Source organism: Trachypithecus francoisi, unplaced genomic scaffold (assembly GCF_009764315.1).
Source record: "Trachypithecus francoisi isolate TF-2019V2 unplaced genomic scaffold, Tfra_2.0 Lachesis_group0, whole genome shotgun sequence".
Lineage (NCBI taxonomy): Eukaryota > Metazoa > Chordata > Mammalia > Primates > Cercopithecidae > Trachypithecus > Trachypithecus francoisi.
The window spans coordinates 163,839,137-163,971,958 of NW_022681453.1; the positions used below are offsets into that span (position 1 = coordinate 163,839,137).

Sequence of the window (132,822 nt, forward strand, 5' to 3'; positions counted from 1 at the left end):
CAGACATCAGTCTAGGTGAGCTGGCCGAGCTGGTAAATAGGCTCTAGATCTATTGCCTCAAAATATTCTCCCACCAACTTTCTACTTTGAAGCTCTATCTTTTGGATTTAGACATGGGTCTCCATGAGGCCAGTATCCCAGATTCTTCATGTAGTGATTTTGTGCTTACTTCTCTTCAAATGACCTTGCCCCGTGACATCTCTACCCTACCACAGCTTGACTCTCATGAGATGACATGTCTGCTACTCTTGACCTCTGAACTTTCTTACTGCTTTTTAATATTAAATGGGGCTCAGGGATATTCCAGTAAACCATCTGTTCCAAGATCAGAGGTTGACAGTTTGTACCCTCATGGAGAATTCTGTGTACTGGTTGGGTCTGAAGAAGCAACTTCATTTATTCAAAAAAATATTTATTGAGTGGACACCACATTGCAGGTACTGTTCTAAGTCCTTGCTGAATTTGCCTTGTTGGGAGCAGGGAGAGGGGGAGAGACAATGAAAAGTAATGTCATAAATTATAAAAATTGATAAATATATTGGGGAGAAGTGCAGAAAGGAGGAATCAGGAGTGGTGGTAGAAGATAAACAATTGCAATTTAAAAGATAATGGTCTAAATTTCACTGCATTTGGCAGCTGTTCTTCATTGATTGTGGGTTGAGATTTTCTTCTCATACGGTCTCTGCTCTTTTTGTTGTTTCAGAAGGGAGAATGAAGTTGGCTTATCTTGATTCTGCAATACTTAACTGGAAGGCCCCTACCACCTCCTTTTGTATAAATGTATTTATTGCATAAGTTATGGTGATTTGTAGTGTAACAGTCCTTTCTATTTTCCTTCTTTGCCATCATTCTGTATGTAGGAAAGATGGAGAAATCCGAGGAATTCTTGAAATTCAACCATTCTTTTTTTTTTTAATTGTACTTTAAGTTCTAGGGTACTTGTGCACAACATGTAGGTTTGTTATATATGTATACATGCACCATGTTGGTGTGCTGCACCCATTCTTTCCCTAACCTGAATCCGATCACATTATGACTTACACAACTCTTGCGAGTCTCTTGAACTTTAATTCATTTTATGACAATTGGTTTGAGTTTTGTGGTTTTCCTTTTAAAGTTACATTCTCATATAATTTGGAACAGGGGCAGTGGGGGTGACACCCATGAGAAAATAACCTCCTCTTCTCTTTTCCTCATACCTAAATATATAGTTACATTTGTAGGAATGCTTATATATTTTTAAGATGTGCTCATAATATTTCAAGATTAAAGCTACCCTCTTATAGGTGTAACTGAGGAGCGGAAGTCTTTCTGAGAAAATCAGGACTGAGAGGGGATTACCAAGGTAGCATCCAGGGGAGACGCTAATTTTGATTGTTCAGAGTGTCAAAGAAGAGATTTCTTAGTGGCAGATTTTGGACGTCATCCACCAGGTGTGGGGACCTGAGACTGAGAAAGTCCCCAGCCCTCAGACCCTTATTTTCTGGTGGCGTAGCTGGGTAGAAGTGGCCACGGAACTGTCACAACGGTGGTTCAAGACTCCTAGAGACATCTGGGCTGAAAAACTGAAACTGACCCACAGAGAGAAAAAGAATTAAACATAGAAATAAAGAGTTTAGTCAGTATTTGAGTTTCTCGTTCCAGAAACACAACTGTATACATTTCCTAAGAAGGATGCATGAGCCAACAAATTTTTATTGACCTAACTATTTTGAGTTTCACTTCTGTCACTTCCAAAAGAATCTTGACTAAAGCACAGGGGAGGAAGAGCCTTTCTACACTTGAGCTAGGGATTTAAAGGAGGAGCTTTGAATGCCTATGTATCAGTTAGGGTACTGTTGGGTTGCTGTTTCCAGAAAACTTGATAAACAATGGCCCAAACAAGTAATTTGTTTTACATGACAAGAAGTCTGGGACAGGCAGACCAAGGCAGGTAGACTGAAAGTCTATGCCCTCAAGACTCTAGACTCTTTCTTCCTGCCATCCTAAGTGAAGCTTCCTGGATCTCCAGGATCATGTCTATATTGTAGGTTAAAAAACAGACAAGAAAGTGGAAATAGAGCTCCAGCAGTCTCCCACCTGCTTTTCATTAGTCATAACTCATTCACAAGGCCCCCTTAGGTACAAGGGAGTCTGGAAAATTCAGCTTTCAGCTTTCTCAAGTTCATAGTGGAGTAGGGTTGGAATGGTTAAAACCCAAGGAAACAAGGTGATGCCAGTGAGTAAAGGAGGCAGTAAGAAAGGAAGACAAAGCCCAAGAAACAGAGTTTGTTCTGTTGGTCAACCATCCTATAAACTGAAAAATCCTCCTTCCACAACCAATTTTGAACATTCCTGGGACAGAATGTGGATCAGGGGGATCTCTTGCTGTTAAGGCAAGTGATAGTTACAAATATAATTCATGAAATGTTATTACTTTAAAGGTATATATATATATGTATATGTAGAGAGAGATACTATATGTATATAGAGTGCTACAGTATATATTTTATATAATATACATGTATGTTAAACCATGTCTAAATACTAATGACAAACTAAAAAATATCAGTAGCACATATGACAGATAATTTTCTTTATTTGCAAAGAAATCCTAAAATCAGTAAGAAAAAGATAACCAACTCAGTAGAAAATTTGACTTGAAAGATATAAATAGAAAGTTTATAGAAAAAGAACCCAAAATAACACTCCCCAAAGCTTAAAAGATGATTACAGTACCCATAATAAAAGAACTATAATAAAAACAGGCTTGACAAGACTTCTTCCTCCTCAGTGCACTTTCTTCTCTTGGCGCTTCCAGGAAGGACATCACAATATCTTGATTTTCCTCCTAGTTCTCTGGTCCCTTTGTTTGGTCTCTTTCCCTGGTTTCTCCTCTTTTCCCTGGCTTCTCCTGTAAATGCTGGAGTGCTCCAGGAATCAGTCCTCTGTCCTCTTCTCTTTTCTCTCTGCATTCATTCACTTGGGAATCTTATCCAATCTCAGAACTTTAAATAGTATCTATAGTCTAACGACTTTAAAATACATATTTCTAGCCCCAGCCTTTTTCTAAATTCCAGACTCACATATCCAGTTGCTTACTCAACATCCCCAGCTGCATGTCCAATTGCTGTCTCAAACTGAACTCTTGGTCTTTAACAACTCATCAAACCTGCTCTACTCACGACTGTCCCACATTTCAGTTGACTACATCTTCATCCTTTAAGTTGACTGTGCTAAAAACCTTTCTGGCATCTTTGACTCTTGTTTTCCTTTCATATCCCACATTCAATCTGTCAATATTGGCTGTAAGTTCAAAATACATCTAAAATATCACCATTTCTTGCCCATCATATCCAAGCCATCATTATCCCCTGAATCTTTTTTTTTTTTTTTTTTTGAGACGGAGTCTCGCTCTGTCTCCCAGGCTGGACTGCAGTGGCCGGATCTCAGCTCACTGTAAGCTCCGCCTCCTGGGTTTCTGCCATTCTCCTGCCTCAGCCTCCCGAGTAGCTGCAACTACAGGCGCCCGCCACCTCGCCCAGCTAGTTTTTTGTATTTTTTTAGTAGAGATGGGGTTTCACCGTGTTAGCCAGGATGGTCTCGATCTCCTGACCTTGTGATCCGCCCGTCTCGGCCTCCCAAAGTGCTGGGATTACAGGCTTAACCCTTGAATCTTAATTCATCTCCCCACTGCTACCTTTGCAGGCCTATATTCTATTGACAACACTACAGCAGAGTAATACTTTTAAAACATAAATCAAATCATCTCACTCCTCTATCAAAACCCTGCAATAGACTTTACTCAAAATAAAATCTGGAGAACTTTTTAAAAGGTAGTTTTAAAACATATCTGCAAACTTTGGGATACTCCTCACACTTCAGGGTGGAGCTGAATCTCCTTCACCTTGGTTAGGGACCAGCCTCAGTGACCAGTGACTCATTTCTAATGACTAGAATGGGGTGGAGGTGATGGGGCATGACTTCAAAAGCTGGCTCTGTCTCTCTCTAGATGCTCATGGAACTCAATTACCATATTGTAAGGAAACCCAGACCACATGGAGGGTTTACATATAGGTGGTCTGGCCACAGCCCCAGCTGAAGTCCCAACCAACATCAACCACCAGACATGTGAGGAAGCCTTAGGGATGATACCAGCCCCAGCCTTCAAGCCATACTCGTGGATGCCAAGTAAAGTAGAGATGTACTTCCCCACTGGGCCCTGCCCAAATCACAGATTAGTGAACAAAGTAAGTGTTTTCATTGAGTTAAGCCATAAAGTTTGGAATAATTTGTTACATAGCAATAGATAACTTAAACATAATCCTTTATAAGGCCATATGCAATGTGATTCTCCTCCTCAATTCCTCTTTAACTTCATTTCTTTGACTCACTTTGTCATACCACTTCATGCATACTGGTATCATCATTGCTGTTCCTCAAACAAACCAGGTACATTTTCACCTTGCAGCCTTTCTTTTTTTTTTTTTTTTTGAGATGGAGTCTCACTCTTGCTGCCCAGGCTGGAGTGCAGTGGTGCAATCTTGGCTCACTGCAATGTCTGCCTCCCAGGTTCAAGCAATTCTCTTGCCTCAGCCTCCTGAGTAGCTGGGATTACAGGTGTCCGCCACCATGCCTGGCTAATTTTTGTACTTTTAGTAAAGACAGGGTTTCACCATGTTGGTCAGGCTGATCTCAAACTCCTGACCTCATGATCCGCCCTCCTTGGCCTCCTAAAGTGCTGGGTTTACAGGCGTGAGCCACCGTGCCCGGCCATAGCCTTTCTTTGTGTTAGCCGTCTCTGCCTGGAATGACCTTGTCTCTGATACCTACATAGCCTTTCAAGGACAAGCTTTTCCTTTGCCTCCTTCAAATCTTTGCTCAAGTGTCAGCCCCTCATTGGCAAACCCTGGCCATCTTTTTAATACTTGCCCAAAACTTCCCACTGGCACTCCAGGTACCCTTACCTTGTTATACTTTCATTTTTATTTCATAGCGCTTTCACCTTATAACACACTGGATAATTTACTTATTTACTGTGGTACTATCTCTAAGATCCCCAGCCATGCTTTTAATATGTAAACTCCATGAGGGCAGGGTTTTTTATTTATTACTATTATTCTTCACTGCCATTTCCTGAGCTACAAGAAGAGTTCTTAGCACACAGTAGGTGCTTAGTAAATACGTGTTGACAGAATAGCTATATATCACCTCTTACATCTACACTTGTAAGTTTCTCTCTAAGCCCCTGTACGGTTCTGAGTCAAAACAAAATTATGTCCAAAGGACCACGGGATTAAAATGAGACCAACATTCTGAGATCACTTTTCAGTTTTCCCTGAGGAAAGTGATTAAGAAGACAAGACCAGGAACCAGTCTGGAATTTTCTTTTCCTGACAGAAGGAATTCCGACACAATTTCTACATTCTGATTAATGAAAAAAATATGCTTTTAAAATGTGTCCACTCATAGATGCATAATGAAGAGTCCCCTGCCCCTTCCAAAAAAAGCAGATTCCCTCAGGCTGACACATATCTTAAAAGAATATGTTTTATTTTCCTGAATCAGGAGTCATATGAGGATGACATCAGCTCACTTGTCCTAGATTTGTGTTTCTGAGGAATTTCTGGATTACTATGATGCATGAAACACAAATCAACAGCATAAAATATAAGTGTACACGTTAATGAATACATACAGAGTGAACCCTGTGAAAATACAACTTCGACAGAAGAACAGAACATTCTTAGCATTCGTGTTTTCCTTCCTGGTCCTAGCCACCTCCCTCCACAAGAAGATTCCAGACTGGAGTTCCCACAAAACAGTTTCTGAAACAGAGATTAGTACATAAGACATTTATATGGGAGTGTCTTTAAAATCAACACCGGTGGAATGAAGAAGAGAGCAAAATTAGACAGCGAGAGAAGTTGGGCTGTGGTGCAGTCCAGTGGAAGGCCTGTCAACCCCACAAGCAGCTCTGGGATGGTCTGCAGAGTTATCCCAAGTTGTTGGGCTGGGATTTTATAACTCAGTGTTGACCAGTCACTGGATGCATCTGCCCATGGAAGGTGAATTTCTCTTCCTCTGAGGAAATCCCCAGTGAGGGCTGACCTCTGAGAGTCACCTTCCAGCAGCACTCACAGCAGCTGAAGAACACATTCTTCATTCCTGAAGGGGGATGTAGGCAACACATCACAGCGTCTACCGTGTTGCTGTCCTGACTTCAATGGTCACCACATATTTTTTTTCTAGTTTTACCACATAAAGGATAACAATATAATTTTAATTTTGCCTTATTTTGGAGCTTAGATAAATGAAATCCTAATGTATGCATACTTCTGTGTCTTTCTCAAATACATGCTTTTAAGATTTAGTCAATGTGGCTTAAACTTTTTTTTTTTTTTTTGAGACGGAGTCTCGCTCTGTCGCCCAGGCTGGAGTGCAGTGGCCGGATCTCAGCTCACTGCAAGCTCCGCCTCCCAGGTTTACGCCATTCTCCTGCCTCAGCCTCCCGAGTAGCTGGGACTACAGGCGCCCGCCACCTCGCCCGGCTAGTTTTTTGTATTTTTTAGTAGAGACGGGGTTTCACTGTGTTAGCCAGGATGGTCTCGATCTCCTGACCTCTTGATCCGCCCGTCTCGGCCTCCCAAAGTGCTGGGATTACAGGCTTGAGCCACCGCGCCCGGCCGGCTTAATCTTAATTCAATTTCATTCATTCATTCATTTTCATTGTCGTACACCTTTTTTTTTTTTTTTTTTATTATACTTTAAGTTCTAGGGTACATGTGCATGACGTTTATATCATGTATAACTCCCCAATGCAATCCCTCCCTCCTCCCCCCTCCCCATGATAGGCCCCAGTGTGTGATGTTCCCCTTCCCGAGTCCAAGTGATCTCATTGTTCAGTTCCCACCTGTGAGTGAGAACATGCCGTACACCTTATTTTAACGTACTACAGCATATTCACACATTTGACTCTTTTTTTTTTTCTGTTTTTTGAGACAAGGTCTCACTCTGTCACCAAGGCTGGAATGCAGTGCACGGTCCTGGCTCACTGCAACCTCCACCTCCCAGGTTCAAGTGATTCTCCTGCCTCAGCCTCTCGAGTAGCAGGGATTACATGTACCAGCCAACATGCCCAGCTAATTTTTGTATTTTTAGTAGAGATGGGGTTTCACCATAGTGGCCAGGCTGGTTCAAACTCCTGACCACAAGTGATCCGCCCACCTTGGCCTCCCAAAGTGCTGGGATTACAGGCATGAACCACCACACCTGGCCTACACATTTCACTCTTAATGAACATATGAGTTGTTTACAACGTGGGGGTTTAAAAAAAATGCTGCTGTGAACATCATTCATGAATGTAGTTGTATCTTGGTCATCAAGCAAATGAGTTTTTAGGGAATATACTTATGAGTAAAATGGCTGGTTCATAGCATTTAAATTTTTAATTTTACCAGAAAATGCCAAAACACTTTCTAGTATTTGCTTCCAAAAGCCATGTTTGAGAGTCCCCATTTCTCTATATCTGTATCTCTGGGGAAAGGCCTGGAAGTGCTTCAGTAACAACCCCCTAATTTTGGTGGATTACAAAAACAAAGGTTTCTTTCTCAATCATATTTGGTGTCCATCATGGTCAGCTGTTGAATGATCACCGCAGGCTCCAGGCTGATGGAGAAGACTCTTTCTGTAACATGGCTGTTCTGTTAGGATGTTTTACTTTTCTAGATATATATTCATATTGTGTATGAATAGAAACTATATTACGTCTTCCTTTCCAATTATTCTGCTTCTAAATGCTTTCTCTATTCTAATTACATCGGTGTTTTAAGTATTTTGAGGCTGCATTATTACATGAATACAAATATAGAATTTTTTTTATCATTAGGAATTGACCCTAGGCCAGCCAACTGACCAACAGACTGGTAGCTGACTAGACACATGAGCAAACTCAGCCACAACTTTTTGAAGTAATAATTACCCCCAAAACTTGGTGTTTTAAAACAACAGCCATCTGTTTAGTTCATTATTCTGTGGGCCATAAATTTGGGTTGGATTCAGCTGGGTGGTTCTCCTGTCCTTGGCTGGGCTTATATCTTTTAGCTTCCTAAGAGATTAGCTAAAGAAGGAATGGTTTTGTTTGCAGAATTTAGAGAGAGCATAAAGGAGCAAGTAATGTTTCTCTCCTCTCCAGTCTCCTCACACAGAAAAGGCCAAAGCCCCCCCCCAAAAAATAGAGTATCTTCTGTGAAGTCACCAGGAAAGCCGGGGAGGGAACCAGATGCTGAATTCACATGTCCCAGTCTTGGTATTTCCCTTAACACTGTAATCTGGGGATTATGGACCCTTCAGCTGTATTAGAAATATACCTTTGAGATTATTCAAAAGTTAAAGGAAGAATCTATCATAAGATCACAAGAGGAAAGAAATTAAAGGAAGAACCATAAATAGTACACAGTCAGCATGATCTCCAATCAGTAGAGCTCAGGGAAAATCCCCGTATGTATTTATACATTCTGATACATGGCTGGGAACCAAGTTCTGAGCCTAGCAATCGCAAACCCTCCACTTTTCTAGGATCAGTGAAATCCACTACATGTTTAAAAGTGCAAAGCAGTCAATTCATATGATTAAAACCCTTAAACTTTGCAGAGCGAACCAAGCAGATGCCAAATCAGTTCAAAACACATTTTAATTCTAATTTTAGGCTACCAGTTGAATCATTGTGTAAGATTTGATGCCACTTGACCTTTCTGGGTCTCAATTCTTTCATCAGATAAATTAATATCCCCAAAGCAGTGCAAGGTTATAATTAATGAAATAACAGATCCAAGGAGGAATTTTAAAAACGCGTGAACCTTTTTACAATTGACTGATGGAGGCAGATGCCCTGGTGTCTGAAACAAATGCAGAACAAAAATAAATGCAGAATTACAAAGCAAAGAGTTGTTCTAGAGCAAGAGATATAGAAGGAAACCAACGGTTAGGATGGCTGTGGGACATTTCTAACAGTCTGAAAACTGGCAGGGAGTTTAAATATCAGAACTAAAGGGAGATGTGTCAGGCCCTGTCCTGGGCAGGGGATTCCAAGGTGAAGAGGCTCATGGCGTAATGAGGAGACTAATTGGCAAATGGTGTGAAATGGAGGGAAAAGGGCAAAAAGATAAGGGGATACAAGGCAGCCTATAGGAGCTACTGATTAATCCTTTCTTGAAAGGGGGCAATGGGAGATGTTTTCCTGAGAGGCAATGAGAGCTGAGCTGGGTTTTGACAGAGATAATGGATATGGTACGTAATAGATGCCTATTAAATATTTTTAAATAAATAAAGGCGTTTCCCACAGACGTACCACAGAAGGGCAACAGCATAGGTGGACGGAATATGGCATTTCCAGGAAATGGTATTGCTCAAATGAAAAGTTGGAGGGTCAGAACATCCGCCACCATAGGTGAGGCTAGAGATGAATGCAAAGGCTAGATCTCTGAGAACCTGGATGGCACAAAAATGATTTTCACTGTGTCCTGTTGGATTTTGGAAGCTAGGAAAATTTGAAAACAATGCAAAAGGATATTCCAGGTAAAGGGACTATGATGAGTGTGCTTTGTGCTCTGCAGTTCCTGCTTCAAGGAAGAACTTGTTGCCCCACCTGCTAGGAGTGCTGTGAGCAGAAAGCCTTCAGCTGGTCCCCTTTAGAGCCTGCCGCAGTTTCAGAGCTGCCTCGTCCACAGGTATGCCCTTCTGGGTGATGGAAGCAGGGGATACAGACCCAGCCAAGTCAGTCCACACGGGGGCAACTCACACAAGCCCACTTAGGTCCAGAGATCGCTGTGGGGTTGACTGAAGCTGCCATCACAACTGACCTGCACTGCAGTTCAGCTTCTCTTTCAGTCCATTCCTACTTCCACCCAGGCCAGAACCACAGGGGTGGGGTAGGGTGGGATGGGGTGGGATGGGGCGGGATGGGGTGGGGTGGGGGCAGCAGATGGAAGAGCAGGGAATTTGAGGCAGAGATCAAGCCCATCCTCCTACCCCTGTGGCTCTGACTTTCAGAATTCTTTGGTGGCAGCTAATGGTTTGGAACAATGCAGTATAGCTCAAGGAGCCCTAGTCTCAGGATAAAAAGGAGTTCAAGGCCAGTTTCTGTAACGGGTTTGAGTCAAGTCACATCACTTCTGTAAGATAATTTCTTTAGCCCTAAAAGGGGAAGAACAATGCCAACATCCCAGATTTAGTGGTGGGGCTGGGCAAATACCTGACATAACATGGGAAAATGCTGTATAAACTGTGTATACCAGAGTGGGTATGAATATTAAAACAATAGACAATTGTTTATGCCCTTGGCTATATTGTTGCTACCTCGGAATTTATGGTGTAAGGTTTATGGTGAGAGTCAGAGGAGCTCCGTGAAAGGGTTATACCGCCACCTAGTAAACACAGGGAGAACTGCAGTTGGATCTCGTGCATGTTCCAAGGATGTGTAAACTTTAAAATCCTAAGCCCCTATCAGCTGAATGGACTCCCTCTTGGCAAAGGGAACCCCAGAAATACCTTAAAACTGAATTCCCAGCCACGACGGGATGGAAAGTCAGACATGCCTCGTTATACCCCCTCCCTTTTAGAGTTTAGACACAACTGACCAGCATTAATGTTAAAATAGGGATCGTAAGACTGACAGAGGAGATTTTCATGGCAATAGAATACCAAATTATAAACAGGACCTAAGACCATGCCAGGCAAGGGTTAAGTCACACACTCCTGCACTTAAAGAATCACCTATGTTCTAACTGCTAACTGCCACAAGATTTCGCTTTTTCTCTAGCAGCTAAACAAGCACTGGCCTCCAGATAAACAGCATTAAAACAATTACAACTCATCCAGCTCACAGGTGCTGATTCACTAAACCCCTGTTCCACCAACCAGAAACAGCTTTGACTGGGCAAGAGGTTGATTTCAGTAACTTTCTGCTGATGAGAAGACCACCAGCCATGGACTGGTTCTTGCTGGTTTACAGAGACTGCACACCTGTGTGCCTTCATGTCCTGAAAAGACCTTTTGACATATAGGGGATAGATGTAATACATTTCATCTATTCATTTCAAAGTGAATATTGGTCATAAGTTATGTGTATGTTTATCTAATATGCCTGTGTCAGGACCACTTTCTTGAATACTCAGCTCCTCCTGTAACTTGTTGAACATGTATGTTTAGCCAACCTGTTCAGCATAAAACTTCTACCCCAACCCCTCCTCCTTCCAAACACCTATCTCTGGTCTTGGCTAGAGGCAGGCTTCCCAGCCTGTGGGACAACCACCTTGCAGGCTGTCACCTTTTATAAGAATTAAATCCTCCTCTCTTCTAAATTTATAAATTATGTGTTTTCTTCAGTTAACAAATGGGGACAATCAACACACTTGAATGTTTCCTTCCAATGATCCTCTCATTATTGAACCTTTGCCTTGGTGTTCCCAACTCATGGACATAGGAAGGGAAGAGTGGGAATAAGAAATAGAAAATAAATCACAGTTCAAATCAAATACCGTCTTCAGGATAGATCACTTTGGCCGCTTTATGCTCAGGCAGCTGAAGTTTTTCCTAAAACAGAGAAATGCATATACCCATTCATATGATGAGTGGCTCTGTGGGAGGATGGAGCATCTGCCATTTAATTCCCATCGAAAATCAGTTACATGGACTGTGTTAAGGAAGAAAAAGAATACAATGAAGATAGTGTATTCATTCATTAGAAAAAGCCTGGATTATATCAAAACAGTTACCTTTGAGAGAAAAGATTATAGGTGATCTTTATTTTTTCCAGGTGCATTTCTGTAACTTACAGATTTGCTACAATGAACACAGTCATCCTTTCGTGATCATATTTAAGTGATTGTTGTAATAGAATTTAAAATGTGCTTCTTTGAACACTTTGTATAAAGCTGTTTCCATCCCACCTGCTATGTTACCAGACTGTGCGGAGGAACACACGGATTATAGCAATCACACTTACGGAACCAGGAACTTACCAGACAGCAACTCCACCCTGTGTCCCTGGGGGACAACCAGCTGCTTGTGATCAGTTATGGACTGAATGTTTGTGTTTCCCCAGAATTCACATGGTCCCCTAATGTGGCTATAGTTGTATTTAGGGCCTTAGGAGGTAATTAAAGTTGAATGAGATCATAAGAATGGTCCCTAGTCCAATAAGAGTGGTGTGCTTATAAGAAGAGCCAGGTGCAGTGGCTTATGCCTATAGTCCTAGCTATCCAGGAGACCGAGGCAGGAGGATCATTTCAGCCCAAGACATTGAGGCTAGCCAAGGCAATATTGATATAGTGAGGTCCTGTCTCAAATGAAAAAAAAAAAAAAAAGACACCAAAGAGCTTGGGTCTTTTCTCTCATGCTGTCTTTATGAGCATGCACTGAGGAAAGGCCATGTGAGGACCCAGCGGGAAGGTAGTCATTTGCAAGCCAGGAAGAGCGCCCTCGGTGCTGCGATCTTGAACTTCTAGCCTCCAGAACTGTGAGAAATAAATTTCTCTGGTTTAAGCCCATGGTATTTTGCTATGTCAGCCCCAGCTGATTAATGCATGATCTTACAAAGGCCCCAAGCCATGCATCCTCAATGCCCCACAGATCTCCTCCGCGTAGTTCCCAATTCTGTCTGGAAGCTGGGCCCATGGTTAGAGGCCCAGAGAATCAAGCCACGAGGCAGAGGAAGATCTCACAAAAAAACACAGTTGTCCTTAATGTATTTGCTGCAAAATGTTTCATCCGTGGTGAATGTAAACCTTTCATTTCACTTTTCATTAATAATGTCAGCCTTAATTGTTTAGTCACCATGTTTTGAAGGACAGTGATCACTATAATGGATGCCAAAGGGTTGGTCTCATGGAAAAATCACTGCTGTCTCTTCATCAACCACTATGTCACAAAGTATAGCCCAGATTGCAGTGAGCAAAAATCACACAGTCTCATGCCAAATGATTTAATAAAGAATGCCTTTATTTATCTGCATTAAGTAGTAAGGATGAAGTTCATTCACATTAGATGTCCCTTTCTCCATGCCCTGTCTTTGACTAATATTTCCCTATTCTCTGGTGGAAAAAAAAAAAAAAAAAACAAGTTTCAATTCATTTCTGAATTAGGTTTTTCTCACTCCTTACACTGATTTTTATTTTACTACATAGCACCCCAAAATTTTTTAAAAATCTTATATGTCAAATTCGAGTTTCTTTTTCATTCAGTTCTAATTCATTTAAATATCTTTCAGTTACTTTTTTAACTATTAGAATTCAGTCCTCAAGTCACAAATCATCTGGCCCAAGTTCTTGCTGGCAGGAAAACATTCAGGCGCTTAGGAATCTGATGTCCAAGGTGTTGGAACGGGCTGTGTCACTTCTGAGCTGTGAGGTCCTGCCTCAGCCAGGGTAATCTCCATTTCATCAGCATTAAAAGCTCTGCCTTTAGCAGTAACAGGGCTCTGCCTAGACTGTTACTGTATTGGGACACACTGAGCCTCACATTCTTCCTTGGTTTCAAACCGGTTGGCATTACCCCCACAGCTGCCATACCAGAACTGCTGGCAAACCCGTTCCTCCTTGTTGTAATACCACTTCAGGGTGTGATCCTGGCACTCACCTTCTATTGGATCCATGGAACAAGGACCTGCAACAAAACAGAGAGAGAGCTGAATTTCCTGCATAAGCATGACAGAAAAAGAGCAATGGTTTGGAGTCACAGGCATGAGAATGAATCTCAGCCTCACCACCAATTAGTTCTATGACCTTGAGCAAGTAATTTAACCCGTCAGAGCCTCAATTTCCTCAGCTATAAAAGCAATATTTTAAAAAACTTCTATATCACAAGTATGTCATAAAGCGTCATATAACATATGTGAAAGGTGCAACATAGTTATAGCTATGACTTTGCACAGTACCTAGAAGACATGCCACAGATAATCTAGAAATGAATGAATAAAGGAATGAATATTAATAAATCTTTCTGATACTGAGCACTCCTCACTTGCATATTGTGCTGCTTTCCCTCCTTTTGCAAACCATCCCAATCCCTTGCTTCCAGTCTTCTAATGACCTAAGCAAATCTAGCTTATTTATTATTTACAGTACCCTGACTCTTGCCTGAGAAATTAAGACATCTATTAAAGGAAAAACACGATGTTCCTGAAAAATTAAAAACAGCATTGAAAATCAACACATGACAACAAAGCAAGACCTGGGACTCCCTAAATTTTACATGAGGCAATGATTTTCCCAGGTATATAACCCTCCCCACCTCAACTTCTAGGGAGAACAGATTTCCTTGGGTATCCTTTGTATCACGTAGAAGTACTTCTGACCCAGGTTGGCCCTGAAGCACAGAATGCTGCCATCCTCCCCGTAGTTCCTCCTAGGCCTTCCAAGTACCCTTAAATAAAGAGGAGACTGTCTTCAAAAAGCAAGCCTTAAAATTCATGGTTCATTTCTGTTAAACTATATGCTAACCTCCCAGTAGTATAATCGGCACAGACTAGTTTTCTAGGATAGGTGACCGAATGTACTGTACCCACAGGGATGAGATATGCTCTTAGTATGCTAAGAAAGTGATCATGGAAATCGCCCTATGCTTTGAGTAGTCATATTTGAATTTGCTCACTGCATGACCCCTACTCTGGAGGGTATAAGACAACAAGCAGTACAGGCCCAGGAGAAGTAAGAGAAATGTTTATTCAAAAACCTGTCATTGTCAACAGAAAAACTCTCCAATGGTGAGCTCTTTGCTATACTCTCTAGAGCCAACAAACAGACTCAGGGCTTAGTTATCAGCTGGTACCATCCTCTGCCATTACAACTGATTCTGAACTGACACACCGAGAACTCATTCAAACATATCCATCACTTTTCCTAGGGACAGTCTGTCATCTTTAGAACCTCCACTCTTGCTTTGGGTCTGGGAGACAATCAGACAGGGACTGCTCTCCTAAATTATACTGCTAGAGTAGCACTGTCTATAATGATGAAATGTTTGAAATAATGGAAAATCTGTGCTGTCCAGTACAGTAGCCACTACTCCCATGTGGCTGTTGAGCATTTGAAATGTGGCTAGTGCAATCAAGGAACTGAACTTTTAATGTTATTTAATTTTGAATTATTTACATTTAAATGTAAATAGCCAATGTGGCTAGCAGTTACCGTATTGGTCAGTACGGCTATAGGTGAATGAGTCCTTCATGCTTTATGCTAATTATCTCTAAGTTATCTTTGTAGCTTAACACTCAGAATACCACTAGTCTTAATTTTTCTTTTACCAGTAGGTTAAGACATTGAGGGCCAACAAATTTTTACCCAAGCAATTATTACTAGGCCCCGGTCTTATATTTGGCTTTGTTTTTTACCATGAATATTAACCTTTGCTTCCTGGAAGAACTATGCAGTGAGTAAAACTATTTTACTCACAGTAGTTCATGGAAACCAGGAGTAAAGAAAGATAAAGGTGAAGAAAAAGAAGAGTTGGCAGATATGAAGAGGAGCTACAATGAAATTATAATTTTGCTCCAGCTTATTCGATTTCCTGACATATATAAGTCTTATAGCCCTACTTGGAGGGGAAAACCAAAAAATTGGTCTGTGTGCTTTGGATATAACACTGAAATTGAAAATGTACCAAGATCAGCCAGGCTCCTGTGAAGAGAGATAACATTTAATTATTCACAGGTAAGCACAATGAAAGGTAGCAGGTGTTATGGCAGAATTTGGCTTAAGATTCAGGAGCACCAAAGAGGCTGTGAAAATTTAAAACTACCTGGGGGCATAGAAAAAACTCTAAGGAGAGGTGAAACTTGAGCTGAGTAGTAAAAGATGAGCAGATATAGTCCACGTGGACACTGCAGAGGAAATATAGACAGTCAGGTGAAGGTAAGCAATGGTACGGAGATTTGGAATAAATTGCAGGGCATAAGGGCCACGAAAGGCACATGCAGGGAAGTGGTGGCCAGTAAAGACCCAGAGGACCAAAGCAGGGGTCTAATTGTAAAGGCCCATGTGCCTTCCACAGGCACCTGAACATTATCTTATAAGCAATGAGGAACCATAGAAGAGGAGAAGTGACACAACCATATTTGTGTTTTAGAAATGTCAATCAGCTGTTTAGAATGGAATTGGAAGGAGGACAAATTGGAAGAAAGGAGACCAGTTAGACAGCAGGAGGCAAGGGAGAAGAGGTCAACTAGAGTAATATTGGGCAATCAGGCACTTTTTGAAAGAAGACATCCAAGCAGTCAACAAATGTGAAAAAATACTCAACATCAATAATCATCAGAGAAATGCAAATTAAAACCACAATGAGATAGCATTTAGAGTAGTCAGAATGACTATTATTAAAAAGTCAAAAAACAACAGATGTCGGTGAGAATGTAGAGAAAGGGAACGCTACTGGTGGGAATGTAAATTAATACAATCATTATGGAAAACAGTATGAAGAGTTCTCAGAGAACTAAAAATAGAACTACTTGTCAATCCAGCATCTCCACTACTGAGTATCTGCCCAAAGGAGAAGAAATTATTCTATCAAAAAGATACCTACACCCATATGCTCATGGGAGCAGTATTCACAATAGCAAAGTCATGGAATCAACCTAAATGCTTATCAACGAATTATTGGATTAAAAATGTGGTATATATACCATGGAATACTACTCATGCATAAAAAAGAATGAAATCATGTTTTTTGCAGCAACATGGATAGAACTGGATATTATCCTAAGTGAAATGATACAGAAATAGAAAGTCAAAAACTGCGTGTTCTCACTTATATGTAGGAGATAAACGATTGGTATATGTGAACATACAGAGTGGAATAAGACATTGGAGACTCCGAATGGTGGGAGGATGGGGGTGGGGGCAAGGGTGTATAGGATGAGATACTATCTTTTGGGTACAATGTACACTATTTGGGTAATGAGTACTCTAAAAACCCAGACTTCACCAGTAGGCAATATATCCACATGTACTTGCACTCCTAAATCTAATTAATTAATTTTTTTAAAATAATACTGAGTTTTGGCTTTCCATTCCTGGACCAGTGTTGGTTCATACCAATAAAGATAGTTGGTAAAGGAAGAGAAGGGGATTTGAATGGGAAAGACAATGAGTTGGGATGGTTGAACTAAGTTGGTCTGATGTAACTGCAGACAAGTCCAGTGGAACGATCTGGAGGGTAATTGAATACACTAGGCTGTAGCACAGAAGAAAGTTAAAGTGGAAGATATAGATTTGAGAGTCACCAGCACAGAAGGGATAGTTGATGTTGTGGGTGGAGAGGGGGAAGCATGCCTAAGTAGTGTGGTGTGTGCAGAGTGTTTGGAGGACTGAAGAAAGAATCGTGGGGAAGGGTGTGGCAGATTGATTGTGATATTAATAAAGCCCAGGCTTCAGAGTAAATCATTTGCATAAGCCTCTTCTAAATGAATATTCACTTTTCACTTAATTTTAATAAATTTTTAATCTTTTTCTTAAAGAGAGCCCCAAAATTGTATAAATTCCACAAAACCTGAATCCGCCTGTGAAGGTGAATCTGGGAAGAGGAGCCCACAAAGACAGACTGGCCAGAATAGAAGAACAAGAGGAAAATGTTGTCTCCAAAGCTGTGAGAGGAGAGGGTTTAATGAGGAAGGTAGTGGCCAACAGTGCCAAATCCCAAGGAGCGCAAGTCAACAAGGTCTGGAAGAGCCCTTTGGTCTTTCTTGACAATTCAGAATAAGAGAAGAGCCAGTTCTTTTCTCCAATGGGAGGGCAGGAAGAGAGGCTTGCAGAAATACAGGAAGTTGCAGGACGTTGTACTTGGTCACCTTTATTTCTTTTGAAAAGAATAAAAAAAGAGGGGGGCATATCTGCTAGAGGAAGAGGCGTGGAGGAAGGACCTTGAGGAGGTGGTGAGGGTTTTGAATGGCCTTGGAATGAAAACAGAAAAGAAACTGGCCAGAGCCACATAACAACAGAGCAGCTGAGTATCGGGGGCCTTCAAACCTCAGTTTTTGTCTGTGAATGGGATTGGATTAGTTGACTGTGAAGCCCTCCCCCATCCTTTCCATCTTGATTTTTATGAGAAAGAATGCCTTAAAGCAGTAGTTCTCACTCTTGGTTGTTCAGTGGAATCACTGGGTAAGTCCCACACCCAGAGATTGACTGATTTGGGCTGAGGGCAATCTTTAAAGATCCCCAGGTGACTCTAATGTACAATCAAGACGGAAAATTACTACCTTAGTAAGATTACCTGAGGATATTCTATACCGAAAACATAAGAACCAACAAGGTAAGTTCTTCTGTGTTTAATATTCTAGCCTAAGGAGGTGGTATTCCTATGTCTGTCTAATTTTGTTATTTATTTTGGACATGTGTTTGCTTTGAAATCTGAAAGGTTGCATGTATCATCAGCATCTTAACAACTAACTTGTGTGGATATATACTATGTGGCAAACACATGAATTATCAAGTTGTATTCTCAAACCTATGAGGTAGGGACTCATATAATCCCCACTTTACGGAGCAGAAAACCGAGTCACCGAGAGAGTAAATAACTCCCATGGCCACTTAGCTAGTAGCCCCAGATGGAGAATCATCTAGGCACATTCAAAACCTCAGATAAATGATCTCTCCTTTAAAGTCACCAGGACTAACCACAACCCTCACTAGAAACTCTTTCAGCTATCTTGAATCACTTTCCAAAACTTCACAGAGAAGTTTTCCTGTATCTCTTTCTCATGTGTTTAGTGTTCTGCTTAATTTGTTGATCACATATAAAAAGTAACTTGGTGGCCGAGTGCAGTGGCTCATGCTAGTAAATCCAGCACTTTGGGAGGCTGAGGCAGGAGAATCACCTGAGGTGAGAAGTTCGAGACCAGCCTGGCCAACATGGTGAAACCCTGTCTCTACTAAAAATACAAAACTTAGCCAGACTTAGCTGGGCTCTTGTAATCCCAGCTACTCAGGAGGCTGAGGCAGGAGAATTGCTTGAACCCAGGAGGCAGATGTTGCAATGAACCGAGATCATGCCACTGCACTCCGGCCTGGGTGACAGAGTAAGACTCCACCTCAAAAAAAAAAAAAGGAACTTGGCATTTGCATTACTGCATGCTGTAATCCAAAATTGAAGCTACAGTTGTTTTAGATGTATCCAAAATGTAGAGCTTTTCTCCAGGTAGGTGCATTTCAAGCTCAGGAGTAGCTTCACCACTTCTGCAATAACTCATTGCTTCTCTGCAAAGGTAGTGCAGACACTTCATAGAGTGTGCCTTCATAATATGCCCTGAAATAATTTCCATCCAGCTCCAGTTTGACAGCAGGGGAAAGTTAGCCTTTGTTTGCCTTCTCAAGCTATTTTCTTTAGCTGCATACATGAACCTGTGGATCTGTAAGCAAAGTGAATTTAAAAAATTGCATGCTAACACAGTGCACAGGATTTTTTTTAAAGAAAAAGTTAAAAATGAAAAAAATTAGTCCAACTTGGGCCAAGAAGTAGTTTGGTTTTTACCATAGGTAGTGCCTGCATTTATTTCTTTTCTAGTTTCTTTTTGTTTTGCTGGTGTTTCTTGTTCGTTTTCTTCAATGTCATATTTGTTATATTCATAATTTTCAAGCACTTCCTGCTGAGTTATAGATGTTGTCATGTCTTTTCTCTTCTCTTCTAGAAAAATGCCTGTTGCTTCAAATGCTTCCAAATCATCAGCCAAGCCAGACATACCAAACTGGTGCCTGGGCAACCTGTATAGAAACAATCCATGTCAAACTGCATGAAAAAATCTCAAGAACTAAGAGGCTCAACTCCCAATTGTTATTGCTGTGATTTGTAAGCCTTATGTGTGGGCATTTCCTAATGACTGTGTTATTGCATTAACTATTTTCTTAGCTTTGTAGACATGTTTGAAAAATCAGACTGATATGTTTAGCATTATTATTTTTACCTCTGGGATATGAAATTCAAGCTTGGGGTGATATGGTAGAATGGAAATTGGTAGAAATTGGTAGAATGCCAAGACCAGCCTTGGCAACATGGTGAAACTATACCTACAAAAGTACAAAACCAGCAGGGTGTGTTGGCATACACCTGTAGTCTAAGTGACTTGAGAGGCTAAGGCAGGAGGATTACTTGAGCCTGGGAAGTCAAGGCTGCAGTGAGCTGAGGTTATGCCACTGCACTCCAGCCTAGGCAACAGAGCAAAACCCTGTCTGAAGAAAAGAAAAAAAAGACAATCCATATAAGAACTGTCAAACCCAGGAGCACCACAGGCCCAGTGGTTTAGGTCAAGTTGAGGACTAGCATTGCATGTAACCTGTCTTTAGGGAGAAAGTCTCTTCTGCCTTGGGGCAGAAGTATGGACCAATCTCAATCCTGTCCTCAACCCACCTGTTGACAGGCGTGACTAATTGCAGCAGAGTGTCCCCACGGTGTAGGCCCCCACATTCTTCAGTGAGTTCTGGGGGTGGGTACTGGTTTGTCCCACCTAAAAGTAAAATAAAAAATCAAGTCAAATATAAAATAATATAAAATTCTAAAATAAAACATAAAATAAAACAAAATATTGTTCATAAGGACATCAAATTCAAAATATAAAATCAAATAAAATAAAGTATAAAATATAACAAATAAAATGTAATAAAACATAACAATATAAAAATAAAAGCAAATAAAACATTAATTTTTTTAATCCTGGAAGACATGAAATCAAAAAGACATAAAATATATTCACATAAAACATAACATAAATATAAATGTAAAAGCAAATAAAACAAAATAAAAACATAAAATGTATCCTATTATGTAAATAATGCAAAGTAAAATCCAACCTAAAAGAATAACAAAATACAAAATACAATCTAACATAATACAACATAAAAAATAAAGTAAAATTAAATTAAAACAGATTAGAAAAGTGATTCCTTCAGGCTGCTTCTCCTTCAAAGAATCTCTAAGCCATCAGCCTTCTGTTACCACTCCCTACATATGTAAGAAATCTAAGGTTCAGAGACATTCATGGACTTTTCCAGGATCACATAGTTCACGAGTGGCAGAGCTAGGACTGGAACCAATTCACTGATCTTTGTACCTCTCAAATGGGAGAGGTACAAATGCTGTGTTAGTACTTCTAAGATGTCCATCAAACTCCTTTATTCTTGTAGTGATGAAGGCACAGATGTCCCTCAGGGCTCCCAATGGGCTATCACAACCACCTATAAACTGAGAAACTAATGTCTCCCAGCAAGAAGGGCAAGGGGGCTTCACATGTTACAGCAAAGCACCCTGCACATAAGTTGAATTATGCACAGGAGGATGAAACCCAAGACAAACTACTAACAATGTGACCAGGATAATACCCTCACCATCCCAATTCTAAATCTCCATTATCATGCTAGGGATACAGATTTGGCTGCCCACAAATTTAATTCATCCAGTTCTTTTTTTTTTTTTTTTTTTTTTGAGACGGAGTCTCGCTCTGTCGCCCAGGCTGGAGTGCAGTGGCCTGATCTCAGCTCACTGCAAGCTCGGCCTCCTGGGTTCCCGGCATTCTCCTGCCTCAGCCTCCTGAGTAGCTGGGACTACAGGTGCCCGCCACCACACCCGGCTAGTTTTTTGTATTTTTTAGTAGAGACGGGGTTTCACCACACTGTGTTAGCCAGGATGCTCTCGATCTCCTGACCTCGGGATCCGCCCGTCTCAGCCTCCCAAAGTGCTGGGATTACAGGCTTGAGCCACTGTAATTCATCTAGTTCTAAGAGAAAAAACAATAATAATTCCAGTAGTTCTCATTGGAGGTGAGGATGCTCAAGCAGGGGAATGGGAAAGAATTCCGGCTAGGACCCATTGGCACAGCCCTTGCCCCTTAGTCTTCATGGTTGGCTTCATCCACCCAACCTGAGATGGAAGACCCTAGACTTTTGTCCTGTCTCCCTTACTTTCTAGTGAGTCCCTGAAAATCCCTGACTCCACACTGCCATGTCAACCTCTACTTTAAAATAAACATCAAATAAACTAGGATCATTGATATCACTCTAAAGCTTATAAGAAACACAGACTCTTGTCTCCAACGCAGACCTACCATATCACAATCTACATTTTAACAAGATCCCCAGGAGAGTCACATACATGTAAAAATTTGAGAAGTACTGTCAAATACTATTGGAAACTGTAGTAATAAATAGTAATAGCAGTAACTATGCCTTACATGTGTACAATATTGGTGCTTTCAAAGCCCCTCCCTGAACATATGGCTTCACAATTAGGGAAAAGACTGCAATTCTCATTTTGACAAATGAGAAAATTGAAAAGTTACGTGGAAGTCTGAGGCTCTCAGCCACCAAATAAGAGGTTCGGGACAAGAAACCATCACTAGGCTTGACACAATGTCAGGGCAATAATAGAGCAGGCTTTTCAGAAAATGGGGTGCTCCCTGGCCCTTCCCAGGGATGCTGGGCTAAAAACATTAGGCAATAGTGAATGTGCAACAGGCACCTGCATGCCCAAATGCCAGGCTCTGTAAATTCCTCTCCCCACTCCACCCAAGGTGCCCCAGTACCCGGGGACTGCTCACTTTTTAGGAGGTTCAGGAAGGCCCGAGTGAATCCCCGAGCGTAGTTAACCTCTGGCTCCGAGACCCCTTGTAGGCGCAGTAGATGCTGCTCAGAGGGGGCACTGACCAGCTCGGCTAGCTCGGCTAGCTCATGCGTCCCCACACCCGGACCCAAGGCCAGCACAAAGAGAGTGATGCCTTTGCATTTGGCCTCCAGGGACAGAGTCCACAGCTTCTCCCTGTCCCAGCTACTTGTCTCGCTGGCCACGATGGCGAAGAGGACTTGTGCCCTCCGCGGCAGAGGGGCTGCCAGGAGCACATTCTCGAGCGTCCACTCCAGGGCGTGACCCAGGGCGGGGGTTCCCTGTAAGGGGCGGGCTGCAGCCTCGCGCACATGTCTCTGCATCTGCTTCCGGTTGCTAAAGGTGGTCAGGTGGAAGCCCTCGAGCACAGGGCGGCGACCCACACCGGGCCAGAAGTTGGGTGTCGTGTGCGTCACCAGGGCCATGCGCGCCCCACTGTGGGACGCGCTCGGCTGCTCAGCCACCTCCAGGTCTTCCAGCGCGGCATCCACTAGACTCAAAGACCCGCGGTACACGTCGGCATCCACTCCATAGGAGCTGTCCACGACGAACACCAAGTCCACGTCCACCTGTTGGGGCCCCGGCGCGCCAGCCGGGCATTCTGGGTCTGGTCTGCATTTGTCTAGGAAGGAAGTGCAGGGAGAGGCCGGAGTTAAACCGCGCATCCCCTTCTTTTCCATGTAAAACACAGTTCCAGAACCTCAATAAGGACAGCTGTCTCTGAGCACTATCTTCCAGGCATTGTGGTGACGTGGCAAGCCAATGGGCACTGTAAATGAGCTCATTTCTCATAAGAAGAATTGAGATCTATTGCACACTAAATATTTTCAACCACTAGGCCATATGGCTTCCCAGTCTCTGTGTTCACAGACATCACCTCTATTTCCTCCTCCAGAAAATAATTGTAACCTAATAATAGATTATAATCTAACAATAGATAAATCAAGAGTAGTGGGAAACCACCTAAAAAAACATTGATTGCTAGAACTGGAAGAGACCTTAACAACCACATGAAAGTGCCTTTTTTTTAAGGTTAAGAAAAAAAGATCAAACATTGCCAATTTTAAATGAGAAGCTAATAGTGTAGTCTTAGAGCTCTCAAGCTGGTTCAGCATTAAAATGGCATGTAGGATTTTTTTTTCTTTTTTTACTGTAGATTCCAGGCTCTAGCCATGCCAAGATTCTGGTTTGGTAGTGCTGGGAGGGAGTTCAGAATCTATCATTGAAGTGTACGCAGGTATTCTGATGAGCAACGGTGTTAGGGACCCACTGGTGGGGCAAAATCTTTCATTTAGAACTGGTGGGGGCAGGTGTTCTTAATCTGGGAACCACAGTCCCCCAAGGTGTCTGTGAATGAGGATGGGAAAAAAATTACATCTTTATTTTCACTACCTCTATTGAAATGAAATTTAACATTTCTTTTCACTGTGCATAAAGACAACAAGCAACTATAATACTAGTGATTCTGACACCAATAGAAATCACTGATTTCCTTAGTGGTTGCAAATGGCTCAATATTATTTGAACTCAATAATACTTTGAAATAATAGTTATTAGACCTGCTAGATCTTATTGTTTAAAATGCTAATAAAGAAGCACATGACAAATGGGTTAAGAATGTGGTATATATACACAACAGAGTACTATTCAGACTTTTAAAAAAGCAGGAAATTCTGTCATTTGTGATGTGGATCACATTTGTGAGGTAGAGGACATTATGCTAAGTGAAATAAGCCGGGTACAGGAAGACAAATATTGCATGATCTCACTTGTATGTGGAATGTAAAAAGTTCAAACTCATAGAAATAGAGTGCAGGGAGAGGGGAGGAAGGTGAATGGGGAAAGGAGGTACATTAGTCAAGAGTACAAAGTTTAAGTTAGACAGAAGGATAGGTTCTGGTGGTCTGTTGCACAGCATAGTATTATAGTCAATAATAATGTATTGTATATTTCAAAATAGCTTTAAAAGGTGGCTTTTAAACATATTCACCATACACAAATGATAAGTATTTGAAGCAATTGTTATGTTAATTGGCCTGATTTGATCATTCGACAATGTATACATGCATTGAAACATCACTGTGCCCCATAAATTTATATAATTATTATTTGTCAATTAAAAATAAAACTTTTAAAAGTATATATATTACTATATCAAAATTTTAAGTATCTTGATAATTTCAATGTAATCATTTTCTTTTGTAATCCTTTGTTTTTTATTTTATGCGTTGAAAAACATTATTCTAAGGAGAGCATAGGTTTAACCAGATACAGAAGGGATCTATGATACCAAGAAAGGTTAAAAAACTCCTAATTCAGTCATTAGCAAAGCACAGGGGTAATAGTCAAGAGTTCAGCAACCTGGCTGCCTAGTTTAGTCCAGGTCTATTCCTTTACTCAGCATGTGACCTTGGGTAAATTACTTAGTCTCCCCAGAACCTCAGTTTTCTCATTTGACTCTTGGAGGTAATGATGACAATGATAATAGTACTTCCTTTTGAGGTTGTTTATGAAGTTTAAAAGAAAAACTGAGTTCATATATATGTAAGTGTTCAAAACAATGCCTGATGCATAATAAAACCTCGATGAACACTAGCTAGGTTTAGGTTTCTAGAGGACAGGGAACTGAGGCCCGAAAAAGTAATATGTCAGATTAGATGATGGATGTGAAAGCAGTTCATCACTTGTGACATACTCACAAATGGCAGTTACTACACTTGACTTGACCAAGTTGTCATAGCTGAGTATTTTGTGGTAGTAATAGGCTTAGTGTGGATCAAGGAGAGAAAACCATGACATCCCCTCAAGTTCACCCACTCTGATGCTGGGTAAAATGGATGTGGACAGGAGCTCTTCACATGTGGGCATGCATGCATTTCAGCAGAAACTTCTCTCCAGCACAGGTTGGTGTGGGATATAGCAATGGGCTTGGGAACCAAGACAAACTGGATGACTGGCCAGTATCCCACTGCTGGTCAATGGTGGTTCCAGGCCTAGAACCCATCACTCTTAATTCTTAGTTCAGTGGCCTGCCCATCACAATAAGGTACACTAAGGCAGGAACCACAAGCCCAGCCGACCCCAGCAGCTAGCAGGACAGATAAATGAGCAGAGCATGCCAGAAGTAAGATAGGGTGGGGTGAGGACTGTGAGACTCCTCACCCCATTAAGAGAGGTCAGGCCTAACTCAGCTCTGCTGACTGTGCCTAATGGGAATGCAGTGTCCATGACCCTCAAGACAAGTATGACTTCCTAAGAAAAACCAGAAATCCAGACTTCATAGGAAATTCTCTAGATTTTAAAACCCTGCACATGCCAAGTAAATACACATCTGCTGAGCAGAGCTAGCCTGTGGCCACCAGTGAATTAATCCTGTTCTAAAGGCTTTCCTGGCTTACCGTAGCAGAGAATGCAGTGGGCCATGTGCTCCACATCCTGCTGGCGCTCTGTCTCCCAGATGAACAAGTAAAATCTGTTGGTTCCATCCATCTAATCCAAACACACACACACACACACACAGACACACAAGTTTATGATTAGCTGGAGTAATTTCAGGCCATCTTTTTCATGTGTTTTCTCATTCAGATGATAAAAACATGAATATGATTTTAAAGGATATATAATTATATAAATATATGCACAAATAACTCAGCATTATACATTCCAATTATTTATTGCTATTTAGTTCCCTAGTTCTAACCTGGAGGTTGGACTGTCATTGGTGTGGGCTATGTGTATCGTGGGTCTTCAGGCTCCCAATAAGTGTAAAACTCAGCCAACATCATGCATTGGAATGGGAGTAAGGAGACAACGTTAAATCATTTGTAAACTTCATAAATCTTTATTAATTGTTCACAGGATGCAGTGTGGTGGGAGCTATTGACCTGAGTGGCAGACTCTTCAAGGGGCAGTCATAAATATCAAACACCATTAGAATGGAAACAGTAGATGCCATGTGGGAATCCCCTCTAGAGAATTCCTGGTGGTCAGAGCTAGACACATCACAACCAGAATGTACGAATGAAGAGGGATCAGGGAAGGCTTTATAGAGATACAAATTCATCTCCTTTACTTAGTTTGCATCCTTTACTTAGCCTTTTCAAGTATGATCAATTTAATAATTAATAACAATGCTTAAAAGTGAAATATTAACAATAAATCCAACAAGGTCCATGGATCAACTAGTTAGATGATCAGCAAACCCCTTCCTTCTTCTTCCTAGGGCACAGTTGGACTATATTTCCCAACCCCTCTTGCAGTTAGGTGTTGCCTACTGACTGGGGTCTAGCCAATGGGATGCAGGTGGAAGTGACGTATGTCATTTCCAGTGCATGCACTGTACTCCATTACTCCCTCTCCCCTCATCTGCCAGTCAGGTGTAGAGGATCCAGAAAAAGGCTTTGAGGCCCTAGGGTATAATGGGGCCACTGACAGAAGCAGCCCACATCCCAAAACAGTGGCATGCTGCAAAACATGCCTTCTCCCACACAAACATATGCAAGGGCCCATATCCACTTATGACAGGTGGCAGAAATAACCACTTATTATGTTAAGACACTGAGACTTGGAAAAGAATGGTTTCACAGTTAACCTGCCCTGACTTATACAGATAATTTGCAGAATGTCAAACTCATGATGAAACTAGAAATGCTTTCAGAATGCTTCTCTCAGGATTTGAGGTGTGGTTTACAAAGAGGTGGATGTCTGAGCTTAGTCATGTCCATCTTTGTATCTACTCTCTGCCAAAGCATGCAGAAAAAAGCCCCACTGAGGGTCAGCTTCTCCTCCTTCATCCGTGTGGGCAGGAACAAGGAGGCTCTGGGCCCTCCTCCAGGTAGCAACATGCTGAGGATGTGAAGATGTTAGATGCTGAGGATATGAAGATGTTAGGCTAGACCTCAGCAAGATAGATAGTCAAGGGTTAATTTGCAAATAAATTTTCTTAACATTACAGAGCTCTTCACTCTTGCTGTTCAGGAACACATCTTTTTAAAAACTTTTCTAACAAACAATAATGTGTATCCCAAACATTGTTTTTCAGAGTCCACTTACTTGAAGAAAAAATCCTAGTGGGAAATGAAATATGAAGAGTTCAATATTTATGCTAACGTAACACAAAAAACCATGGGAGCAGTCCTAAGTCTCCTAAGAATAAAAGCAAAAAACACCCTCTCTTGTTCCTCATATGGCCAAAGCAACCTTAAATTAGGCTTTTTCCTAACTTAGAAATCCAAATCAATCAAGACTGATGAAACAGATACTACATGAAAGCATTAACAAGCCATTTGGAGATACAAAGATGACATGGCTATATCTTCAAAGAGATTAAAATCCAAGTAGAAAGATAGATAAATGATTTTCAGACAAGAAAGAGCTCCAACAATATATTTTAGGAGCGCAGGAAGAGGAGATTCATTTCAAGGGAAAGGAACAGAGGGAACCTAATGAAAATTATGGCATCTGGCTCTTTTGAGATAATAAGTCAGATACTTAACTGGCAAAGAGGCAGGGAAATGCATTCTAGTGTGAAGGAACAGCATGTACAAAGGCCCAGAGGCGGACTGTGCTTATCTCTGGAATTCTGCTCAATGTTCTCGCTCCCACAGTTTAGTGTACACCCACCTCCAACCTGCAGCTGCATGGTGCACATCTGTGGAACTCCTTGCCACGTGGAGAAAACTGGCATGGAAAGTGAGTGCAGCGCTGCCAACATTCAACACTCAGATCTACTTCACATGATTATCGGATCCGAGTACTGACCAAGCCAAATGGACCTAATTAATCACCAAGTACTGAGAAAACAGTGTAGGCAGGAATATGACACATTGCTAGCCATACTGGAAATCACACAAGGCAATCTGGAAGGCTTCAGAACCCAGAATCCATGGCAATGTGTCAGGAGATATGAAGAGGCTGCGATAACTCTGGGTGCATCAATTTTACTCCAACAGTTGTAGGGAAATGCTAAGTTAGTGTACATTATTTTTTAAGCACAGGAAACATAGGTGAAGTATATTATAAAATGCAAAATTTACTTCACATGGGTGAAGTATATTATCAAGTGCAAAATTTCGGTGACTTTTAAAAGTAGTATGAAAGACTTCAAACAAATTTGAACATTCCCCCAAGTCTGCGTAAATTCATTCTCCTTTGTCTTAGAGATGGTTCTTAGGGAAACTTCTGTGCAGCACTAACAGATTAGAGGTCAGGAACCTAGGTGCTAGTCCTTCATCTGCCATAATTGGCTATGTGGCCTTGGATAAACCTCTGGCTTCAGTTTCCTCAGCAACAGAGTGTTAGGGAAAGAGTCAATGCCCCTGAGTTCTCTCACTTTTCCAACACAGCCTGGTCCTAGGTTACTACCTTCTCTATTTGCTTCTTGATCAGAACAATGTGCCAACTTTTCCACTTTGAGCAGCTCAGAGCACATAACTCTTCTATCTTTATTCTATTAATATTTGCTGGAAAACTATCAGATTCAACTGAATTTGAACACTTATCTTTTTAAAAACTTTTCTAACAATAATTTTATGATCATGTTTAAAATTTGTACTGTTCTTGCAAAAACAAAATTGTGGGAACAAAAGCACAATAAAAGTCCACAGGGAAGCTATGATTCAGTATAGATTCATCTGTACCTAGTGGTTATTAATAAACATTTAATTACTTTGACTTTGGACTTGCCAGCATGGTCCTTGTCACTGATAAAATAGACAAGATACTTCCTGAGAAAGTTCAAGCAGAGAGATAGCATAGAGGAGAGGAGAAAACTGTGTATGATTCCTACTGCAAAGTCCCATCAACACCAGAGAAGGAAATATCAGTAGAGTATTTTTAACATAAACCAAGAGGTCTGCTTGACGTTACTATAGTTTGAATCAACACCTACAGCAATTCTCTCAACCAACTTCATTCCTAAACGTCCAGTTGTGGTTTGTTGGGACTAGTTGTGTACTAAAGACAGGAGTATGTTGAGGAGAGAGGATATGGCAAAGGGGGTTATATTAACATCCTTTTTTGTTTGATAGTCAGAAAGACATTTCTCAAGGAGTACAAGGATGACTCTCAAACTTCAACTCTCAATATTTAAATACCTCCCCATGATCCCTGACTCAAACTTAACCCTGTGGGTTAAAGTCAATGCATCAGCTATTGTACTAAGCTGCCAGAAGCCATGGGATAATGTTGATCTCTGGGACTGAGTTGTGGGAGTCTCTTGGCTTGGAAAGATGGGAATGGAGTGGAAAGAAGCAAGTGCTAGAAAGGAGGATTTGCCTTGGACAGAGGAAGAGCTAACTGGGCCCTAAGGAGAGAGAATTAGAAACCATCTGTCATCAAGTTTAAGTAAGGGCTTGAGAAACAAGGACAGCAAACTGGAAAAAGTAGGGGGAAGGAGGCAGAGTGAGAGAGTAGCCAGGTAACCCGTCACTGACTCCAGGAGCTTGAGTCCAGTTTCGGTTCCTTCGAGTTGGCATGATCCCACCAAAGACTGCTATGAAACAGCCAACTCTTCCTAGATTCCTTGGAAAACATTAGGTGTCAGCATTGGGTTAAGGGTATAGGTTGCATAGCGAGACTTAGGAACCAGCCATATCTGAACGCAAATTTCAGGACTGTGTAGCTGAGAACAAGTAACTTCACCTCTGGCCTTCACATATCTGGGAAATGTACAATTATCATTATTAACTTGTAGCATAGCTATGAGGCTCAGACCAATACTCCTAAAACTTTAACATTTAGGCAAACCATCTGGGGTTCTTGTTATAAATACAGATCCTGATTGCTTACATCAGGGGAAAGGCATCACATTCTGGGTGATGCTGCTGCTGCTGCTGGTCCCTGAACCACACTTTGAATAGGGAGGGGTTGGGATGATAAGGCATGGAAAGCATGTGGCATGGTGGCTGGAACTCCATAGGCACTCACTATCAGATTTAATAAATAGTGGGCAAAGGGCATTCTTAAGAAACTCAGGAAGATGGTAATAGAGTGACACAATTGAGTAAACACATAGAAAGTGTCAGATATCCCTGTAGGTACCATGCCTTATAATTCTCACAACAATCCTGTGAGTTTACCCCCATTTTACAGAGAATAAATTAAGGGGGCCCCATTGCCAAATAACATACCCAGATTACATAAGGGACAAAACCAGGGTTTGAAGCCTCATTGCCTAATTCTTTCCTTTGGTGCTGGTCCTGGCCTTAGGGCATTAACAGTCTAGCGGAGAACAGAGCAGCCATAGGCCTCCTCTGAAAGGGCCTAACTGCATAACCCAAAACCATCTTTCTTCAGAAGAAATGTTTCCAACTTTAGACATGTTGATTCCTCTGATTTGATTGTTACACGATGTATATATGTATCAAAATATCACTTTATACCCCATAATTATATGCAATTATTATTTGTAAAAATAAAATACATATATTTATTGTCTCCCCAAAATAGAAAAGAATGTCCTACTGAAATTATCCGAATTTTGAAATTATAGAAAAATATCCCAAAAATTCATTTAGCCTTTCTCTTAATGTTTTCATCTTCTAAAGGTGATTTTTTTTTTTTTTTTTTTTTTTTTTTTGCTTCCCATTATAGCTGTAATTCCATTGCTTGGCCTTCTTTTTTAAGAGCAATACACATAAATAGAAATAGGGCCAATTCATAGACCTGTATCATTGTGTTATTGTAAAGATAAAATGCATAAATACAGGGAAAGAACTTAAATCTTCTAAAGTCTCTCTTCTTTTCGTGTTTTTGATTTTTGAATTGAAAATCCCATTGCTAAGGAGAATTCCAGACCTTGAGCAAGTTATTTAATTTCTCTATGTCTCAGTTTCATCATCTGAAAAATAGGCTCATCATAATACTTATCTCATTGGACTGCTGTGAGGATTAAATGAATCAATAAGATCTTAGAACAGTGCCTAGATCAATAAATGTGAGCTATTAGGCATTGTTTCAAGGGAACATGGGCTAGACTTTTTATAAAGAAAAACAAAATTTGAAACCTGGCCCACAAATTGCAAATTGCATTTTCCTTGTAATCCTCTGCTTTTTAACTTTAAAAAAAATGGGTCTAATGAAGTCTTGTTTTGAAATATAAGGCAATTAGACATTTCTTTTTTTTTTTTTTTTTTTTTTTTTTTGAGACGGAGTCTCGCTCTGTCACCCAAGCTGGAGTGCACTGGCCAGATCTCAGCTCACCGCAAGCTCCACCTCCCGGGTTCATGCCATTCTCCTGCCTCAGCCTCCCGAGTAGCTGGGACTACAGGCGCCCGCCACCTCGCCCGGCTAGTTTTTTGTATTTTTTAGTAGAGACGGGGTTTCACCGTGTTAGCCAGGATGGTCTCGATCTCCTGACCTTGTGATCTGCCCGCCTCGGCCTCCCAAAGTGCTGGGATTACAGGCTTGAGCCACCGCGCCTGGCCAATTAGACATTTCTTAACACGGGTACTAGGCACAGAAAGTTCAAATGTTTTAATGCAGTTTTATTTAGGTCTGAGACAACTCAACGGATGGCTTTATAAACCTTTTCAACATGCACCACAGCTTCTAAGCATGTTTAAATGGACTGGGAAGTTAGGACATCTGTTTACATAATTGCTTCAAATTGAACAACCATAATTTTTCCAGAAGCAGCATGTGGGTGTTGTTCGGAAAATCAAAATAACATAGAGGTGAAAGACAAAATCCCACACATAATCAAACAAAGCCTTCAGGCAGATAATTCAGAAGAAAAACCACAAGATATTTCCACTCTCCTAACTGAATTCCCCTAAGGCTGAGGAACAGAGTAGGGGAGGTTAAGTGCTGAATTTTCTGCCCAGTTGTGAAGAAATGAGGATTTTCTGAAAGGTCCTAAGAATGCAGTTGTCATTTTTACAGTTTCTCTTCTTACCAGTGTCACCAGAAATGAGGTTACTCATTACAGCTGAGCTGGCAAGTATCATTCAACATCCTTTGTAAACTGGTAAATTTAAAGAACACGAAGTTGTCTCCCAGCATCCTGGGGTAAGAATATATCCAATAAATGAAGAGAAGAGCAGATACGTACACACATCAATAAACGTAATCCAGCATGTAAACAGAACCAAAGACAGAACCCACATGATTATCTCAATAGATGCAGAAAAGGTCTTTGACAAAATTCAACAGCCCTTCATGATAAAAACTCTCAATAAATTCGGTATTGATGGAACGTACCTCAAAATAATAAGAGCTATTTATGACAAACCCACAGCCAATATCATACTGAATGGGCAAAAACTGGAAGCATTGCCCCTGAAAACTGGCACAAGACAGGGATGCCCTCTCTCACCACTCCTATTCAACATAGTGTTGGAAGTTCTGGCTAGGGCAATCAGGCAAGAGAAAGAAATAAAGGGTATTCAATTAGGAAAAAAGGAAGTCAAATTGTCCCTGTTTGCAGATGACATGATTGTATATTTAGAAAACCCCATTGTCTCAGCCCAAAGTCTCCTTAAGCCGACAAGCAACTTCAGCAAAGTATCAGGATATAAAATCAATGTGCAAAAGTCACTAGCATTCTTATACACCAATAACAGACAAACAGAGAGCCAAATCATGAGTGAACTCCCATTCACAATTGCTTCAAAGAGAATAAAATACCTAGGAATCTAACTTACAAGTGATGTGAAGGACCTCTTCAAGGAGAACTACAAACCACTGCTCAGTGAAATAAAAGAGGACACAAACAAATGGAAGAACATACCATGCTCATGGATAGGAAGAATCAATACCGTGAAAATGGCCATACTGCCCAAAGTAATTTATAGAGTCAATGCCATCCCCATTAAGCTACCAATGACTTTCTTCCCAGAATTGGAAAAAAACTACTTTAAAGTTAATATGGAACCAAAAAGAGCCCACATTGCCAAGACAATCCTAAGCCAAAAGAACAAAGCTGGAGGCATCACACTACCTGACTTCAAACTATACTACAAGGGTAGAATAACAAAAGCAGCATGGTACTGGTACCAAAACAGAGATATAGACCAATGGAACAGAACAGAGTCCTCAGAAATAACACCACACATCTACAACCATCTGATCTTTGACAAACCTGACAAAAACAAGAAACGGGGAAAGGATTCCCTATTTAATAAATTGTGCTGGAAAAACTGGCTAGCCATATGTAGAAAGCTGAAACTGGATCCCTTCCTTACACCTTATACAAAAATTAATTCAAAGTGGATTAGAGACTTAAATGTTAGACCTAAAACCATAAAAACCCTAGAAGAAAACCTAGGCAATACCATTCAGGACATTGGCATGGGCAAGGACTTCACGTCTAAAACACCAAAAGCAATGGCAACAAAAGCCAAAATTGACAAATGGGATCTAATTAAACTAAAGGGCTTCTGTGCAGCAAAAGAAACTACCATCAGAGTGAACAGGCAACCTACAGAATGGGAGGAAATTTTTGCAATCTACTCATCTGACAAAGGGCTAATATCCAGAACCTACGAAGACCACAAACAAATTTACAAAAAAAAAAAAAAAAAAACATCAAAAAGTGGGCAAAGGATATGAACAGACCCTTCTCCAAAGAAGACATTTATGCAGCCAACAGACACAAGAAAAAATGCTCATCATCACTGGTCATCAGAGAAATGCAAATCAAAACCACAATGAGATACCATCTCACACCAGTTAGAATGGTGATCATTAAAAAGTCAGGAAACAACAGGTGCTAGAGAGGATGTGGAAAAATAGGAACACTTTTACACTGTTGGTGGGACTGTAAACTAGTTCAACCATTGTGGAAGACAGTGTGGCAATTCCTCAAGGTTCTAGAATTAGAAATACCATTTGACCCAGCCATCCCATTACTGGGTATAACCAAAGGATTATAAGTCATGCTGCTATAAAGACACATGCACATGTATGTTTATTGTGGCACTATTCACAATAGCAAAGACTTGGAACCAACCCAAATGTCCATCAATGACAGACTGGATTAAGAAAATGTGGCACATATACACCATGGAATACTATGCAGTCATAAAAAAGGATGAGTTCATGTCCTTTGTAGGGACATGGATGCAGCTGGAAACTGTCATTCTCAGCAAATTATCTCAAGAACAGAACACCAAACATCACATGCTCTCACTCATAGGTGGGAATTTAAAAATGAGAACACTTGGACACAGGAAGGGGAACATCACACACTGGGGCCTGTTGTGGGGTGGGGGAGAGGGGAGGGAGAGCATTAGGAGATATACCTAATGTAAATAACGAGTTAATGGGTGCAGCACACCAACATGGCACATGTATACATCTGTAACAAACCTGCATGTTCTGCACATGTACCCTAGAACTTGAAGTATAACAAAAAAGAAAAAAAAGAAAAAAGAAATGACAGAACTGAGATTCAAGTACACAAACTGGCATGTCCTTCTCACATACCATTATATCCCTTTACTCAGAACCTACAGCAACTAAGAGGGCAAGAGCATCACAACAAAGGATCATCTATATGCAAGATCCCAACACTGTCTGCCCAGGATCCCCTCTCAGAGAGCAGCACTGATGAGCATTGGAGGGATGTGATCACACCCCAGGAGTCACTCTCCAAATGTTAAGGAAATCCCTTCCTCAGAAATAAACACTTTGATAATTACACTTGGAAGGGAGCCTGGATGTTAACTAGTTGCAACCCCCTCTCCATTTTTGAGCTGAGTAAAATAAGACCAAGAAAGATGAAGAGACTTGTCCAAAGGCACCTCATTATTGATGAAAGAACCAAAGACAAAAGCTACATCTGTAATTTAATTAGTTATTTGTTTATATCCTGTCTTTATAAATCCATTCTAGCAGTTGTTGAGGATGTACCCTACCAACCCACCCTGTACAGACATCACACTAAGCCAACAGGGGATGTAAGGATGAACAAGGAACTCATCCTCTGCATTTTAGCTTCCTCAACTCACGATATTTTGTCCATTCTTCCCCACAGTTTGCAAGCTGTCACAACTTTATTGATTCTTAGACGCATATTCAAAGCTGTCGCAACAAAATCTCTCACCTACCACTTCTGCTGCACACTGAACCTTCAGAGAAAATTAAATGGGCTGAATTGATCAGCTATTATGTTGAGCCACATAACATTTCAATTTCTGCAGCTCAAAACTGGTGAAATATTGTCAATGTCCCATAATCCAACCTAACATTCATAAGCTGCCTGGAATCTCTTAAGAAGAAAATCGCCCTTCGTTCTGATAAATCATCCCAGATATTCCATGAAAGTGTGTTGCATGGGTTTCAATTAGGAAAGTAAAGTCTGGAGAATAGATAAGTAAATAAATGGTTATGTATACATACAATGGAATGCTGCACAGAAATAATAAAGAACAAACTTCCCACACACACAACATGGAGGAACAAGAAGACATGCCATGTCGGCTGGAAGAAGCCAGATACAAACAAGTACATGCTGTATGACCCAATGTATATGATGGTCCAGAACAGGCAAAAAGTACTTGATTGTGATAGAACTCAGAGAAGCAGTTACCATGGGGAGTATATGGTTGCATAAAGAACTTGAAGAAAACTTACAGGGCACTGCATGCTGAATGTGTTCTATATCTTGAACTACGTATCAGTCACAGGGATTTAAACATACATAAAAATTAATCCATCTGTATATTTAAAATCGCTGCACTTTGTCCACTTTGTTACATGAGTATGTATGTTATACTCTAGTTTTTAAAAAGGAAGAAAATTATATTCTCTGACCCCCAGTGATACAGTTTAGTATAGTGGTTAAGCACAGGCTTTGGAGGCAGACAATATCTGCTGCTAACTAACTATTTGGCCTTTGATGATATATTTAACCTCCGTAAGCCTTGGTTTTCTTATCCCTGAAATGGAAATAAACAATAACACCTACATTACAGAGTTGTGAGACTCATTAAGTAAGATAATATTTATGAGGCACATAGCACAGAATAGGTGCTCAAGAACAGCCAGTGGGTACTAGGAGTAGTACCAGTATATGGGCTATACTGAGAGCCCTCACTCCTGGCATACACATCAATTCCAGGGAAATTCTTTCCCTGAACACCTCTCATTCCTCATGTGGTCCTTGATGGAGAGGTAGAAACCAAGTGTTAGGGCCCCCAGCTCCCTGCCCACTTGTGGTTCCCCCTACATACCAGCAGAGTGTCTGGGAGGTTGTGCCCCTTTGTGAAGGTGATGACCACGGGGATGATGTCCACTGCAGCAAGCTCCAGTGTGGCTGTATTGATGGCAGCTGCATCATAGGCCCAGCCCGCCTGGAAGAACACAGCCACCTTCCTCATGAGAAGACCTGAGCGTACACGTTTGAACACGTGTCTCGCCATAAACCTCATGGTGGCCCCAAGGTTCCTGCGGCCAGATGAGTGCTCCAGGGGGATGTTCCTGATAGCCTCTAGGAGTGCAGCCTTCTCCTTGTAGTCTGAGAAACGAACCAAGTAATTGGTTTTGACATTGTAGGAAACAATGGCCACACGGGCATCTGTTGGGCAGTTACTGTCACTTATTTCCATCTTCATCAACAGAGACAATAAAATGTTTCTCATCCTCTCAAAATCCAACGGGGAGACATCATTTGACATGTCCAAGGCAAAGGCCACTTCGGTTGGGAACACTGGGCATTTGGAAATACCTTGAGACAACAGATATACAGATTTAAGATGTTCTGTAATGCCTCAAAAAAGGTAAGGATTAAAGTGAGTAAGAAGGAATATTATTTACCTTTTGAACAAGCTGGAAGGGAAATTATTTTGGAGAGAAAGGAAGACATTGTTAGCTTATGTAGGCAGTGGCACCTTTCCCATGTATGTGCTTCAATAGGAAAAACCATCTCCTTTGAGAAATTCAAGCGTGGCCTTCTCAAGCTCCTGCTGAGTAGGGCAGAGACCTCTACTTGTCCCCCAGAATCCATTCTCCCTTTTTTTCTATAGTCATGGAACCCCCAATTTTGGATTGGCCCTATGGATGCCTGGGACAAAGACAACATTTCCCAATTTATTCATCTTACAAGTTCTAGGTAAGAGAATAGGAAAGATGATAGGTAAAACTTTGAAAAAATATTCTTCTCCTTTCCCTTCCTTTCCCTGGTGGCTGAAATATAGATGTGATGGCTGAAGCCTGATATATTTTCAGACCATGAAGTGATTTGGGGAATAGAACACCCCATATACACACAATGGCAAAGCAGGAAAATATAAAGGGGCTGATCTCTGACCACCACAGGCTCCATATCAACCTGAACTGACTAGTTCCAGCCTATGGTTTCAGAAATAACATTTGTACCACTGTTACTGAGGATTTAGGTCACATTCAACTGAACTTAAACCTAATGAATACATCGAGCTATTCTGAAACTATATTATATACATGTATATAATATATACACATATAAAATTACATATATATTAATTATAAATTATATGTATTATATATGTGTGTGTATACAAGTAACATATTTTCAAAAAATACTAAAAAAAAACAAAAAATTAGAATTACCCTTAATTCATCATGTGTATGTATGTGTATAAATAATAAATATAGAATTATTTCATTTCATTTTATAAAACTTGGAGCTTAAGATATATTTATTCTGAATCTTTATTCACTTAATATGTAATGATTTTTTCCATCAATAAATTTAGAGCAATATCATCTATTCTACTATATAGATGATCCTTTATGAGGAGTATACTTGTACATGTATCTGTGCACGTTTGTCCAATCATAGCCCTACAGAAATCCCTATAAGTATTGATTTTATATGCATGGTCCAGCCAATTGCTCTTCAGAAAAATTGTGTCAATTTATACTTACACCAGCAATGTGTAATCTTATACATTTCTCAATCTGAATAGGGATTTTTCTGGCATTTTTAAAACACTTCCAATCTGAGAAACAAAATGGGTATCTGATTGTTTTAATTTGTACTCTATGACTTCTGGTGAAATTGAACATTTTTACAGGTTTATTGTACATTTGTATATTTTCTTTTCTGTCTTTTGCCCATTTTCAACTTAAAAGTGGTGTTCGTTTTTCTGTTTTTACTTTTAGGTTTAGCCATTATGCAATGTCTGTGTTTGTAGATAAAAACGATTGAGCAATAGCAATTTTTTTGTATTTCAGCATGATATAGTAAGGAAGTTAGTTCCTTTGCGTGTGTCCTTTGCTTATATTGCAAATTATTTTTTCCCACTTTTCTGTTTACTTTTGACTTCATGGCATCCCTCAGTGTAAAAGGGCTTTAACTTTTTATATGGTTAACTCTGACACTCTTTTAATTCATAATCACACTGATGATATTATTCTTTATGATTCTGAGGAAAAAAAATTCCAGAATCTCCCTGAACAGCCACTGGATGGGAACAGAGAGAACATAGAAGGGTTAGGGTAAGAAAGGCGGGATGATTGTAGAGAAAACCCAAACTTCCAAACTAAGCAATTTGCCAATTCAACATTCTCGCCCCATGGCCGTTAAGTACATAAATGTACACATCCTAGGACACAAATATCCTGGAATGCATTGAACATAGTAAATAAATTCCAACTTGGGGAATTTATTTAAGTAATGTGACAAAACATTACTTAAGATTGGATTGTTCATAATTCCATTTTTCAAACACAACTGTAAATAAAACAAGACGGATTTCTTCTCAAAGGGTGACTATTGATCCCTCTTATTTAAAAGGGTTACATTAAAAGAACAAAGTTCCTCTGTTATGTTTTGTGATAAGCAGCAGCGAGATGTAGGCACACAGGTGTGCAGTTACAACATCTCCTGGGGCACAGCACTGCTCGGTGGAGCTTCTCTTCATTGTTGAGATGGCATGCTCTCAATCCATTTTATTTCTGAGACCACATTGGGAAAGACTACTTACCTAAAGGGGAACTGAGCCCACTGTATGAATTTATAAGAGCCTTTCACAATGAATAAGGCATCTTCCAAACCTCAGCCAAAGCCTCAGGTGACTTATGCCCCTAATCCGTAATCCATCCCCAGCTCATACCACTGGCTCCTTTTAGGCCTTTCCAAAACAACTTACGGCAGTTTTCACGTGTGAAATCAACAATTTTGCAAGGCTGTTAAAAAGATGTGGGAAAACAGGAAAAAGGAAAAAGTATTTAACTTGAAGCATAGTTGTATTCACACTTGTCACTTAGGAATGTCATATGGATGTTATCAGTGCCTATCTGAAGCTTTTTAATCTACAACAGAAAACCCCAAAATTGTCAGAGCAGATGAGACTATTCTACAATTACATTTCCAAATCCAGTCGATATTTTAAAAGATTTAAAAGATGTGTGTGCAATATAGTGCCCATACTTTTGGAGACAGGTAGATAAGGGGTACCCATTTTTTAAATCTGCCTTACAAAGTAATGGAATCAAACCTGATTTTGAAGAAGTTGAAATCAAAGAATCTCAGCAGAGAATGCAGGGAAATGCTTTCAATTCTTGGCACTCTGTATTATAGTAGCAATTCCTATATCACTTCTTTAGAATGACTGCCAAGACAGGCACTCCTAACACCTCACCTAGTCATTACTCTTCTTTCCTTTGATCCCTTCCTCTCTGTTCTGTTCTTCCCTCCATCCCAGATCTCATCACTTCCTGCTCCTCAGTTGCTTCCACACCCCCCACCCCCTGCCTAATAGTATTTTTGTACTTGGGAGATGAAACACTATCACAACTTTTGAGACTGTTTTCAAGTGTTCCATGAAACACAAAAACCTGTGCTATACAAAAGCCTGTGTGTGGGTTTATAAATACTTTATAAGCAGTTTTTGAGCTTTACAAAAAGTCACATTACAGAAAGGTAGTAGCCTCAAAGTCTTTTCTTTTTTAACATCAACTAGTGTTGCTCCAAAACATCCCAATTCCCTGCTGGATTTAAAATATCATTCTACTATTTTTATTTGACTTGGTGATAACATTTCAAAGTAAAGTCTATAAACTTAAAGTACTAACAGAATTTGTAAGAGGAAAAAACTAAAGAATCTTTAAGATTAACAGATTTCTATTTTGTGACAGTGGAAAGCTTTGTGTTCTAAGAAGAATAAAGTTTTGGCTGGGTGCAGTGGCTCATGCCTGTAAAATCCCAGCACTTTGGGAGGCTGCGGGAAGTGGATTACTTCAGGTCGGGAGTTCAAGACCAGCCTGGCCAACATAGTGAAACCCTGTCTCTACTAAAAATACAAAAATTAGCCAGGCATGGTGGCGCACGCCTGTAGCCCCAGTTACTTGGGAGGCTGACGTAGGAGAATCTCTTGAACCCAGGAGGTAGAAATTGCAATAAGCCGAGATTGCATCACTGCACTCCAACCTGGGCGACAGAGCGATATTCCACCTCAAAAAAAAAAAAAAAAAGGAATAACATTTGGAATTAAAATCTTCACCTACCGTCATTTCTACCAAACCTTTGGGGCCCTTGATACCCTGGAAAGAATGTAAACTTGAGTTTAAAATGCAAAATTTTGAGATCCAACATGTTCTTCTACAGAGCTGGCAAAATAACTCCACCACACTACATAAACCATCTTCTGTCCTTTGCTCCCAGCCCCAGAGTTCTGTCTGACTCCTTTAGGAAGTGCCTAAGAGGTGTATCCAAGACCTCTGAGTCCAGGAGGCCTAGACAGAAACACTTTTAGAGGACACAGGTTCTTTTGAAAGCATAGCTTCGGATCACACTCAGAAAAAGGATTATCCCAGATCCCAGGACCATTCATCAATAGTTCTAAAGTAGACCTCAGTTCCTCCCTTATCTTCTCTTCAGGCCATCCAGCACCACCCTTTTTCAGCCCTAATACTGAACAAGAAGTCTTCTCTGGAAAACTTCAGATTAGAGCTTCATGGCTCCAACCTCTGGGAGTCTAGAGATCATTGTTCTTATTTAGAATCTACAAGGTTGTAATTTGTGACCTCAGGCAGGTCACTATAATTATCTCAGCATCTCAGCCTTTGTTTCCTCTTCTGTAGAAATACCATGAATGGTCCTTTTAGCACTAAAATTTTTATTCTCTGACTTTGTCACACCTCTCCAGTAAACCCTAGACTGCATTGAGACCACCAGGTTCAATCCATGGCTGACCTACTGTGCCATCCCTCGTGGATTGATAGTCTGGCCTCCTAGGACAAGGCATAGAGCAGAAGAATCACAGCCTCAAAGTCTTTCCTTTCATATCAAATGATGTTCCAGGGAATTTTAAAAATATTCATGGACTTGCAACATTGTTAGTTAAGATTATATAAATACTATATTTTGTTAGGCTTTCCTGCTGGTTTTTGCATAAATATTGTTGCTCATCTTGTTTGCAATGATAAACTCACTCTCCAGTGAGTTTTACGAATCATTTTATTTATTTAGACAGGTTCATAAATCTCCAGCCACTCTAATATCTTCCCCATGTTCAAGTAAAAATATATATTGAATAAATATACTGCATAACGACTTGAAGCTAATATGCTGTAGGAAAATTTGCCCCATTCTCTATGTCAATCCCACTGTATGTCCCAAATGTTCATTTCTTAAGAGATGCCTCTTATCAAATCTTTATTTATTTTTATACAACAGTTGAAAACAAAAGGAAAAAGAAGGGTACATGTTACCGTTTGTCCTGGTGGGCCTTGGTAACCTAAAGTTCCAACTAATCCAGGAAAGCCAGCATTACCCTAAAAAAAGACCAAGCCAGAAGAATAAGATTCCTCCTTGATTACAACCATCAGATCCACTTTGATATGTTATTATTCCTAATGCCAATGAGTCTGCTATTGACCAGTTAGTTTATAAACTATATATCTGTGGGATTAGACGTGGAGAATAGAAAGAGAGGGAGGTCATTTTATGGGAACCATCCAAATTCCCCCCTGTATGCCCAACCTCAGTCATGCATATGTGTACATACACACACAAATACACACTTCTAGATAGATCCCTAAAAGATGACTCAATACACTCTGTTGAGTCTTGAGGTTATGTAATAAAAATAATGCAGGATGTCTACATTAAGGGCGTCATCAGGAAAAAGGAAAAATTTCCCTACCACCTCCTGATTCTTAGTGTTTCAGAAAAGGCATATGGTGGCCATAGGTTCACTGCTCATCTTCCAAGTATTTGAAATGACACAGTGTTATCTAAATACAGTGATCCTTTATCTTTTTTTATTTGAAACTGGAAATAAAAGTTAGTTGATTAGAGCAACCATAGCCAGCAGCAAGCCAAGTTAGGCACAGATCAAATATTTCTTTACGTCCTTGCCAATGCATGAAAATACTAATTCTTGAGTACCTAGAAAACATACATTCTCTTTCCTTTCCTCTTTTCTGCAGTAAACACCAGTCCATTTCCTAGAAGACCTTGGTGTCTAATGATGATCAACTAAACATTACCAAGATGTTAGATATCCACAGGCTTACTCTTTTCAAAAAGAGCTGCCAGTGATTGTGGCTCTTCAAGGCTGACTGTTCAGAACATAAAGAAATTGGTTTTTAATCAGAGACTGTATAAAGCACAGTGGACTCAAAGTCCACCAAGATGGCAACTACATTCTCAAGAATCTTTTCTAAAAATAGCAAGAGAAAGTTAAGGCTTTGAAGAATCCTAAAGAAACAGCAATGTTTGCTCAACAGCTAAAACAATATCCTTCCACATGATGTCTAGACTTACTAAAGACAGAGGTGCTCCCAAACTTGGTTTTAAAAGGTTGGTATTGTAAAACCAAAACTCCCAACTTGGATTTTCTGTTGTTATGACTTGGTAAACTATATTCGTATTCAGGAGATAACTGAGAGTGGGATTAAGTGGGGAGTGGGATAGCCAAAGGAAGGTGTGGAATGAGCATTGACTGAGCAGGAATAGGCTTCCTGCTAAGAAGTCCTAACCCAGTGAAAATGTACTTCCGTAATGATATGGGCTTCTATAGATCTTAGGAAGTCTCTTTGATTCTTACCCTCTTCCCTCTTATTCCCTTTGCCCCCTTTTCTCCTTGATGGCCCGGGTCACCATCTTCTCCCTTAATAGAATCAAAAGCAGAATTTTGAGTGTAAAGAAAAACAAGCACAAACAAATGACACATGCTGCCTACCAGTTGCCAGGACCAGAAATATATCTTCTTACTTGGACACCAGGATAGCCAGGGAATCCACGTTCACCCTAGTGCCAGAAATGAGATAAGGTCTTGTTTAATATCATGTGATTGAGAAATTTCCTTGACATGCCTTGGGGGAAAAGAAGACAGTATAATCCAGGTTCACCCTAGTGTCAGAAATGAGATAAGGTCTTGTTTAATGTCATCTGATTAAGAAAGTTCCTTCACATGCCTTGGGGAAAAAGAAGACGCTATAATTTTGAGGAAATATACTCAAAGTGCCAGGAAAAACAACTATAGCAACAGTTGTTATCTTGAGCTGCTCTCAAGTGGCTATATTTCATATCTCTAATTCAACATGAAACAACTTATAAAAAATTTTTACAAATTTCTCCCCTCTCTAGTATATTGTGTAATGAAACTTCTTCTGTAGGGCATTTTTATCTCTCAGCTTAAATAACCTAAGGTTTAATCCAACAGAAACCAAGTGAGAGGGCACCACATTGAGTGTTGGGAAGCAGGTGCTCATTGTCAGAACCAAAGGCATACTACAAAGCAATCATGCATTCAACAAATATCCATTTGCATGTCCTATCTTCCAAGCACTTCTCTAGGTACAGGACATTCAGCAGTGAACAGAACAAAGACCTTGCTCTCATGGAACTTACATACTGGAGGGGAAGAAAATGAACAAAGAAATATGTAACATGTGAGAAAGAGATAAATCTTATTCCAGAAAGGGGATTAAGGAATAAAGAATTATGTGTATCAAAGGATGAGGAGGCACTATTTTATATGAGGTAGTCAGGCAAAGCCTTTTTATAAAGGTGGTATTTGGGTGAAGACCAGCATGAAGTGAGAAAACAAGCAGACTTCTGGGAGAAGAGCATTACAGGCAGAGGGAGGGAGGAGTATGTGGGGAAAAAAAAAAAACCCTGAAGTAAGAGGAAGAATATGTGCTGCCATGTTTGAGGAACACTGAAGTAGAATGGAGCGAGGAGGGCAGGCAGGAGGAGATGAAGTCAAAGAGTTCATAGAGAGCACATTTATAAATTCTTACAGGCCATGTTAACAGTGGGTTTTATTCTAAGTGACATGGAGAATGACAGAAGAGCTTTGAATAAAGGAATGACTTGATCTGACTATGTTTTTAAAGATGTCTCTAGCTGATGCATGGAGAAATAACTATATGAGGTAAGCGTGGAAGCAGAGAGACCAGTTCAGTGGCTACTGCAATAACACAGATGGAAAATTATATTGGCTTGGTCCAGAGGGTGGCAGTGCAGTTGTGGGAAATGATAAAATGCTGGTTGTACTTTGAAGATAGACTTACCACTATTTGTTGATGGATTAAATGTGGGAGTGAGTGAAAAAGATTTATCAATGACAGCTGCAAGTGTCTGTCTTGAGCAACTGGATGGATGAAGTTTCCAGTCCCTGAAATAGGAAAGGCTGGAGGAGGGGCAAGTTGTAAAGGGAAACAGTTTTGGCTGACTGGATATTTGATAATATTAAAGGATTATTATTAATTATTTGGTGTAAGAATGGTATTGTGGTTACATTTTTAAATAATCTTTTAAAGATGCAACCTGAAATGTCTATGCATGGAATATATGATTATATTGAAGTAAATCCCATATATCACATGACCTACAGTAGGTGAACATATGTAGAGGTTCTCTCCTCACTCCTATTTTCTTAATGAAATACGAAGCATGATCATCTACTTTAAATATGGACGACAAAGCAGATCTTGGAGGTTTGAGGAGGAAGGAAGGGTATGAAATGAGCATGGTGGGAGGATAAGTGAGTGGGAGTATAAATAAAATAAAACAAAACAAAATTGGCCAGGGGTTGTTTTGTTTGGATTAGGTGATGGGAACATGGGGTGAGGCAGGAAAGTGTCATTATACTAGTCTCCACTTTTATTTATTTTTGAATTTTTCTGTAATAAAGGGTTAACAAACAAAAAAACAAGAAGAAATGTGTTTGGGGACATGCCGATTTTAAGATGCCTGTTAGATGACCAAGTGGAAATATTTTTAGAGTTTGGGATATTGGACCAAGCTGGAGAAATAAAGTGGAGATAACAGGATAGATGGTTATTGATGACACGGAACTGGATTTCCCCAAGAAATGCCACCTGAGAGGTGAGTAAAGAAGGAAGAAGGTATGAAAATAGAGCTTTGAGTCTTCCAATACTTAAAGGTCAAGAACATCCAGAAGATCTAGCAAAGCAGGATGAGAAAGAGAAGACAGTGAAAACCAGGAAAATAGAATGTACTGGAAGTTGAGTGAGGGAAAAGATCAGGAATAAACCTATGATCAATCTGTCAAATGCTGCTGAGAGATGGAGCACAATGAGGGTAGAGAAGTGACCGTTGAATTTAGCAACATGGGGTTTATCTCAACTAAAGCAAATGTGGTTGAGTGGGGAGGGTCAAGAAGTGAAGGCTCAAGTGTTAGTTTTTCAACCTCAGTGCCACTGATATTTTGGGCCTGATGGTTCTTTGTTGGGTGGGGCTGTCCTGTGTATTGTAAGATGTTAAACAGCATCTCTACCCAGTAGATGCCAGCACTCTCTCCTTGAGTTCTGACAACCAAAACATCTCCAGACATTGTCAAATGTCCCCTGGAGGGCAAAAATCACTCCTGTTGAGAAGCACTGGTATAGACTGCTCCTTCAGTGAGTTTTCCCCCAGGGGAAAAAAAATGGACCGAGAGCCTCGGAAAGCAAAAGGGAGTAGAATCCAGTCTAGGAGGCAAGGATCAGTCTTAGATAAGACTGTGGACCCTGGTCCATAGCAGTAGGAGAGAAGGCAGTTTAAGTATTGAAGACAGGCCGGGCGCGGTGGCTCAAGCCTGTAATCCCAGCACTTTGGGAGGCCGAGACGGGCAGATCACAAGGTCAGGAGATCGAGACCATCCTGGCTAACATGGTGAAACCCCGTCTCTACTAAAAAATACAAAAAAACTAGCCGGGCGAGGTGGCGGGGACTTGTAGTCCCAACTACTCGGGAGGCTGAGGCAGGAGAATGGCATGAACCCAGGAGGCGGAGCTTGCAGTGAGCTGAGATCCGGCCACTGCACTCCAGCCCGGGCAGCAGAGCGAGACTCTGTCCCAAAAAAAAAAGAAAAAAGAAAAAAAAAAAAAAGTATTGAAGACAAAGCAGATCTTGGAAGTTTGAGGAGAGAGGAGAGGGTGTAAAATAGTCAATTCAGAGAGAAGGGGAGTGAACAGATTAAGAAAATGTAGTCAACTGGCCAATCAGCAGTATGGGACATTTAAAATGAGGCCATTACATCTTGCAAAGAAAAATTCATGCAAATATGGACTGAATCTGTGTTCCATAATGTTAGCTGTATCACAAAAAACAAAAACTGCCCTTGTGCTTAGCTCCAAATTAACATGTAGCCCAAACAATGCACATTTGAATTCTACCCAGAATTTGCCTGCTATGCAAACTTGTCCATAGCAAAGAAAAAATTAGTTTACCTGGATGGGATTTCAAGGGACTAGCTTCCACATTCAGCTCTGCCTCTAACTAGCTGTGCAACCACAGGCAAGTTACTTCACTTCTCTAAGCCTCAATTTTCTGAAATGTAAATTGACAAAGCTAAGCTAGATGGTCACTGAGGTTCCCCATAGCCCATCATTCCATAGTATTTACTGAGAACTTACTATGTTTGAGGCATTTTTCTGCTCAATAAAATGGCAGTGGTGCCATCTTGCAGCCACAGAGAAACAAGAGAATTGCAGAGAAGCCAGCCCAGAATCCTGACATCATTAAGCAACTAAGCATCACTAAACATCCTAGTGATTTCTTATTTTGTGAGGCAATACATGTAACTTGAAGACTAAAGCATCCAGAATAACAGTAGGTATTAAGATTTGATTTGCTCAACAAGTTCCATGTGACCTCCATGTCAGTGACCAATTAACTACATATTAAAATACAAGCTTCTTATGAGAGTGGCACTCATTCATTCAAATACACTTATTGAGCATCTACTCTCTGCCAGACTCAGTTCCAGAAAAACAGAAGTGCAATGCTACTGTCAGGTTTACAGCCTGGGGGATACAAGAACAAATTATAATACAATCTTGACAGAAAGGAGCTACTGCAGAAATATGAACATGCTTTAAGAACACAGAGTATAGGACAGCAATTCTGTCTGGGGAAGACCAAGGCTGCTTCCACAAGGAGAAGTTGGTACTTGAGTGGGTCTTAGAAAATGAGTAAAAATTGTCCAAGAGATGGAGATCAGGAAGCATATTCCAAATGAAAACACGAGCGTTTGTAAAGGCAAGGAAGTTGAGAAAGGGTCTGGCACTCCCAGAGCTGAGATGGGAATATCTGACATATATGTGGAAGATGAGGGAAAAAGTTTGACTTTTAAATAAGAGAGCTACAAAATCAATTTTTACTTTTTAGGGAGGGAGCGCTGGTGGCCAAAACATTTTGTAAATATGTACAAACTGTTCCTGGCATACAACTTGGAAAATAACACTTATTTTAACAAAATAAAATAAAAACTATAGTCCTTAGTTCAGAATGTCCTGTAAGGTTACCCTCACCTTTGTTCCTTTTCTTCCTGGATGTCCATATCCATCAGAACCAGGAAGACCCTAAGAAAATGACATATAAGATGAATTGTAGAGTCATGTAGACCAACACTTGGTTGATAATAGTATCTGAACCCTTGGATAAATCAACAATGCAAAGAAGTAGGGATAACAATGGGGCTTGATGGAGATTGGGAGACTACCTTCATAGGACAAATACTCAGATTTGGAGAAATCTTTGAAAGACCACAATAGAAGGAAGTTTCTAGGGTTTTTAAACCCCCATCTGTACATCAGCAAGATGATACCTTGGTTGTAGGAAGCTATACACAACTGTACAAAGTTTCCCTTGGGCTAAACTTGCTTTCCTTGTGAGATAAAGTAAAAATAGAAGCTTTAGAATTGGTAAATCATCAGACAAAAGCACAGACTTGGGAGAAAAAGATTGGAATATAGGCAATATAGTTTAGTGGTTAAATGTACAGACTATAAACCCAGACAGACCCGAATTTTTATTCCAGTTCCAATGTTAGTTGTTTGAGTCACCCTAGGGAAGTTGTACAACCTCTATAAACTTCAGTTTCCTAATCTGTAAAATAGGGATAATAGTATCATCTACATTGTATACTTGTTGGGAAGATTGAGATTGTGTATGAAAAGTGCTTAGCACAATGTCAGGCACAGAGGCAGTACTTGATAAATGGTAATTAGTCTGCTGCTGGTGGTAGCAGTGGTAGTGATGGTGTCAGCAGGAGGACAGTAACAGTAGTGGTGCTGATAGTAATAATGAAGGTGGTGGTGATGATGGTAGCGATAGTGGTAGCAATGGTGATTGATGATAATGATGGTGATGGTAATGATGGTGGTGGTGGCAATGGTGATGATGGTGATAGTATGGTGGTGCTGATGATGGTGATGGTAATGGTGGTGGTGGCAATGGTGATGATGGTGTTGGTGGTAGTCATGGTGGTGGTAATGATGATGGTGATAGTGATGGTGGTGGTGGTGGTGATGACGACAATGGTGATAGTGATAGTGGTAGTAATGATGGTAGTGGTGGTGGTGGTGATGGTGATGGTAGTGATGGTGATAATGGTGATAGTGATGGTGGTGATAGTGATGATGGTAATGGTGGTATTGATGGTGATGGTGGTGATGGTGATGGTATTGATGATGCTGGTAATTGTGATGTTATTGCTGAAGATAATGATGATGGAGGTTGCAGCGGTGGTAATGATGATAATCATGAAAATGATGATACTACCAAGGAGCTTAGCATCTGTATAGATAGACAATGAGCTTCCTGTAATAATGAGTAAATTCAAAACCCTATAGGTGTTTTTTCTGAATGAATAAAGAATTCCCCTAAACCAGGTAGATCAGTTGAGAAGAAAAATTAAAACTTTGAAGACATGAAAATATTCCTATGGTCTAAACAGCAAAGTCTGAAAGACTAGAAAAGAAAGAAAAATAAGAGAAAGAAGATTGCCAAAAACGAGTTCTTGGCAGGGGCTGGTGGGGGTGATAATGAAGTTTATTTGCTGTTACTCCATCTTCTCCTTGCTGAAGGATGTGCAGAAACTCCAGCATCTGCAATCCCCGAGACCCAAACTCTGTATTTTTTGAGATGTCTCTTGAAAATAGTCATAAAATAACTAACTTGCTCTCCTGTTCAGGGTGATAACTAAGGTAAAAATGCATAGCCCTGTGTTTGAAAGTGTTGTTTTGTAGAAGAAAGTCTTTTATGATCTTTGGTCTCCAAAGATTATTTCTATGCTCTGAATAATCAAACCCATACTCTTAAAAGTTTGCTGATCTGGCTCTCTTATTTGTTGCCCTGGAAAAAAAAAAAATGTTTCACTGAACATCTCTGTATTCCTAAAAGACTCAAATGCTCATAAAATATCATTGTCAAACAGATGAGAGACATTGGCACTTTGCTCTTCGATATGTGAGAAGGCAAAATAAATTCCAAATCATCTTTGGAGTCTTAATTTATACAAGAAGTCTGAGAAACTTTGACTATTTCAATTCTTAAGAACTCTGGTGATCATGTCATATTTGTAACCACGAGTTTAACTCATCAAGAATATTAAAATTTTGTGTTCACAGCAATGATGTTAAAGCCATTTCAATTTATTACATCAAGTTGATGCCATTTTTGTTTATCAAACCTTTTTTCATAATTTCTTACTGGAATCTAAAAGATAGATAAGACACTTTAATGCTGTGGTAGATGACTCCATCAAAATTTGGCTTGGTGCACACTGAGATATGTTTAGACTGTATCTCCCTGATTTGCCTGATTTCTTGTCTCTGGTACCTATATTCTGAACTAAATAAAAGTGGTTTCATACATTTAAAAAGTTAGAATTTTATGTAAAATAAGAACAAATGGCAAACAAATTTAATCAAGAGTCCAAAACAGAGAAACTGGACTTACAGTTTGCCCTCTTGGTCCTTGTCGACCCTGTGGGCCTCTTTCGCCTGCATCACCAAGCTCTCCCTTTTATTATAAAGAGAAAAGATCAAATTAATTTTCTTCTATGAGATTACCCAATTTTGTGTCATCTTCCTCAGAGATTTTACAGTCACTGTTTTCAAGTTTTGGTAGCATACCATACAGCCTAAGGTAAATACTTTTCTCTAGGCTTCATTAAATATGAATAACTAACAGAGATAGTCACAATTTTGGTTCTGAAAATTAGCAACACCAGGTATGTAACATCAATTACAGAATTTTATATTACTATGGCTTTTTCTAAATTTGGATGTGCACATTTATATTTGTGGTTAACCCATATGTATATCTACCTGTTGATACATCTTTGTCTACTTATATATGTGATTCATTTTTCTATATGTTCATCTATATGCCTTGCCTTCAGTCAATAGAATCACCAACCTATCAGAAATGTATGCTGGAAATGATGATATAAGTAAAGATTTGCTTGAGAAAACCCAAGGAGTTCTCCCAAGCTACAATCAAGAAAGAGCGGGTTCTCTGACATTTACCTTCACTCCTCTTGGTCCAGGTTTTCCTTTTGAACCCTTTGGCCCTGGAGGCCCAGGATTCCCCTGAAACAAGATCATGGCCAAAATCACCACTAGAGCCACAAAGTTAACTGTCTGTCTCTCTTGTTATTATTGAAATAGTCTGTAACTGGAATATGCTCATGAATCACCTTAGAGATGGAAGCTTAGCCTTTAATATTTAATACAATTAATTAATTCTATCCTCCAACATACAAAATGTATAATATACACACTTACACTATGGGCTGGGGGATTGGGATAGGGGAGCAGGAGGCCACATCTACCACATACTGAGAATTGAAGGAATCATTTCTATGCTACAGGGGGAAACATTATTTGATTAAGAGATCCAGAAAACAAAAGCCTAGACATTCACCTGCTCCAAATTGAGAATATTTTCAGCTGAGATTGACAACAATATAATCAGTTATGAGGCTAGATTTTTCTTCCTGATCAAGACAGAAAAGAACAGAGCTATGGCTTTGGCCATCTTCGAGCTGCTATTTTCAGTTTACTGATGGAGACTCATTCCTGACTCTAATCATGCTGCTCATGTTTCTAAGCCATCTCAAATGCTCACTTCCTCAGGAAGCCACTCTAATCATCGGTCTCAATCTATCTGAGCATCTTATGAATCATAAGACATTCCCCCAAGATATTAGGTGTGGAGTAGAGCAGGCACTAGAAAGAACCAAGGTGGAGGTCATCAGTTCAGACACTTACTATCTGGATGACAAGTCATTTAATTCCCCTTAACCTCAGCTTCCTTATCTATAAAATTGGTATAGTAATGCTTCCTTACATATTTGTGAGGAGCAGATTAGTTACTGATACTTTTATATGGTACCATTATTTCATCTTTTACTATAGCTAAATATGAACTTGTATTACATACCCTTGAGGTTTAAACCCATATCTCATTGGTCACTATATCCCCACAACTTACCTAGAGTAGAAGGAGACACATAGCAGATGATCAATATCTACTGCATCAAATTAGCTCTTCTGGAAATTCCTGATATCCCCATATCCCGAACAAACAGTGTGGCTTTATGTTATTTATCCAGGAACACTCAGGGGTATGAATCAGCCAGTGTTAATGACTAGCTGCATGGTAGCTGTTTTACAAACCTACCTGAGTGCCCACAAAGCCTTTTTGACCAGAAGTTCCTGGTGGTCCTTGCCTTCCTCTTGATCCCTGATCCAAAGATGAAATTAAAATTCAACCAATTTTTAAAGAGTCATTTATATTCCATGTAACCACAAAATCATCTTGGATGCCAATGGAAGCACAAATTAAGGTGCCCTGACCCATCACGATCTCATTTATCAAACTTTAATCAGGGAGCATCTGCACTCTGAAGCACCCCAGAACACTCACTTCAAACTCACTCCATCTGAAGCAGAGGGTGTGAGTCCTCAGCGCCTCTATTTTTAGCAATCTTTCCAGGTGAATCTCATGAGTACTAAAGTTTGAGAATATTGCTTTTATATTTGAATTCACTCAACTAATTTTAAATCCTAAAAGGGTGGTGAGAGGGCAGCGAAGCTATTGATCTCCATTGAAGAATGAACCTTTTCCTTGTACACACAAGGGTTAAGGACAAGAGATTGTGTTTTCGATTTGATCAAGAGCCAAGGGTGCATTTAAGTGGCTTAATCTCTCTGACTACACTGCTGGGGATTTGCTCATTTTCTCTCCAATCTATTTTACTTTGCTGATTTTTGACACTTTAATATTTTTCCAGCTTTTCTGAGAAACACTTTCCTATTAGAAGTATTGATTGATCATGGCTTCTACTCTCCTAGGTGAGGTATTGACAATCATCTATTTAAATAGACCATCACTCTCGCATCCCAGCGGGAAGGTGAGAATTAAGGAGAGGTTTTTATTGATTATCTTGCTCATGCTTCCCAGCATGACTTGCTTCCCTTCCAACCAGTTGTGTAATGAAGTGAATATAGACAGGAAAGCAGGGACACAACTGTGGTGGGGGGTCCTGAGCTAGTCATCAAAAATAAAAGGGAAAAATATACATCTTTTCGTTGCTTTCCCTTCAGTTCAGATACTATTTTCCATTGTAAAATAAGCATAGTCTCTATCTAATTACACATTGACTACCCATTTTTTTCCCCTTGGTTCCTTTAGCAAGTCTAAGAGCAGCAGATACCCTCTGAAATTATCATCTGACACTCATAGGATTTTTAATTATGGGGAATGATTCGATATGTTAGTAAAATTTATTGTTCCAAAGTTCTTCAATTTGAGTATACTTAAAAACAATTTGACTTTTAAAATAAATACATAAAATGTGTTCCAGGAGGGCTATAGAATGACAGATTTGGGTTATGCTTAGACAATGCCGAAAGAACTGGTTGAAAGTTTAAATTTCCAGTTATCATTTGATAACCTGACAAAACCCCACTGGATGAACTTCTTCAGGGCAGGACCTTTGCCTTAATGATATGAATGTCCCAGGTCTATTAGTAGACTGCCCTGTGCATAATAGATACTCTGTAAGCACTTTGCTGATTTTTCCTACCAAATTGAATGATGGGGCTCTCACTCTGTTGCCCAGGCTGGAGTGCCATGGCACCATCATAGCTCACTGCATCCTTGAACTCCTGGGCTCAAAGTGACCGTCCTACCTCAGCCTCCCAAGTAGCTGGGACAACAGGTGCACACAACTATGCCAAGATATGAATACAATTTTAGTAAATTAAATAATATTTGAATACACAGCTTCAGAGGCAGTAATCAAGAGAACTGATTTTGTAACTATACTGCCTGAGTTTGAATCCCAGCTTTATCACTCACTAGCTGTGTGACCTTTGCCAATTTACCTAACTTCTCCATTCCCTCTTTATTTTTCTCCTGTAAAATGAGGATAATAACCTCCCTCCCATTGAAGAACTAAATTAGTTAATACAAGTGCTTTAGGCAGTGTCTAGAGCATGGAGGTCAATAAATATTAGCTATTGTGGTTTAATCTTTTCAGAAAAGGGGCTGTACAATTTTCTTTGGAAGGCCCTGGAAAGGAGGCATCCAAAGCCATTCTGATTTACACCAAATTATTATCAAACAACGAAGTTAAAATTTCAAACAAATATCCTTCAGCACTAAAACCAAGCTCCCAGATACAACCTGTGAGCCTGGATACCCAAGCTCTCCTTGGTAACCCTGTTCACCGGATTCTCCAGGTACACCCTGTCAAAATGAATGAAACTTATAGTGAGTTCACCAGCCATTTTTAGTGTTCATATTGAAAGCAGCTTTTTCTGCAATATATCACTTGAAACCACAACAGAAAGACTCAAACAATATTTGACTGGTTGTGATCAATCCTCTTAGGAGATGAAGTTGAAGAGGAAATGTGAGTGTTTACACTTATCTTGGGAAAAAGCAAGACCAGATTCTTAGGGCCTTTCTCAGTATTTACACATCTCCTTCCAATGTCTCAGCTAGTGACGGGGGCAAAAATACTCTGTTTAAATAACCCAAACTCTTATTTTGTGTAATAACTGGTTACTAAATAATAACTGGTCCTTCCTTTTAAGACATACAGACTAAACGTTCAAGGGTGCTAAGGTCTTTTATTTCATACAAGGAAACTCAGAATGTTGATCACAGCAATAAACATGACACTCTGAGACAAAGGCACACAAAGTGCTTGAGAAAATAACAGAAAACTGGCTTTAAAACCTTACAGACCTTTATGGCAAGAAGCTAGCTCTCTAGGCAAAGGGTGAGTTGTTAAAATGATTCATTCTACAACTGATTTAATTTATCCTGCAAATTAATATTTTCATTTCTGCAGAGAAGATATGTTTTTCAAGATTGAGGATAACATCTATTTTGTGAATTATTCTGCTTTCTTTTTCATGTTGCTCACATGTTGACTAGATTATTAATTATTCATAGATATGCAAAGAGCAAAAACTTCAAAGTCAGAATTCAATCAATATGTGTATCAATTACTTGTGCTTCATCAGTTTTTGAAACTATTCAGTACTTCTATTAATCATTCCTGTTACGTTATTCCACTCTTTAAGGTTGATTTCTAGATTTATAAATATGAACCGAATTTTAAAAGGAATACAGCTAGAAATTTTGAACCAGGTTATGAAATGTGGTCTAATTTGCATATCACATTAGTGATATTTATAGTGCAACATTTATAAAAACAATGTGGCTATATATAGCAATGTTCAGACTCCATCATAACTCTATGTTTATACATTTATATTAAGAAAATAATTTGAGTGGAGCAAAAGTGAAAACAAAACAAAAAAACCTATAATACACGTCTCTGACCTTCACATCAATTACCCTGATACCCAACAAAACAGAAATTACCTAAACGCTCAACATAAGAAAGATTAGTAAATCATGGTACTTCAACAGAGTAAAATATAATGTTCTAAAATGATAATAGGGAGATTTGGAAACAGGAAAAAGCAGAATATAAAATGTTACATACACTGTAATAATCCTCTATTTTTTATACAAAAGAACAGAAGAACATGAAAACACTTGCACAGGGGTGGTGGGTTTATGTACCTTTAAAAAAATTAATAATATTCTCAATTTTATCATCAACAGCAAATTTAAAATCTTGCCTTATTGCCAAAAAATGTATGCATCAATTTGTTTGGCATAAATATAACCTTTTCCATAAATAAACGTTCATTTAGAATTCTACTTTATCATATGTCTTGCAAAGGCCAGCAGATGTAATTTTGTAGATAATACTGAGCCATATTTTCCCAAAGTCCAAGGAATGCTGTAATTTGGAGTTATGGGCCTGTATGACCAGTGCTCCAAATGTTGAGTCAACTAGCAAACCACTGACATGGTGGATAAACCCAGTTCATCCTGAAGCCTGCAAATATTTGTAATTATATCTCTTATTTTAAAAATCAACTATACTGTAAGGCCATAGTCACCAAAACAGCATGGTACTGGTATACTGGTATAAAAATAGGCAGATAGAGCAATGAAACAGAAATAAATGAAATTAAAAAATAGAAATGAAAGCCCTACTCTAAGATATTAGGATATTAGCTTCTTTTCAATCTAAATGAAACTTTATAGCAGAGTGGGGAGGAGGCAGAGAACCATACAAACTTTCCCTTTTGCATGGAAAAAAAATCGCCATGGAAACTTTCAGTGAACCTCAAGCAACCTCAGACAGCCTAGCCAGCACTCCCCTTGACCTCAGAGAGAACAATTTAAAGAAGTCATAAAAGATAGACAAATGGGACTATATTAAACGAAAAGCTTCTGAACCGAAAAACAAAAACAAAATAAACAAACAAACAACAACAAGAAAAACAATGAGCAGAGTGAAGAGACAACCTGTTGAATGGGAGGAAATACATGCAAACTATTCACCTGACAAGGGACTAATATCTAGCATATACAAGGAACAAACAATTCAATTGCAAAAAAAGCAATCCCATTAAAAAGTGAGCAAAATATCTGAACTGATATTTCTCAAAAGATATACAAATGGCCAATAGGTATATGAAAAAATGTTTAACATCACTGATCCCAGTTAGAAGTTTTTATCAAAAATATAGAAAACAACAAATGCTAGCAAAGATGCAGAGAAAAGGGATACATATTTTTGGTAAGAATTTAAGTTCATACAGTCATTATGGAAAACAATATAGAGATTTCCCAAAAAGTTAAAAATAGAACTACCATATGATCCACAAATCTCACTAATGGGCATTTACCCAAAGAAACGAAAGTTAGTATATCAAAGGGTTACCTGCACCCCCATGCTTATTACAGCACTATTCACAATAGCAAACATGTGGAATCAATCTAAGTTTCCACCAACAGATGAGCAGATAAAGAAAATGCTATACATATACACAGTGAAATAATATTCGGCCACAAAGGAGAATGAAATCCTGTTATTGGCAGCAACATGGATGGAACTAAAAGTCACTATGTTGAGTGGATAAGTCAGGCACAGAAAGACAAATATCACAAATTCTCTCTCACACATGGGAGCTAAAAAAGTTGATCTCATGAGGTAGAGAGTAGAATGATAGTTATCAGAGGCTGAGAAAGGTGTTGGGGGTAGGGAGAATGAAAAGAGGTTGGTTAATGGGTAAAACATACAGTCACATAGAAAGAATAAGTTCTAGTGTGTGATAGTATAGTAGAGTGACTATAGTTAACAACAATATATTGTACATTTCAAAATAGCTAGAAGAGAATATTTGAAATGTTCCCAATATAAAGAAATAATAAATGTTTGAGGTGATAGATGTCCTAAATACCTGGGTGTGATCATTATATGTTCTATGTATGTATCAAAATATCACATGTACCCCATAAATACATGCAGATATTATGTATCAATAATAAATACAGTAGTCATATGTGTGGAAAAAAGAGCAACTCTTTCCAGAAAGCACTGACCTTTAATCCTGGTAGACCTCGCCTTCCTATTGTCCCCTAAGAAAAATGGAAAGCAGAGACCTTAGAGAATGATATAAACCAATTTTCACCCCAGCCTACCATCCTCTTCCACAAAGGCAGGGGAAATACATCCCTCCAGCTGTTAACACCTACCCAAGGGCCAACATTTCCAGGTTCTCCCTGAGGTCCATCAAAATTAGAACTTCCCTGAAAAGTAAGAAATAAAGGGAAGATCAGAAACAAACAACGACAAATGCTAGCAAAACTTTTTGTCCAATACAGAAGGCACTAGGTAGATGTAGCACTTAAATTTGCACCAAATTAAATTAAAGATGTAGTTTCTTTGTTATGCTGACCACGTTACAAGTGTTCCATAATTCCATATGGCTAGTGACTACCATATTAGACGGCACCGACATAGGATATTTCCATGATCTCAGAATGTTCTGTTGGTCAGTGGTCCCCAAGAAGCAAATGGCATTAGATTCTGATGTTTCAAAATATCCGTGTCGTAGGCATCTTTCCCCAGAGATTGCTCCTTTGATGACTCCTTACAGTTCACCATGCTGGGACCACAGTTACACAGTCTTCAACAAGCCATGCTTAATATTTGAAAATATTGGCACTTCTCTTTCTACCTGTATCACTTAGGGTCCTGAGTGGCAGATAGAAAGAGAAGGTAGAAAAGCGTCTCTCTGAAGACATGGGTGATCAATATATACAGATGCTGACAGAGAGAGAAAGAGGTTATATAGTCACAGTGAGGAAAGATTCCAGTGTTCTCACTTCTTCGGGGTCAGAAGTGAAAAAATGGGTATTGTCCAGAGAAAAAAATGAGTCTATCTTTTAAGAAAAATTGAAACCATGTGAGATCCCAAGTAGGGGTACTTCAGATAATTATTTCATAAAGTTACATGCTAACTCAATAAGAATACACAAATAGGGAAAGAATGTGAAATAACAGAAACAAAAATGTTTTGTGCAAAGCTGTTCACCCAACTGTTATTCATAATGGATTAAATTCTGAAACAATTTAAACATCCCACAATATGAGGGAAGTGTTGATCAAATTATGGTAGAAACACTTATTGAAATAGAATGCAACAATTAAAAACTGTTCTTCAAAAGTTTTTAAAGTACATAAAAGTTTGTGCTATAATGCCAAACTGAATCTAGTTATGGGGAAACAATCATACAAATCCTAATTGAGGGGTGTTTAGCAAAATAACTGGTGTACACTGTCAGTGTCATGTAAACAAATAACTGAGCAAATGTGATGAAAGCGCACTGATGACACAGGACAGCTAAAGGCACCGCTTCGTCCTCAGCTGGATCCTGGAACAACAGCAGCAGCCACAGAGGACATTATTGGGGTGTTATGGACTCAAGGTTTGTGCTCCCCCCAAAATTCATATGTTGAAATCCTAACCCCCAATGTGATGTTATGAGGAGGTGGGGCCTTTGGAAGGTGATTAGGCCATGAGGGGGGAACCCTCATGGTGGGATTAGTGCCCTTATAAAAGAGGCTTGAAGGAACACTATAGCTCTCCTTCTGCCACGTGAGGTTGCAGCCAAGAAGATGGCTATGAACCAGGAAGCAGTCCCTCACCAAACACTGAATCTTCCAGGACCTTGATTTCGGACTTCCCAGCTTCCAGGACTATGAGAAATAAATGTTTGTTATTTAAGCCACCCAATCTATTAACTCTGTTACAGTAGCCCAAACTGCCTAAGACATGGGGCAAGTGGGAAATTTTGAATATGGACTGCACATCAGAAAATAATATTGGCCGGACACGGTGGCTCACGCCTGTAATCCCAGCACTTTGGGAGGCCAAGGCGGGCGGATCACTTAAGGTCAGGAGTTTGAGACCAGCCTGGCCAATATGGTGAAACCCCATCTCTACTAAAAATACAAAAATCAGCCAGTGTGGTGGTGGGCACCTGCAATCCCAGCTGCTCTCGGCAGGAGAATCGTTGAACCCAGGAAGTGGAGGTTGCAGTGAGCCATTGCACTCTAGCCTGGGCATCACGGTGAGACTCCATCTCAAAAAAAAAAAAAAAAGAAGGAAAGAAAGAAAGAAAAGAATATTGTATAAATGTTTAATTTCATGAGGGTGATGATTATATTATGTTTATATAGAAGAATATCTTTTGTTTTACTTGTTGAATATTTAGAGGCAAAGTGTCATGAAGCCTTTAATTAATCCTCGATTAGCTCAGTCACACACACATACCCCTAAGTATTTGTATAGACAGATATAAAGCAAATATAGCTAAAGGATAAAAATTGGTGTTTAGACTTATAACTACATTTTTCTGTAGATTTGAAATTTTTCAGAATGAAGAGTTAGGATAAAAGGTAACAGGTTAATCATGGACTATTTCAACAACACAGAGAATAAAATTAAGGTAAAGAAACACTAGGGGCTGGCATGTTGCTGCTACAAACGAGTTGGTTTTTCGCTCTCCTTTCACTTCCTTTCTTTCTTCCTTCCTTCCCTCCCTCCCCCTCCTTCCTTTCTTCCTTTCTACATTCCTTCTTTCTTACTTCTATTCCTTCCTTTTTATCTCTCTTTCTTTATTCCATACAAGGGAATGGATAAGGGCTGGCAACTGACAGTATCCACAGCCTCCACCATAAGTGAGCTAAAGGCAAACCCAGTTCTAGTAAATACTGAAAGAAAATGTAACCCACTCCTTCTGAAGGAACTGAGGGTGCTGACGATGGACACCGTGTCCCATGTAAAGCGCACGCACTCTCAGCCATAAAAGAGAACTAAATTATGTCCTTTGCAGCAACATGGATGCAGCTGGAGGCCATTATCCTAAATGAACTAATGCAAAAAATAGAAAACCAAATACCACATGTTCTCATTTATAAGTGGGAGTTAAATCTTGGGTTCACACAGACGTAAAGATGGGAACATTAGACACAGAGGACTCTGAAAGGTGAGGGAGGAAGGGGGCAAGGAGTGTAAAACTCCCTATTGGTTACTATGTTTACTACTTGGGTGACGGGATCAATAGAAGCTCAAACCTCAGTACCATACAATATACCCTTTTAACAAACCTGTACATGTATCCCCTGAATCTAAAATAAAAATGGAAATTAATAAAAAAGAAATACATAATTTTGGTGGTATAGAAATATTCTACAAATTTGGACTCATGTTAAATATGGGGTTGTAACCTGCTTTTTTCACTTAATATTACATCATGGATGTTTTCCATACCATGAAATTGTCTTCTACATTATGTTTCATGGCCTAACACTATTCTACTGTGTGGAAGAGCATTGATTACATAAATAATCCTTTATTATTAGGTATTTAAATATTTTCAATATTTTACTACCTTAAAAATCACTGCAATGATGATCCTTGGAGCTAAATCTTTGTGTTGCACCATGATTAGCTTCCAGATAAATTTCTAGGACTAGAAAGGGTAGATCAAATGACATACACATCTTTTTTTTGTTGTTTTTTTGGACGGAGTCTCACTCTGTCGCCCAGGCTGGAGTGCGGTGGCACGATCTCAGTTCACTGCCAGCTCTGCCTCCTGGGTTCACGCCATTTGCCTGTCTCAGCCTCCCGAGTTGCTGGGACTACAGGTGCATGCCATCACGCCCAGCTAATTTTTTGTATTTTTAGTAGAGACTGGGTTTCATCGTGTTAGCCAGGATAGTCTCAATCTCCTGACCTCGTGATCCACCTGCTTCGGCCTCCCAAAGTGCTGGGATTACAGGCGTGAGCCACTGCACCCAGCTAACATACACATCTTAAACTGTGACAGACTCAGTCGGTGGCCTATAAAACAGGCCCTCCGTTCCTCTGTGCTAAGAAAGTCCGTTTGGTCTTTTTAGTTTTGTTTGGGGCAACAACATACCCGGCTCCAAGGGATGAATTACGACAGGCCTAAGCCAACTGTGATGATCCCATTTCCTTTTGTGGGAGACTTGCTTTCTCTGGATCTATTGAAATGGGGCAAGGGCTGGTGGGGAGCACAGGGCCTATTTTAGCTAATGAGCAATAGAGAGAATATTGCTGGGAGTAATTTGATGAAAGGAAAGCCCCTTTTCTCCTGGCATTTTATGTAAAGGTGAAGACAAAAACACTTGGAGCTGCTAAACCTAGGGACCGAAGGCTGACATGCTGAGGATGGCAGTGTGGGAGGAAAGGCGCCAGGTCCCTGACGACATCACTGAGGCTCAATGGGACCATCAACTGATGTGCCAAAGTTGTCATCACCTATGCCTGGGGTTATAAAACACGTGTATTAGCTAAACACTGCTAGTCAGGCTTTCTGTCATTTGTACATTTTAAAACACTAAAAAAAAAAAAAAAAACAGTAATCCTACCTAATGACTGATGTGTATTGCCTATTGCCTTCCAAAAAGGTTGTATTGATTTTCCTTCTTCCCAGAAGTGTTACTTTCTCGCTTCTGACTGGCATGATTGGTTCTCCAAGCTTTCTCCAATATTAGGTATATAATAAAATTATTCTGCTTGGTCAGCGAGACTGCTTCATCAGGAAACCCTCTCCATCCAGACTGCAACATTTAATCCGCTCTTTGGTTCATGTCAGAAAGGAGCGGTTGCCCCCTGAAGAGCTATCTCCCAACAGCACTTAACAGGCTAGAACAGGGGTGTCCAATCTTTTGGCTTCCCTGGGCCACATTGGAGGAAGAAGAATTGTCTTGGGCCACACATAAAATACACTAACACTAACGATAGCTGATGAGCTTTAAAAAAAGAAAGAAAGAAAAAAGAAAAAGTAAAAGAGAAGAGAAGAGAAAAAAATCTCATAATGTTTTAAGAAAGTTTACAAATTGTGTTGGGCTGCATTCAAAGCCATCCTGGGCCACGTACTGCCCATGGGCAGTGGGTTGGACAAGCTTGGGCTAGAATGTCAGCATCTACCAGCTGCAGGGTAATACAGCTGGTGGGAGTGATTTCTGTTATCTAAGTCTATTAAAAGACTGTTTAGTTACTACCATTTTTTGGCCCAGCATGGGAGCAGAAACCATAGGGAACACAAATGGAATATGTCATGGCACTGCCCCAGAGAGTTGCAATTTTTGTTTGCATGTACAAGTTAGGGATCTGGTGCTCAAGGTTAACCCTTGGCTAAACTCAGTGATGGAGACCTCAGAAAGCCATGAACATGCAGCTCTTGCTGTGGCTGCAGTGCTGTGATGTACACAGCACTGTACAGTTTGTCTAGAGGCTTAGGTTCCTTCCCAGCAGTAAAACCTTGAGCAAATCAGAGAACCAGCCTGAATAGACAGATCATGATCTTTCTTCTCACGACAACCACAACTCATGGAAGTTTTGAAATGGTTTCTCTATCTTCCTTCCCTCCTTCCAGATAAGGAAACTGGGGCCCACATGGGTTAAGGGTTGCTGTCCTGCTGCTCCCTTAGCTCAATTCCATAGCCGATTGAGTGGCTATTCACGGGGCTGTCTGATGTCAACTCACAGGAGAGGGTCTCAACAGGAAACCCTCTCAATGGGATTTGTCCAGAACAACTGTAATTAACAACAGGATGAGATTCTTGCAGCAAGTCATGCTGGTTTTCTCACAAAGCAACATAATAATGACCTTGTTATAAACTGTATTTAACTCAGGCTCTAGACATATATAAAAGGAAGCAAACTAGCTAGAGAAGAGAGCCTGTGTCCTTTGAGCCTATAGTTTTGTCAAAGGATGAAAAACTGGAGTTCAAAGTAATAGAGGTTCCTCTCCAACTGCAAACATTTTGCTATGCAGACCTCATGCTTGGAAATTAGGAAAGATATGAGGACTGAAGCACTTGGGTTATTTTAGTCATTTTTCAGAATCATACATTTTAATGTCTAGGACATGAAAATCTAAAACTGGCTGCCGAGAAGTTAACATTGATCAAAGTTAACAAGTCTTTTTGCTTCTGTGATGCCTTCTATCACAATGCTTCTAGTCTTCAGAACTAGGCAAGGATTTCACCTTAAAAAATGGCTAATACCCAGTTCATATCAATCAGCACTGCCTGTGACAGAAAGCAAGCCAGCACTGTAATGACCCAGAGTACCTTTTAAATCAATACATCATTATAAAGATAGAGAATTTAGGAACTAGAAATATCTTAGGCATTATTGAGTCTGGTGCTTTCATTTTAGAGATGAGGAAACCAAGGACAAAGGGTGTAATCTTGTAGGAGATAGGATTCGTATAGAAAAAAAAAAAAACCTACGAATTAAGTATGCAAGGACGAGGATGTCAGTGGAGACTGGCATTCAGAGCTTCTATCTCCATAGACAGTGGATTCCCACAGGCTTGCTCTCTGGTTTTTTACGCTGATCCTACCAGAATGACCAAGTCTTCTGCCCCAGCTAGCATCTGTTCCCATGTAGCCCCTCAAGGAAACAGACCATCTTACCTGATGCCCACGCCTTCCTTTTTCTCCCTTAGGGCCTTGGACATAGCTATTAGTTCCAGGATCCCCCTGAGAAAATAAAGAGTTCATTACCTCAAATGGACAGAAAAGAAAAGAAATTATAGGAAGAATTATTTATAACAAAGCAAAACAAAAAAATAAGGTACAACTAAAGTGGACCCTTTTTATTATCTGGACCTGCTAAAAAATCTCAGACATTTAATGCAATTAAAATTCCAACCTTTTTAAGAACTCAACTTTTCTGTAAGTTTTTCCCTCAAATCTTGTATTTGTTGCAATACTAAGATAAGGTGAGCAGATGCTTTATTAACGAATAATTAATTGCTCTTTGCCTTTGTGTCATGAGCAAACAGTTCTCCAGTCTCTGGAATTAAAGCAGCAGAAATCCCCCAACATCACTCACAGGATCTCCCCTTAATCCAGGCTCTCCACGCTCTCCAGGTTGTCCTGGCGGTCCCGTCAAGCCCTTAAATCACAAAGAAAAAAATGTGTCACTTTAAAAAATGACATATTGCCTAGAGAGAAGAGAACATTAAGAGGGAAAATGAGAATCAAATGAAAAGAGCAACTTAGTACTTGAATTTTAAAGCATTCACTGCCAAGGAGGTGAGATTGAAAGGTAAAGAAGGACACACTTTTACTGGCTATCTGCCATATGCCTGGACCTAGATGTGTGTTACCTCATTTAACCCTCACAACTCAGGAATTCACCGATTTGCATTATGCAGGACCTGAGATTCTAGGAAGTTGGGCCTAGGTCTCCCTACCATCAAATTCCTTGATCTTTCCACCCCTTGGTGATGCTCCACACAGAAACACATGTTGTTGTTGTTGTTGTTGTTGTTGTTGTTGTTGTTGTTGTTTATAAAGGGGGTGGTGGTGAGCAGGGCTTTCTCCATCATGAGCATGGGTAGCAGTGGTAGAGCAAGATCTCATGAAAAAGAGAAAGGAGAGAAAAATGTTTCCAGAGCTCCTGACTACTGCAGATAGGAAACCAGAGAGGTGAGGAAACTTGTCATAGGACTGTGACATAATAAGTAAATGATGCTTCCCTTAAACCCTGCCATGATCAGTGCCATTCCTGTGTAGTAGTGCCTACAGAGCCATGAAATAGGGAGAGGCTCCACCACAGGTGCCTTCCTCAGATGACATCACGTGCCTGGAGCTGGAGGGTGCGCATGATGAACAGATGGGATCACTGTTCTATAGCTTTCAGACACAAAGGAAATAAAATGTTCTCTAGACTCCAAAAGAAGCCAGCTCATAATCTTACTTGAGATGCCTCCTTATCTCTTTCCTGGCCTAATATAATGGTAAAAGGGAGCTAGATAACTCTAGGTTCCAATCCTGCTATCTAATTTCCTACATAGGCAAATTTCTTTGACTTTTCTAAGACTCCGTTTTCTCATTTATGAAACAGATATGCCTAACTTACAGAAACAGTGTAGGGATTAAATAGAAGAATAAATTCAAGTGGTTAGGCATATGGTTCCCATTATGATTCACCCTACTTCTAGATCCCCCTTTATCTGACCCAGTCACTGGACTCTCAGAGTAATCTTCCAAACCTACAGCTTCCAATATGTGTCTTCCTTGCCTATAAACCTTCGATAGCCCTTGATTACTCAGCAGAAACAAAACTCCCAAACGTGGCATTAAATTGACTCCAAATTGCCCTTTCAGGCTTTCTCCCCACTCTTTATACTTTTTATTTTATCCTCCACTCCTATGAAATTAGGATCCTTATTTTTCCAAACCTATCATGATTTCTTCTAACTCTAACCCTTTCCTCGAGCCTTTTTCTTAAGCTAGAATAATACCCTGTGTCTCTCTCCCAGTCCCTCTCACAGAGGTCTGAGTGAAAAATGTCTTGATTTCCTGCATTGTCTGGAAAGCTGGCGTCCTCCCCACCCTTGGGCACCTGTTCAAATGCCACAGGGCCTTAGTATAGAAGTTGTTCTCTTGCCTCCCTCTGTCTTCCTTAATTGTTACCTATCTTTAAAATTTCATCCCATCTTCATGTCCTCAATGAAGTCTTTCTGACTGCACAGGCTGGGTCAAATCCCCTGTCATATTCCTCTCCATATCCTTATCTCAGCAGTAATATTATATCTATTTCCAGGATTATTTCATTCATGTTTATCTTTTCCCATAGAGGCCAATCTTAAGATACAGAGCCCATGTCTGTTTTGTTCCCCATTCTAGAATCATGTCTTGATTACAATAGATGCTCAATAAATTCTGATGATTGATCAAATGAAGAAAAGGGAGTCTAGTTTCCTCTCCAAGTCACTGTGCTCCCATTGGTTCTTTATTTGCACCATTGTTACATCCTGTAGCTTACTGTAAACACTTAACAGGTGTTTATTGAATTTAACTAAATGTAGCTGAAACTGAAGGCTCTCCAGTGTTAAGAAAGTATGGTATCTCCCACCTTTCCAAAGTCTGATCCATAAACTTCAAGTTAGAAATTAAACCTCAATAAAGAGCCATGTCTTCTGACTCTCCCTGTTTCACCCATCAGGAATTCAATCCACATCACTAATTGTGCACCCTTGGAGTAAAAGCATTAGTCTAATTTCATGAGGAGTACAAAGAAGCATAAGCAAATAAATTACACCCTTTATGTCTAATCCTATCAATCAATAGAAGCTGACTATAGTACTGTGTTGACATGAATCCTTCAGCCATGTTGGATCCCATAATTGGTTAGTATGTCTGCCATGGGCACAGGAAGGGAAGGTTGTAGGACATATGCTAGGTATCTGCCATCCCTTACAGGGAAACAGAATTACCATCAGGAGGAAGTGTGTAATCACTGTCAAACGATAGTATAAATAATTGCAAGGATGTAGAGAAGGCAAAGATCACTACAAACTGACATGCCAAGGAAGCTGTTGTGAGGAAGAAAAAGAGGAACTGGGCATTGAGGAAAATGTGATATTCAGATTAAGCCCTGCGTATGGAAGCAAGAAAAAGGCATTCCAGAAAAGGCAGCTGGCATGAGCAAAGACACAGAGGTGCACATGCATAAGCAACATTTCGAAGACAGTGAGCCTGGGAAGATATTTCTTGACAGAGATTTGTAAAGAATGTGGTTGAAAGGCCTTGGATGTAACACTAAATCACTGGCAACAGGGAGCCATGAGAAGCTTGAGAGATAGGGAGTGACATGATCGCTCTTCTCAAGCACAAAAGGTTAAGTCACAGGACTTACATTACTCATTCCACCATCAGCAGAGTCAGACCTTAGGTGAAGCTTCCAAACAGCTATCTCATATTAATTGCCCTTTAGCTCTCCATTTAACTCCATAGGATTTAAGCCACTAGATGATTTTTTCCCACAGCTTCCCACAGTTTAAAAATAAACTATCCATATCAGGTTACTCAATAGGAAAATGAAAGAATATCATTATACTTTACCCGATTTCCCCTATTTCCTTTTTCTCCAGATGACCCTGGGATTCCACGATTACCCTAAAAAAAGAAAAATGAACATACAGACAACCTGTCTTTTATTAGTCCTACTAAAATTTTTCTTTATGTATTTTCACAATTCTAGCCAAGAGTAGAAAGTACCTTTACTACTCTATTTCTGACAATGTGACAGATTAGATGTTTTGAATAACCCTCCCACTGAAAATTCAAAATTCCAGATAAATTAAAATATATTTCGTATACATTAAAAATCTGATTTAAGTCCAGATGCGGTGACTCATGCCTGTAATCCCAGCACTTAGGGAGGCCGAGGCGGGTGGATCACCTGAGGCTGGGAGTTTGAGACCAGCCTGACCAACATGAAGAAACCCTGTCTCTACTAAAAATACAAAATTAGCCAGATGTGGTGGCACATGCCTGTAGTCCCAGCTACTGAAGAGGCTGAGGCAGGAAAATCACTTGAACCCGGGAAGTGGAGGTTGCAGTGAGCCAAGATCGTGCCATTGTACTCCAGCCTGGGCAACAAGAGCAAAATTCCATCTCAAAAAAAAAAATCGGATTTTAAAAAATCCTTATGGTTCATAATAAGGAGAAAGCAAATATGCAGGCAAGTAGCTCATGGCAGTCCTGAGAGCTTCTTGTAATTGTGTGTGTGTGTGTGTGCGCATCTGTGTGTGTGGTGTGTGCATGTGTGTGTTGGGGGGAGCAGTGTGAAGGGCCTCAAGCTGACAATTTATTTTAGGGTGGTCCCAGAATGTAGTGCCACTAGGAACACATGACAGAAGCAAACAACCTCAACTCAGGCCCTAATGATGTCTCACAGACAGCGTTCCATCAAAAAATGAATTTAAATCAAAAGTCATAACACACATGAGGGAGATACCACGAAGGAGAAGCCAATGGAAACAACATACAACAAAATCGGACCTGCAGTGACTGCAAATATTGGGATTATAATATACTGAATATAAAATGAGGATATTTAGTATGTTTAAATAATTAGAAGAGAATGAATAAAATAACCAACTATAAAAGGAGATCAAGTAGATTTCAGAAAGGATCAAATAGAACTACTTGAAGTGAAAAATATAATTAAAATTAAAAATTCAATTGACCAATTAAATATGATATTAAACACAAGTGAGGTGAGAATTAGTGAACCAGAAACTATACAGAAATTATACAGAATGCAGCACAGAATGACAAAAAAATAGAAATATAAAAGAGCAGTTAAGAGACATTGGGGGCAAAATGAGAAGTTCTCACAAATTTCTAATTAGATTTCTGCAAAGAAATAATACAGAAAAAAAGGAAAAATAAAATTTAAAAATGATAATTTCGAAATTAAGTCCTGAAGATTTCCAAAATTTGTAAGAAACATAAACACTCAGATTCAAAAGACTGACAAGTCCCAACCAGAATACATAAAAAGTAATCCACACCTGGACACATCATATTGAAACTGTCAAAAACTAAAATCAAAGAGAACACTTTAAAGCAGCCTTATGCAGTTTAAAAAGTTGCTTACAAAAGAACAATTATTTCGACAGATAATTTCTTAATGGCAATAATGAAAGGTAGAAGACAATAGAAGCCAGAAGACTATGAAATTACATTTTCCTTTTTTTTTTACACTCCGAGCAGCAGCATTTACATATTTTTTCCAAGTCTTTTCTTTTTTTCTTTTTTATGATACTTTAAGTTCTGGGGTACATGTGCATAACGTGCAGTTTTGTTACATAGGTATACACGTGCCATGGTTGAAATTACATTTTCACGGTGCTGAGAGAAAGTAACCATCAACCAGAATTGCTTACCCACTGAACTATCTTTCAAAGAGATTTTCAGAAAAACAAAAACAAGAAGAGTTTACAACGAACTAACCTTTAGAATTTCATTAAAGGAAATTCTAAAAGTTGTGCCTTAAGCAAAAGAAACATGATTTTTTCATGTTCTTTTGAAGGTATCAGTGACTACAAGGAAGGCATCAGTCAGATGAGTAAACATGAGGGTAAAGCTAGATAAGCATTGACTATATAAAACAATAAGAATGTGTAATTGGCAGAATTTAACAAAAATAAGATGGAAATAAAATACTGTACAATAATATGTAATGTGGGAGGGAGTTGATTAAAGTTTCTAGAGTCCCTGTATTTTGAGGATGAGGAAAAATACATAGATTAACATTAAACATTGTTGAGTATACATGTTAAAAATTCTAGCTAGTCATGAAAAGCTGTACTCTCTACAGGAGTATAAATGCCAGGTTAATAGAGAGGAAGACATTAAATAGGAAACTTCTGCACCTGTTCTCCACCCAAGCCATCAACTCCTTCCTCACCAGGGTTGCCCTGTGAAGCAGAGGAGAAACAGGTGTATGTGAATATTTCTTTGATGTTAATTTCTTTGCTAATATTTTTTCAGTTGATACAGAATCTAGACTCTGTAACACTTATATACTGCACCCAGTTACTAAAAAGTAATGATTATTTTCTTCCTGAAATAGTTATTAGGGTTATATACTGTTTTACCTCATAGCTTCAGGTGCTAAAAATGTATATGTAATTTTTAACCTTAAAATTTGAATGGATAAGAAAGACTCCCTTTAAACTTTTGCACTTGGAGCAAGTAGCTGTTTCACAAGACCAAATGCAACACTGATTGTCAAATGCTAAAAACGGTCTTTTTGTCATTGACCTTCTTTAAAAAGACGGCAAATATGCCTGAATTAGTTAATTTAATGGAAACCTGGTAGTTCACAGATTAAGGATGAACTAAATGGGTGTGTGTGCATTTTCGGAGATAAAATTTTAAAAAAAGAAAGGAAGTGAAAAACTGAGGTTAATTAGGAGATGAGAGTAAAACTGGGCAGTGGCATGGTGACATCTCATCAGATATTCAAATTGTGGGCCCTTCATTTTGCCGACTATCCCAAAATGACCAATAATATATTCATTACAAAGAATCTTTTAAAGAAAAAGCCAGAGTTTCACAAACAAAATAAAATACATTTACATGTGTGAAATAGTTGATTTACTCCTACTGTCTACAAAAGAAAATCAAGTTTCAGGCTTTTTTTTAACCAAAGCACAGCTGAGTTATACATAAAAATAAGTACACCAAACTCTTGGACTAGAATTACAAGGAAGGTATATTTGCCACAGGCCACAGGAGGTTAATTGATGGTACCAGAAAACATGAATAAGGAAGCTCCATGAGCCCTTGTCTGTCTTGTGCATCATTTTGTAGCCACTCCCTAGGATAATGTGGGGAACAGAGTGGGTATCTAATAAATACTTTTCAAGTGAGTGAATCAGCAAATGGATACTATGGTTCTGAATCTGAGTGTAAATCATTCCCTTCTTGTGCCAACTCCTTTCCTAACAACCTCATCCCAGCACTCCTCTTCCATTTGACACCCATCTTGACCAGACCCAGCCCACTACACCCTAGATTCAGGACCAACACTTCTAGACCATCATGTGATGAATACGGTGGCCCAATTTTTATACAGAGTCAGCGAGGCTTGAAAACAATATGTCACTGCCTTAAACTTGAAATACATGTCTTACAAATAGTTACTCATTAGCATGGAAGTTTGGCTATTTATATCATCTGACAAATTCTCTTGTCTAAAAGTCTGAAGCCTCACATCACTCAGGCAAAGAAATGTGATTGAAATAAGTATTGCATTTCCCAAAGAAACTGCTATCCAGTTTAAGAAGGGTAAAGGAGATAACCTACCTTCTCTCCTGAAAATCCTCTTGCTCCCTAACGTTAGAAAGAGATCAAAATAATTGAGCTTGAATGAGATTTTTAAGCCTTGTTTCATTTAGGAAACCATATGTTCCCTGGTTTGAAGAAAACACAATTACAATACTAGATCAAAATGAAGATGCCTTGTCTGGCAAGTGTGGTGGGCATTACAGCATCCTGGTTACCACTACCCTCCTTTGCATGGAACCTGGAGAAAATTGCACTTTGCAACTCCTCACATAGTAGGAATGAAAGGGAACAACCCCTTATTAAATGCCCCTTATTAAAATGATGATATTTTTCAAACAAAAGTGAGAATACATTGGCTAGCAAGCATGAGAGGGCTTCAAGGAACAACAGGAAAAATTAATTGAAAGAGTCTTTTGATAGGTATACAGAACATGGTCATTGTGGTTAGGAAAACTCTCTTTAGGATTCTTAGATTGTAGAATTTTTTTTTTTACTTTATTAAGAAAGATTCTCCAATCCTGGGCAGTTGAGGGACATTTAATGCAACCAGCCGAAAAAGTACACCTGTATCCCTTTAACCTTTAAAACTTTAGTGTTCTCACATGGACACAGGGTGGGGAACAACACACACTGGGGCCTCTGTCGGGGGATGGGGTTAGGGAAGGGAGAGTATCGGGAAAAATAGCTAATGCATGCTGGGCTCTATACCTAGGTGATGGGTTGATAGGCGCAGCAAATCACCATGGCACATGTTTACCTGTGTAACAAACCTGTACCCCAGAACTTAAATTAAAATAAAAACAAAACAAAGAAACCTTTAGTGTTCTCAATCCTACTTCCAACCACCAGCACCTGTCACTCTTTTCTGAGGGTTTTTTCAGGGACCAGGGCCTGCTCTACCGACATGCAAGACAGGCTAAAAGTGCTAGGAACTAATACTCCCTGGAAGCTGCCATTAACTAATTCCTGATGGGATTTGGTGTATAAACACCCCAGCTCCCTCACCCCTTAACTGGGGTACATTGAGATGCATGTTCAACTCTGGCTGCCAGAGTTCTTCAGTAGGATTAAGCTCCAGCTACCCACAGAGATGATCTGATTGATAATGTGCCCTTTTCAGGCCTCCTTTCCTCCTTATCTCACTTCCTTACTTCCCTACTAATGCTTACTAGAATTATCTCCCAGTAAAATACTTGCATTTGACTCTTTTTCTCAGGCTTTACTTCCGGGAAACCTTTAATCTGAGGAGGAGCTAAGACTCCATAGCTATGTTGAAGAATTATGGTTTTCCTCAAACTCAAGGGATGAAGCCAAGAAAGAGAAAGAATCCCACAGCTCAAGGTCATACTCACCTTAGGTCCCCTCATACCAGGGCATCCTTCCTCACCTCGGAGTCCAGGAAGACCCCGGGGGCCTCGTTCTCCCTGTGGAAGAAGAAGACATGAATGCACACAAGCAACTGTCTCTGTCACCACCAGCCAATTCAAGCCAGCAATAAGGACCTTCAAAATGACCAAAAAAAGACTTGGTTCTTACAGTTGCTTTTACAACCTCAAAGACCTGCTCAGGACACCTCCAAGGCACTCAGATTGTTAATCCATCAACTGCTCATAGAGATGACTCCAAACCACACAAACTCAAACTATCTGCATTTTTAAATCAATTCAGTTAAGCCATGTGGGCAAAACTTCAGAATTCAGATAAAACAGAAGGTCTGTCTGAACATTTTCTTCAGGCAGCTGAAATTGGATGGAGGTTTCATTGTGGTCCCTCAAGGAATAAACCATTATTTGACCCTTTCTCTTCCAGGTGAATTCCTACCTATTCCTAAGATATAGGTCCTGTGTCACCTGCTCTCCTGAGAAGCTTTTTCTGTTGACCCCACCCAACTGTCCCTTCAGATTCCTTGTAGTATTTGGAAGATACAAATCAGCACATATCATAGTGAAATGTGGTTTTACACATCAGAATCTCTTGCTATATTATGAGGTTCATGGAGAGAAAGACAATGTCTCATTTCTTTATTGCTGCATTTCTAGCCCCAAACACAGCATCTGTTATCATACAATAAATATTCAACCAGGATTTGAAGAATTACTTACTGAATTATATTAATAAATATAACCTTTTCATCTCGGTATTAGATTAGGAAGGGAATGGTAGATATCATGCCTTTTGCCAAGTTGATTAAATATTAACTGGAAAGTACTGCACGTCACATGAGCTTTAATCAAAAGACAGTCTACATTTGTAATATCTAACTTTGACTTAATTAGATTGATAACTACATATGCTGTTCAGGACAGTAAAAAGGCACACAATAAAATGAGAAGAACTACAGATCTAGAATGAAAGGGCGTGTATTTGAGTTCTAGTTCTGCTTCCAGCCTGTTGTGTGAGGTTAGACAAAAGCACCTGATGTCATGAATCACAATTTTCGCCATTTATAAATGTGGATCTAGATAATACTGACTCTAGTCACCTCATAGGATTGTTCATTGAATGTACGAGATGCTGTATTGGAAATACTTCATAAAGTATATGGATTGAACAAATGAGGTGTTTTATACTTAGATAGCAATAGATAATGAGAAAAGCACAGCTTCTGGCAACAGGAAACAGTTTTGGACACATCTCCAACCCTTTCCAACCTTAACAAGGCACTTACTCTCTCTGAGTTTCTACTTTCACATCTATAGAACAAAAGTATTAACACATACTAGCAGGGTTGTGATGAAGATTAAATGTGATAATAAATACAAAATGCCTAATGCAGGGCTTCACACACAGTAGATGCTAAGTAAATGTCTTTTCCTCCCTTCTTCCTAGTCTATCTGTATTTTTAGCTTCAATGTGTGGTGTTTAAGCTTCATCTGGAAAATGTGATCCTAACATATCTACTGTACTATATTGCAATATATAGTGCTATCAGTTGTGTTTATTAGAAAATAGTTGATATATACAAAACAAATGTTCTCGATAAAAACAGAGACATCAAGGAAAAATTTATTTTTAACAAAACTAAAAATAAACCCACTCAGCATGGCTACTATTAAAAAAAAAAAAAGCAGAAAATAACAAGTGTTGACAAGGATGTGGAGAAATTGGAACCTTTGTCCACTATTGGTGGGAATGTAAAATGGTGTAGCTGCTGTGGAAAACAGTATGGCAGTTCCTCCAAAAATTAAAAATAGAATTATCATGTTGTCCTGGAATTCTACTTCTGGGTATATATATCCAAAAGAATTAAAAGCAAGGTCTGGTAGAGATATTTGTACACCCATGTTTATAGTAGCATTATTCATAAGCAACCCAAGTGTCCATCAACAGATGAATGGATAAACAAAATGTGGTGTGTCTATATATAAATACAATTGAATATTATGTAGCCTTAAAAAAGAGGGATATTCTGACACATGCTAGAACATGGATGAATCTTGAAGACATTGTGCTAAGTAAAGTAAGCCAGTCACAAAAATACAAATACAGTATGATTCCACTTATCTGAAGTGCCAAGAGTAGTCAAATTCACAAAGACAGAAAATAGAATGGTGGTGACAGAGACTGGAGGAAGAGGGAGTGAGTGTCTGATGTATACAGTTTTACTTTTACTAAATGAAAAGATTTCTGGAGACGGATGATGGTTATACAACCATGTCAATGTACTTAATACCACTAACCTGTACACTTAAAAATTGTTAAGATGGTAAATTTTATGTTATATGTATTTGACCACAATTAATTAAAAAGAACATTGTGAAGAAAAAGAAATTAACCCACTCTTGTGACTTCTATTCCCAGTTTCTAAAATTTCAGTTGCTGTACACACATAATTATGTGTTTACCCAAAATTAGTCCTCAGGAAAAAAAATATATATATATAGCAGTCTGAAATTACAGTCCCCACAAAGCCTTCACAATTTCTCGTATTTCAGAGTACTCTCTCCATTACTTTACTTTGAACAGCATGGTACTGACGCACCATCAGTATCAATTTGAAATGTTTATGAAATGCTATGAAGGTCACCCTTCAGGTCAGTTACAAAAAAAAGGAGGTAAAGAAATCTAACAGAAATGTATTTATTATATTTCAGGGTGAGACCTTACAATTGCAAATGTTGAATGCCATGCAAATAGGACTTTTAAAAGTGACTTTTATAGGCAACTGAATTCATGATTATGTTGTGGCGACCATAAAGAGAGAGTTCTACAAGCTAAATGAGGCAATGGGTTTTTGGAGCTGTAAATAAAATTTGCAGTGACAGACTTCATAAATAGACTTAAAAATATTTTATCTTAGACAATTTAGGCAGAAGTAAACACAAAACACTATAGAAAACTGAGATGTTTCCAAAATGCAGCGCTAGTAATAATAAAGAAGTTAATATAGAAACTACATGGGAAAATTTTGTAATAAATTGATTTGATACAGTGTGAAAGAGAGAAAAGCAGTTTTTCTAATGTAATATATAATTACACCTAATTAAAGACTTTAAAATGCTTACATATAACTAAATTAAAATATAAATATTTTATTTATATCAAAATAGACATTTGCCTGTTTTACCTATATCCCTAAAAGTTTATACATTCTAATTGGGCAAAAACATTTTTTAGGATGTTCATATGAAGAAATGAGAACTGTATTTTATATATGGGCCTATATGTTAAATGGTTTGGAGAACAAATTTTCAGTTTATTGTATTTCTAATTCAAATACTAAACTCTATAATGTTTAAAAATTGGTCTCTCATCTACTCACAGTATTTGCTTAAAGCTATAAATAATAGCCATGATTTAACGGAAAGACTAACACCACTAAAAGGTTTTCAAACGCTTGGCTATTTTATGACAAATGGGAATAATAATAATAGCGTATATACATATGTGTGTATATGTATATATGTTATTATATTTATGTATGTTGTATATAACATATATAAATATAATAATATATCATATATCATATATAATACATTATATAATATATTATACATTATATATAGTAATATATAATAAATATATATGTCATATATAACATATATATGACATATAGAAGAGAGAGACATAACATATATATGACATAGAGAGAGAGAGAGAGAAGAAACTAAGAATGTTTAGCCCTGTGTCTGGCATATATAAAACTGTCAACAAATGTTAGATGTTTTTGTTACAACAAAGTTACATAAATATTTTTGTGACCTTAGAAAATCTGACTTTGTTCTATAAGTAAGGTTTTGCTGTTTAACCAAAGCATAAGTTATTATTTAAACCACCCATTCATAACATATATATTTTTAAAGCCAGACAACAATATCTCCCATTCCACATGCTCTGTGACCATGCCTCTCCTCCATGCTGGGGAGGAGTCTAAGTCTCCTCCTCTTGAACAGGGTCTGGACTCAGTGACTGGCTTGCAACCAACAGCATGAGAAAGCCATGTTACAGCCTGACTTCTGAGGCTGGGTCAGAGGCCTTGCAGCTTCAGCCTTGGTCTCTTGGAGCACTCACTCTCAGGACGGACCCTCCCTGCTGGAGTGCTTCCTATCGGTTCCAGCTCTACCTGTCCTTGTGCAGTTCCAGCTAAGATGCCAGAGCAGCAGACATGTGAGAGAAGGGGCAGTGGATTCTCCAACTCCTGCTTCTAGAGCCCAGATGGTCTAGTCAACCCAACTGAGACCTCAGGCATGGAGGAAAGAGGCCCCTCTTTTGCTTCTTTTCCAGTGTCCCCACCCACAGAGTCTGTGAACATAATAAAATGATTATTTTACACCACTAAGTTGTGAGGGTTGTGGGGGGCAGTGGGACTGTCAGTTATGGGTAACTGGAACAATGATTTAGTTATTTGTCCTTGTACGCTTTCAACTTGAACCTACAAATTTATGGGCCCCATTCTGAAACTGGTCTACATCTGCACAGAGATGTCTCTGCTGTTGAGTAAACCAATCTGACCGGCTTTTCAAGCCAACAACATTAAAAGCCATTCAGAGGACAACACATTGTGAAGTCACCTTATCTTGTGAGAAATGCATTAAAAAGAAACTAGAACTACTAGAGTTGTTCTGTCAAATACAGGGGCTATTGAGCACTTGAAATGTGTCTGTTCCAAACTGAGATGTGCCTTCAGTGTAAAGTGACATTTAGAAGACAGTGTATAGAGAAAGTAAGATGTCTCATTAATTTTTATATTAATTACTAATGAAATGATAATATTTTAGATACATTGAGATAAATAAAATATATTATCAAAATTAACTTCACCTGTTTCTTTTTACTTTCTTTAAGATAGCTACTACAAATTTTTTTTTTTTTTTTTTTTTTTTTTTGAGATGGAGTCTCGCTCTGTCGCCCAGGCTGGTGTGCAGTGGCCGGATCTCAGCTCACTGCAAGCTCCGCCTCCGGGGTTTACGCCGTTCCCCTGCCTCAGCCTCCCGGGTAGCTGGGACTACAGGCGCCCGCCACCTCACCCGGCTAATTTTTTTTTTGTATTTTTTTAGTAGAGACGGGGTTTCACCGTGTTAGCCAGGATGGTCTTGATCTCCTGACCTCGTGATCCACCCGTCTCGGCCTCCCAAAGTGCTGGGATTACAGGCTTGAGCCACCGTGCCCGGCCGCTACTACAAAATTTTTAATTATAAATGTCATTTGCATTGTATTTCTAGCCCTGTACTAAAGGGTCTTTACAAAATATCTTGGTTTTATAATGTTGACACAGTAAAGAAGGGGGACTAAACCATCTTTCACTCTAGACAGACAAGAATTTGGTTTATCCTGTTTGTCTGAAATTGGAGTCAATGGTGCTAATGGGTGGGATGGACCTTATGTCATTCTCCTAAAGTTGACTGGGCTCATTGAACCACAGACCAGGCAGAAAAAAAAAATAACACTTAAAGGACATTTTAAAACATAATAAAAATGGGAAGGAATATTTTCATTATTTCTAAATAAAATAGCAAAAATCCATCAATCACGTTCCTGAATGTATTTCTAACACCTAAGACTATGCTTACTTAGGAAAAATAAATAGAAAAGTTGAACAGTTATCTTGCAAACATAAAGAAATGTGACTCCGTCTCAAAAAAAAAAAAATGGATGAGCTTACATGGGTTTCAGCAGCTACATTTTCCTCTGATTTCTGCTTATTTTCCAACACCCTAAATGTTCAGAATAATAAAACAATGTGCCACTCTAAGTGGAGCAATGACAACATAGATACCAGTGGTTCAGAAAGTGTGGTCAAAGGGCCCCTTCTGTTTCCAAGATACTTTTGGGAGGGTCATAAAGTTAAAGTTATTTTTCCAATTACACTAAAATGTCTTTTTTTGTTGTTCATTCTTATTCTCTCCCAAGTATGTGGTAAAGTTATCAAGAAGCCACATGGCAAGTGACATCACCACAGACTGAATACAGAGACAGATTGGAAATTCAGCTGCCTCCTAATAAGCTGAATATGCCAAACAATGCTGCTTTCTCACTAATATTTTTTGTTTGGGAAAATACAGTTATTTTTCATAAAGAAATATGTCATGAATGTTAACTTTAGTGAGTTTATTGTTGTTATTTTGAAATAAGAAACAATTTTTAATATTCTTAGTTCTAATTTCTAATATGGTAAATAATAACACATGGAAACCACATAAACAAAAGCTCTTCAAGGTTCCCAACAATCTTTAAGAGTGTAAAGGTTGAGGGGTGCAGGAAATGGAGAGATTTTGGTTAAAAGGTACAATCTTTCAGTTATAAGTTAGTAAGTTTGGGGGTTGTAACGTACAAGATGATAATTATAGTTGATAATACTATATAATATACTAGAAATTTGCCAAAAGAGTAGATGTTAAATGTTCTTGCCACATACAAAAAAATGGTAACTATATGAGGTGATGGACATGTTAACTGACTTGATTCCAGTATCATTTCACAATGTATACATATATATCAACTCATTATATTGTACATCTTAAATTATACAATTCTATTTGTCAATCATACCCCAATAAAGTTAGGGTGGGGGGAAGAATATAATGGCATCCTTAGGCCAAAATGATTGAGAACCAGTGGTATATACATGAATCAACCTTAAAATAGTCACCGGTGGCAAAGTGGTTTTCCATAATTCAAAATTAACTGAAAACCATGGGATTTAAAAATACTTCTGGCATTTATATTATGTAATAAAGAGGGTCCCTATCACATGCCAGTCCCCTAGCTCACAATTCTATCTATAATATACATTTTCTCCACAGACAATCACATGACTGATAGATAACTTGTGTTTGCCAAGCATATCCCCAGGGGTGTGTCCAGAGTTACATGCAAGCCATCGGTAGCTAACTATAACTCCACCACCTTCTCAGCCACACAGGGAAGCATCTGAGTGACCTGTAGTAAGAATGGTCTTAGATTCTCTCCAATTATTTTGTTAACCATTTACAAAATAAACAGCTTAGTAATAGTAACAAATTATCTGCAATTTAGCTCATGATTAACAACTACTTTGACATCCATGCACACTAGACACAGACCACATTTTCAGTTAGTTCAAATTCACTGATTAAAAAATAAAACAGACATACTGAATCACTAATGCATTCCAGAAACTATATCTTTAAAAAGCAAATCTGCCTGGCATTTATTACAATAAATGTCTTATATATATATATATTAGATATATAGATATATATGTTATACATAATAAAATATATATCTATACATAGATATATAAACATAGATATATATAATATATATATATTTTTAGACCCACTTTAAGTGGTATAGATGAGAAAAACTTTCATGACTTAGGTGCAATTAAATATTGCTAATATTTGATTCATTTTGCCATGTTCTTTCAAAGTAAAGAAATAACATTCAATACTTACATATCTGCCTTCCTCACCAGGATGACCAGGTAACCCATCAAAACCCTTCTCTCCCTGAAAAGACAAGAAGTCAAAATAAATAACTTGACCTCTAAATTATTTGTTTCTCAAATCTATGTGAAATAAAAATTGTTACTAATAGATACCTTTGTCTCACAGAGTTGTCATTTTATAGAGAATCTACTAAATATCAGGCACAATGTGCAGAGATGTACAGAAACAAATATTCTTATCCAGTGTTACAGTGAAAACATGCATACCTGTTTGTCTTAATAGTCAGTATATCAAACTATTCTTATTTTCCAAAATCCCTTCTTAAGTCATTCTGTTGTAAAAATCCAAATCAAGACTAGTTTCTAGTTAAAAGCTTAAGGAAAACTGTTACTCTTAAAGAAGCTTTCAACTTTGTTTTACAAAACATCAGTAAGCAAAGGTCTTCCTGCCTATCTTATTCATGAGAAATGGTTGTTTATTTCTGTGTGACTCAACTGTCCAGTTTTGTTTTGTTTTTTACTTCTTCTTACACACCAAAACACACAAACCATTTCCTCTCAAGGAAGTTTGGCTTGCCATGTTACAGTCAGATGTGTCTATTTAGTCTAAAAGCTGGTCAATAAGACCTGGAAGGCATATTTTATTTGTGATCAACAAAGATATAAAAGTCATTATGACCATCTACTGAATTCTTGCAAACAGAAACAGCAGAGAAGTCAAAAAATTAAAGTACTCCCGTCTTTGGCCTTAGAGGCACAGGCACAAGCTGCAAAGAAACACATCAAGAAGCTCCCCAAACTCGATTTTCTGATTCTCTAATCTGTCCCTGTTAATGAATAACAACATGACAGGGAAAAATCTAATGCTAAGGCATGATTACAATTTATTTTTCAAACAGTAATTATAAACTTTATACTATTCTAAATTTAAAAGATTGATCTGCAAAACCCTGAAGAGCTCATTCCAACAACCTCATGGAAAATCTTTCAAAGAAAACATGTAAAAAGATGACACAAAGCCAGCGGGTGTAATTTAACCTTACCTGTGTGTTTGTGATTATACCCTCATCATAAAACTTCAATCCCTGTGATTATGGAACCTTGCCAGCCCTGAATATCTGAGGACCATTTCTAACGAGATATTCTCCCTTAGAAGTGTTAAGTAGTAATTTTCCTCTTGATTAACCTAGAGTTAACAGAGATGCAACTCTTTTCTCAGAATTTGATGCTGTAGAAAAGAGTGTTAGATGGGAAAGAGGTTTTACTACTGTAAAGAAAGCAGATGCCGGACAAGTGAAAATATGGTAGAAAAGTGAAAACTCCTGTACAGTGGCAGAATTTGTGACATTATTTGTCAAACGACCACAAGAAGGTACATAATATGGTGGAAATCATGTGAGACTTAGAGTCAGGGAGACAAAGAGGCTTAACTCCCAAATGCATCTTCACAATGATGCAATTTTGGGAAAGTGATGTCACCTCTCTGAGCCTCAATTTCACACATGTAAAATAACATCTACCTGAAAGTGTTTGTTAGGGGGGTAAAATTAGAAAATGCTGTTAAGTACATAACAGAGTCTGGTATGTAGTGGGTACTAAAATATCGTCTCTCCTTTCCCCTATTCACATCTGACAAATTCTTACCTTCCTCCCAGAACTCCCATAATCACCTCTGTACCCATCCTCTCCAAAACATTTTGCATATATATTGCAGCATGTTCTTTCCACAATTGTATCCTGAAAAACAGATCCATATCACATACTATTTTCTCATCTGTGTTAGTCTATATCACATTACACACTAAGAAGACAAAATTCTCTCAATGTTTTTAAAATTATTGTAATTAATAGAACTTAGCAAAGGATGGCGATTTTAAAAAGTACTTACAAGTTGCTTCAGTAAGACGCTTGGGAGGGATTGCAGTGTGATGCTCAGAGGTTGCTTGTATGCAAACCCTCTGCCAAATTCCAGCTCCTGGAGCTCTTCTAATTTATGGACACCTTCCAGGCCAATGATTAGGAGTCCAGAGAATCCTTCACAATTTCAACAGGTAGGAGATTACGTTCATGTCTTTTGAATGGCCTATCTTTGTCTCAGCCCTACATATTCATCCATCATTCCACCATTCCCATAGCCTTCACTTGTCTTGCCTCAAACTGCATTTTGTTACAATGAAAACTAGTTTGTGGCATGCCTTCTTGAAGAATTGGTCTGATACCTTTCAATCCCACCAGCTGAAAGTTAAGCAGAAACACAAAGGACTCCCATGGCTCTCTTATAGCCCCCATTTTGTCATTTCACAGATGGTTTTCAGCCCTCATTGTATTACATTTCTTCCTTCTAAGCCTATCCCTGAAGTTGACTTTTGGTTTACACTTAGGAATTGTGGCAGTCACTGTGACTGTTCACAAATATGTTGGCTCCCCTTCTTAAGGACACATGATAGGACTGCACTTCTTCAGTCAGGTTATCAACACTCATTGAGCCTCAATTCCTTACCTGTAAAATATTATCTATCTCATGAAAGTTAGAAGTGACTATATGGCTCACTCTAGCTAATTAAATGTGAGCAGAAGTGACATACGTTAATCCCCGGGAGAAATTTTAAGAGTAGTACACAATTTGCCCCATTTCCTTTTCCTTGACACAGAAATTACAAAAACAGCTGTTGGGATATACCCTCCTTCAGTCTGGGTTCTTGAACGGTGAGCAGGAGGCAAAGATGAACCACTTCTTGCTACTCTAAGTCACTGAGATTTGGAGGTTGTTATTGCTGTATAATCTAGCCTATCCTAACAATGCAGGCATTAAGAGATCATCTGGATTTGTCCACAGAACAAAAATACAAATGAACAAGGGTGTTTTGGAAATTCAACTAGAAATCACCTTGTTCGTCGAATTTCAAAACAAATATTACTGTTAATAGTTTGAACAGTAAGTTCTTGGCACATACACACAAATCAGCTTTTTGCTATGGTAAACAAGCTGCTTGAAAATTGTGTGGTTAAAAGTTGTGTACATATTCTTAATTATTCCTTAAAACTAAATTCTTTGAAATGGAATTTCTGATCTAGCATAGCATGTAAGCAAAGTTTAGTCTCTTGTTGCATACTCCCAAATCCCCTCCAGAAAACATGCAACAACTTAAACTTCCAGTGGCAATCTATGCAGTGAATTAAGATGGGAGTAAGTTGTCATAAAAAATATTCTAGCGCATGATTAACCAATGGAAAACATAATCCCCAGCAAAATACGTTGAATATACTCAACTGAAGAGGAAAAGGGGTGAAAGGAACTTGAACAAGTTGCTGGTTGTTCACCCTTAGATTGCTTTAGAGCCTTTACATGGCACAAAGTGGGAATGGTGAGAGCCATAGTGTACAGTTGAACAAGTTGTGCTGCGCAAGAACACCCATCTGAGAGAGCTGATGCATGGCCAAATCCAGCCAGCATACCCCTCACCACCCAGGAGCCCAATACACTTGCATCCACGCAGTGTATTGGATGTCTTTCTCTAATTGCATAAAGATGCCATATAGACTAGCAGCAGGAACTCTTGGAGATGGAGAAGGAGGAAGAATTGAGAGCAGAGAGGGGAACTACAATGCAAAGAGCAGGGCCCAGCTTTAGACTGACTCCAGAGTTAGGTGAAAACGACATATGGACCCCAGATTGGCCTAAAAGAACAAACAGCCCCTCTCACCATTGAAGTAGGAGGTGTACCTTCAACCTTCCACCCTCAAAAGCTAGACCATTCTGAGTCAGAAGACCCCTGGTCAGTATCAGGGACACTGTTGAAGAAGGCAGAGAGTCTCAGCCCCAAAACATCCTCTGGTCCATACGAAGAAGGAGATGGGGCATCAGCCTCATGAGCACTGAGCCCCACGCACTGGGTGAGCACACAGGAAGCTTCATAGAGTCCAGTGCCATCTGGAGAGCTGAGTGCCTCAGTTCCAGTGGGAGGAGGGAGGCCCACACTGGGCAACCCTATGCACTTACCTCTGCTGTGGAGAAACTCCGATGTTTTTTTCAGTCTCTTTAAATCATCATCCAGTCCATCTGTAAACACTAAAAGAACCTGTTGTTTATGAGAAAGGGGGTTGGCAGAGCCAGACAAGGAGGGAGGGAGAAAACAGGAGTAGGAAGGAGAGAGGGTGGGGAAGGAAGAGAAAAGGAAGGTAGTAAGAGAGTGAGAGCAGGCAGGAAAAGGGAAGGGAGGGAAGGGAAGGGAGAAAGGGAAGGAGGGAGGAAGAAGGGAGGGAACAGAGGGGAAAGGGGAGAAGGAATGCATAAAATGGATATTATAAATTGTACATTTATTTGAAATGCAAGAGTGAGTTTTTCTGGTTATGCCTAGATTTTCACCCTGTTCCTTTTTACTTATTCTTTTATTACACATTCATCTTTATTTCAACCTCCCCATCCCCCTGAAAAAAAAAGAGGATTTGAATCAGCTGAACTTATTTAAAAATGCCTTCCAAAAATACTTACAATATTTATCCTTATCAACCAAAAATACCAAAATATTAGCAGAGAGATGTGTGTGCATGTGCGGTGTATGCAGTGTGGGTGGGGGTGGAGGGGAGGGGATGTGGGGGTTGGTTATTGCCATTTTCTGTTATACTTTGTAATGTATTTTCTACAATTGAAATGTGTTTATTTGCTCATAAGAAATTTTTAATTTAAAACAGGAATAAAAAATAAAACATGGATGGTATTAGTCAAAAAATACATCTGTTAGATGCATGACTAAAGGAAAAGCTAAATGTAAGTTATGAAGTTTGGGGATGTCATTTCCTAATAAACATCACATAAAAGCTTTCCATCTCTGTGGGCTTTTGTGAGTATATAGTTCAGAGACAGCAGAAGGGAGGGAGAGGCTTGAGGGGTGAGCTGTACTAAATAGCTGTCACTAAAGACAGTTCAAGATGCTGACTGGAAAAATAGCAAGCCTACTCTAAATGGTAATGAGTGACCATAAAAAGCTAAGGAGTCTTAAAACACCATCCAAGTTGTCTTGGAAATGAATTTATGTTATGGAAGAATATGAATCACTAAACTGAGGGCAGTTTGAGAGCAGGGACTTTATTCTTATATTCCTACTAGCATTATTGAGCATAGAATCTCTAGCGCTTAAAAAATATTTGTTGTTGAATGAAAACACATCTCTTGTTGGTTCTTATTGGGTAACAGTATGGTTTTCCTCTGTGTATGATCACCAATTAAGAACAATTTAGTTGGCCTCAGTCACAAAGCCTTGTCCATTCTACCCTACTTGATGGCTCCATAGCAAGGGTTCTCAGCATTTATTACCTTTACTTTAGCAGAAGAGAGATGAATAGCATTATCTCCCAAGGACTGCAAAAAGTTGACATCCATATTGTTATTCTTGGCAGCCTGATGAACCAAGAATTTCTGGATGATCTCATAACTGTATTTTTCAAAGCCTGAGTCAAAGATAAGTTTGCCATTTGAGCCAGGAACCAAGTAGCGGAATCTTGGGTTGATCTGATCAGGAATGCCACAGCTGATGTTAGAAAGCAAAGCCAACTGTTGCATCAGCTCTGGCAGTAACCCTTGAAGCTTCTGCTGAACTTGCTTTGAATGAGTTGAGATATCAATTCCTACAGACAAATCCAGGTTGCATCCTTTGAAGGTGAAGAAAATAAAATTAGTCATCTGCAGGTGCATAACTAAGCCCAGAAGATATCAGCCAATCTAGCCCTAAAAGACAAACCTACCAACCCACAGTAGTATAAGCTAAATAGTGGTAGTTTAAGTTTTGGGATTGTTTGTTACACAGCAAAAGCTAACTGATACAATACATACTGTTTCATAGTTTTATGCCTCTGCAGATCCTATTCCCTTTGCCTAAAGTGTCTTTTCCCATCTTCCCACCCCAGTCTGGTCCTTCAAGTAGTAGTTCAAGTGCCTGCCCCACCCCACTCCCCAAGCACTCTCTGGTTCTTGTCCCCACCTCCTCATGCTAAGTTATTAAATGCCCCTGCATGTCCATTGTTACTTTACTTGACCTTCTTCCCTACTAAACAAGGATTCCTTGATAGTAAGGACTATGCCATCTAATTTTCCAATTGTCCAATACAGACGTTCATTAAATGTTTGATAAATCAATGAAGAAAAGCAATGAAGAAAAATCAAAAAAGAAAATATAAACAAGCCTTGAGTCTCTTTCAACAATAACTGGAATTATTTCCTTCTTCCCTGAAAGTGTTTTTCCTCATTCACCACCCATGCCTATACCTTATTTGAGCAGCATGGGAGCACATTAGAAAATGTCAGGAAAAAAATCACTCCCAATTTTCTGTATCTTATGTCTAAAAATATTTAAGCCCTCTTGGGAAGTTTTTCTCTAGAATTTGAAGGCCCATTAATATTTCAGGCTGTACCTATACACTTACCAGTATATAATAAAATTATGCACAAAATTCCACTAAAGATCAAAAGTTGATGGTCAGAGACACATCTGAGTTAGAATCTGGTTGGATGAATTAAAATGTAACAATCATAAAAGGGCACCTATTAATTACTTCTGCACAACAAGTATAACTTAGGACTGTCCAAGGCAATCCAGGACATTCAAATATTTTCTCCTTAGACCATCACACACTAGATTATATGATGATGTAAGGATCTGGATCTGTGTCTGTAACAGAATCTGTATACCTGTATCGGAATCTGCAAGAACAGAACTGCAGATGGGGAGGAACAATTTGAGGGAAAATAAATATGTAGTAGACCATTCACCATGGACACTAGCTTAAAGTTTCCCAAAAACCTGAGATCAGAGCTGAGCCATGAGCATTCAATCCCCTAAATGTCATACTCCATGCTAGCTGGTAAGATATATTTCTGTAATTGCCAAGACAGAAAATGCCTTCCTCTCCTCATTTCACATAAAATATCTTGGTTTGGTTTGGTTTTTTAAATATGTAATTCAAATTTATAAAAATGAGCTTTCACAGATGTAAATCCCATTTCTATATTGGACCTAATTTCAGAAAAAAAGGAATTTCCTTTTTGTAGTATGGCATATTATTCCAACATTTCTAATTCACATTTTCACCAGGAACATTTCCAGCTGGCTCTGTTCTGTAATTGACAAATGCAAGAAGCAATTTCCCTCCCTTTTAATGGAGAGGATTAAATCTTGCCAGGTAATCTCTAAGGTCTTTTTCAGGTTTATGATTTTAAAATTCTATCATTAATTAGAGTCTAGCCCTTATAAAAGTATCTAGCTAATTTCATCAAAAAAGTTAAAGACAAAGTTGAAGATAAACACAAATCCTAACTTACTATATGGGGCAAAATAAGCTGAAAAAAGAAGCTAAATCCTGTATCTCTTCTCCCCAGTGTAATATCTACCCACATATAAACAAAAAATAGGACTTTGATGACTAAAAAAATCTGAACTACTTAATGTAGGACATACCATAATTCATGCTTCTTTTAAAAATAATTGTCTATGTGCATTCTTTTCAAATGATTTTCAAATTTGGCTAGACTACTGCAAAGTAGTTATATTTTTTAGTCAATATAAGCAAAGATATTAGTTTAATGTCCTAGAAAATTGGACTTCAAAGATTTGGTGGAATGCAGGGTTCTCATCTTAGTCCTCCAAAATTGAGTCTCTGTTTCCAAAATAAGACCTGGCCCAGGCCAGTCACAGGGGCTCAAACCTGTAATCCCAACACTTTGGGAGGACAAAGACGATGGATTGTTTGAGTCTAGGAGTTCAACCAGCCTGGATAACACTGGGAGACTCTGTCTCTACATAAAATTAAAAGAAAAAATGAGCCGATGTCCACTCGCCTGTGGTCCCAGCTAGAGGTGAGAGGATCACTTGAGCCTGGGAGGTTGAGGCTGCAGTGAACTGGAATCATACCACTGCACTCCAGCCCGGGTGACAGAGTGAAATCCTGTCTTAAAATTTAAAAACAAAACAAAACAAACAAACAAAAATCTTGGCCCAAGTATGGCCCTAGTTTCTCATAGAGAGGCTTCATAGGCATACATAATGCTTAGTGGTCGGACTTTTGACACCAAACTGCTGGGGAATTCAAACCCTGCCTCTATTATTTCCTGTCTATGTTTCTTAATCTCTCCCTGCTTGTATTTTCTTAATCTGAAATTGAGTATCATAATGATAGCGCCTGCTTCACATGGGTTTGATGTGCATGTTAGATGAATGTATACCATCTAACACATTAGAAATAGTGTTTTGCATTCAATCTTCAGTTAAAAAAAAAAGGAAAAAGATAGTGCTACATACATAATGGAAAAAAACAAATAAGAATCTTAATTGTGCCCCACCTGGAGCCCGCCCTTTAGAGTGCCAGTTAGATGGAATAAAATGTGTCCTTTGCCGGGCGCGGTGGCTCACGCCTGTAATCCCAGCACTTTGGGAGGCCGAGGCGGGCGGATCACAAAGTCAGGAGATCGAGACCACGGTGAAACCCCGTCTCTACTAAAAATAGAAAAAATTAGCCGGGCGAGGTGTCGGGCGCCTGTAGTCCCAGCTACTCGGGAGGATGAGGCAGGAGAATGGCGTGAACCCGGGAGGCGGAGCTTGCAGTGAGCCGAGATCGCGCCACCGCACTCCAGCCTGGGCAACAGAGCGAGACTCCGTCTCAAAAAAAAAAAATGTGCCCTTCTTACTTAAGTTTTCTATTACTTGCAGGCAAAAGCATCCCACCTGATAAGAGGATTTTTCTTAAAATACTGCTTGTTATCTCAGACTTGTGAGAAATCAAGTAAAATAAAGGATGAGAAAGTGCTCTGTAAATGTCAAAAGCCCATATTCTGCCTCCCAGCGGAAGGCTGAAGGTGGCAGGACCTCATCCAGAGGCACACAGTTAAGTAAGAACATAGAGGTGAGTAGCCTCTTCTTTTCAGCCTAAAACTACCAAAAAAAAAAATCTAGATCCAATTAAATGCACATCTATTTAGGGACATAACAACAAAATGATTTCCTTGTACACATGTTCACTTGAAGGAATTTCGGGCTTTATGGGTTCCATTATATATTTCCATACTTTGCTATATTATACAAAGTTATACCATTCTATCACATCCTGTGCTATCCTGTACTATACCATACCATACATATTGTATTTCACTATACTATGCTTTATTGTGCTTCATTGTACCATACCATACTATACTATACTATACTATACTACTACTCAAAGTATGATGAGGACCTGCAAAATCTGCATCACCTGGGAGCTTGTTAAAAATGCAGAATGCTGATCTGCTGAATTCAGAATCTGCATTTTAACAAGATCCCTAGATGATTCAAATGTGTGTTTAAGTTTGGGATGCCTTCAATCACCTACTGAAAGGCAAGTCTTGGGGAAGAAAAGCAGACTCAGACTGTCAAAAGGAACAACCCCTGTCTTTGCGCTTTGCAGCTTTGGATAAAAACTTGAGGAGATGGAACGGGATTAAGGATGACCTTGGTCATATGGAAGAAGATTGGCAACAAAGTAGACAGACCCCTGTACAGAGCCTCATAGAGAAGACACTGTATTCTGTTTCATAAGAGAGACTGTCTAACTGATATTATTCTCTGCTTCTATTTCCCTCTTGACATGGCCAAACCTTCAGCACATTGTGTTTACACATTACAATCTGATTTTGCCTATGCTATAAGGTACAAAAGGAGGAGTTAAGAGGACTTCCTAGAGACAGAGTTCTAAGAAGCTTCAGGCCTTCAGAAGCCAAAATGATGACAACCATGGGAATGATCAAAAGAATCCCCAGGGGAAGGTGAACAACAGCGTCAGGAACTCAGGCCCTACAGGGTGATCTCCTGCTCCCCTCCTTGCCTAGTTAGAAGGATCATAGTTTTACTTTATTAAGAGAACCGATAGCATCTCTAACACCAACGATGAGCTTGTGGATCAAATAGCATTTCTCTGTCACTCACCTTGTGGATCACAGACCTTAGAAAGAATTTCCTTCTCCAGGTTCTGCAGGGCCTCAAAATTTACATCATGGTACACTTTGTCCTCGTCATTAGTGATCTCCAAAAGTTGTGATTTTTTGGCTTCTCCCACCCCAATGGCAAAAATAATTATGTTTTTGTCCCTGAGGGCTTTCGCTGGTATGATTACATTATCTTGGGCGACCCCATCGGTGATCACAATCAAATATTGTTGAACACTGGGTCTCCCTCCTTTTGAACTGTCAAAAAAAGGCAGAGTGAAATTCAGAGCTCTCCCAGTGCGAGTGCCATCCCTCATCTGCTGAACATCAAAGATGGCACTGTAAACGTCCACCTTTGAGGAGTATTGGTTGAGCCTGAATTCTTCCTGGGGGATTGAGCTGAACTGCAAAAGGCCAATTTGAATTCCATCAGTACCAATATTAGATTGGTTCACCATGCTCGCCACAAATCTTTTCATCTTTTCAAAGTCTTCTGAGGAGATAGATTCTGAACCATCTATCAGGAAGATAATGTCAGCTTTACTAGTCTTACAGACTGGGGAAAAAGGAAACAGAACAGAACATTCATTAGGAATCTGAAGAAAAAAAAAAAGAATCTGAAGCCAATTAATTACAAGTCCCCAGGGACAGTCTGGAATGGCATATACACAACATGAAAATATTTTAGAAGGGAGTGGAAGAGGAGTTCAATGAAACAAATATTCTGCAACCCAGCAAAGTTGCTCTGCAATTCAGAGTAGTCTCAAAATAAGACACAGCTGTATGATAAATATATAAAACTTGACCATCTTGCTTCATTCTAGGTTGTGGTCACTTTGAGTGTCCAATACTAAGCTGCCAACCAGTGAATCCATGATTAAAGAATGAAGCTGTCTGGGCGTGGTGGCTCACACCTATAATCCTAGCACTTTGGGAGGCCAAGGCAGGAGGATTGCTTTGAGCCCAGGAGTTCAAGACCAGCCTGGACAACACAGCGAGATCCTGTATTGGAGGAAAAAAATGCATAAAAGAATGAAGCTTATTTAAATAGATCAGGTACATATTCTTGGAGAGGTGGGAAAGCAGATTAAAGAAGAAAAAGTCTTACCCTCTGAAGAGCAGATGTCCCGTACCACTTCTTTTTGGATGTCCTTCAGTAAATCAAACTCATACACAAAAAATATCTTGTCTTTAGCTATTTCCTTAAGCTCATCAATGTTAGCTTCTCTTACTCCAATGGCATAAATGATAACTCCATTTTCCCTCAATCTCTCTGCAGCCTCAGCCACCGGGTCTGAAGATTTACCATCAGTGATGACTATAAGATACCGAGCAACATTGATTCGGCCAGTGTCTGCAAAAACCTGAGTCATGTTGTTCAAGGCCTCACCAGTTGCGGTGCCACCTCCCCCCTGCTGGATGTTATCGATGGCTACCTTCAGCTCTGCCACACTGGGATGCTGGCTGAGGATAAATTGACTTTGAATTTTGTCTGAGTACTGAATGACTCCAAACTGTACTCTGTTGGGTCCAATCTGGAACATTTTTATCACTTCATTCATGAACGCCTTCATCTCAAGAAAATCTTCTGGATTGATGCTGCCAGACCCATCAATAAGGAAGTAAATATCTGCCTTTTCAATGTGCACACAACCTAGGCAATAAAAAGAAGCAAGAACCCATCATAACAGAATCTGAGATGGTGAAGAACCGGAGCAATTGATCCCAATCTTTCCTCAGTACTCATTTTTCCCTTGACAGCACCTGTGACTCCGCCTACGGGTACTCTTTCGCTAAGAGCATGATCAGCCGGCACACTAGGACGACCAGAATGCCTGGGAGTGAGTCTAGAAGCAGCCACCACCCAATAACTCGCAGATGTTGGTGGATAAAGACCCCAGCTCCCTTGTTCTTTGCATAGGACCACTCCAAGGTAAGTCCTGCATGGGTTCCCTGAGTCTCCAGTTGCCTGTAGCAATAACATGTAGGTTACTCCTCACCCCGAATTGGTTCTTAAATCTCTACTCTCCTGTCAGCACCCCCTGGGATCACCACCCAGATAAATAATTTGCATCCAAATCGTTGTCTCAGAGTCTGTTTCTGATGCACCCCACTTAAGACATGAAGGAAATATAACTTGACATTTCTCAAATGGGGAAGTTAAGGAAATGAAAGTAAAATCAGAGCACATTTGAAGCTATGAATTTTTTCAGATTCCATTATTCTCTGCCTCCCATCCAAGTTGTGCTTTTTAAGGACATGGGCAAAAGTGTGTACTTCCTAAAATTTAATTTAATTTAATAACTTGACTTAAGTTAATTTAAAACATTCTCTATTAAATGAGCCTGAATTAGGAAACAACAGATGCTGGCAAGGTTGTGGAGAAATAGGAATGATTTTACACTGCTGGTGGGAATGTAAATAAGTTCAATAATTATGGAAGACAGTGTGGCGATTTCTCAAGGATCTAGAGCCAGAAATACCATTTGACCCAGCAATCCCATTACTGGGCATATACCCAAAGGAATATAAATTATTCTGCTATAAAGACACGTGCATGCATATGTTTATTGCAGTACTATTGACAATAGCAATGACATGGAACCAACCCAAATGCCCATCAATGATAGACTGGATTAAAAAAATGTGGTACATATACACCATGGAATACTATGCAGCCATAAAAAGGAAAGAGAGCATGTCCTTTGCAGGGACATGGATGAGGCTGGAGCCATCATCCTCAGCAAACTAATGCAGGAACAGAAAACCAAACACCGCATGTTCTTATTCATAAGTGGGAGTTGAACATTGAGAACAGATGGACACTGAGAGGGAAACAGCACACACCAGGGCCTGTTGAGGGGTGGGGGGTTGAGCGGAGGGAACTTAGAGGACAGATCAATAGGTGTAGCAAACCTCCATGGCACACATATACCTATGTAACAAACCTGCACATTCTGCACATGTATCCCATTTTTTTTAGAAGAAATTGTTTTAAAAAAGATCTGAATTAAATGAGTCACTTTGTGTTAAAGCCCAGCCTCCAGGGCAAGTGGCTCTACATTTAATCCTGTCTCCTTTGTTACTAGCATGCTTGGCCCCCTTGCATCTCAGTTTCCTGATCTATCAAATTAGAATGTTGACAGCTACTCAATAAGCTTATTGAGAGGAGACAGTAATATCATGTAAACAGAGCAGACTTCAGTATTAAACATGTAGAGTTAAGAGTAGCTGGTGTTTTATTTTTGTCATCTAGTAGATTCCTCTAAAAAAAAAAAAATCTTTTCTCCAATCCCTCTCAATAAGGACAGCCCAGGCTTGAGCTGTTAATCTCTGGATTCCCTTGACCCCAGGAAGGGCCTTTTCATTTTCTTTGCTGAAAGGTAAGTGGTCTGAGGTGAGAATTAGGCTCCCCTGCTCAGGTCTTCATGTGGGAGGACCTGGGTGCATGCAATATGTGGGGCATACTTTAAAAACCCTTGTTGTTTATATGAATGAAATTCAAATGTAATTGAGTGTCCTATATTTTATCTGGTAGCTATCCTAGAGGGGCATGCATTGGAAAGGAGTGTAGCTTAGAGCGGGTAGAGAAAGGAGTCATTTATCCCATGGTAAGTGTTTGCTGAATTATGGAGAGTAGGGGGAAATTGTGGAAAAATAAGGCAAAAACCCAAACTTTGCAGGGACCCAGCATCCACTGGTGACACAAAGATGGCTGCCCAGCATCAGAGAAAAGGACCCCTGTGCAGGAAAGGGCATCTCTGCAGCCAGCCCCTATAGGAGCAGCCCAAGGAGGCTTCACTATAGTCCAGGGCCCTTTGATTGTCAAGAGGAGCTGAGGGCCCTAAATATTGCCTGCACTATACATTCTTGTCAGTCTTAGCAGATCGGGGGAAAAGAGAAAGAGAATATTTCTTACAGTCTGGAGATTGCCGAGCATTCACATCAGTCATACACATAAAGTGCTTAGCAGAGTATCTGACACATGACAAATGACCAATAAATGGTAGATATTATGATTATTGTGATCATCCAAGACAAAATTCTGGTAAAATCATCATAGCTTCTATTTACCTCTAGGCTATCCCCTTCCCCAACCCTTCTAGACTCTGGGCTGCTTTTTCTGGTTGCAAGTTTCTTTTTAGCTTCTCTGCAGTATCAAAACAAAAACAAACAAACAAACAACAACAACAAAAAAAAACCAAAACAACTCTCAGCTCTTCATACTGTGAACTACTAGTGCTCCTCTTCTGTCCTTCTCATGTACAGAACATAGGCAGGTAGGCATACGGAAATGAAACTCACATTCAACAATTTTGTTTCTCATTCCCAGAACAGAGAAAAGAACTAAAAATATAGGTCAAAGAGAAAGATAGAAATTTGCTTAGATGTTTCAAATTTCTAGACCTCAGCACAAGTAATCAAGAAATTACCAGATCACTCAGTGTTTGTTTAACAAGAAAAAAGCTCAGTGATTTTCCCTTGAAGACATGATTATAGCCTTGAATTTTTACCTCAATTATGTACATTTCAAGGATTCTAATTTAAATCTATGATTCTAATTTGAATCCAAGAAATATTAGCATGGGTACATAAAAATAGATAAGAAGATAGACAGACGCAAAGATTTTCATAACAGCCAGTGAGTGCCAAATCTAGGATTTAAAATTTGGGCATTTATATGCCAAAGTACATATGCTTAACCACTATGTTTTTTCTTGCGTGTGTGTTTTTTTGTTTAACTGCATATGTAGTAGGAACTCTCCTGAGCAACCTCCACTTTAGTGACTCACCAGATAAACCAATGTTCTCCCTTTCCTTTGTAAAGCATGAGTGATGCTCCCATAAAACACTGAGTGCCTGAAGTTCCGCTTCACCCAGTGAAAGAACAAGCTTACCAAGATGAGCGGGTTTGTCCCCAGCTTGTTTATGGTAGTCTTGTTGTTATAATTACATAATTAATCAAATATTGTGCAAATAAACAGGATTTGAGTGTGAGTAAGAGAGGTTTATTGCATCTATGAAAACCAGTTTAACTGCTTAAAAAAAGACTCAATAAAAGAAAGTTGTTTTTAAAAAATTGCCAGTGTACTAGATAGCATTACAAAAGATGGCATTTTTAAGATTATACAAATCAATAGCTATTTCTGTTTCTGTTTTGAATTGTTTCAAAAGTCTTTCTCCTTTAAAGAAACTGAAACGAAATTATTGATAACATAATATTGGATAGTTTATAAAGAAAATACATGAAATCCAATCAGGAGGGCTCATACTCAAAGAAGCCTTGGCCCTATACCAAAAGATTGGCAAATTAACATTAATTTATATATATTAAGTTAATTTTTTAAATTTCAAGTATGTGAGAAACAATAATTTCTGAAAAGAAAATAAGTAAAAAAGAAAATAACATTTTAAAAATTCAAGTATGTTTGTATCCTTTTTAAAGTAGTTGCCTGTTTCAATGACTTAAGATTTGATCAGTCCACATTTGGTTCCTTAGGGCTTCTACTGTAAATATACACAGCTCTTCATCAAACTGTTAAAGCAGAAGGGGGCCAGGCATAGTGGCTCACACCTGTAATCCCAGAGCTTTGGGAGGCCAAAACGAAGGATCACTTGAGGTCAGAAATTCGAGACCAGCCTGGGCAACATAATGAGACCCTGTCTCTGCAAAAAAAATTATGAAATTAGCTGGGCATGGGGGTGCATGCCTATAGTCTCAGCTACTTAGGAGGGTGAGGCTGGAGGATCACTTAACTGGAGGAGTTCAAGGTTACAGTAAGCTATGATTGTGCCACTGCACTCCAGTCTGAGTGACAGTGTGATATCAAAATTTATATATTTTTTAAAAGGGAGGAAGGATAAGATAGGAGGTGCCAGAAATGTTGCCTTTTTACTTCGTTTTCTCCTGCATTGTTTGGCATCAAGATAAACAAAGTTTCTGTTTCTGGTTTTTTAATGAATTGACTTCAAAATCTTTTCTTTGTTGGAGGATAGAGGAGATGGGTACATAGAGCAACTTTAAAAACTTAAGAAAAGTTTTTTATTTAAAAATATCAAATTTGGAAAAGACCCTCCTACCTTCTTGTAGGGGATAGCTCATCCCTCTAAAGGAAATTTTACTGTCCACCATCTCAGAGCAGAGCTGGTTTATAAGCTTGCTTCGTACTACAGAGAGCTGCAAAAAGGATTCCAGGGGGAGTGAATACTTCCAATGAGGATATGATGCTATCTTCTCCAGGTCCTTACTCTCTGAGACATTCTGGGTGCCCACCGCATAGATGGCGACGCCGGCCCTTCGGAGGTGAGAAGCGGGTCTAGATACACTGTCTTGGGAGAAGCCTTCCGTGATGACCACAGCTATCTGCTGCACACCGTGGTTGGACCGGCTACCCTTCTCCTGAATGAAAACCTCGTTTCTCAGGAAATCTAATGCAGCACCAGTCTTCGTCCTTCCTCTTCTTTCCCGGTAGGTTAATTTGTCCAAATGCTCCAAGATTTTGGCTGGATTCTGAAATGTGTCCAGTGAAAATTCGAGTCGTGGTTCTTCACTGTAGAAGACCAAGCCAAATCTCACAGTATCAGGATGAATGCTTATTAAAGAACTGACAATGGTCTTTAGGAAATTGACAACTTGTTGGAAATTGGGTTGCCTAACCCTGCTAAATTCCTCAATGAGGAATACTAAGTCAGCCCGGATAGCAGTTGTGCATGCTGCAAACAAGCAAAATCAGAAAGAAGGACTTTAGCATAAGAACAGAATAATAAAGACAACATTAATACATAAAAGCTGTATTATGATATATTTTATATGTTACATAATATATTTATTATTATAATTATAATAATATATATCATATGAACTTATATTTCTATATTTTAGAATTCAATAGAAGCCTTTATTTGGCATGACGGTCAAAGAACATCACAGGGTTCATACCTATTTCAGAAATTCTCACATGGAAGAGTATTCACATCACTTGCAAAATATTTAAATATATGAATATTGACAATGAAGTGCTTCAAGATTGCTTTTCCATTTATCTAAGTCCATCAGAAGAATCTGAGTTTTGACTAATTTTTCTTCATTTTTCTAGTTTCAAGAGACCCTGGGTCAAATTCTCATTTATAGGCCTGAAACCTCCCAAAAGATGAAAATTAACTGTGGCTGTTAATTTTTAAACGTTTCTCTGATCAATGTCATGTCATTTTAACAGAGGCAGCCTGAAATGTTGCAAGTTTCTATGAAAAATCTTTATCCAAATATTAGGCTAGCTGGCTGTTTCATTTTGCTACAGAAGAACCTTCCCTTCCACTTACCTCGTATGAAGGAATAAAACATAAACTTGCTGCCAAGAAGAATGCAAACACCACTCTCTCTATTTGAAACAGTGCCTATTGCAGGGAAACCCACTGTGTCCACATAGTGTCAAGGTCCATATCTGCTTTGATCTGTGAAAAAGGAAATCTCCCCAGCAGAGAGCCAAAACCATTCATGCAGAAGCTTGAAACCACTGTATAAACAACTGAATATAGTGAAACAAGGTTTAGGGGCAATAGAATAACCTTTTAACTTTCTCTTTTGTCTCTTGGTGTCCTGAAATTTCCCCTGTGGTCCTTTTTCATAAAGAATCAAAATTCAATCCTAGATTTTAAAGGAGGATGTTGTCCACAATTTTAGCAAGTCCAAAACACAGACTCTAGAAACTCCAGACATCTTTGACATCTCCCTTCCTTCACCTTCTTGTACCAAGTGCTGTTATTCTCCTTTCGAATTGTCTTCAGGATTCCTTCCTTTTCCTCATTATCAGAATCACCCTTGGGCTGGGCCCAGACATCCTCTCCACGTGGCCAGATGACAGCTCAGCCTTAAAGTCCTTCTGAGTCTGAGGTGCCATTTGGAACCCAGCCTGCCCGCTGAAGGTTTCCTGAAAGACTGCTTTGGTCATGTCATATTTCTTGTTTAAAAGTAATTTTCAATTACTTCTAGTGTCTTTGGGATCCTGTAGTCAGGGTCTATCATACCTAATCCAATCTCATCTCACTAATTCTATACTCTTCCACGGATCCAAATTGGCTCCATTTTTAAACTTTCTTCCACATTCATTCAGACCATTCCCATTTCCACACCCTTACCAGGAGCGTAGACCCCTTACATGGTTCTTCCCCTTGTCCAGAGTACCCTCCTTCCTTCTCCTATGTATTAAAATAACCTGTTATTCAGGGACCAGCACAATTCCTTCCAGCTCACATCTTCTAGTATGCCCTCCTTTTGTACTATCTCTACTTAATGTAGTATCTCCATAAGATGCTTCTTAGTTCCTTATTACCTCTGTTTGGATTTTCCTCTTCTTGTCATATATGTGTTTGTCTTTTTTCTGCCCATAAATTTCCAAGGACCCCAAGCTCTAGATGTTGATAGGTCTGGGCAGAGGTGTGACAATTCAGAGAAAGGAAAAATTGGCCACTTCTAGTTGTAGGGCTCAAAGGATGCTTCATCAAGAGGGTAACTTAAGAACTGAAGGGTAAATTTTGACTGTGGGCATCACAGGCTGATATTATAGTGTATTCAAGAGCAGAGACAGAGGTGGGAAAGCATGATATACATACAGCAAATGATGAGTAGCTCAGCTTGGTCGGTGAATAGAATGTGTACAAAGACTTAGAGGAGATAAGTCTCAGTGGTTCTCAGCCAAGAGTGGTACCTATCTACAAGGGACATTTTGGAAATGTATGGGGATGTTTTGGATTACCATAATGATTCAGGGATGATGCTGGCAGAAACTAGGGATATTAAACCTCTGACAATGCACAGGACAATTGTACACTATGAATTGTCCTAACCAAAATGCCATCAGTATCTCCCTTGGGTGTCTTGGATGCCAACATAAGGAAGCACTTTATCGAATCTATGAGGAGAAACCTGAGTGCTCCTTCTCCTGGAAAAGGTACATGGTAATTTAGATTCTTACTCAGAAATATTATCTCCTTACTCCTTATTCCATGAGAAGATACACTTTTCTACTCTATTCATTTCAACATAGCCATATTACTTGCTTGGGTCGATAAAATGTTAGCAGATGATGGAGCAGAGGTTTGAGAAATGCTTATGCAATTGGTTTTCTCTCTGGTACCTCTGCAATTACCAGGAGAATACACCCAGACTAGCCTGCTGATCCCAGGAATAAGATAAGAGATATGTGGAGCAGAGCCAAACCTAGATCAACCAACACCCAGACAAATCCCAAATCTGTGAAGAGGCCCAGACAATATCAGCAGAGCTATTTGTTTGGGCCCAGCCAATATCAGCTGTTCCTCAACCATCTGTGAGAATAAATGATTTTTCTCAGTCACTGACTTTCCACCTGGTTTGTTATGTAGCATCATTGTGACCATAGTTAACTAAAACAAAATTGTACCTGAGCCATCCCATGCTTCCTACTCTTTCCTGTCTCCTAGTGCTAGTGTCCCAGTACTGAGGAATCCAGAATACTCACCTTTTCTGTTCTTTCCCCAGACTTTCCTCTTACACTGAGATCTCCCAGTGACTCACATATCCTCAGACCAAACCTTACCTCCTACAGCCTCCTCGTTGGCTGTAATCCTGTGCTGCTGCTGTCCAGTGCCTTGGATCACCACGTTCATATCTTCTACTATGTGTCTGACTTCATCTTCTCTCTGCATATCATAGACAAGATCTGGAGACCCCATCCCTTCCAGTTCTCTCCTGTCAAAGTCCTGCACACCCACAGACATAACTTTCACGCCTTTCTCTCTTAGTCTCTGTGCAGCATCCTGGACTTCATCCTTAGATTTGCCTGAGTTAATGACCACTGCATACTGGGGAATGCCCTGGAGAAGCCGGCTTCCTGCTTCCTCCTGGAAGAATGTCTGAAGAAGGTATTGCAGTGCCTTGCCTGTCCTCCTGGAGCCACCCAGGGGCACAAAACGCTCATGAATGTGAGCTATTATCTCATTCTGGTTCTTGTAGGTATTGAGCAAAAACTCAGTATGACCTTGATCACCATACTGAGCCAGCCCAATTTGGTACTTGTCCCTGCCAACCTCCAGCATGCCAACCACTCTGGAGAGGAAATTCTGTATCCTCTGGAAACTGGCCCATGATGTGTCCTGTGATGTGTCAGCAAGAAAGACCACATCTGCATAGGCTTTGATGAATTCTGGAAGTAAAGGGAAAGGGAGACCAGGGCGCCAGAAAAAGACAAAAGGAGAAAGTGAATCAAATCAAACTTTCACGAAAATTGAATACAAGGATGGTTTTGTGTGCCCAATGTGAGAGGTAGAGGTACTACAACTCTCCGTATGTTGTACTTCACTTCCTCTATGTGGGACTCTATCACAAGGCTTTTACTCTCATATAGCCTGCTACCTTATTGTCTGTTTTATTACACTAACGTACCTTTCAGTTACTCTTGTTCAAACAACAGAGGAGGCAAGGGAAGTTAACTGAGGACACACTTTATGCTAGAGCTTTTTATACACTTTATCTGATTCAACCCTCATAAACCATTCTTCTAGACTAGTATTATTTTCTTCGTGCAGATAAGAAATTGAAGTGAAAAAGTGAAGCCACTTGTCCTTGCTCACGTAACTAGAAAGTGGAAAAGACAGGATTAAAAAACAGGTCTTCCGGCTTTCAAAACCCATGCTGTTTCCTTTGAACAACATGGCAATATGTTCCTTTCTACCCACAAGAACTCCATCCAGCCTTCAATGCCTTCTCCTAGGAAGTCTTCCCAGGCTCTCCAGTGATGCCGGGCACTCCCTGCCCTCCCACACACCCAGCATATTCTGGGTTATATTGTAGTGAGCTGGCATGGTTGGAATCTTGGGTTCTAACACAGCTTCTTACCTTTTATCTTACCCTCCACTGCTGAGCACAGAGTCTGAAGAATACTTCCTGAAAAATCCTGCAGGATATTGAAGTTTTCGGTGTTGAAGAGAAACTTCTCAAATGGTTCACTGGCTATTTTTTGCAACTCTTGGACATCCTGGACATTGACCCCTACCACATACACAACAACTCCATCTGCTTTCAACTGGTCAGCCACCTCCTGTACCTCATCGTTTGACTCCCCGTCAGTCACCAGGATAACTATCTGAGGAACTCTGTCCTTGGCCCGACTGCCAGACTCCTCAGTCAAATAGTTGGTCCTGATAAACCCTAGGGCACTCCCTGTGTTTGTGCCTCCTGTGCGGTATGGCAGATTCTGGATCTGTTCCAAGACCATGCTCTTCAGAGGGTGCTGGTTCAGCTGGAAGGCTGGATAGATGTTGTCATTATACTGGGCAAGTCCCACTCGGACATGGTCACTGCTGATGTCAAGCCCCAAGACAACGGAGTAAAGGAAGTTCTTGACTTTCTGGAAGTTTTGGGGTCCAATGCTAGTTGAACTGTCTACTAGAAACACAATGTCTGCCAGGGCTGCTTCTCTGCAAGCTATAAGAGAGATGGCAGAAGGGATTGGATTACTGGATCTTCACTCAAAATGCTTTGAACCATTGAACCAATGGTTCAAACTGCTTGGAACCAATGCAGAAAAGAATAATGACAGACAGCCTATACTCGGTGGTCCTCAGACACCACACTCACCCCAAATGACAGTGTGCTCAGAGCAATAACATTAACATCCCTCCATACCTTTCCTTCTCTCTGCTCCATCACCTTCTGAGATTTCAGACCTGCTCTACTGATACTTCCAACCTTGAAATCCACTTAGACAATCTCTTAGATTTTATTAAGAAGAAAAGCACTCTGCAAATTAAGCAACATGCTAAGAAAGGGAATGTATTCTTTCCAGTCAGAAAAAGCCATCAGCCTCCTGTCTTTTGACAAAGAAACCTCATATCTAGGAGTGTGCTGGCACCAGCAGGTCAGAAAGCTAGAATATATCCCATGTTCCTTGACACATCTTATTGCAGCTCTATCATTTAATAGCTCTGTGACCTATTTATCACTCACCTCTTTGGGACTTAATTTTCTTCTCTGCAGCACTGAAATCTTTGCACCAACCCTCATACTCTCACAAGGTTGTTTTGAAGATAAAATAAGATAATCTACTATAGCAGACAGCGTCATGCTCTGCTCAGTCCTTTTGGATTTCTTTTTTTACCATTCTATGCACTGCTCTTTGGAAAACTACACTCCAGCTAATGAAGCTACTTTTCTCACAATATTTAAAAGCCCAGATCCTTGCTTGACCCAGATTCAGGGTCAAGACAACTTTGAGGCATAATGTACACCAAGTTCCCCTGCAGGATCAGGCTAAAACGCTTTACAGAATTTTTGCCTGAAATCATACCCTTCCTTACTTTTCTCTACTGCTCTGTCTTGAATACCCCACCTCCTTACTGACCATTGCCCTGGGAGCTCTTCCTTAGCAAATCATGTGTATGCAAATTCTTGTTTCAGGCTCTGCTCCCCAGGAATACAACCAAACATCCCTGCTCTAGTGGAATGAGTCTGCCCTAAAAGATCTGGGATCAAGTCCCTAGTTCTGCAATCCACTTGAGGTACCTTTGGCCTCAGTTTTTCTCATCTGAAAAATGCAAACAATAATACTAATTACGCTATGTATCTAACAAAGTTGAGATGATCAGTCAGATGAGCAATGTAAATAAGCTTTAAAAACTATACAGCGCCAGACAAATAGTAGCTATTATTACTATGAATATAAAACCTCTTTGTAAACCTTGAAGCGCCATACAAAAGGAAGATATATAATATACCACACACCTGCTGCATCAATGGGTCAAAAGTTTTAGCGCTTCTTCCAATTAACATACCCTATATAGAAATACCAAAATAATGAATAAATCATGAAGAGTCTGTCTTGTGGGTTTTGATGGAACCCACAAGCATTCTTCTCTTTCTCTACTCAAAGTTGTATGCTTTATTATGGAGTTTAGTAATTAATTTATAAAGAATTTTCACCATTTTATGCCCTGTTACGAACAGAAGCACAAGGTTGATGACAGGTATATCATCATCACAGGTTATGACAAGTAATAACAGGAAATGCTTATGAGTCCCTCTGGTTGGCCAGGTATAGTGCCAAGCACTTTACTTGCACAATTTTGTTTAATGCTTTTAACAACTCTCTGAGGCAGGTACTATCATCCTAGGGAGAAAATTTAGACTCAGAGAGGTAAAATAACTTGTCTAAGGTGACCCTTTCTCTACTTTGTAAGATTTGAACACAGATCTTTATTTTCCCTAAATTAATCATCCTAACCAGTATATTAAACCAACAGATTTTCAGTTAAATTAGCAAACATCCTAGGGGAACTACTGCCACTCTCCCTTCTCGTCCTTCATCCAGGCAACATGGGTAAGTTAACCTAGGAATAATAATGTCATTCTAGAAACAAATAAATCTTCGTTCAGTATATAGAACCAGCATAAGGCCCACAGGATTTATAAAAAGAGTTGATGAGGCTTTGGTCAGTGATTGAAGAGGAGCATAGGGTTGACTTCATGAACTTTTAATTTTAAAATTAAGACATGCACACATATGAAAAATAAAAAGGATGGGCAGAGGGATGAATAAGAGATCAAGCTTTGAGTTTCATGACTTCCAGATCAGAAATTAAAAAGAAAAAGCCTTTGTACCTGGAGAGACGTGGTCAACACGTGGAGCTGCCTTTGCCAACACATCACAGAGCTCCTGCTGCAGCTTCTGGGTGAGATTGCTGAGACCAGAGAAGTAAGGAACAAAGGAGGTAAAATTCTCCTGAGGACTACTGGCAATTTCCCTGAGCTCTGCCCAAACTGCATCTCTGATGCCAATAGCATAAAGCAGGATGCCTGCCCGCCTCAATGCCTCCGCAGGTCCATGGACATGGTCCTCAACTGGCCCACTGCTGATCACCACAGCGATCTGAGGTACCCCTTGGCTTGCCCGGCTCCCTGATGCTTCCTGGAAGTGGTGGTCTAGAATGAACTTCAGGGCCAAGCCCATCTTCTTGCCCCTAGGCTTAAATTTAAACTGCCGAATATGTCTCAACACATCAGCTTTGCGGTGGTAGGTGGAAAGCAAGAACTCTGAATGGGGCACATCGCTATACTGGGCCAGACCCACACGGATGGTCTTGCTGCTGACATTGAAGCTGTTTACCAGAATGTATAAGAAGTTCCGCATACTGCGTGCATGTTGGGGTTTGATGTTGGCATCCACCAGAAACACAACATCTCCCAGAGAGGCCTCCCTGCAGACTGGAAAAGAGAATCACTTTCAGATAAAACATCACAAATGACAGTTACTGGATGGAATCCCTTCGCTCCAGACTCTGTGCCTTTATTCCCCACAGATCTGCCTGCACAGCATGCAGCCTAGACACACCATCATCTTCCCTTGTCTTCCTATGGCTACCATCTTCCCCTGCTCACCTGCCACTCTCTGTTCTATTCTGATAGACATGTGGCCCCTCAGTTAGATCACCCATACTGCTTTCCATTCATCCCTTGACCTAAACAAAAGAACCCAATTTTCTACCAGTAGTGGATGCTATTGGTACCAGCCTAGATCGCCTTTACTCGTTGGCACACCTATCCCCCAGCTGCTTCAAGTGCTACCTGTGACCTTCTCCAGAGTCCTAACCTTGGCTGAAGGGAGTGACCTCAATTGGAGACACCTGAGAAGTTACACCACTACCACCACCCTGGGTGGCCAATGTCTAATCGACATGGAGATACAAATGCCTGGCCCACTTGCCTTCAGTGAAACAACCCTGCAGTGTTATTTAGACTCCATCACCACCTCTCATGACTCAGGCCAAGGCTTGACTTTACCTGTCGTCTTCATCCCCTACTCTAACCCACTTCTCGTACTCCTTTACAGACTTCTTTACCTAAAGAGTACTTTCTCAAAATAATGCGTTCAAATCCCTGTTCCAAACTCTGCTTCCAGGGAACCTGACCTAAGACATCAACTTTCCAGCTCTCATTTCTGTACTCCCTGGCCACCCACCAGCCCCTTTTAGTTTGATCCTTGGCATTCCTGTAGGTATGGTTCACATTTGTCTTTTGGTTCCCTGAACTCAAGCTGCACTATGCAGCTACTTCTCCCCAACCCCAGCTACAAGCCTGGAAACCACCAACTCAACAGTGGCCAGGTCCACTGGTACCCCACCCGGGCCCATCCTGACCTCCAGCATGGAAGAGATCAGACACCAAGCGGCTGCAGGACTGGAGCAAATCTCTAATCCTCTGTGTCTCAAATTGTGTCTCTCTAGACTAAAGAGTTGACCAGATGCCCTGCTGTCTTCCAACTCAAACTTTGCTTTTCTATGATAAGAAGTACCATGTGGATTAAGTACAGTGCATGTGTAGATAAAAAGAAGAGGTGATTATGATCAATCTATTTGTCAACAATCACTATGATTTCTCCCCACTCCTATACCTCCTGCTTTGATTATCTATGATGGTGGGAGGAGAATATAAATTAGTAATGAGAATAAAAACAAAAGCAGAAACCAGCTAAAAATGGCTTTAGTTCAAAGTAGCTGAAAAGCCAAAAAGAATTATTTTCCCACATTGGTTAAAAATGTCTTGCACTTGGTTTTGTGCCAGGAGGGCTAAAATACTGAGCTAGGCTGGCCCTGCACTGTCCCTGCAGCCTCAGCTCTCTGCCCTCCCTACCCGGCCTCACCCTGCACTGTCCCTGCAGCCTCATCTCTCTGCCCTCCCTACCTGGCCTGGCCCTGCACTGTCTTTGCAGCCTCATCTCTCTGCCCTCCCCACCTTGCTATCAGTTCCAAGCTCCCTAGTCCAGTGTCTCCAATTTTCCATGTTCCCACTTCCCACTGGACTTTAATATGCTCCCTTTCCTCCAAGTTTCTCTCTCTCTCTCTTATTTATTTCTTTATTTATTTTTGGTAAATTCTCATAGGATCGTGTTCTTTTATCTTTGTTTGTAATGTAATGTTCATGATTGTGCTTATTTAATTAATGGCAATTTCCCCAACTAGACTGTGAGCTCCATGAGAACAGATAACCATGTATTTTGCTTGTTTGTTCACCACATGAGCATCTAGCATAGATACCCAAAAATATTGAGGAAGGAAAGAATAGAGGAAAAGAGAGAAAGGAAAGATACAGCACTTATAAGGATGGAAATCTTGAACATTAATGAAAACAAATAATGGAATTAAAATTTTAGTGCTAGAAATAATTGTGTGAGACTGTAGTTGCTAGACACGTGGCAGCTGAGCACTTGAAATGTAGCTAGTGTAACGGAAACTGAACTTCATATTTTGCTGAATTTTTATTTATTTTAATTTAGAGAGTCACATGCAGCTAGTGGCCACTGTATTGGACCACACAAGCATAAAATAAGGAATCCAATTCAGCTATCTCACAGAGAAGGAAAATAAGACCTGGAAAGGCAAAGTAACTCATGCATATCCATTCAAACAGCCAGAATTAAGACCCAGGTCTCCTCATATCTAGTCCACACCCTGAACTGCCATGAAGATTAAATTAGAAATCCATACTACAGAAAGGCAAAGACCAAGTGAGGGTCTAGGCAGAGAGGGTCTGGGGAGGTTGGTATAATCCAGGGACACTTAATCCACTTGTTACTTCTGGAGTCCTGGGCCCCACCTCTCAGAAGTATGCATAATGTTGGCCATAAAGCCAAGTGGAACCTGATCATGGGAAAAGCAGACAATAAATGAACTTCAGGTCCTTTAAGCTTTATTTCCCTTCAACCCTCCAAAGTGCAGTCTTACTGGGAGGAGAGAATTCAATGACCGTTCCAGGGATGGCTGACTGGCTTGTCCCCTTAACATCTCTTTCAGGGGTGATCAAATGCAAACCATGAAGTGTTCCCCTGATCTTTCAAATCAGAGGAAACCACACAGCTGTAGAATATTTTCCAGGCAAGTAAGTTTCAATTACATCATATGCAACTTGAGAGATGTACTATACTTTCATAGATTGTCACTTTCTTAATCCCTCCACTAGTTCTTTGTAGTTTTAGAAGGTGTTTGAAACATGAAAAGACTGTCACAGCTTCTGTTCACAAGTGAAGGGAGCCAGAGCCAAAAGGAAAACTGAGAGAGCTTCATGTTTTTTCCCCCCAACAAATAACAGCCTGTGTAATTATATTTGAATATTTAAACCTCAATATTGTCTCACTGGGACTTCAGGCTACTCAAACAATCTTCTCCTGATGAGACTTTCATCTTGAAAAGTCCCAACAATCTATTAAAATAACTGCAAAAAATTGCAGATGTGTCACTAGCACTCAGTAATGCTATCCATCTTGTGATGATAATTACTCCTCAGAACATCTCTGCCAAAGAGAAAAGACAGAATGCAGAACAGGCTCCTGTTTACAAAAGCGTTTGAGAACCTGGTAATACATTTCAGAGTATGGAACTTTTTAATATCTATTTTTTTGTCATTTGGGGTTAAGTACTGAAAAAACAAGTGCCCACCATTCACTATAAGCTTTCAGATTCTGACTAAATTCTCCTTCAAGGAATTGTTTCCTCTTATTAATTACAAAGCTTCTGTAATATTTCCTTTTAAGATGGTCACTACCACTAGATGGTTTTCAGCTTAAAGAAACCCAGGTATTACCAATACTCTGTGACTTGATGAAGCCAAAACCAGTTTCAAGGAGGATGATCCCCCAAAATATCTTCCAAGTCTCCATTCTAGATGTGGACCTAGGGAAAAGAAGAAACCTTGTAATTTAAAAATGTGCCTTCACGCGCTTAAAATGTGTCCATCACATTGACTAAAAATTATACCTCATGAAGTTGATTTTTTTTAAAGCATAAGGATGTCTTTCCCCACATCAACATAAGCTTTATCAAAATAAAGAGGGAAATGTTCCCACATTGTTTCAATTGTGCAAGGAAAATGGTCTTGCTGACCCAACTCAGGAAGAATTTTGTAAACACCCAGAGTATACACCTCAGCCTTCACTATTTAAAGTTGTCCAGATGTGGCTATAAAAGGAGAAAGCATACAGGACATGGCATAGAACTTCCATTTCACACACTGCATTGATTTGGTGGGTCATAAACATTTCTGAATGATTTTGTTTGTATATTTATGCAAGAGTGGAATGACCTGGTAAACAGTTGTGGCATGCTAAAATATTCAACTATCTCAGGAGCACATCTGCCTGCTCAGATAAGCCTGGTCTGAAAATAACTCATACATTCTCAAAAAAAAAAAAAAAAAAATAGCAGAACATCAGACTTCCCTCCCCAAAGCTTAAATCCATTTCCAAAGGGGTCCATGGAAAATGTCTACTCTCAATTCCATTTCTTTTTTTTTTACTCTAAGAAAGTCCACTTGTTTGAAAATAAGAACGTAATAATTTCATTGAATGAGCGGTTCCAAGTAGAACAGGAAATACCTCATCTTTATAATCTTGGTCAGCCAACCTCACAGCTGTCTTCTGCAGAATGCATGTGGTTAAAAAGCAAGGACGCTTGGAGATAGACTGCCTGGGTCTGACTCTTTGATCCATTACTTAATAGTGGATCTCAGCCAAATTGCTTCACTTTTCTGTGCCTTGGTTTCCCCATTTGTAAAATAGGGGCAATAATAGCACCTACCTTATAGTGTTATCAGGATTGAGTTCATTATTGTAAAACACTTTACCCATTCCTGGCACACAGAAAGCACTCTTTAGGTGTTTGTTAAATAAAGTAAACCTTCTTGGAGCCCCAATATTTTGTAGAAGTTCAAAAGAATTCCTCCATGTCTTTGCTATTGTGAATAGTTAAAGCACATTCTTAAACAAACCAAAGAGTTTAAGCAAGAATCTCTAGCATGTCTAAATCACTTTCTAGTCTTGGGTTCTTTAAATAAAATATTGTGTAGAAGTGATCATCACAACACCCAGGAATAGCAGACACCCAAAAAGTGCGTTTCTCTTTCCAGAAAGTGTTAAGTGCAACCACCCCAACTCCCTAAAAACACATCTCTACTGTTCATGCTCAACTCACTCCTTAAGAGGGATTCAAAAATCTGAAATAAACACATTTATTTTATTCACTTTATTATTTACACCAAGAGAAAATACTGGCAGAAGTCTTGACTTTAAAGGAAGACCACAGGCCTTGATTCTGATTTGGGCTTGGCTATTTTCTCTGCAGACCTGAGCAAGCTGTTTCACCTTTCAGGCTTTATGTGATGAATCTAGAGGGCTTAGCACTGATTTGAGCCAACTACTATATTGACCACTATATTACAAACATGTCCCTAGGAATTGGTCCAGTGTTTTTACAGGAAATAGATGTGCTATAATTAGATTTCTCTGTTCCTCAGTTTCTACATAACCTCCCACTAGTGCCTCCTCCTGGAGGTGTATAAGTAATTAAAGGAAAGATACTTTAAGACTTTAGATATCCAATCCTTCAATAAACTTTTACCCAAGGGTAAAAAAAAAAAAATGCATGAATCTTAAAGAATAGATTGCCCTAGTGAATTAAGAACTGTATGAGGGTAAAGAGCTTGAGAGTCTGAAGGTGTGAAAAAATGATCCAAAATAAATTAATGGATCATCGTCATGATCACCATCATCATTGCAACAACACATTACACTTCCAATTTTGAAACACTTGGATTAATAAAGTTACTGGAAAAATAAAACCTTTAAGTAAAGGTTTTATTATATAAAACCTAAATATAGATATTATGTCTACATTTTCATTTTCCATTATGTCCCAATTATTACTATTCATGCAATTAGTCATAAAAAATAAGTATTTTTAGCTAATTGCAAATAAAGCTCTAGAGCTGTTTATGAAACTAGTGGGAAACTCAAAATGATAAACATTTATAAATAGTTGTAAACATTTTACAGCTGTGCATGTCTGTGTTATATCAATGAAGAGTTAAGTGTCTGTGTATTAAGGATTTAATATCTACATGATACATACTATTTCATTAAGATGTTTTATATCTTAAGCTGCAGAAGAGATTTTGCATTTGAACACATGGGACTCCTTATGGAGGCAAGAAATAAAGTCATTAAATTAAATGGAATTAGATAGGGATAGCATAGAATACTGATTCTTTCTGGAAATAACTTTAATAGTTTTGCAATAGAAAGGATTTCTCTCAAAAATATACTGCTCAAGTAGTTAACTAAAACAGTCTATTTTTTAAGCTTCATTTATTCAGTCTAAAAATTACTTCACAACTGCCATAGTAACAATTGACTCAGGAAGAATCATCAGAGATTGCTAAAACCATCGGGTAAAAGTTTATTACATAACAGAATATGAACATATTTTCAAAGTATCTTCGAAAAACTACCTAGAAATTACAAAGGGCAAAAAGTACCATTACAATGGAGAAACCTGATGGACATGACTTAACCAAGTGATCAATTACATCAATAATAGCAGGATAAACCAACATCATCTACCTCCTGATGTTATGCATGAGAAAACTTAACACCAGTTACATAGTATTTCTCCTTAAAATCCATGACCTAAATCTGATAATGAGAAAATAATCACATAAATCAAAACTTGAAGACAGTCTAAAAAGTAACTGGCCTGTGCGTCTCAAAAATATTAATGTCATGAAAGACAAAGCAAAGGAATTGATTCAGATTATAGGAGTCCAAAGAGACATGACATACAAAGGCAATTCATAATCCTGATGTGGGGGGGGAAATGCTATAAAGGCCATTGAATGGGACAGTAGACAAAATGTTAATATGGGCAGAATATTATATAATAATATTGTATCAAGGTCATGGTGAAACCCGGTTTCTACAAAAAAATACAAAAAATATTAGCTGGGCATGATGGTATATGCCTGTAGTCCCAGCTACTCGGGAGGCTGAGGTGAGAGAACAGCTTGAGCCCAGGAGGCTGAGGCTGCAGTAGTCGCGCCACTGCACTCCAGCCTGAGCAATAGAGTGAGGCCCTGTCTCAAAAATATATATATATATACTGTATCAATGTTAAATTTAATAACTTTGATTATTGTGTTGTAGTCATGTAAAAGAATGTCCTTCTTATTTAAAAATGCACAGTAATGCGTTGTGGAGCAAAGGGCCGTACTATCAGCAACTTACTCTCAAATGCTCAGCAAAATTATAATGATTCACAGAGAGAGGAATAAAGCATTGCAATACATTTGCAACTTTTTACTGAGTGTTTATTGTTTGCCAGACAAAACTTCAGGCACTAGAAACAACAGACTAAAAGAAACCATTATTTTCCTCAGAGAACTAGTGGAAAGAGAGATGGATAAATTGTAATACTGTGGGATAAGCAAAATAATATAGAAAGCTATACAAAGTGCTGAGGAATATGGTGGGTGAGCACCTGTGTTCACCTGGATGAAGAGTTTACAGAGCAGATGATGCCAGAGTGAAGACTTGAAGGATGAGTAGAAATTTCCAAGTGAGAATGTGAAGAAAGGGAGTTCCAGGAAGAAGAACAGCGGGTACATGCAAGGACACTGGAGAGGTACTAGACACTCCAAATACAGCCCACCCACAGATTCAGGAGCTCAGGTTTAGGAGTGCTGGGGATGTGGTTAGGCCTTCATTAGAGCTCACGACCTATGCTGTCCAAGCTCTTAAGCTTGATAAGTCTCATGGAGATCTTTGGTTTTCTGAAATGACTGAACTTAAAAGGTGGGACAGAAGAGGGGACCTGAGCAGAATTCCTCAGTCTTCAAAAATAAACCTTCTTAACTTCATTTAATTAAATTAGCAATGCTTTATATACCAGTCTCCTTCAAGGTTTTTGTTCTTCCTCTGTGGAATGCTCAACTATAAAATATGAAGATTCCATCTCTAACATCCTATGCCAGTGACTCTTAAACTTCAGTATTGCATCAGAGTAACTCAGAGGACCTGTTAAAACCCAGTTTGTTGGACCCTACCTCCAGAGTTTCTGATTTAGTAAGTGTAGTGTCAACCCTTAGAATCTGCCTGCTGAGCTGGTCCGAGGAACCATATTTCAAAAACCATTCTTTAGACATGGTGGCTCATGACTATTAATCCTAGCACTTTGGGAGACCAAGGCAGGAGGAGTGCCTGAGCCCAGGAGCTGGAAACCAGCCTGAGTAAAATAAGAAGACCCTGTCTCTACAAAAAATAATAATAATAAATAAAAAATAGCCTGGTGTGGTAGTGTGTGCCTGTTGTCCCAGCTTCTCAGGAGGCAAAGGTGGGAGAATTGATGGAGTTCAGAAGTCGAGGCTGCAATCAGCCGTGATCATGCCACTGCACTCCAGCCTGGATGACAGAGGGAAGGGGAAGGGGAAGGGAGAGAGAGAGAGAAAGAAAGAAAGAAAAGAAAGAAAGAAGAAAGAAAGAAAGAAAGAAGAAGAAAGAAAGAAAGAGAGAGAGAGAGAGAGAGAGAGAGGAAGGAAGGAAGGAAGGAAGGAAGGAAGGAAGGAGGAAGGAAGGAAGAAGGAAGGAAGGAAGGAAGAAAGAAAGAAAGAAAGAAAGAAAGGAAGGAAGGAAGGAGGAAGGAAGGAAGAAGGGAGGGAGGGAGGGAGGGAAAAAGAAAGAAAGGAAAGAAAGAAAGAAAGGAAGGAAGGAAGAAAGAAAGAAAGAAAGAAAGAAAGAAAGAAAAGAAAGAAAAGAAAAGGATATTTGACAATCAAGTGTAAACAGAATGGTAGTCAAATTATATGAATCGTGGTAAACTAAACAGAGGAAATCCACTTTTAACTTAGAATTGCCCCCCATAGCCTCTGTGACTACTCTGAGAAGGAGAGTCAGTTTTTTATCTGAGTTTTATATCTCTACTATGCCTGTTTAGTCATTAAATCTTTAATGTTTTCTTCTTCCTTTGGCCTTATCGTTGTAAACTAATCTCCAATTTTAAAGTATCCCAAGGTTTTGTATCAATGAAATAACTCATAAAACATGCATGAGTCCCCATAACGTAAGTCGAGTTCCCCTTTCCGTACAGATGGTAAATTCTGGATGTATTTCCAAGTATTTCATGTCTTCCTGATCAATAAGTGTTCAAAGAGTTGCAAACCCCCTTTACCATAGTTTTCATTTTAGGTATTACTCTTTCTCTTCTATCTAACAAATATTCTTTCTTGTTGGGGGAGGTGTGGTTTCTCTGTATCTTTATCCTTATCTCAATTTCTCTCCATTTCTTTGCTATTAATGATGTGTCTTTCAGACTCTCTATCTCATCTGTCTGTTTATACTTCTATATGGCTTTGTCTCTTTCAGCATATGAATGAAAGATAAGAAATACATTTGCAAAAATAAATAGAAATAAACTAAAAAACACCCACCCATAAAACTATTCCTGGGAAAAGGAAATTCCTCTTACCTGTCAAAATCTTCAGGCTGGTCCTTTCAATTTCTCTTTCTTGTCTTCATTCCTTAAGAAGCTATTTTCCCTAGAGCACAGGAAGGCTGAAGGGCACAATGACACTTCAGCTTTTCCAGTGTTTAATACTCTCCCGGGACCATGGAAGGAGAGCAAGGGGAGGAGCAAGGGCTGTGTTTATGGCAACTAACACATTGCCTTCACTCATACATGCTTTATTGCCATTAAATAAAAATGGTCATTCACTCTGTAAACACTGGTCTTGAAAATGAATGCAAAAACATAAGAGCATTGTTCAAAAGAGTAATAATAAAGTAATATAAATGAAACTACCTTTATTCTATTTTAATTAAAATTCCCAAGAATTCATCATATTTATTCATATTTCAATGTTTTAGTTTTCATCTAAAGTCTCTAGACTATAAGTTCCCTGAAAGCAGGAACTGGGTGTCATTCATCTTTGTGTCATTCATATTCCCTAGGTATCCCAGAGTAAACAGTCTTGCACATATTGAGTCTCAACACACCAATATATAATGGATGAATAGATTGATGGATGAATAGATTGATGGATGAACGGATTGATGGATGAAAGAACGAATGAAGAAATAACTTAATGAATTAAACAATGACAAACGTTCCCTGCATTGATAAGCTTTACCTAGGCAGGGAAGCTCAAATGTCTGCATAAATATTGGGTACTCTAACCTAGCTCAAGTCAATCAGATTAGAGTTGAGGGTATATATTTATATGCATGAGTTAGGGTAAGAGTTAAGCTGCTATAACAAGAAACCTAACAATAGTATGGCTTAAAGGACAAAGAAAACTGTTTCTTTCTCACATGATTTAGTCAAAAGTAGGTATTCCAGGTCAGCAGAAGGCTTTCTCTCCATATTCATCCAGAGACCCAGGCTAATGCAGACATGCCATATTCAACACATGGCATCTGAGATTCCTGCAAGTATCACCAGAGTAGCCAGTGGGAAGGGTGAAACGGCTAAGCCCAGAGACTTCCTCCTAAATAAGGAAGGCAGAAGTGGCTCACATCACTCCCACTACCATTCCATTAGTCAGAGCTTGGTCACACAGCCATGCCCAGCTGCAAGGAGGGCTTGAGATTTGGTTTCCAGCTGGGCAGCCTATGCTCAGTTCAACTCTATTACCACAGAAGAAGGGGAGAGAGGATGGATTAGGAGTGAGGGGGTCAGCTACCATCACCATCACATTTTGTATACATGTTTATCACCACTATCTCAAAATCTGAGGATGTATACTTGGAATACAGTGGTGTTTAGTTTCTGGCATAAGCATTCGAGGAAATGGGGTCAAATGAAGTTTCCTGAAATAAACTGTCGCTGAAAGATAGTCTGTCATTAACAGAGTTTAAATTTATGCTTCTCTGGGTTTTTCCAGGATTGTTAAATTTATACAGAAAACCTAGAGAGCCTCCTACTCAGAGAATAACTTTCCAAATGATAGACTAGTTCTTTCTTCATCAATGTACCCTTAATTTACCCATAATGTAAAGATAACAGGGGCAAAATTTTGTTCTGCTTGGAAATAGGGTTGCTTAGCATATAGCCAAGAAGCAGTGTGTTCTCCAAATGTTCTGATTTCCTCAAAGAAATGTTATCATACATAAAATTATCCAGCAAAAACAGTTAAGCTCAGATATTTAATGCCATGCACTCATTCTTCTGCCCGTTTCTTCTCAGGAAGCAGTGTTCTCTTCTCTGACTCTTTCACCCAATAACATTCCCTTCCTCAAGTCTCCCTTTTATTCTTCCAGGGCCATCTGGAGTATCTTGGATACCAAGATGACCTTGGGTTCAAGGTCCTGAACTCTGTCTAAGACTGATCCTGGTTAATTGGTAAGGTCCTTATTTCTTCTATTATGTCGGGACTTTCACCACTTTTGTCTACTCTGTCTCCTCTCTTTGTCCCTCAAGACATCTTTCTACTCTTCCTGGTGTGCTATTCTCTCACAGGGGAGAAGCTAGCTGGTTCAGTTTAGGTCTCCCCCAAAGCTGATCCTGAGACAAGAACTTGGGTGTAGGTGATTTATTCGGAAAGTGATCCAAGAAAGCAAGAAAGGAATAGGTAAAGTAAGACCTGAAGAAAGAAAAGCCAAAAAAAAGTGTGCTTTCATGAGTGTATTACCTCTGTAAACAACTGGGATTCAATACCATTGGGAACCTGGGAGAAACTCTGTAGAAGGATCCTCAGAACCGTCCCCACGAGAGACAGTTGACATCCCTCAGTGGTTGAGGGTTGCCTTTGGGGCCGGGGAAGGGATTAAACCCCAGCACATTCCAGCTGCCCAGGAAGGAGGCTAAGTAGGCTCCCTTCTCCATGGGAAAATCCCTCAGGCTGAGACACTGAAGCCTGGACACTCGCCGAGGGAGGCAGAGCGCATGCTCAGGAACTGCCCTCAGGAGGTGAGCTCAATGACACACTGTAGGGACCTGGACCAACAGAAGCGACCGCACTTGCCAACTTCCTCAAAATGATGTCTCCACACCCCAAGACCTCACTCACCCCCTGACTATTTTCACCAGAAGTGGGACCAAATTCCTCAGATTGGAGTCCGCAACTCCATCCTCTTCGTTCTTGCAAACATTTAAATCAAAACCCACTACTGCCCTCATTAGGGTTTACTGGGTTTGTTTCCCCCTTTGCGGTTTCCCTTACTAGATTATGAGCTGCCCAAAGGTAGAAATGATATCTTCTTTATAATCATGGGCACATAGTAGGATCTCAACAAGTATTCGCAGGGTGAATCCATGAGCAAATAACTTCAATTATATGTTTAAACTCAAAAATGACCTTCTTGCCCGGGCATGGTGGCTCATGCCTGTAATCTCAGCACTTTGGGAGGCCAAGGCGGGTGGATTACTTGAGGCCAGGAGTTCAAGGCCAGCTTGGCCAACATGGTGAATCCCCGTCTCTACTAAAAATACAAAAATTAGCTGGGTGTGGTGGCACGCATCTGTAATCCCAGCTTCTCGGGAGGCTGAGAAAGCAAAATCACTTGAACCCAGCAGGTGGAGGTTGCAGTGAGCCATGATTTTACCACTGCACTCCAGCCTAGGCTACAGAGCAGGACTCTATCTCTAAAAAAAAAAAAAAAAAAAAAAAAAACAAACCTCCTCCAGCTTTGCTTTGTAACTGACATTGAAATCACATTTCCACCTTAAATTACTTCTTGATGTTAGACTACAAAAGCTCACCATTATTTCAAGAGAGACCCTGATCAAGAGCATATCTGACAGTTGTAGAGGGAAAAGAATTTCCTTTGTGAAGCTGTGAAAAAAAACTGCCTTTGTTAATTAACAAAAAGACATGAGAAAACTTGTTTTCTAAAATCATAGACCGTCAGAAACTTTACTATTTGAAATCACATTTAATGGGAATGAAACATCTCACTCTTGCCTGGAGGAGCTAAATCATTTTAACACAGAAAAACAGCCTGAATTTCCAGATGCAGAGCTACAGACAGAGGTTTTGCACACAACACTCCACATTTATCTTAACTTTGTAGTTTCTGATGAAACAGGACAGTTTCATCTCAGCCCAGGCTAGATGTCAAGCCTTTTATACGCTGCTCTGCTTTGCTTTGAACTGGCACACACTGCTTTGCTTAAATTTACCTAAACCCCACCCCTCCCACAAATACAGTAACAAGCCTGTGTCTTCCTTTGTCAAGTGAGATGCCTGCTGGTTTCTCTGACGTGTGGTCTCCCTTGATCGCAAGTTAACCTAACATTGTTGAATGGCAAATATGTCCTTGGTAGTCTTCGTCAGATGGACTTCGTCACATCTAGTCAATTTGTTCATAACACAGATAAATCTATTGAAGTTGCTAGTCATTGCCATGAAAAGCACTTAGAGATAGACCCTGAGAAAGCTGGGCAGGTAAGCTTCAAGCAGGAGCCAAGCCAGAATTTTTTAAGACCAAGAGGCTTTAAGAGTATGGTAGACTTTTGAAAAGGGCAAATGTATGTGGTGGACCTGAACCTAGAGTATAGGAAAGACAGCAACAGTGAAACAGTCGTTTATTCTTTGCATGCTTTAAATGGTAACTACTCAGCTTATGGGAAAATTCCATCCTCAGTTCCAGTGGGAGTTGCCAACCTCAGATATCAGTCGACATACCACAGTTGACCCAGGAATAAAGAATCACAGTTGACCCAATACTGGCCAATCAGAGTTCTTCCTTAGGTTTTTTTCCTAACATCTCTAGTTATGAAGCTTTCCAGATGTGTGCAGAAGTTTCCTGTTCAGCTTTGTGGGGCAGCCAGCCTGACCCCAAAACACTGAGGAAGGCAGAGATGAAATCCTGAGAACATTCAAGTAACTGTATCCTGCCCTTTCCACATGTTGGTAGATTTTTAAATTTTGTTTTGTGTTGTTTTGTTTTTGGTTTTGTTGGAGTGTTGTCATTGTTGTTTATGAGAATCAAGACGTTATCTCATTTGCTTAAACTAGCTCCGTTTGAATTTTGGTCAATTGTAATCCAGGATCATCACTATGCATAGATACAATTTAAAACTTTCTCCAGGGTTCCATATTGAATGGAACTCCTACTTGAGTTTTATTCCATCTCTGCAGATGCAAACCTGCACTTCTTTTTGTCAGACAATGAGCACCATATAATTCAGCCACATTTTCTATTTTCTTTTGCTACCAGGAATCCTAGAGCCAACTACAACACCCAGTTGCTTCAAATGTCTGTATATTCACAGAACTTATTCCTGGGAGGGATCTTACAAATTATCTAGTCAAACCCCTTATTTTTAAGAGAAAACTGATGTCCAAAATGGTGATATGATTTGCCCAAGGGAAACATAAGCAATTAACAGTTATTTTCTTGGGTAACTGACCGAGAAAATCACTACTCACTTTGATCTTTTTATATTCTCTCAGCTCTTTCATCTGAAAACTGCCTCAAATAAAACTGTTTCCATTTTCATCTTCAATGATGGGAGGGCAGAGGGTAGAGAATGAAGGACTGACCTCAGGAAAGAGAGGCAGAGATAATGAGATTTACCCAAGAAACTAACACTATCCAGACCCTACCAAAGCCTGGAAGTTTATACAAGAAATAAAGTTCACAGTGACCTCCAAAAGGTAAGAGATTATTGAGGACCCAGGGAGTTTTAAGGCTGGAAAGATAAGACTTGGTGCTAAACTCAAGAATTCCTAAGACTTGGTTACTGTTCTAGTGCTCTAAAACAAAGTTCTACGTTTCATTTGTGCCTAATAGAATGAATCCAGCAATGCTAGTCACAAATTTGTAACATCATGTATTCAATAAGAACTGTGTAAAAACCAGGCTATAGCAGAATTTAAGATGTAAACCACCTCTCACAAATACTCCATGGGTGAGAAATGGCAAAAGAAGAAATGATGCAATAAACGTAGTCTGTGATTCAGAGCACCTCTTTGAGAGATAAGATACTAGCAGCCATAAAGAAGGATAATTGTCAACTCCATGAGCCAATATGAGACCCCACCCAAGACGTGCTTATTAGTGAATAAAATTCTGTTGGTAATATCAGCCTGGTCACCCTCTCAAATTCCTCTTGATCTGGAAGCTGAAAGAGATACATAGGACCATACAGTCTTATTCCCCAAACTCACCCCCTCAAATCACAGAGACATAAAGTCCTTCCTCATTTTAGATCAGAGGGGAAGGCATCAAGGACATTTAAACCATTATTCTCCATCCCTACACCCCAAAACTGGATCCCTGGAAAAATGAAGAGCCCCAGTTATCACCAAAAAATACTGGCTAAGTATTCACAGTGTAAGAGGCACTTCACTGGCCTCTGGGAATTCAAGATCCAAAATCTATGTTCACTGGAGAGACAAGGTTTCCACACCCATGACAAAGAGCAGAACAAGAAAGGACTGAGAAACAAAACATAAATGACAATAATAAAAGATAGCTAACTTTATACAGTCAAAGCCTGGGCTTTTAAATGGTCATTCATATGATATCATTATTTTCAAAACCATGCCCAGAACGTTCAGTAATTCTGTTACACAACTTCAGTAGAAAACAGGTCCAAACCCAGTGTGGGAAAAGATAATTTCCTGTGTGTCTTCAAACCCATTGTGGGGAAAAGATAATTTGCTGTATGTCATTATCTGCTAAATTTAGTAGTTAATGTTTACTTAGATAGAATTTGTGCAAGGATGAATACTCCTCTCTCCAAAAAATGCTCAATTTTTATACAATGATTAGTTAATTACAACAAAATCAAGAGGTCGATGTCAGGAGATTAATGATCTCAAGGTCAGCCATAAAGTCAACCTCCAATGACAAACATAGTTTACAACTTAAAATAATAAACACTTCTCTCTATAATAAATATTCTAACAATGTAATTCCTTATAATAAAGTATCTCAAGGTTATTAGTCAATGATCTTTCAGAGGTTTATATTAAGTAAACTTTTGACTACCACAAGAAGTTGCCTTTTAATAAAACTGACTTAACCCAAAAATCAACTTTATTAGACAAGATCCAGGTTAAAAATAATTTCAACCCCATTTTTTTCCCACTAGTGTGTAAATACTTTCCAATCTTCCTAATCTATGTAAAGCAGTGTATTGCCTTCTCAAAAGCACTGGCATTGACAAAGTGCCACCTTTTCAAATTTACTGCTATGGAAATCAACTTTCATTTTAATCAAGGTTAATTCAAAGAATTTATGACTCATTATTTAATTCCTACACAAGAGGAACAGAGCATCAGTGAAATTTTCCCATTTCATGGATACGATGTGGTGGATAAATTCTTTAAAACACTTCTCCAGAAACAATATGGTATGCGGGCTTTAGCTTTCATCTGTGTCCTAGGAGAAGTGGATTGCCTTAATCTGAAAAGTCAAGCAGCATTTAATCAAAAGGCCACACAGTAGCTATGGCTACAACCAGTGCTACAGCTATCTTTATCTCCAACATTTTTTTAATTAGCCTAATGGCCATTGGAAATTTATTTTCTTTAGTGAAATCTATGATGTTCTAGATATGTGTATTTGCTAGATATATTAGAGAAACTCTCTTATCGTTGGACAAACAGGATATAAGCACTTAGCCAGCCCAGTGTACTTTAGAAATATTGCCTAAGACTTGATTCTCCAAGGTTCTGTGTCCATCCCCTGATTTGGAAGGATTTTTGGTCCCTTCGCTCTACCCGGATAGTGATCCAAATCTTATCCCTAGAACATTGTCTCATTGCCTTCTATCAAGTCTTTATTTCATGCAGGCAGGGAACTATCAGATCTCCTATTAACACTTTCTTAATCTTGCTGAACAGATGATCTATAAACTAACTCTAATTCTAATCCTACTCTGCCTGTTTGCGACGGCTTAAATGTAAGTATCTGGTTAAATTCAGTCTGAGACTTGCTTTATTGTAACACGATAGCAAAATTGTGAGCTAACAGACCTGTAGCTCCCTCTACTAACTATTGGACACTATAGATACTAACCAAAAACTAAAATAAAATAAAAGTAAAGAGCCTAATAATTGTGAACAACCACATCAACTTAAGTCAAGCTGCAATACTGAATTATATATCTTTATTTTATTGAGTGTTTCTCCCTGCTTATAAAATCCTGTTATAGCAGGAATTTAAACAGCTTATAATAAGACAGCACAATAATAGCCCAAATAATAAACCCCAAACAAAAAGAGAGACCAAGCAACAAGAAAGGAGGAAAAAATTAAAAACTGTTGGCTAAGGAAAGAAATAGCAATTAAGCATAGAACTTAGTTTTGAATGAAAATAAAGAGTCTAATAATTGTGAACAACTACATCAACTTAGGTCAGATTGCAATATCGAGTCATCTGTCTTTATTTTCTTGATTGTTTTTCCCCACTTAGTTATAAGAGGAATTTAAATTGCTTACAGTAAGAAGGTACAATAATACCTCAAATAATGAACTCAAAACAAAAAGGGAGAGACCAAATAACAAAAAAGTAAGAAAGGGGGAAAATAACAACCAAGACAGAAACACAACAAGTTATGTAGTTGGTCCAGAATGATGCCTAAAACAACCCTGGTCCACCAAGGTATGGCCATTTCCAGGCAGAATGAGACTGAACAGTCTGAACTGCTCACCTCAGCCTTTCTAGAGTAACACTTCTCAGTCTGTTGCTAGTCAATTTGACACTTGTCCCCCTGACTGGTTTTCTGTTTATTGCCTCAGTGATAAGGTTGCATGTGTGTCCCCTCCAAATCTCATATTGAAATGTGATCCCCAATGTTGCAAGTGGGACCTAGTGAGAGGCATTTGGGTCATGGGGGCAGATTCTTCATGAGTGGCTTGGTGCCCTCCTCAGAGTAATGGGTGAGTTTTCGCTCTGAGTTCATACAAGAGCTGGTTGTTTAAGAGTGTGCATAGGGGCCAGGCACAGTGATTCGTGCCTGTAATCCTAGCACTTGGGGAGGCCAAGGCAGGTGGATCACTTGAGCCCAAGAGTCTGAGACCAGCGTGGCCAACATGGCAAAACCCTGTCTCTACAAAAAAATATGAAAATTAGCCAGGCATGGTGGCTGATGCCTGTAGTCCCAGCTACTTGGGAGGCTGAGGCAGGAGGATTACTGGATCCTGGGAGGCAGAGGTTGCAGTGAGCCAAGATCGGGCCACTATACTCCAGCCTGGATGACAGTCTCGAATCAAAAAAAAAAAAAAAAAGGAAGAAGAAGCAGCAGAAAAAGAAGAGTGTGACAACTCTCCTTAGCTCTCTCGCCACTCACTATGCGGGCTTTCCCTTTGCCCTCCACAGTGAGTGTAGACTTTCTGAAACCCTTACCAGAAGCTGGGCAGATGTTGGTGCCATGCATGTACAGCTGCAGAACTGTGAGCCAAAGTAAACCTCCTTTCTTTATAAATTATCCAGCTTCAGGTAGTTCTTTATAGCAATGGGAAAAATTCACTAAGCTTACTCCTCAGACCTAAAAACACTTGGTATGCTTTCTGAAAGCATAATGTCCAGATTATTCACACAAATAGATAAGCACAAGGGAAAGTTTTACTCCACTCATTAATGAAGGAACTAGCAGAAAGACAAAGCTAGTTCTATGAGGATGAAAGAAACCTGGTTTATATGGTCAGTGGAAAAAGCATGCTGAAATAAGAGTTACAAGTCAGATATAACACTAATTAATTTCCTACAAGGCAACAAAATGAGAATCTTTGGGATTATCTTCTCTACTGGACAAAAAAAAGTCCCTTTTCAATTTAATGCAACTTAATCTTTAACTTTTCAGAGCTGTAAAACAAATGGGCGCTAATTAATTCTGAGTATTCAGTCAAAGAAAATTACATTCTGTAAGAGTCAGAATACCCTGAGGCAGGCTTATTAGAAAGTGCTCTAGCATGGTATTAAAATGTCAGGTAATGATCTTTTTGCTTCATTCCCAACTTTTAGATAATTTTCCTAAACCGTTTCTATTTTTTAACTTCAGTCACATGACCCGCTTTCCCTCTGACACCACCACCATGGGTAAAACCCCAGAAACATCCTCCCACAAACACGGATTGCAACTGGGACATATCCATAAGGTTTTCTCTGGCCATCCTGATGAACTCTCTCTTTGATGGCCTAGCTTTCTTTGATGAATAGTAGGATACCAGTTCACGGATGAAGCAGAAATGTTTGGATTCTGCAGACCAAAGGATAGCAAACCTTAGTATGCATAAAATGCTCTGGGGAATTCTGATTCCTTAAACTTGGAGTGGGATTCTGTCTGCAGAGTGCCTTCAAAACTCAGCTGTTCCAGCTGGTGCCAACCTGTGAACTTTCCACCTTGTGCGAGAATCTGCTATTCCCCAAACCACTTCCGCGGTAGCTCACGCCTGCAATCCCAGCACTTTGGGAGGCCCAGGCCGGCGGATCACGAGGTCAGGAGATCGAGACCATCCTGGCTAACACGGTGAAACCCGTCTCTACTAAAAATGCAAAAAATTAGCCGGGCGTGGTGGCAGGCACCTGTAGTCCCAGCTACTCGGGAGGCTGAGGCAGGAGAATGGTGTGAACCCGGGAGGCGGAGCTTGCAGTGGGCCGAGATGGCGCCACTGCACTCCGGCCTGGGCGACAGAGCGCGACTCCGTCTCAAAATAAATAAATAAGTAAAATAAATAAATATACACACACACACATATATTTATCTTTTTATTTATTTATTTTTATTTGTTTTCCATCTCTCGCAATGAATTTGTTTCCCTTTTACTTTTTGCTTCATTTTGTTTAAATTTTCAGGTATTTAGCTCCCCTTTTATATTATTTTTAAATTTTTTATTACCTGTTTTAGGGTGTTCCTCTAGAAGCAAAGAGCAAAATTTTACTGTTGTGATGTATTGATTCTAACTAATTGTAATTTTTCATTTCATGCATTTAATAATTGTCTCTTCATTTTAAGACTTTTAATAAAAATGTCATTTTTAAAGAAAAAAAATCACCCCCAAGTGATTCTAGGTCTTGTCTTTTTTACTTTCTAGTCCATAAATTCCCCAACTTCTGCTTCCCTTCACTACTGATTCATTTCACATGTTGGTTCATGAGACTTGGCAATAGGATAATGGATTTATAAACACATACATGACATGAGTATGTTCTTCCCCAACCCCACCCTGCTAGGAGGGCTCAACACTAAGATGCCTTTACCTCCCTTCCAGTCAACTCCAGGAACTAAGTACAAATCCTTTGTTTTGGCACAACAGAGGAGGATGCAGTTGGGGGTTCACAGGAAGAGGTGACAAAGCCTGATACCTGGGGCTGGGAAGGGAGACGGAAATGTCCTGAGACTCTACCCCTGCAGTGGGGTTTGGGGTCTACACATGGCATACAGTCAAGGCCCTACATGCCCACAGAGTCCCCAATGGATTGGGGGTCCTGGGGAGGGTGAGTCTGTCACACAATGCAGCTCCAAAGAGGGCATGCTTCTCTGGAGGGCTGGGAGCCAGTGGGGAGAAACAGCTCTGAGTGTGGCCACCATTTACGGAACCAGGAAGCCACAGCCCAGGTGGGAACATCTTGGACTCAGAACCACCTCCTTGACCCAAGCTGAAAATTATTATTTGACCCTGTGGAGATGAGGAAAGAACCTCAAAAATGCCTGGGGTTGAATACCCTACTGCCAGATAGAGGAAATCTTAAAAGAAGTCACCACATGGAGAGAAAAAATTTACAGAGAGGACATTTAAAATATATCATTGACAGCAGGGACTCTGGGGCTAGATAGCTCTGGGATGAAATCCTGGATTATTAGCTGTGTGACCTTGGGCCAGTTGCTTGATCTAACTATACCTCAGTTTTCTCATCTCTAAAATGAGAATAGTAATAGTCCTGATCTCAGATGGTTGCTGTGAAGTTTGAATAAGTTAACCTCAGCAAAGCATTAAAATCAGCCCTGGCACATATCAACTGCTACATAGGTTTTTGCTAACGTTATCATTCTAAAACTCAAATGATGATATAGGCTGGATGTGGTGACTCACATCCTGTAATCCTAGCACTTTGGGAGGCCAAGGCAGGAGGATTGCTTGAACTCAGGAGTTTGAGACCAGCCTGGGTAACATGGCAACACCCTGTCCCTAAAATTTAAAAAAAAAAAAAAGAAGAAGAAAAGAAAATTAATGCTGACATAGTTTGGATATTTATCCCACCCAGATACCATGTCAAATTGTAATCCCCAGTGTTGGAGGTAGGGTCTGGTGAGAGGAGATAGGATCATGGGAGCGGGTTTCTCCTGAATGGTTTAACACCATCCCCTTGATGCTACCCTCCAGTGAGTGAGTTCTCTCAAGATCCAGTTGTTTAAAAGCGTGTGGCGCCTCCCTCCACCTTGCTACTGCTTTTGCCATGTGATGCGCTTGCTCCTCTTTGGCCTTCCACCATGGTTGTAAACTTCCTGAAGCCTCCCCAGAAGCCGAGCAGACATCAGCACATGCTTCCTAGAAAGCCTGCAGAACCGTGAGCCAATTAAACCTCTTTTCTTTATAAATTACCCAGCCTCAGGTATTTATTTACAGCCATGCAAGAATGGCCTAATACAAAAACTCAGCGGTAAAAGTCACAGCTGCTACATTTACAGGGTTCACCGATGAACGACTTCCTCAAGAACAATTTTACCCATCAGCAAAGGCATTTTACTTCCTGTTTTTGAATTTGTTCTTTGAAAGAAAGTTGAGATCCTAAGATTAAAGCTTGTTTCTGTAAAGTTGCTGTGGGGTCAGTGGTAGAGGTTGGGGTTGGCAGAGGGATTTAGACCAAGTATGCAGCATCCTAGGAATTTAAGAACTGAGAAATGAAATAAGAATATGATGATATGCAATCATATATAATAAATATATGTCCCACTGTCTCTGTCATCATTGTATTGATGATTCATTTATTTATTTAAAGTACCTGTGCAGTTGAATTCATTTTTTAACGTTTTATATTGTGCAAAAAAATACGTGTTCCAGGGTATTAATGGAAAATGTAAAAAATTCAGAGAAGCCTGAAGGAGGTTGGGCACAGTGGTTCACACCTATAATCCCAGCACTTTGGGAAGTCGAGGCAGGTGGATCACCTGATGTCAGGAGTTCGAGACCAGCCTGACCAGCATGGTGAAACCCCATCTCTACCAAAAATACAAAGAAAAATAGCCAGGTGTGACGGTGCGTGCCTGTAGTCCCAGCTACTCGGGAGGCAGATGGAGAAGAATTGCTTGAACTTGGGAGGCAGAGGCTGCAGTGAACCAAGATGAGGTCACTGTACTCTGGGGGACGGAGTGAGACTCTGTCTCAAAAAAGAGAGAGAGAGAGAGAAGCCTGAAGGAGAAAGAAATACCAACCACAACCCCACCACCTAGAAATAACCTCCGAAGTCCTTTTGTTTTGTTTTGCTTTGTTTTTTTTTTTTGAGATGGAGTCTCGCTCTGTCGCCCAGGCTGGAGTGCAGTGGCGCAATCTCGGCTCACTGCAAGCTCTGCCTCCTGGGTTCACACCATTCTCCTGCCTCAGCCTCCCAAGTAGCTGAGACTACAGGTGCCTGCCACCTCGCCCAGCTAATTTTTTGTATTTTTAGTAGAGACGGGGTTTCACCATGTCAGCCAGGATGGTCTTGATCTCCTGACCGCATGATCCACCCACCTCAGCCTCCCAAAGTGCTGGGATTACAGGCGTGAGCCACCGTGCCCAGCCCAAAGTCCATTTTTACAAAGGAAGTATTCCTTCCTTTGCTCTTTGAAGACTGTTTTCCTTCTTATTGTGTTCAGGAGTGGTGTGAGATAGGCGGGTGCTGCTGAGAGAAAGATAAAGGACTCCTGCCCAGTGGGCAGAGATGAAGTGATGAGATGGCCACATGACCTGTCAGTAGCTGAGCTTATCTCTCTGATCTACATTGTGTGGGCCACAGACAGCATTTTCTGGACATGTCTTTGCTGAATCTGAAGGATAAAGATTGAATTTCCAACGAATTTTAGCCTCTGGCCTAGGCTTCTGAACATAAAAACTGGAGATAGAGATATCAGGCCCTCTGCAAAGCTCATTCAAAACCTGGAATGGATGAGCTGATCACCAGAAGAAAGGGAAAAACACTCTTGAGTTTCCCTATCCAATTAGAGTTTGGATCAGAATTCAGACTTCTGGACACAGTTACAGCCCAAGAACATGGATCCAGCTCACCCTCCATTGGCCCAGATGTGCACCCTTGAGGCTGCATCCTTCCTAAGAAGTAACTTTTTTCTAATTGGGAAAAAGATAAGTGTCTTAATTAAAGCCATATCTTAGACACAGGGACTTGGAGGCAGGTAATTTATTTGGAAGACGATCCCAGGAAACAGGAGTGAGGGTGTGTGGAATGTGAGACAAGAGGGAAAAAAGGCTAACTCGAGGCTGTGTTATGGAGATTATTGCTGCTGTAAGCAAGCAGGGCTTGATCCTATGATGACCTCCAGAGAAGTATACAAATGCCTCCTAGGACTGTCCATCTAAAAGACTGAGGCTAGGATCTTTACTGCAGTTCCTGTTCCTGTTAATTGAGGGTGGTTCCTAAGGCTATCAACTTCAGGCCAAGCTTACAAGAAAGCCCAGTGGACTTCCTGAGCATTAGAGAAAGCCCTGGATTATAAAGAGGGAAGACATAGCGGACACACTTATAAACCAAAAGTAAAACTGTAAGCCTCCAGCCGGGCACAATAGCTCGTGTCTGTAATCCCAGCACTTTGGGAGGCCAAGGCAAGCAGATCACTTGAGGTCAGGAGTTCAAGACCAGCCTGGCCAACATGAAAAAAACCTGTCTCTACTAAAAATACAAAAAGTAGCCAGATGTGTTGGCTTACACCTGTAGTCCCAGTTATTCTAGAGGCTGAGTCAGGAGAATTCCTCGAACCTAGGAGGCAGAGGTTGCAGTGAGCCCAGATTACACCACTGCACTCCAGCCTGGGTGACAAAGTGATATTCAAAAAGAAAAATGTAACCCCCTCAACCCCCTGAATGGATCCCTCCTCTTGGTCAAGGGCATTCCAAAGTTAACCTGAAACACTAGTTCAGGCTATGATGAGAAATAGGGGTCAGATATGCCTTATTATACCCTCCTCCTTTGGAATTCAGGCACAGCTGACTAGAATTAACATTAAAACGGAGACCTTACGACTGATAGAACACACTCCTTAATTCTGATAAGAAATATTTACGGCCGGGCGCGGTGGCTCAAGCCTGTAATCCCAGCACTTTGGGAGGCCGAGATGGGTGGATCACGAGGTCAGGAGATCGAGACCATCCTGGCTAACACAGTGAAACCCCGTCTCTACTAAAAAATACAAAAAACTAGCCGGGCCGGGCACGGTGGCTCAAGCCTGTAATCCCAGCACTTTGGGAGGCCGAGGCGGGCGGATCACGAGGTCAGGAGATCGAGACCATCCTGGCTAACACTGTGAAACCCCGTCTCTACCAAAAAATACAAAAAACTAGCCGGGCGAGGTGGCGGGCACCTGTAGTCCCAGCTACTCGGAGGCTGAGGCAGGAGAATGGCGGTAAACCCGGGAGGCGGAGCTTGCAGTGAGCTGAGATCCGGCCACTGCACTCCAGCCCGGGCGACAGAGCGAGACTCCGTCTCAAAAAAAAAAAAAAAGAAATATTTACAATCTATTCTCTCTGAAGCCTGCTACATGAAGGCTTCAACTGCATAATAAGAGCCTTGGTGTCCACAGCCCCTTCTCTTAGCCCAGACACTCAATTTTATGGATTCCAGGTCTTGAGATAAACTCTTTCAACCAATTACCAATCAGAAAATCTTTGAATCTATCCATGACCTGGAAGCTCCCCCACCTAGCCTGCCCTGCTTCACATTGTCCCACCTTTCCGGACTGAACCAATGTATATCTTACATGTACTGATTAATGTCTTATGTCTCCCTATAATGTATAAAATCAAGCTGTAGCCTGACTGCCTTGGGAATATGTTCTCAGGACCTCCTGAGGCTATCACAGGCATGTCCTTAACTTTGGCAAAATAAACTTCTAAATTGATTGAGACTTGTCTCGGATACTTTTTGGTTTACACTCTTAAAGTGACAAGGTGTCAGGGTGGAGGGTTCTGGGCCCTTTCAGAGCTCTCCATGGCAGCTGCAGCTGAAGGTGGGGAGGGGCTGAGGGGATGTGATGTGGGGCACCAACCATGCCTGCTTCGGGCTGACTGCAGCCCTGTCCTGTTCTGAAGTTTCTGACCCCAGCTTCAGGCCCATTTCACATATAAGGCAATCAGGTCCAGGGAGTTTGAAAGGCTTGCCAATTTTGTACCACCAGGAAGTGAGATAAAAGACTAAACCATATCTTCTGCTGCCTGGCACAGTACAGCGAACCTTTGGCTCCAAGCCCTACTCATGACAGGAGTACACCAAGATCGTCCCCTCTTTTTCCTATAAAAGCTTCTACTTTCTTGACAGCCTGGGGCAGCCTGACACTTCCACTGTGGATCCCTGGTGCTGCTGAGAGGCAGTGTGTGCAGTCTGGGTTAAGCACCTGAGCGCTAGTTCCTGGCTTCTTCACTGCCTAGACATGGGACCTTGGGCTAGTCTTTCTGTCTCAGGTTCCTCAACTATAAAATGAGGTAATCATAGTACCTAATTCATAGCACTGATTGAGGATTAAATGAGTCAATGCTTGTAAAGCACTTAAAACGCTGTCCTGTATTTATAAAGCACTCAACAAATTCATTCAGTTCCCATTCAACACATATTTATGGAGCACCTACTTTATAACAGGCATTATTCTAAGTTCTCGAGATGCAGCAAATGAACAGACAAAGCCCTTTCTCATTCCTTTCTTAGACCAGTGTTTCTCCAACTTGAGTGTTCATCAGAATTACCTCAAGGGCTTGTTAAAACACAGGTTAATAAGTCCTGCCTCCAGGGCTGAGCTTCTGATTCCATAGGTATGTGAGACTGGGAATTTGCATTTCTTACAAGTTTCCAGACAATGCTGATGCTGCTGGCCTAGCTACGACACTTCAAGAATCATTGTATAGATTTAGTTTCCAGAGTGGGGAAAGCAAAAATAAGCAAATATAGCACTTACCAGATAGCAATTAGTGATGTGGAGGAAAACACAGCAGAAAAAAGGAGGGTGTGGGTTACTGCTTCTATAGGGGTAAAGGCAGATTTCTCTGACAAGGTAGCATTTGAGGGGAGGCCAAAAGGAAGTTAATGAACAAGTCAGACACTCCGAAGGGAGGGAATCCAAGGCAAAGGAAAAGCAAGAGCAAAGGCCCTGAGACGGGAGCCTGTATTGGGAAGTCAGGGCCACTGCCAGCCAAGAAGACACCTTGATGTCAACCATGCTAGCAGCACAACATGGTAAGTACAACCCCGGAAGAATTTCAGCTCTACCTGCTCCTTGTCCGAGCACTTCCTGCAGGGCACAATCTACACAATAGAGTGTAGTTGCTTTGGGAGGGCTCAGGGAACAGCAAGGAGGTCTAAGTGGCTGGAGCTGAGTCAGGTGAAGAGTAATAGGACATGAGGTGAATCTGTAGGGTCTGTTAGGGTGGATGAAATGGAAGCCATGGGAGGGCTGTGAGCAGAGAAGGGACATGCCCAACTCCAAGTCATTCAGCCTGCTAGGTGGAAAACAGACTATTGGAAGGCAAAGGTGGGAGCAGACCAACCACTGAAGAGGCTGTAAATACTATTTTGGTAGAAATATTACTGCAAGGAGTGACTTTCCATAATAAGCCTAGTAGTGCCCAGCTTAGTAGGGTGGCAGTTGTGAGAAATTCTTGTTTCTCTTCCCTCAGCTAACTACTACGCATTAAGTCAACCACTATACATTGCATTTTTCCATTATATTATTTAAAGTTTCAAGAACCCTACGAGCTAAGTATCATCAATAGAGAGGAAGAAACTGAGGCCCAGAGAGATGAAGTACATTTCTCAAATTCTCACATCGAGGTCTCTTGGTCCCCAAGATGGCTTACAATTCCCTGTACTGCCTCTTAGGTAATAGCTGAAGCATTGCAATTAACTAATAAATAATTTTTTTTTTTTTTTTTTTTTTTTGAGACAGAGTCTTGCTCTGTCACCCAGGCTGGAGTGCAGTGGCGCAATCTCAGCTCACTGCAAGCTCTGCCTCCCAGGTTCATGCCATTCTCCTGCCTCAGCCTCTTGAGTAGCTGGGACTACAGGTGCCCACCACCACACCTGGCTAATTTTTTGTATTTTCAGTAGAAACAGGGTTTCACCGTGTTAGTCAGGATGGTCTTGATCTCCTGACCTCGTGATCCGCCCACCTTGGCCTCCCAAAGTGCTGGGATTACAGGCATGAGCCGCCGCACCCGGCCTGAATAATTTTTATTAATATGAATTGGATACAATTCAAGGTTGTCCCTACAATAATGCCATTCTTACTCACTTTCTCGTATGTTTTGGGGAGCTAGAGAGGACTGGAGTTGAGCCAACGAGCTAGAAATTTCATCTATCCCTGGTAAACTGAGGGAAACTTCATTTGAGAGGTTTTCTGGAGAGACTGAAAATGAAGTTTAAGAAGCACTATAGAGAAGTGTCCAGGTTACTACTGATTAATAATAAACCACTCCAAAATGTAAATGTTTAAAATAACCATTTTATTTTGCTCATGACTCTGTGGATCCAAAATTCAGGAAGGGCTTAACTGTCAGTTTTCTCTCTCAGAATCTCTGATGCAATTACAGTCAGATGTTAGGGGTGGTCACTGAAGGGCTCCACCACGCTGAGCATCCAAAATGCCTCCCTCATCCCATGGCCAGCAGTGAATCTTCCTTGTTGCTGGGAGCTCGGCTCGGTGTTTACCGGAGTACCTACACATGGTCTCTCCAGCTTGATGATCTCAGGATGGTGGAACTTTCATAGTAGCAGCTTTCCATAGAGTGAGCATCGGGAGAGAACCATCCAATGACCTTTTGTGATGTACCCTCAGAAATCATAGGGTATTACTTCTGCCACAATTATCTGTCAAACATGAGCCAACATTCTTAGAGTCACAGGGGACATAGACCCCATCTTCTACTGGAGGGTGTGTCAAAGAATTTGCAGATATGTCGTAAAACCTCCACCAAGAAGCTGTCATCTGGCCTTATTCATCAAGCATCTGCCTAATTCATTCCCCTTACTAGCAAGAGGGTAAATTGCTATAATGCCCATAAGGGCCAATTGGAAATATTTATCAAAATTACAAATGTATATATTCTTAGACTGAGCAAGTCCACTTCTGGTAATTTATCCTACAGATATAGTCAACTCAAATCACTACAGGTTATCTTCAACACTGCAGAAATGTTCAGATGTAGGGCCAATACTTTCACTAAAAAAAGATAGGGCCATTTTCACGATTTAGGGAGACCACAAAATTATTAAGTATATTATATAATGCTAACAATTATTCCTCATCCAGAATTATTATAATGCACCCAGCATGCTATCTGCTTTACATCGATTGTGTCTAATCCTTCTACAATTCTCTAGGAGTAATTGTTTCTGTTTCTCTGGAGGTTTGGTGACTTGCCCTAGGCCATACAGCTGATACATAGGAGGCCCAGAATTCAAATTCAGTTCTTCTTGATTCTTTGTCCTGCTGTAGCTCATAGCAGCATCATCAGTCTTTAACGTTATCTGCTTTTACTTGAGAATCTCTAATCTCTCTGCATTTCCAAACCACTACACAATATAAGAGACTACTTCATTTCAAGTTGTTTCCTGTCTGAAGTAACAGGTAAAGATGTAAAGATGATTCCACACACTTCTTTGAAGGAGAAAGACTATGAAATTTATATTTGT

At 39.8% G+C, this 132,822-nt stretch overlaps 1 protein-coding gene across 5 annotated transcripts; it reads right to left on the reverse strand.

Annotated features, from left to right (window-relative positions):
• Positions 1-12,957: 12,957 nt before the first annotated feature.
• LOC117084198 (collagen alpha-4(VI) chain-like) lies at positions 12,958-113,606 on the reverse strand. Of its 5 annotated transcripts, none has more exons than XM_033212693.1 (38): positions 113,510-113,606; positions 107,802-107,890; positions 103,827-104,429; positions 101,067-101,654; positions 99,769-100,374; positions 96,275-96,907; positions 91,302-91,847; positions 90,195-90,749; positions 85,559-85,893; positions 84,245-84,323; positions 82,133-82,278; positions 81,889-81,981; positions 80,252-80,305; positions 72,728-72,799; positions 71,394-71,420; positions 69,956-70,000; positions 67,635-67,688; positions 64,615-64,677; positions 64,194-64,259; positions 57,929-57,982; positions 57,776-57,811; positions 54,482-54,544; positions 52,472-52,534; positions 51,316-51,378; positions 50,744-50,806; positions 48,313-48,363; positions 43,763-43,798; positions 43,596-43,658; positions 42,256-42,318; positions 41,050-41,085; positions 39,693-39,729; positions 37,375-37,386; positions 36,792-37,285; positions 26,016-26,106; positions 22,556-23,239; positions 20,374-20,470; positions 19,501-19,730; positions 12,958-13,641 (listed from the first exon to the last, which is right to left on the reverse strand). In XM_033212693.1, the coding sequence occupies exons 2-38, from the start codon at positions 107,875-107,877 to the stop codon at positions 13,469-13,471; spliced, it is 7,050 nt and encodes a 2,349-aa protein (XP_033068584.1). In that variant the 5' UTR covers positions 107,878-107,890; positions 113,510-113,606; the 3' UTR covers positions 12,958-13,468. The 5 variants fall into 5 exon arrangements, with proteins under 5 accessions (XP_033068584.1, XP_033068585.1, XP_033068587.1 ...); XM_033212695.1 differs by lacking the exon at positions 12,958-13,641 and adding an exon at positions 18,992-19,370; XM_033212694.1 differs by lacking the exon at positions 69,956-70,000.
• Between the last annotated feature and the right edge of the window lie 19,216 nt (positions 113,607-132,822).

What these genes read in the sequence shown, in the direction of transcription:
- LOC117084198 (XM_033212693.1), bottom strand. Translation starts at nt 107,877, where the DNA reads ATGGAGACTTGGAAGATATTTTGGGGGATCATCCTCCTTGAAACTGGT. An exon ending in GCGTCTTACTGAAGCAACTT is followed by an intron (nt 81,982 to 82,132) that starts GTAAGTACTTTT and finishes TCTGTTTTTCAG; the next exon opens with GATACAATTGTGGAAAGAAC. An exon ending in AAGGCCCACCAGGACAAACG is followed by an intron (nt 41,086 to 42,255) that starts GTAACATGTACC and finishes CATTCTTTCCAG; the next exon opens with GGTATCAAGGGCCCCAAAGG.